The 144,179-nt window shown below is 40.2% G+C and overlaps 9 protein-coding genes across 12 annotated transcripts; 6 read left to right on the top strand and 3 right to left on the bottom strand.

The window, feature by feature from the left end:
* The first annotated feature begins 14,751 nt into the window (after positions 1–14,751).
* LOC135717383 (aminopeptidase N-like) lies at positions 14,752–17,795 on the top strand. Its single transcript, XM_065239441.1, has 4 exons — positions 14,752–15,775; positions 15,841–16,181; positions 16,239–17,478; positions 17,541–17,795. Exons 1-4 carry the CDS (start codon positions 14,793–14,795, stop codon positions 17,773–17,775), a joined length of 2,799 nt encoding a protein of 932 aa, XP_065095513.1. The 5' UTR covers positions 14,752–14,792; the 3' UTR covers positions 17,776–17,795.
* A 5,081-nt stretch (positions 17,796–22,876) lies between these two features.
* LOC135717441 (aminopeptidase N-like) lies at positions 22,877–31,150 on the bottom strand. Its single transcript, XM_065239531.1, has 3 exons — positions 29,224–31,150; positions 28,508–29,168; positions 22,877–22,935 (listed from the first exon to the last, which is right to left on the bottom strand). The coding sequence occupies exons 1-3, from the start codon at positions 31,147–31,149 to the stop codon at positions 22,877–22,879; spliced, it is 2,646 nt and encodes an 881-aa protein (XP_065095603.1). The 5' UTR covers position 31,150.
* Positions 31,151–41,095: 9,945 nt separating this feature from the next.
* On the bottom strand, positions 41,096–93,479 carry tko (technical knockout). Its single transcript, XM_065239522.1, has 3 exons — positions 93,390–93,479; positions 93,272–93,328; positions 41,096–41,513 (listed from the first exon to the last, which is right to left on the bottom strand). Exons 2-3 carry the CDS (start codon positions 93,321–93,323, stop codon positions 41,152–41,154), a joined length of 414 nt encoding a protein of 137 aa, XP_065095594.1. The 5' UTR covers positions 93,324–93,328; positions 93,390–93,479; the 3' UTR covers positions 41,096–41,151.
* LOC135717384 (aminopeptidase N-like) lies at positions 42,268–45,252 on the top strand. Its single transcript, XM_065239442.1, has 3 exons — positions 42,268–43,291; positions 43,351–43,691; positions 43,754–45,252. The coding sequence occupies exons 1-3, from the start codon at positions 42,306–42,308 to the stop codon at positions 45,211–45,213; spliced, it is 2,787 nt and encodes a 928-aa protein (XP_065095514.1). The 5' UTR covers positions 42,268–42,305; the 3' UTR covers positions 45,214–45,252.
* Positions 48,735–51,190, top strand: LOC135717286 (aminopeptidase N-like). Its single transcript, XM_065239286.1, has 2 exons — positions 48,735–49,678; positions 49,737–51,190. Exons 1-2 carry the CDS (start codon positions 48,835–48,837, stop codon positions 51,188–51,190), a joined length of 2,298 nt encoding a protein of 765 aa, XP_065095358.1. The 5' UTR covers positions 48,735–48,834.
* On the top strand, positions 52,142–55,091 carry LOC135717335 (aminopeptidase N-like). Its single transcript, XM_065239337.1, has 3 exons — positions 52,142–53,122; positions 53,191–53,531; positions 53,590–55,091. The coding sequence occupies exons 1-3, from the start codon at positions 52,152–52,154 to the stop codon at positions 55,089–55,091; spliced, it is 2,814 nt and encodes a 937-aa protein (XP_065095409.1). The 5' UTR covers positions 52,142–52,151.
* Positions 55,274–58,357, top strand: LOC135717385 (aminopeptidase N-like). Its single transcript, XM_065239443.1, has 2 exons — positions 55,274–56,311; positions 56,458–58,357. The coding sequence occupies exons 1-2, from the start codon at positions 55,335–55,337 to the stop codon at positions 58,259–58,261; spliced, it is 2,781 nt and encodes a 926-aa protein (XP_065095515.1). The 5' UTR covers positions 55,274–55,334; the 3' UTR covers positions 58,262–58,357.
* Positions 58,270–90,174, bottom strand: elgi (E3 ubiquitin-protein ligase NRDP1 elgi). Of its 2 annotated transcripts, XM_065239498.1 has the most exons (5): positions 89,952–90,174; positions 80,160–80,564; positions 74,135–74,722; positions 73,888–74,053; positions 58,270–59,731 (listed from the first exon to the last, which is right to left on the bottom strand). In XM_065239498.1, the coding sequence occupies exons 2-5, from the start codon at positions 80,247–80,249 to the stop codon at positions 59,616–59,618; spliced, it is 960 nt and encodes a 319-aa protein (XP_065095570.1). In that variant the 5' UTR covers positions 80,250–80,564; positions 89,952–90,174; the 3' UTR covers positions 58,270–59,615. The 2 variants fall into 2 exon arrangements, with proteins under 2 accessions (XP_065095570.1, XP_065095571.1); XM_065239499.1 differs by lacking the exon at positions 89,952–90,174 and having other exon boundaries at positions 58,270–59,719; positions 80,160–80,546.
* A 5,776-nt stretch (positions 93,480–99,255) lies between the features above and the next one.
* Positions 99,256–106,991, top strand: elav (embryonic lethal abnormal vision). 3 transcript variants are annotated; one of them, XR_010520315.1, is made up of 3 exons: positions 99,256–100,943; positions 101,257–101,725; positions 105,673–106,991. XR_010520315.1 is itself a non-coding variant. In XM_065239491.1 (2 exons), exons 1-2 carry the CDS (start codon positions 99,874–99,876, stop codon positions 101,276–101,278), a joined length of 1,092 nt encoding a protein of 363 aa, XP_065095563.1. In that variant the 5' UTR covers positions 99,256–99,873; the 3' UTR covers positions 101,279–106,991. The 3 variants fall into 3 exon arrangements, 2 of the variants coding, with proteins under 2 accessions (XP_065095563.1, XP_065095565.1); XM_065239491.1 differs by having other exon boundaries at positions 101,257–106,991; XM_065239493.1 differs by lacking the exon at positions 101,257–101,725.
* Positions 106,992–144,179: the final 37,188 nt, after the last annotated feature.

Genomic DNA, 144,179 nt, shown 5'->3' on the forward strand with positions numbered 1-144,179 from the left:
ACCATAAGATAGTCATTGGTGTAGAAAAAGTATCTGGAGGGTGGCTAGGCGCGGGGGGGGGGGGACTGTTGCATTTTGTTTATTTTGCTAAACTATGGTTAAATAAAAACTCGCGAAGATACTATTCAATCAAATTGCGTCAAGGCAATTTGTTTTTGGGTACATTTTTTCAGTGACCATTATTATTATGACCAATAATATGACATTGAGGCTTACTATAATGTTAAAGGTGAAACAGTAACGATTGAGGGGGGCCCTAAAAGCTTACTTATTTGAACAAACAACAATCGTTTGTTCATGCTTTATGTAATGAAATCACATAGCGTCCGGATCACCTAAATTTAAGCATCTCAAACTTATATTAGGTGTATGTAGGAATTTCCATCGCTTCGTTAAAATTTATGCCCGGAATTCAGCTGGTGGAATGCTAATTCTTGACAATATAGCTAAATCACCAAGGCAAGGTTCTTCCCTAAAGAGAATGTTCACATGTCCATACAATCTAAATTCAGATTCAATTAGTTGGACAACTTTTGAATACTTCCTGAACAACCTACAGTCTTGAAAGAATACTTGAATTTTTAAACAGTTGGAGATCCTCAGAACTTGATCAACCTGGAGTCTTGGGGAAATATCTGGAGAACATTACTAATATTATTATTATTATTATTATTATTATTATTATTATTATTATTATTATTATTTAATTTTATTCATCGGACTATTGTCTACATGAAACAACCTTAAAGCTAAAACAATTCAAGTATTTCTAATCCGTGCCAAAAAGCGAGATGAAGATTCCCCAAATTCGAATAATTCTTCGACAGCCGTAAACGTACGCATCATAGTTGTTAGTGGTTCGTTGTAACCGAACGCCGTTCGATGGTACCGCGGTTGGAGAAGGGTACCACTTCGTAATGTTCTCGGTGGTACTCGGATATCCAACAGCGAGAGAAGCCTCGAGCAGTCGACCTCACCATTCAATAGCTTTGCAACAAAAACTGCTTGCTGATTTTTCCGTCGGCATTCCAGAGTATCCAAGCTCAGCAGATTGCAGCAATCAGAATACGGCGGGAGATTTTGCGGATCACGCCATGGTAGATTACGTAATGCTATCCTGATAAACTTGCGCTGAACACTTTCGACCCTCAAGCTCCAAGTCAACTGATGAGGAAACCAGACCAAGGAGGCATTTTCCAGGATTGGTCGCACAAGTGAGCAATAGAGAGCTTTCAGGCAGTGTGGGTCAATGAAGTCCTTCGATATTTTCGACACAAAACCTAGCTGGCGATTCGCCTTTGTGATCAGAGCAGAGCGGTGGAGGTTGAACGTCAACTTATGGTCCAGTAGAACACCAAGATCGCTGAACTGGTCGGTTCTTTGAAGAACCAAACCGTTGATGGCATAGTCAAAAACAATCGGCTGCCTTATGCGGTAATACGACATTACCATACATTTAGGAATGCTGAGGGTAAGCTTATTCCGACAACACCAATCAACGAACAGATCCAATACCGATTGAAGACGAATGCAATCCTCAGCAGTCCGCACCACGAAATACAGCTTTAGGTCATCGGCATACGCAAGCTTACATCCATCTCCAAGTAGAAGAAGTGCGTCGTTGATGTACAACACAAACAGCAACGGGTCAAGATTGCTACCCTGTGGTACACCTAACGAGTTCGTGAAATACGAGGAAGTACTGGAATCGAGTTTCACTCGCAGAGACCTGTCAGTCAAGTAGGAGCACAACCACGAAGTCAAACGGTCCGACGCACCGAGTTTGGATAGCTTTGCCAACATAATGTCATGGTTGATCGTATCAAACGCTGCTTTTAGATCAGTGTAGATGACGTCTATTTGTGCCCCATTTTCCAGTTGCTCAAAACATGTCGTGGTAAAATCTAGAAGATTTGTGGTAACCGATCGTCCATGTTGCCATGTTGGTCACTAGAGATATAGCATTTGGTGTGCTCAAGAATGAAACCACTCACAATTATCTCAAACAGTTTTGATGCTGCAGAGAGATTAGTAATTCCTCTGTAGTTTTTAACGTCACGTTTATCTCCTTTCTTGTGTACCGGAACCATAAATGACTCTTTCCAGATTGCAGGAAATTTCGACTCTACAAAAGATTTGTTGAAGATTCTGCAAAGCGGTTCAACAAGCGCTCCAATGGTACGACAATACACTGCAGAAGGAATGCCATCTGTTCCAGGCGAGAAGGTACATTTCATTTTCTTGGTGGCATTAGTTACCATAACGGGCGTTATTTCAAAAGTGTTTATGTCAACAAGGTTTGAAGGCACATCCGAAACAGCCGAGACAAGTTCAGTCGAGGTGATGGATTCTGCGGCAAAAACCGACGAAAAATGAGCAGCAAAAAGCTCACATTTCTCCCCGCCTATCGACGATTCAACGTCATTGAAAAAAACGTTTGCAGGCATCTTCGTCCATATGGAGATCTTTTTAATATTTCCTGCTGTCTAGGAAGGATGTATGTCTCAAAGAATATCTTGTAACTTATGAAACGTTTCCTGAACATCTACAATACTCCCTTAAGTTTTACAAAATTTCCTCAACTTCTACGAAGTTCCCTGAATTTATTCCATATTTTCCCATCTTTTTTAAATCTACGAAGATCTCTGAACACCTTTGCACTTGTAAAAAGACACCTACGACATCTACAAATATTCTTGAACATCTAGAAAGTTCCTTAAAATTTAACGAAGTTCCCAAAACCTCCAAGGAGTTTTTTTTTCAAAATGCTACGAAATTCGCAAAACTTCTCAAAGTTTGCTGTACTCCTACGTTTCTCGTTGATTTTCCACGAAGTCCAACGAATGAAATTTCTTGAATTTTACCCTATTTAATTTCCACAACTATTCCAAGTCCACGAGGCTTCAAAAAAGTGCCCAGAAATTATATAGAGGTTTCCAATAAATAATAAGCTTCCCTGAAATAAAATAATGTTCCCTTAACGAAGCTCCTCAAACTTAAATCAATTCTCTACTCTTACGCAGTTTTCAGAACTTTTCCAAGTTCCTTGTTGCTACGATTTTTTTCTGAAAATCTATTAAGTTCCCAGATTCCAAATTTCCTCAATTTCTACTGTGTTCCCTGAACTTCTTAGAAGTTTTTGAAGATTTACGAAGTTTCCAGAAGTTAATGAAAAATCCCTGGGCTCATGGCCAATTTGTAGAGCCTGAAGACGTCTTATTATCGATATAATATAATTTCTCAAAATTGTTTCTCGAACATAACTTTAATAAAATCTTTGTTTGTGGTCCAATTTTATTAATCACTGTTAAATAGTAAAATTGAACATGACAAGCTTGATAAAATGCCGGTGAGTCAAAAAACACAAAAAAATCTGGGGGGCCTAGATAATTCTGGAGCGGGCCTGGCGCCCTTGGCACCCCCATTAGCTACGCAAATGTTGATAGTAGGGGCAACAACAACTTCCCAACCAAGAAAAAAACTTGAGCATGGCTCTTATCATACAGCAAAGACGCTACAAAAGTTGAAAAATCTAGACTTCCATCTTTCAAATTTAAGTGAAAATTCAACAAATGAAACACAGCCTCAGAGCGCGGAATCGCGTGAAACGATTTCTTTACTAAAGCAGCATCATAGTATGCCGTTTTATGACGGTGAAAAAATTGAAAGCTCGATGCCAACACGGCCAACCAGAACGACTCAGCGACTTAATTCAATTGACTCAGAGCATTTTCTTTCCATACGAAATTTACTCATATTTGGGAAAACCTGCAGTTACTCATTAGCTATGAGTTCCTGCAGGTTTTCCCAAATATGAGTAGATTTCGTATGGAAAGAAAATGCTCTGAGTCAATTGAATTCAGTCGCTGAGTCGTTTTGGTTGGCCGTGAATGGATCAGGTTCAAGGATATGACACTGCAGAACGTACCAATATCCAGGACCAAGTACGGCTTGAAATCTTGAAGACAGCTTATAACACAGGGCGAGAGAGGCTGAGTGACTCTATGTCACTATTGAAGTGACAATAGTCACCTCTGTGATGTGACTCGCACAGCATAAGCCTAACAATACCAAGTTGAGGACTGAAGCATTCCCAAGCTCAGGCTGTCCTCAAAAACACCGTTATTCCATGGAATAACAAGCTTCTCAAACTAGTTAATGCATCAATTGGAATGTGCCTTCCTCGCGCACCATGTGACGGAACAGTTATTCTCCCAAAGCTTCACAAACGCAAAATGACAACCGAACGAACGGTAGTAATAAGTGCTAACCCTTTTCCCTACTCAGTCCCTCAATAGAACCCATCCTTTCACTGCCGGCCCTAATCCCAGATCACTGGGATCTGTCACCCCCTTTTGCTGGCTTTCAGTTTCATCTTCTTGACTCTCTCCTCTGTTTACAAATGTACAGTGGGAGCTGTATGCGGATGGCTGCTGTTTATTTATTCAAAGCGCATGTGCAGGCAATCGAACCGAAAAAATAAGGTTGCTCTTTATTAGTTTTGAGCCTGTCACAATGAAGCGTCAAGGGCGTTGCAAATCAACGCCTAATGTGGTGATGAAAAAAATGGGAATAATAGGACCAGTGCTTTTTGATTGATCCCGACGTGATTGAGGAAGCCAAAGGTGCTTCGTAAAGTTTCAATAGAAAAAAAAAGTACAGTTAGAACATATTTTTTTTTTTGTCGAAACGTTCGTCGTTTTCCCTCTCATTGAAATCTCGTTGCAGTAACAACCCAAGAACGATTTATTGCGGTGACTTCAACGCGTAAGTGACGAACCCCTCGAATTGCATAACGGAGGTTAATTGTTTTTGGTTAACAATTGTGTACCCCCATAATGAAAATCATTACATCACTAGTCAACTCGTTCGAAAGTTGCAACCGTATGGCCGGTAACCGGTATTGACGGTATTGCATCAAATGGTGACATTACCCATTCTTCTATCGAGAACTTGTTTTCGTGTTGAAGGTATCGCAAGAAGCTTAGGTACCATGTTGCAAACGTTAGACCCAAACAAACAGCTGGGAACAGACGGAAGTCGAGGTGCCACAAATATTTACCGTCTTGTGTTCGGGTGTGCATTCGGTTTTCTACAAAGCGGTGCCGTCAACTGCCAATCACCTGTGTCACTTCTGGCGGTTCAATGTTCAAGATAACTGTTGAATAGTATGTTCGGGGTCAGGCCACCTACTACGTGTATGGATTTCGGTTCCGATGGGAACATCGACTTCATGCCTCATTACACAATTTCCGGAAGAACGTAGTTATGATTGATGAGCGTCTTTCGTTGCGGTCAAAATAATGGCAAATTCATTTCAATTGACGACGATTCCGGTGTGGGCTACCGGTTTTCCTCAATGACGATAAAGATGTTTCTCACGGAAGCATCCATCAGGGGATGTTAGTTGGGATATGGATGAAGGCCGAGTAAATTTGCCGAAAAGTATTATGCTAATGCAAAAAGGACATCTCCGTCATCCTTGGTTTGCTCATAATCTGATTATACGACCAACGCAACTTGGATGGCATTGCAGAAAAAGGCCTGCAAATTTGCATTTATCGGATTTAGATTTGCTAAGCAAAGATAACCACCACCGGGCAGGTAGAGGGAGGTTGATCCCTTGCGTTTCAAACTTCATGCGGTAATCCAATTCATTCATATATGATGGTAGAGTAGCGAGAGGATGTCTATAATGCCAATTTCATTAGCATACCTGCCAGGAGGATGCACGAAATCTTAGTTGGGAGCTTATGCAAATTCAGTGAGTAGTTGTCACACATTCGGAAATTTGTTCGACCTGCCGGGCCACACAGTCTTGCTCGAAAGTTGTTTGTGCATATTCACACGGTAAAAAAAGAGTTCCCATATTCGTGAACCACAGCCGTGAACCATAGTTCACGGTGTATATTTGAGAAAATTTTGTTCTGGATAGCTGGCCGTGATTTTTAGTTCACGGTCCGTTCCCGTTTTCGGGAACGGATTTTTTTGCGAGGCAGCATTTTAATATTCATTCTGGCTGAATAAAAATAGCTTACCATGCTTTCATCTGATTGGTGGGCTTGATCTCTTAGCCCTTTATCTTCAGTATTCTTTTCATAATTTCTGAAAATGGAAACTTCACAAACCTCTGTTGTTAATTTTCAAGTACTTTAACTATTTTTGTTTGTATTACTTCTGCGTAAAGTTAATGATTTTACATAGTTGAAGATGCCAAGTTTCAAATAACAGCCTTAAAGTGGTCAATTTATACGATAGATGAGGAGATGAAAGTATAGAGTTGATAGTTCCGTTGGAGTACGGCAGTGTAAAAATAGTAAAGAGATAGTAGAAAGCGAGCAAGGACTCAAAGTTGAAGTTGAAGGTACGAATCGGGTTGTATCACAATTTTTTGTCGTCGAGTTTAAACATCGTTGTACTTTCCACTAAACAAGGTGTTTCGTACTGCTTCTTACAACGCTCACAACCAGAGGGCGAGCGGCCTTCGATCGTATAGGCTGATGAAACATCGACTTGATAAATGTATGGTGAAATTCACTTTTAATAAAAAATAACTATAATGGAGCAATTTGTTAGATAAACTATTTCTACATAATGTCGCTAAATTACTAAAAAGAACAAAATGTATAAATTATTACAGTATTACTTTAATTGAAGTTGTATTCAACTCTGTAAAAATATTTAATGGTACCGGTCAAGAAAACGTGTGCTTATTCAAACCAAAAAATGCTTGCATTACCTATCAACCTTTCACAGACTTTAAATGCTTATTTAAACGCCTTAGGTTTGAGCAGAATTTGAGACTAGTTGTTGATAGATAGTTAATAAAAAATCAACAGCATATTTGATTACCTTCGTCAGCTTAATTCCTCTAAATGCTTCAATGCCATACAAACATTTTACATACCATCACATTGCACTTTCCACCACAAGCCAAAATCTCCGATTAAACTCATAAGCGTGACGTTCATCCTACAAATTCAAACAAAACTGACAAAAATAACACTCTCAATCAATGCAAAGGATCGTTCCGGGAGCCGAAATTCATAACAGTGAATGGCATATGGAAGCTGTAAAGATGTTCTCATTTTTTTTCACACGAGAACATCTCTGAGCCCACTTTTTCACACCTTTCAATTTTGGCTTCAATTGCTGAACGTCTAACGGGTTCCGTTCGACAGTAACGAACGGCTTAAACCGCATCCTTCCACAACTTGGATGATGGGAAAAAGGATTTAGGCAAAGTCTCATCTTCCATCGATGATAAAAAGTGATGAATAGCTTTTGGGTACAAGAAGGGAAAAAATACGAGAAGCTGATTACTTCCAGGATTTTTTTTTTTTTGAGAAGGTGTTAATGTGACATTCTACTTATTTTGAACTCAAAATCCTTGACTGCAAAAGACTACATATAGGTACAACATCCAGTTCAAGGAAGTGGAAAAAAATGGATGCGAAACTGGATTTGTTTGTTTTCTTGCGCATAATCTATCGAGCAGACGTACAATTATGGGTTTAGAGGGAAATATGAAACGAAGGGAAAAAGTAGTAGGCGTTGCCGTGGGTGTAATTTTGCGAGAAATGGTATCCATAGTGACGGGTGAAGAAGTTTCCTTGAATCGATCAATGTGACTCTGCAAGCGGTTTTGGACCTAGGTCAATATTGGGATTAGTTGTGTTCTTGAGGATGTACAAATTTGTTTGACAAGGAATTATTAGGAAAAACGATGTAAATCCTTGTTCAACATTACATTCGCATGTTCTTGAAAATTTCCTGCAAGAAAAATCATTAATAACATTCTCATAATAGAGACTTATTCCGTGAAATTCGAGTCCCATCGCATCGCAACAGAATTCGCATAAAATTTCGTCTTTTTCATTCTTATGCAAATCAACATAACCGAATGTGGCAATGATTTGGCAACTTTCTTTCAACAACTTCCACCTTTCAAGCTATTGTTTGATATTTCGCCATACTGACCATTAGGGTGTGTCTGGCCAAAGCCAACTAAGACCCGGCAAATCGTTTGGTTTTTTTTCTTCTTCTGAGACCTTTGACAAACATAAAGCCGAAAAGTTGTTGAGTCATTTTCGGCAAACCCTTTTCTTACGCTTTGCGGAGTGAAAAATTCGAGTTATGGAAATTCTTGGAAAAACTTACGTCTGGGCTCGACCTGTACATCTTCTTTTTCGGTGCTGCATCCGTATCACTTTTTTTTTTTGCTTGATCACGTGCGCCCGATCGGACATAACCTCGCTTATTTTTTCGAATGACCGAATTGGGATTTTCTCGATCAGATCATGGCAAAGGGTCCTCCAGGTCAGCGGTTATTGCCTCGGGGGACATTTCCTAGATCCGAGAAGCCCGGTGCGATGCTGTTGGTTGAGCGTGGCCATATCGTACCGCACTGCAGGAACGATGAGAATGCTAAAATATAGAAGTAAGAAACAAAGAAAAGGCACGTGTTAGGAAGTGTGCATTTTGATGCAGCTGTACCCTACAATAAGATTTGGATTTGATGATATTAAAAACATTTGAAAACTGAATAGGGCTGATTATGTGGGCTGTTCATTATGCCGCTATCATAATTAGTATAAGGATCCACATGCAATGAGAGCGGAACTTCTTCTTCTTAATTGCTTTATTTATCGTCGGTCTCTGTTCCGCAATCTAGTGCCAATCAGCGACGGACATCGATTGCCATATATTGACGATAATCGCGTAGGGTATCGCACCCGTCAACACAAATGGACCTGGACCAATGGATTTACTTCCCTTCCGAAGGAAGACGCGACTAGAGATTTTTATACCTCAGAAAAATCCCACCGGCCTCGGCTGGGATTGAACCCAGACCACCCAGCAGTTCAATCCCAGTCGACGCCACCGGGATGTTCTGAGGCATAACATCTTTGATCACACCTTCCTTCGGAAGGGAAGTAAAGCCGTTGGTCCCCGGTTCATGAGTTTATGGGTCGATAGGTAGGGTCCAGCTGCCTTCCTGGCGTCAGTAACATTGGTGCTCAGCACAGAAAACAAGATCGACGGAAAACAAATCAAAGGAGGAACTGGATCGGCAACTTTTTACAACTACTAATTTTTGACACGGGCCATTTACACTAATTACACGGTAACCGCAAAATACCCAATAATGACTAAATAGACTGCCCCGTAACGTGGGTAGATCACCTTTTCGTGGTACGTTACGGGATGTAAGATCTACCACCGATTCCTAGTCCTGACTACTTCAAACTAGGGGAACAGGATTTCTCAGTAATCCAAGGAACACATCTTAGTCCTTGTTACTTTTTATGCCTTGTTGATAGTGACAATTGGCTTTGTCTACCGAGGATGATGTTGAAACAAGCGAAAAATGAGTTAGTTAGTCTTCATCTATGTGATTCCTAATCTTCTATTGGTTGTTCCCTAGTTTGAAGTGGTTAAGACTAGGGTTCTGATTCATGGTCATTATCGGTGTAATTCCTTAATTTTATTGCTAAGGAATCCAATTTTGACTGACAAAGGGGCGCGCCTTTGGAGGGTGTTTCAACACTCCGAAGGGTAAAAATAGCGGGACTTTTCAATTAGAGTCGGATCCTTGCGATAAATGCGAGAATGACAACTGTAAAAAAAATCAAATACTTCATCATTTCTCAATAGTGATGTAGTAATACGACATGCACTAAACTAAGGACACGGGATATACTACAATAGATCAAATTACTGGTCGCAGTGGTGTTAGGTCTCGAACAGAGGGAAAAAAAGACTCAATATTGACTACAAAGTAAGCATTTGCTATGGAAACTCGGACCACCCATTAAATGAGAAAAAAATTACCCATTTATGAGTATTTGTTAATCATAAATCAATACGTACTACTCATTTTTGTAGTTGTAAAATTTTACTCATTTACCGTATGCGTGATGATGTTTGCACCATTGATCAATCGAAATTAAAAAAAAATCTCTAAAATTTCGTTTTCGAGTTTTTTTATTTATTCAAAGGGGGGATGTTTCTCAGAGTCTTAAACTATGTTAATCATCGATCGAGTTTCCACTTGCTGCAATAACGGCCTCCACACGCTTCCGGAATGCACGGCAGGTTCTAATAATGTAGTCTGGATCCATTTCTCTCCGGGTACGGGTCAATGTTTGTCTGACGCTTGCTGTACTCGGGTGGCGTTTAGAACAGGCCTTGGCCTTCATGACGCGCCATATTGAGTAATTCAGCGGATTAAGATCGGGGTTGGATGGCGGCCACATATCCTTCGCCCAGAATAGAAGATGTTCCTGCAACCACTTCTGAGTACTGGCTGATCTTGTTGAAATACAACATTTGGCTTCGTACCGTACTGTTCTTTGATCCACGGAAGAACATACTTACTTAAAATCCCGATGTAGACCTCCGTGTTGACCTTGTCGCCTTCTGGAATGAACACCGGGTCCATTTTTTTGCCATCGGAAGCCACCAATCCAAATACCATAACGCCAGCAGGATGCTTCGTCAGATACACGGTAAACATGCTCTCGTCGGTGAACAGGATTACCGAATTTTTTCGCTTAAGGAAGTTCAAGATTTTCTTACATCGTTCGACTCGTAGCTCCCGGATGCGGTTGGTAATCATGTGAGTTTTTTTTCCGTGCCCTCGACTTCGCCCTGCAATCTTCCTTTACGATCTTCCGTGCCGTAAAGTTACTGATCCCGTGTTCCTTTGCCATTTTCCTTATTGAACGCACTGGATTCACCCGAATATTCCTTTTGATAGCAGCGATAACCCTCGGAGCCCGAGCTGACCTCGGACGACCTGTGGCCACCTTTGCGGATAGTTGTCCTTTCTTTTCTTGGTCTAAAACCCTTTTGACGGTCCACCGGGACACTCCCACGGCGATTGAAATGTCTTTTTGCGACATTTGCGCGTGGGACAAATCACGAATACGCTGCCACTTCGTCATGGTGCAACTGTCAAACTAAGTAAATCATTGTCTTTTATACACAGCCTACTACGGTATGAGCTATAGGTTACGTGCATGCAAAGAAAACCAAGACATTGTATGCCTAGGTGAAACGGGAACCTTATTTGTACGATGGTGCAAATATTATCACGCATACGGTACTTCGTAGATTGACACACACGTCTCTTTTGAAATTCTCGTTCCGATTGCTTTCAGGAATAATGCTGCGGAGTAAACATGGATTCCAATCTAAACAAGAGTACCAAAAGCATGACTGTCGCTATTCCCGGCCACGCCCATCTTTACCTAGGAAATGTTGATGTAGTACTTACTTACCGAGAGGCAACCAACTTGGCGTCATCCTCATATTTAAGTGCTACAGAGTTGGAGAATTGGGTAGCGTCCCAAGTAACCAAAAGTTCCGCATTCAACGATTAAAATCACTTTCAAGTTCCGTAAAGTTCAAATAAAGTTCCGACCGAACCTTCAAGTTCCATAAAGTTCCGACAGAACTTTCAAGTTCAATAAAGTTCAAATAAAGTTCCGATAGAACTTTCAAGTTCAATAAAGTTCAAATAAAGTTCCGACAGAACTTTCAAGTTCCATAAAGTTCAAATAAAGTTCCGACAGAACTTTCAAGTTCCATAAAGTTCAAATAAAGTTCCGACAGAACTTTCAATCCTTTTAATTTGTCGAACCTCTTAACGAAATCCCTTTATGAAGAGCTTTGAGTGGGTTGGTTTATTTCCTTTAAAATCCGTTATAATTGCTTATCTTTTGACAGATACGCGTATTTCGTCTACTACTTGCAGACTTCATCAGTGCCAAGTACTCAACCAGTACAGTGGTGTTGAGTACTTGGCACTGATGAAGTCTGCAAGTAGTAGACGAAATACGCGTATCTGTCAAAAGATAAGCAATTATAACGGAATTTAAAGGCAATAAACCAACCCACTCAAAGAACTTTCAAGTTCCATAAAGTTCAAATAAAATTCCGACAGAACTTTCAAGTTCCATAAAGTTCAAATAAAGTTCCGACAGAACTTTCAAGTTCCATAAAGTTCCAACCGAACCTTCAAGTTCCATAAAGTTCAAATAAAGTTCCGACAGAACTTTCAAGCCACATGAAGCAATCCGCACAAGTCTTTATTAGTAACAAAATTTAATGTACGTAAATATAACATAACATAAAAAAAAAATTAAAAAGTAATTTCCTGGATTCGAACCCGTGTATTCGGCATGCGATCTACTAACGCTAACCACTGCGCCACAAATGTGTTGGAATACCATGCGGGCAAATACCAATTTAAAATTCATCAAGATGTTGTGTTTCGTATGCAAGTCAGTCAGCTGGCACTGAAAACTCCAACAGTAGGCGGGACAACAGCTCACTTTAATATATTTCAGATGACGCAGCGGTTCGTGCTGGGACTCTCACGCAGAAGGACTGGGTTTAATTCTTCAAACAGCTCAAATTCTACTACTAATGCTGATCAATACACATTAATACCTGCCTTTAGAAATAACTTTCATAAAATTGCGAACTAAACATAGAATTGGTGTAGAGGACAAAAACCTTTTTTAATTTATTTTCTAAAAGTTCCGTTCAAGTTCCGCCAGAAGCTGCTTAGAATCCTCTTCAATTATGATACCGGAACTTTCAAGTCCTTATAACGACTTAAAAATGAGGCTGCTTAGAATTTTAAAGACCATCACCAACTAAGCTGCTTAAGCCACAAATGGCCTTTTATCAGAACTTTTTGTTACTTGGGGTATTAGGTCAGGATTTGCCCCAAGCTGGAGATACGACCAAAATCATATGTTGTTTATGTGTTTCTCAGCCGACTATCAAAAGAGTATACTTATTTCATTTAGTGTTTGTGCATTTTGAGGTTTCAAGAGGTAAGGAATAGTTCCAATGCGATAATGATTTAAACATTTCAACTTTTGGTTACCACGGCCCTTATGCTTTGGAAACCCGGCGATGGCAATTTATTATGTTGTTTCTGCTCAGTAAGCAAAAACGATGCCTCAAGGTCATCAAGCAACTTAAATCCACAACGCTTCATGCAAAATACTATTAGTTTTCGCTTGGCATATACTGAACGACAGATATACGTGGTTGAAGGTTAATTTTAAATATACGAATGGTACTGCGAACGATGACGAAAACAGTGAATTAATACGTTAAGTGAACATTTCTTGCAAAACCCCAAAGTATTTAACAGAAGATTCACAAAAACGTGTTTAGTTGTGTATTGATGTAATGTGATAAAAAGCCATTATCAGTGCAAGAATCTCCGTGACGCGCGGTACCTACTAATAGATCAATCTGTTCACCCCGCTGGAGATACGATAGGATATCAAATAAATGTCCCTATTTTGGCCATTTATTTGATATTCTGTCGTATCTTCAGCAAAGTGAACCGGACACCGTGGGTGCACCGAGGACACCAAGTCGATTAGACGGAAATTCGCATTTTTATCACGCTTTTTAAATTGTTAAAAACGGATTATTTGTCCAGTTTGATGTGAAATACGTAACATGTGAAATATATAGCATAGTAGGTATAATGAAACGATCTTACCATATGCCATCAACTTAGCAATTTTGTTCTGTATATAAAAATAATATTCTCCATCTAAACTTTTGTCGGATGCAAGATACTGTTACAAAATACAGCATAGCATTGCTATGTAGCTGATAAACCATGGTTTCTATTTTCTTCGAAAACACTCTCACTTGAACAAAAGCCAACTGACACATAACACATATCAACAACACCACACATAGTTTCTCGACCTCTCATAACAAACTCTTCGGCACAAATCTTCATGTTTTATGAATGATTTACGGAAAACTTTTGGAGACGTGGTGAAGCATTAAGTGCTTCGTGGAGTACTATCTGTAATGCCTTCTAAAACTTGAACTTTCCTTTAGCATGCCCTGATTATAGCACTTTTTTCTCGTTTTCACGCTGTTATTATAAGCTGATACAGATCCTCCACATTTCTGGTCTGCCATATTCTCTCTCGAGCTCCTATCAGTGATCGATATTGTCCAAAAACACCGCAGGCAAAACACGAAACAAGCACTAGTCATAAACTTTATCAATTTATAAACACCACCGCGAAACATCTTCATTTTCAAAGAATCACACAACCGAAAAAGGATTTTCATACGGATAACACGCAGAAAATCAAAAGAAATTCGTGACAGCACAAGAAACTCAACTGTTTGCGGGCAGAACCTACTTCGATCGGTTTGGAATGTTTTGTGAACCTTCAGAACGGAAAACAGCAAACTCCTTTAGTTGGTGATGAGAATTTGTGAACTTAATCAAATCGGGTGTAGGATTTCCCGTCGATTTCAGTTGGAACTGCTGCACCCAAAGGAACCCCGGCTGACTAGTTGTGTGCCTACTGCTAGCCAGAATAGGATGTTAATCAAATTCAACGAAAACCTCCTCTTGGATTATGAAAATTACGTGAAGTTCTTGGAGAAATTTTCGGCGGTCATAGAGAGAAAGATGATGATAAATGGGGAAAAAATGAGCACCGCTGCCCAATGCAAACACATATTTACGTATCCGCTTTCCAGCATACTTAATAAAGTAATATGCGACGTCCAGAAAACGTTATCAGTAAAGCGGTCAATGTATTTCGCGATACAGCAAAGATGCACTCGAACCCACCTACCCAATGTTTATGGACACATTTTACGACTCCCGAACTAATCAACGTTATCTATATAGTATCTTGCTGAGTGCCTTAAAATCTCCCATGTCGATAGAGCCACGGATCAGTTTATTTTTCAACCGGCCATCGAACGGTGCACCCAAAATGAAGACGTTGATTCTCGGTTATTTGCTTGGATCATTCCTAGCCTTCTGCGGCAGTACGGATAGTCCAATTCGTGAAATAGCTGCTGTATCAGACGAGGAACCGGTTCATGATTCCGGCATTCGCGCCATCGATACCTCGTACTTCCTGCCGCGAAACAACACCATTCCGTACAATTACTTCATCCATCTGACAACGCACGTGCACAACAATGATCCCATCTTCCAGGGAACTGCAGAGATCTACATCCAGGTCATCGAACCTACCCAGGAAATCACAATGCATCTGCAGGAGCTTGTCATTCAATCTACGGAGTTGTCTCGAATCCCTGAAAGCATGGGAGTTCCAGTAAAGGTTGACACCCCCTTATACAGCATCGATACCAGAACGGAACTTGTGACCTTCACCAGTCAAGCCCCTTTACCGGTGGGCAAGTACATCCTGAAAGTAGTCTACACCGGAACGATGAGACGCTACCAAAGTGGATACTTCATCTCTTCGTACAGAGATGACTCCGGCAAGGTTCACTACGTGGGATCATCTCACTTCCAAGCGACTCTTGCTCGGCGCGTGTTCCCATGCTTCGATGAACCGGATCTGAAGGCTACATTCACCCTCTGGATTACTCATCACGAATCGTATAATGCAGTTTCCAATACGAACGTCAACTCTATCTATGCGGACATCGAAAATCCCAATTATCGGGTAACTCAGTTCCAGACGACACCGAAGATGTCCACGTATCTGTTGGCATTCGCAGTGACGGATTTCGTTACGAAGGTTGACGGTAGGCAGCAGGTTATGGTGCGCCCTGACGGACTGGGGCAAGTCGACGAAACCTTGACAGCTGGAACGAAAATTATTGCCGCGTTGGATGCCCATACGGGTGTGGCGTATCATGACTATATGGCAAAATTAACGCATATCGCCGTACCGGATCGGGGTACCGGAGCCATGGAAAACTGGGGATTAGTCACCTACGGGTAAGTATGGCATGTGCGCATGATTAGACAAGTAACTAAAGTCATAATTCGTTTTTATCATCTAGCGAGCCGGCAGTGTTGTTTGATCCCGCAGTGAACAGCTATCGCACCCATAAACGAGTGATTACGGTCGTTGCACATGAGTTGGCTCATCAGTGGTTCGGTAATCTGGTCAGTCCAAAGTGGTGGGAATACATCTGGCTAAATGAGGGATTCGCAACGCTGTACGAGTACTATGCTACGTCGTTGGTCTATCCAGAGCTGGAATACTGGGAGCTATTCAACGTGGAGGTCATTCAACGGGCGTTCGGACCAGATGCCAGCGAGAATACCCGAGCGATGAATACTCCGGCGGCTTCGCAGGACGAGGTTCATGCCTTGTTCGACATCATCGCCTATCAGAAGGGTAAGAATCGTTTTCAGTTAACTGGAATTTGGTAATTGAAAACTTTGTTCGTTTCAGCTGGAAGTGTTCTCAACATGTTCCGAACCGTACTGGGTGACGAAAACTGGAAGGCAGCCTTGAATATATACGTTGAAGGACACAAACTAAATAGTACAACCCCAGATGATCTGTATGAAGCTCTTCAAGTAGCCATTGAAGGTAAGAATGCCATTCCGGACTCGTATAGCATTAAACAGCTTATGGAGTCGTGGACGAATGCAGCTGGATATCCAGTTCTGAACGTTCGTCGCATCTACAAAACCGGAGGAGTTGTGATTTCTCAGGAACAGTTCCTAGCAGACAAACGACTCCCGAACAGCCACGTTTGGCACATTCCCTTCAACTACGTTGACCGGAGTCCTCGCAAGGCTGTTGAGGAGCAGAACGGTTTCTATTGGCTAACCAGCAAAGCATCGATGCTTACTACCGGAACTCCAGAAAACCAATTTATCATCTTCAATCGGGATCAGTTCGGATACTACCGAGTTAACTATGACCAACGGAATTGGGAACTGATCATCGATACGTTGCTCACTAATCCGCTAGCTATTCCCAAAGCCAACCGAGCCCAACTGATTGACGACGCCTTCAATTTGGCTCGAGCGGAGTACCTGGATATGGCCGTAGCTTTGAAGCTTCTCTCGTATCTACGCTTGGAAATGGAGTACGCTCCGTGGGCCGCAGCAAACAACGTTCTAAACTACTTCCACGATAAACTCCAAGGAACCGCTCACTACGCTGGATTTGTACGCTTCGTCGACGAAATCGTCTCGGAAGTCTACAAAACTCTTCAGGTGGACACCGTTACTACCGAGGAATCTGCCATTCACAAATACCTGAAGCAGACGATCACCAGTTGGGCTTGTCGAGCTGGAAATCAGGACTGCCTGGACAAAACCTATGCCGCTTTGAAACGGGAAGTCGAAGAAAAAATCATCGTTCATCCGGATGTAGCGTCTGCGGTGTACTGCCACGGTCTCCGGGATGGATCTTACCTAGAGTTGTCGTACTTGGTCCCAAAGATGGTTGCATCGAAGAATCAAGCCCAACGAACGGAACTGATTACGGCACTGGGATGTACGAAGGATACTCAAAGCATTGTAGCGCTGCTAACTGCCATTCAGATACCGACGGTGACCTATCTGTCAACGGAGAGGACACAGCTGGTTGACGCCATTGTGGCGGGAACGGGATCGGAAGGGATAGCAATGCTTGTGCAGTACTTGATGAACGCCAACAATGCGAAGAATTTGTTGAGGTAGGTCTGATGTAGTAATTCTGAAGAGACTGTAGATAGATGATGTGTTTACCTATTTCTAGTGCGATTGGTGAAGGTTCCTTCCGCACGATGATCTTGAATATCGCTTCGCGGTCAAATAACGCAACCGAGCAACAGATGGTGAGTCAGTTGATCGCTTCCTTGAAAGACATCATCCCGATGGAAACCGGCCAAGCAGCGCAAGCCAGAATGAAGGCTAATGTTGATTGGTTTACCAGTTTGCAGGGACTGGTGGCGGTTGAATTCTACGAAAGATACGGCGATAATGAAGTTTAAGCTTCAAGTGGCAATAAATCACTTAACGGAACCGACAAAATAATTTCATCGATGGTTTAGATAACGATAACGAACGTGTTTATACTTTGCGAACGAGGCATGCCATGTCATTTGATTATCGGATTGCTTCTTAATCTGGCCTGTCTTGACCAACTGATTTATAGACGGAAAAGAGCTGAAGAGAATCACTCTTATTAGAAGAAATCGAAAGCTCCTTCAAATTTTCTTTAGGATACTGGTGAATATTCTTATACAAAAAGCTGTCACTTCCATGCATATAAGAAACTCAAGAAAAAACTTCTCCAATTCCCATGAACACATCCAAGGACAGTAACATCGAATCCATTTGAATAATGTAACGCACAAGTCGTTGCACGTGTGCGTCCTAAAACCACAAACCCATTCAAATTTCCATTATCCATCAACTCACTTCGGTTATTCGTAAAAATAACATGGGTCAATCGTTTCCGACTGGATTTTCCCATCGATTGGGGGAAAAAAATCCTTCATTCAAAATCATTGACAATGGGATTTGACCCAACCCGACGTGTTTGGTGAGAACAAAAGCTCTTCGACTTCGGCCAGTGTCCGCTCGGTCCAATTGGGAATGTGCGAAAAGCTTACTTTGGTCACTTCACGCATTTCGGGCTTTGTGTTGCGGATGGTTCTATTCAAAAAAAATAATTAGTTTTTTTGGTCAGCTATACAAACTGAATGCGAGTGCGCAGGTGTTCAAATTAAGGTTGAGTCCTCCTGATGATTCATGCGAAGCGGACTCGTTCTCCCTTTGTTGCAAAACACGATGTCCAGTACCTATAGCCCCGCAATTACGATCATTCCGAAATCCTTTTCCATCAATAAATCGAAACGTCATCCCTTATAACCTCGGGCAAGCTGACATCGGAAATTTATTAAATCTACACCCACACGCATCTCGCATATATAATAACCGGCAGTGGTCACTCAATGCGGAAACACAATCTGCTCCTCAACGGTTTGTCTGCTTCAGAGATTAGAAGAATGCATCGCAGCAACCCTTCTTGCGATGATGCCGATAAATGGCAAAAAGGGATTAATATTTCATGGCCTCCTTTTTTCGTAGGTAGGTACCCGTACCCGTTATTGTGTCGTCGTCGACAAACGCACAGTATTGTCAAATGTTGCTGAGAGATGCGTCCGACGACCAGAAGGCATATCAAATATTGAACGATATGAAACAGGAAGAAAGAAGTAATACCGAAAATACCGTAAAGGATTTTCGCCATCAGGCAAATCGCGCCAATATCCAAATCGCAGAGAACAGGAGGCAGGTGAGCTATCTGCCTACCTCTTCTATGCGTGGAATGACACCAGTTGGTACGAATTCCATTTATTTTTTGCTTTGCAAAGATCTGCATCTACTTGACCATACGGTGTCATTTCAGGATGAAAAAAAACTTGACATTTTTTCAGAATTTGATAACGCCGATCAATCTCACTGGGCGTGTATAATTACAGCTTTCATTTAGGTACATCAAGATAAAAAAAAATATTATGCTGCAAGCCTACTCTGTTCAGAGCGGATTGGTCATCTGTCATTTCGCCGTGTGTGGACAGGAGTACACTATGGTTCAGAAGAATGCAAAATCGTTCAATCATTCCGATTCCCACAGCCAGCACCTTTTTCTAATAAAGATCGTAACGCCACAAAATGACTTGGTTGCATTGTTCCGAAACAGTCCGGACCAAATTGACCCATTCCTTTCTTTTCTTGAGAAACTGTGTCAGGAGAAGAATCGCAAAAAGGTCAATCGCAAGAAAATTGATCCGTTTGTTTGACGTTGATTGTTGTTTTGTTTGGGTTGCTTTGTTGTCCTTTTTTTTGTCAGGCTTTACTATGTTTTTTTTTATGTGTCAACTCGATCCGAGGTGGCTAGTTTTTGAAGAGAATGTGATTGTGTCACAACGATTGTAATCCATAGAGATTACATTTTATTTTTTTCAATTCGTAAAGGTCGTCGTCGTCGTAGGGTGTAGAGCACAACTTTATCATATGGAGTTTATCTCCATAAGAAAACAAAAGTTAATTTTTTTAAATAACTAAAGTATGGCCATATTCAAAATCCAAAATTAAAATTGAAAATTAAATTTTATAGCTTCAAAAACAAATTTTAAACTCACATAATGATGTTTTCAAACCCGTTTACACAAAGCATAATGATATTCTAGCATTTCCACGCTTCTGATGCAAGAATTGCTCAACGCATTGATTAAATTTTGAAAGCTGTCTGGTCTACTTAAATCCGGGCACATAAAACCAGGTGTTTTTTCCAAGATCGAGCCATCTGTGCAGCGTCCTGAGTGGTCTTTCCAGATTCCTTTAACTTCCACTTGATAATTATCCAATACTTTTTGATTGGGCGGAACTGCGGACATATCCTTGTCGACGAAATCCACCTTATTGTCGCGGTACCACTGTAGCCCCTCCCGGATGTAGTGGCAGCTTGTCAAATCTGACTAGAACTTCACTGGACCCTTGTGAGCCTCTTGCTTATACAGCTTCGAGTCCATCGTTTTGTTGGTGATGAAAAGCTTGGTTTTGAGTCCGCAGCTGCCAATTCCTTGCCAGATCATCAGTTTCCAGGCGAATTTATCGGCGAAAACAAACTTGAATTTGCTGGGGACATCACCCCGTGCTGTGGTCAGATAAAACTCCCATTGTGGAAACGGAAATATTCAACTTTTTCGCGATATTTCGAATTGGGTGTTCAGGGTCAATTTGCTTTTCTCGTCTTCCATCTAGTACAAACTTTTTAATACTGCACAACGAAACATTCACAACTGAAACACGTGTACTTTCCAAACAAATCGCTGTCAAAACATTTCAAATCCGATCACTAGAGGCGCTGCTATAGAATAAATAAAGTGTCCGAATTGTAAGTGGACCAGACTTTAATAGAATTTTAATGGGTTGCTTTTGACTACGCACTGCGCTCTCATTTTAGTATAGTCACTCTTCTTCACACCGGTCTTTGTTTTCGCGGGTACCATACAAGTTGTGCCATTCCGTATCGATAGTGAACATTTTGACAACGAAACCATCTTCAGTTTCCGATTTGAACAAAACAAAATGGACAACTATTCCTCGAACTATTCCAATTTCGAAGACGATTCCACAACTGGTAAGCTTGGTCTAACCACTCTCCAGAAATGCGCAGCACCAATTCGTTAGTTGGCCTACGGAACCCCCTCAGACGCAATTGATGAATAAGGCCTTTAACCAAACATCATCTTAACTTTAACTGAACTTTAAAATATAAACTTAACTTTGCTTTAACTTCAACTTAACGTTAGCATTACTTTAACTGTTACAAGACATTTATTGACATTCTCAGAAGTTTCAAGAAGTTCCAAAAAATTATAAAAAGTTCCAAGAACATTCAATACATTCCAAAAGCTTTCAACAACTTCCAAGAAGTTCCATGAATTGAAGTTTCCCTGGAAATAAATTTAACATAACTTAAACTAAACTTTATCTTCAGTTTTACATTACTTTATCTTAACATCTTTCAAACAAATCAAACAAATATTTAACATATCTTTAACTTAACTTTAATTAAACCTTCACTAAACTTTAGCTTAACTAGGACTTATTTTTTTACTTAACTTGAGTTTATCAATAAAAATATCATTAACTTAACTTTAACTAACTTTCATTTAACTTTAACTAAACGTTGACTCAATTTTAGCTTAATTTGATTTTATTTTTAACTTATTAGCTTATCTGTAACTTTAACTAAACGTTAACTAACATTTAACTTAATTTTAACTTAACAAGAACTTCCAAGAAGTGTCAAGTTTCAAGGAGTTCCAAAAACATCCAAAAACTTTTAAAAAATCCCAAGGGGTAATCAACTCTGCACACTGTGCCAAAGAACAACGAGGCACACTGTTGGGCACGTTTAGGGCACATGTTGACGCATATGACTCAATCAATATAAAATAAAATGGCAACACTTTTGAACGCTGACTTTTTTTTTCAATCGTTCTTTATTCTTTGCCGTCATTACTACTTTGTTTACTCCAAAGTGAAGTTAGTGCTTGTGAAAAAAATCCCATGCGAAGTGGCCTCCTAATAGGACCTGGCTTACCGATGATCCCCCTTTGGAATGTGTTTATTAAGTCATAAAAAATCCTTTTATTTTTTTAGATTCTCAGATCAACTGAACCTTCAGAATACCGGTGACAACAATCTGGAAATTCGTCATTCGACCGGTTCGCAACTTGAAGCTAGTTGCCCCGATTGTTACTGAAGATATTTCAATCAATTCATGATCCTGAATAAGATCATAAGTGGTGGCAATCTACCACTAAATGGCAAAGAAGCTAGCAACAGCTCTCCGGCCGGATCATCTGTAGAGAACTGGGTGTCACCCCTATATGAAACGAGCTCGCGTACTCTTATAGAATGATGCCAAATGCAGCACCAAGCTGAATCTTATGGCAGATGGAGTAATTTTTGTCTGCGGCTGCAACATACTAAATACCGACTGCATCACCAGGTTAAGGTTTAATACCAAATAAAGTGAATGAATAAAAATAATTTTCCTCAGCCAAGTTTTGTCTTTCTGGCAAACATATCATCAGAATTAACATCGGAATTAATTTTATAGATTAAAGCAAATCTGAGAAAAAGCAAACATGCTTTAGAAACGGCGTTACCATTATTAGCGAGAGTGGAGGCGAACCAGCGTCTGGCTGAAATCCTCCCTACTAAAGAAAACTTGACTTAACTTAGCAGCGAGAGAGGACTTCAGGTGGTGCTAGTGAGGGTTACTGAGAACTGAAGATATATCATCACCACTACTGATATTGATGACGGGAGAGATACTATTGATTCCAGAACCAATGCAATAACTAATCGTTACCCCCGTCGTCGTGCTCATAAGCATCATTGTTATCGGCCACAGTGTGATGGCCTCGTCGAATTTGGGCTACTGGTCATTGAGGGTTCCAGAGTACTCTCCTGCTTCTCTTTTGTTGTTAATGAAATTTGTGTCAGATTTGGTAGCGTTCCAACAGTTCCGACATTTGCCGCTGATCTCCAATTCCGTCTTTAGCTTCAGCTGGTTATAATCCTCTTCACTAATATTTTCGGTAGTTCAACGTTCAGTTGATTTGCTGCAAGTAAGATGAAATTAGAATTAGGTTATAGATTAGATTCTGACTGAAGACCACTTCCAGAAATGAACAACTGGGTTGTCCATATAATGGATGTCATAATGGTAATAGTGTTGGCAGGAGATTTGGTGGTGCTGTTGCTGTAAAAATGATCATGCCAGCTATTGGTGATTGTGTTTCTGGGATTTTTTTCTGCTGGTTAAATCAGTAGATCAATAGACACGTTCAGTTGGTTCACTGCGAAAAGGATGGAAAGAGAATTAGCTAGTGTCTCACTTCCTACAACATCTATGAAAGACCAACCTTTTCCAGGGTAAACTGCAAACCATCAGCAAACTTGTCCACACAAACAATCACGAAAGTCATTATAAATTCAGGGTTGCCAAACTTGTGCGATGTTGACACGTTAATTTGCACACTTCGATATGATCGGCACAGTGCTTGGCACAACTTTCGGCTCAGCTAAAACGCTCGACACAGACTAAGGTGTGCAGAGTTATACCCCTCCTTGAAAAATCCAATGTATGAACCTCCAAGAGGTTTCCCTGAAGTTCTCTGGAAATAACTTTAACATAAATTTTACTATACTTTAACTTAAGGTTCAATTTACTTTTATGCTTTTTGGAAAATTTCAAAAGCAGTTTTTTTCCGACGCATTATTTCAGATTGCAAAAAGCTCGCACTATTCGATTCCTTTTGATATTTTACACAAAATGACGCGAGCTTTTTGCAATCTAAATTAATGCGTCGAAAAAAACTGCTTTTGAATTTTTAAAAAATGCATCAAAGTAAATTGAACCTTAACTTTTACTAATCTTTATCTTATTAACTTAACATAACTTTAAGTATAACTTATCTTTAAAACAATTCTAATTTAACTTTATCATAACTTTTACTTAACTCTAACATACAGACAGAGAGAGAAGGATTAGTAATTTCCATTTAATTCCACTACCTTATTTGCTTATCCTTGACAGATACGCGTATTTCGTCTACAATGTGCAGACTTCTTCAGTGTCTTGTACTAATACTCGACTTAGTACAAGGCACTAAAGTCGACTTAGTACAAGGTCTGAAGTCTAAATCTGCAAATTGTAGACGAAATCCGTGTATTTGTCAAGGATAAGCAATTAAGGTAGTGGAATTAAATGGAAATATCTAATCCTTCTCTCTCTTTATACAGGTATTATACTAAGACGCCCACATTCATCAGGATTCTAACATACAATTAACTTTAACTAAACTTTAACAAAACTTTTAACTTAACTTGATTTTATGTTTAATAAAAATTAATTTTTACTAAACTTTTACTATTTAACTTATTTAATTTAATTTAAACTAAACAATAGTTTAGCTTTAACTTAACGTTATCTTAAACTTAACATAACTTTTACTGAACTTTACCACAATTTTAATTTAACTTTATCATAACTTTTACTTAACTTTAACATATCATTAACTTTAACTAATCCTTCACTAAACTTTGACTTAGATTTAAACGAGCTTGATTTCATATTTTATAAAATTTTAGCTTTTTTTACTAAACTTTTCAACTAATTTAACTTAACTTTAAACTTAAACATTAACTTAAATGTAACTTTATTTTTAGGGATCCTATCAGGATACATCTTCGGATTCTCTGTAGTGATTAACACATCTTTAACTTAAATGTAACTAAACTTTATCTTATCCCCTTTTTTACTAGTTCGTTTATTTACAAGGCTCAGTCGTGTGTGACACTTTGCGGAGCCAAGAATCAATAATGTTTGAATTAACATTTTAAACAGCACTAGTTTTAGGTTAGTATTGATTGGGTACCAGTTACTCGTCGCGGGCGCGAGGTTAATGGGTAACAATTTCGATTGGAAGGACCAAGGTAGGAAACTGGTTTTTGAAGCCTACTTCAGATACTAGTCTCGGACGGTTGACCAAATCAATTGTCTTAACCTTCACTAAACTTTATCAAAATTTTTACTTCACTTCGACATTATTTAAACTCTATCTATCTTTAACCAAACTTTAACTAATTCAATTAACTTTTCTTCAACTTTAACTAAACTTTGTTTCTGACGTCATTTCGATTAGATGAGCCATTTTCGTGCTATGCACGGCCAATGAGAACGACCCAAATTTGAGTTCCGTTCACTCATAAATCGCAAATTTGCCTCATGGAAACATCGCTCAGTTCCTGAACTTTTGTAACGGGTCGGGAGTGTTTTAACGAAAGAGGAAAATCACGGCCTTCACTTAAGCGCCAGGTAACACTAGGTTACCGTGAAGGGGCAAGTTCTCAGAAACCGAATCCCGTTCCGGCTAGAGACCTCAGGGCAGGTTTATCAAAAATCCTACAAATGGCGGCAAGAATTGCACTGAACCCAACAAACGAATAAATTACCTACAGGGAGAAGACAAAATCATCGGTAAGCGGGGTTTCCTATGATGGTTTTCCCCACATTACCTACAGGGATCTACTAACGGAAAAAAAACTATTTGTTCCAAATGTGTCTCAAATCCAGCCTCGCACTACACAGATTCCGCGGTTTACTAAGGACATGCAGTTTAAATTAACGAATTCGTTTCAACATTTATTTATTGCTTCCTAGCTAGGGTTAGTGGGCTTCACTTACTGGATATGGCACTGTTCAATGTTGCTGGGTGATGTTCGTTGCGCGCGTTGTTGCATGTTGGTTGGTGTCTGCGATGATGGTGACAGGTAGGTGTAGCAAATACCTTTTCAACTTGCTTTTATTTGTGGGATAGCACAAGATGGCGAGACTGATGTTAGTCGATGGATGGCTCGCAGCGGGGAGCTTTTTTTCTAAATATGCCGACTTGGCGCGGTGACAACGAGGTGGCAGGGTTTTAGGCTCGTGCACGACGGGATTCGACCAGCTATGCCGACAGAGCGCTGTCGAGCGGGGTTGCACGTCGGAAGTCGACACGTGCAACACACAACTTTCCACCGAGGGTAGACGGTAGGGTTTTACGGCCTAAGGGTAGGACCTTCGTTTGAAGGATTTTCCTTCAAGCGAATTTTAGCGTGTTAGTGTTACATATTATGTGTTTTTTACTGACTGTTATTACCTGGAGTATGGTGGTACAATAAACAACGAAGGTGCTAGTATTCCTGAAGTTATATGTATATATATCGCTCTGTAATTAATATCACTGTTACTGTCCTTGTCTAACTTCACATTAAATGTTACAAACCTCCGTGTATGCTTTTTACGTCACTTTAACTGCCTGGTATGTCTCACTGTCTGACCGTTAATTTTATTCGTTAACTTATACCTTCCCTACTTGCCACCTTACTATTGATCTACTATGTCCTATGTTCACCTTGTTCACTGTCTCGTGGTTGGAAAGCTTTTCAAGAACACATCTGGAACAATCATGGCTCTACCCTCTAGGGAGCTACAATACCCGGGCATTCGTTGGTTCGGCTCGGACTCGGACGTATTTTTCCGGTGGGCTAAACAAACTACCATTTTTAATCTGTTTGACAGATCTGCCGTGAGTTACCAACCGCAACTGAACTCAGTGACCAAGAACGGTTTTTTTTAAATAAGTGATGCCAGATTATATAAAGGATAGGTGGGATACTTTTGTAACCTCGTTACACTTTTTGCGATTATGAGTAAACTTGTCAACCGATCGACGACCGCATTTACGGAAGAACAATTGACACACCTCAGCAAGGGGCTAGGATACGCGGTTACAACCAAGCCAGACGTGGAACAGATCATCATTGACGTAGAGACTGCGATTACCAAGACACTTCCAACATCATCACAGAATACGGTCACGACTATCACATCGAACATAATCAAGGACGGACAGGAACAAAGTCGCGCCAACGAAAAAAAAAATTCGGATTGTAAAGGAGCTGAAAAGTAAATCAGTATACTATGTGAAAGCAGACAAGGGCAACGCGGTCGTTATCATGAACAAGGACGACTACGACCATCAGATGACAATGAAGATTAACAACAGACCGTATAGACCTCGGTATAGACAGCTTCGAGTAGACCCCTTTCAGAACATAGTGAAACGCGTGGAGAAAGCACTGAAGGAGTGCAAATCAATATTAGGAGATGGAGCAGGCTGTTTACGGGAATCCAATCCCATTCTACCCAGGATCAAAGGTCTCCCTAAAGTCCACAAACCGGGGAATGAAATGCGAGAAATCGTGTCTGCAGTTGGTTCCCCCATCCACAAATAGAGTTCCACAGTATGCCGAATCAGTTCCAGACTAAAGCAGTTAGTAACACCCAGGAGTTCACCCAGCAACTACAATCTTCAGGAGACATCAACGAGGACTATATTATGGTATCTTTCGACGTCACAGCTCTTTTTCCCAGCATACCGGTCAAGGAAGTGATCAACCATTTGGAGTACTGGCTATTAACACAATGAGAGGATGCAGCATGGAGAAACAAGGTTCGGACGTACCTTAAGCTGACCCGCCTTTGTATGGAAGAGAACTACTTATCTTTCCGAGGTAACTTCCTAACATACATATGATTTCAAATCAAAGGTTGCAGAACACATCTTTACAGAGAACCACCAACTATCGACGGAGGACAGCACGATTTTACGAACCTTGTCTACACCATGGAAATTGGACGTTGCAGAGAGCCTCGAGATCTACAAACAACGGAATTCAACTTTACTCAACAGGGATCAAAGAAACGGACACACATGGCTTTTCAAGTTACTATCTAGGACACATAAACGAGTAAGCAGCGGAGTACCTGCTCCGACAGGAAATTAAATTTAAGTTTCCCTAGCTTCTAAGTGAAAATGTACCTGGGTTACTATAATTCGGTAAAATGCGATGTTTTTCTTCAGTCGAGTATTAGTATAAGACACTGAAGAAGTCTGCACATTCTCTCTCTCTCTTTATACAAGATGATTGCTGTTTTCTTTATGAACATCATTCCCATTTGATTTACACGGCAATCAATTCACCGTGAAGTTACACTCATAATAAGGGCCGACAATTATGATTTTTAAAACATTTATTGATATTAATCTACCTGCGAATTGAATTTACAAATCGATATAACTGATATCGATAGAACTGATTGAAACATAGGTTTGTTTTTATTTTGAATAGATGAAAACCTATTGATAACATTTTTCGATTTTGAATCTTGATATCAACCAATAGATTTCAAAACATTCAGATTACTAAATTTGATATCATGATATCAAAATAATAACTAATTTAGCTTTTACTTTTTGTTTGCCTACCATAGCTATAATAACATATTGATTACTTATTTTGTTTATTATTAACGAAATTACTGATATCAAAACGCATACATTGATTTGTTATCAAGAAAACATGATTTGTTATACTTTTAATATCAAATATCAAAATTAGTTTTCATTTTGTTTTCATTCTATATTATAAATTCTATGGTTGATAACAAAAGTATACTCTATCAATCAATTTTACAAAACAATAAAACGTATATCCATTGTATGAGATGCATTTATACATTTCAGATCAACATTTACAACGAAAATTCCTCCACATATTCTTCAATAAAAGAACGAAACTCACGCATATAGTAAAGACTATACCCTCGGAATCCAACCATTGTGCCAGGACTCAATCGACGAGCCAAGTTTTTCAGCACTTCCCTCTGCTCTACGCTGCCTGCCAAGAAATCCATTCCTATTAGTAGAGTATTGACCTGCAACGTACCTAAGCGTTTCGACAACTGTGGATCATTTTCCAGCAGCGAAACTAATCTTTCCAATTGACCTTCGACTTGCGGTTTTCGCAACAATGAAGCAAATTTTTCAAACGCAAACTGCAACTGTCCAGCGTCGTGGGCATTTTTATCGTACAAGCTAACCAGAACCTGCCTAAGATGGCCAGTGTTGCCAGCGCAGGTAAACGCATTGATGAGCAGATCTTCCTCCCGTTCATTACTGGTCCGGAGATATTTACTGATCAACCAGTTGAGTTCTTCGTCACCGGAATTGTGGAGTCCGAAACAGTAGACGACCGTCAACCAGTCCGGCTGAATGGAGGAGTTGGAATTAATCAAGTGGTGCAGTTTCTCTTTGGCATGTTGATGGCAGAGTTCGTTCCCTGTCCAACAGACAAGTTTTGCAACTTCCGATTGCACGTAATGTTCCAGCTGAGCCGTATGGGCGGGACCATCGTCGGAAGAGACTGTTTGGTAAAATAGTTCGGAAAGGTGCTTTGCGAATGCCTGGAATTAGATGGATTGATTATGTTTTCTTTTAGATTAACGCATCGAAACGTACCTTGAACAGAGTTTCGGAGCCAGTCATAGTGTGTAGGAAATTGAGAATGGAGATCGTCTTGTACCATGGAAGGCAGTCGGTTTCATTCCGCATGTAGGTTAGTAGTTCGAGAAATATTCTTGGGTTTAGCTTTCTAACTTTATAGAGATTGTAGGCATCGTCCAGAAGCTGAACACGATTCAGTGGATTAATGCTGGAAATGTTGGTCCGAAGTGCTTTGATGATCAGCCGCCAGTTGCGTTCGTCGTAGTTGACTCGATAAAACCCAAACTGCCGTTTGTTGAAGATCATCCACTGGTCGTCCGAAACGTTGGTTGCTAAGATCTCTTGAGACGAAATAAGCCATTGTATCGGTTCGATGCGATCAAAATGTGCCGGGTCATGCGCATAGTTGTATGGAATAATCCGTACTGAGGGTTTGTAGTTATGAACGGTAGCCTGTGAAATCTTTATCTGACCCTGTGAGTAGTTTCGATGGACGTTCAGCACAACTTCTCCGGACGAGGAAAACCACGAATCGAAGATCTGTTTCAAAGTTGTGTCTCGAGGCATATTCAATTCGTTATTCGCAACCGCTTCAATTTCGCGATACAGGTCTTCAGGAACTGTAGATTCAAACTTATGGTTTTCCAAGTAGTTTCTCATTGCCATTTGCCATTTCTGATTACCTATGACCAATCGTATCATGTTCAAAACGCTGCCGCTGATCACATACATCGATTGTGGGTAATAGTACTGAAGATATGGAACATTCGATTCGTCCTTGAACAACGGTCCTGCTCTGCCACTGATTATCAATGCAGTTTGTAAGGACTCCACATTGTATAGATCCATGTACCGTTCCTCGGGGTACGCTAGGTGTAGTACATAATACTGATACAATGTTGCCATTCCTTCCTTCATCCAGACGTGATTCCACCAGGAAACGCTAACCAAATTGCCGAACCACTGATGGGCCAGTTCGTGAGCAACTATCTGAAAGCTAGCTGATCGTCGTTCAAATCCATCCATAGCGGAATTGTACGCAATGAACTTTTCCTGGTAGCTTATCAGCCCCCAGAACTCTGTCGCCTTTCCGAAATCTCTCTCAACCGGCAGGAATACGTGGGTGATGTTGGGAATGAAATTCGTGTACGGAATTCCGGTATATTCGTTCAATACACGTACTGCATCGTTTCCGAGTTGTAGAACGTAATCAGCGTCCTCGAAGAATTCCGTTCGTGCGGATATGGCCGTGTCACCTTCGCTGCGAACTGTGAAATCCGAAACGAGGAACACCAGTAGATAAGTGGACATCTTAGGGGTTTGTTTGAAGCGCGAAACTACGAACTTTTGGTTGTCCGGTGAGTACGTTACGGGGGCTCCAATCAAAGGCATATTGGACATCGCGTTGAGGTCTCGGTGGTGGATGATTGAAACGTTGAACGTAGCTTTGAGCGCAGGCTCGTCAAAACAAGGAAACACCGTTCTTGCATTGTGCGGTTCAAATTGAGTAGATAGGAAATGTTTTTGAATTCCATCTGGCTCTTTGTATGCTATTATGTACATTCCCTCGGATGTTTTTGACGTGATTCCATGGAATTCAATCATTAATAGATAGCTGCCAGTTTGCAATTGCCAGTGACTCGTCATAATCAGTAGTTTGTTCTCGGTGTCAGTATTAACGGATAAACTCTGCTGAAGTGCACTCTTGTCGAGATCAACTAAACTTGCAGAAGCGATAGTCAGTTCCGAACCATGAAGCACAATTTCACTGATTGGCTTCAGAACGTCGATCACAATGTCCACATTACCACGATAGCTTTCGTTTCCCGTATGAACATCCAAGCTCAGCTCGATGCTGTAATGCTTCGGAATCACGTTGGTTGGGAGTCGTTTGTGGTACTCGCCATTGGCTGCAACCACTAGAGATAGAACTATTACCATGAGCGAGATCATCGCTATTAGAATACTATAACTTAACTGATGCAATCTTTCTAGATTCGATTGCTTACCCACTCGAGAGGCTGTCATTTATGTTTATAAACGGTATTTCCCTGTATAGGAAAATAGAAGTAACTACTCTTATCGAAGCCGGTTTAGTCGACCTTAACGGAATCTCTCGCGCGAAGTGCAAGTGCAACCAGCAAATAAATATCATCAGATGGGCAGGGGATCCACCATGCACCGGGTTTCAGCAAGGTGTAAAATGCATTTTTTATGAGGAATTCTCTCGTAACATGGTAAAAGGGCATATCTTTGTTAATCGGTTCTCTTCATCGACTTTCGCTTACTCAAACTTGGCAATGTATGTACACAATGTTCTGGTTGTGCTTGAACTCAGCTCAACAGGCTGTTTTCAACATTCGTCTGAAACAACGAACTCAACAGAACATGCTTTTGCAGCAGAATTATTTAACATTTTTATTTGACAACGGGAGCAAAGGTCTACTTAAATGCCAGAAGGCGTCGTGAGCACATCATAGTTTAGAGGACTTAGAGTCTGGGCAGCTGTATGACCTAGATATTTAATAAAATAACACGATAGCTTAGTCAGTAATGGCACGGCATTACCAAGAAGATCTTTCGGGTTGGATATTTTTTCGACCTCATTATGCTTGCCACCTAACGTACAAATTCACTCATTGGTTGACATAGAACGCCTTCAATTAATATACTATGGTAGTGCTTCAATAACACTATGTTAAGAGCAGGCGAAAGCTCCTGTAAGAGCGTCAAAGCCTGGAAGAAGAAGCAGAACGTTCACAATATTCCACAGCATAAAATTAAATGTCTTGTGAAGATCTACGACTAGAACCACAGTATCTGGCAAGATTGTTTTTTGTGAATGATAGTCATACACAGCAAACAAATCTAAGAACGGAAATCTCCGCAATACAATCGATGGCTGGTATATTTATAGTCTTGTGAACAATGTTTCGCTGACAAAATCCCACCAAAATTATTGAATAATGGTACATTATTACATGTATTCAACGGAACCCGGTTTAAAAAATGACTCACGAAAATGCATTCGATTTAATTTCTGTTTTAAATTCAATGCAAATCACCCAAAATGACACAAAGGAAAATATAGCACAGGTAAAGAGACAATATTACTGGTTAATAACGATCTTGGTTTACTCTTAGCAGACTCGTAAATGGTGTCTTAGTGGTCTGCTGCTTCGAATGTGGCATTTTAGTTGTCATACTCAGATATATCACGATACGTGCTCAGTTTTGTAAAATTTAACAAAAACGAACTCGTTAAATCATTCCAGTGAGACCCAAGTTGAATGGGAGGATGGAAACAACTTGGTGATTTTCCTAACACAGACATCAATATCAAGTACCTTCAAGCTGTCTAATGATAAAAAACAGTTGCCACCCACCATACTTGTACATCGGCTTGATGTACAATTACACCGAATATGTTATACAGAGTGTCTACTCATATTGCTGAATAAAATTCCTTGTGATTTCCAAGTTTTTCCAGGACTTTGACTTCATAGTTTGAATAATCATAATTTTGATTTTTGTTTATGATTTTAAAAAGCTTTTTTTTTGACAAAAATGTTGCTATTTTCAGAGGTATCATTTTACAACAAAGAACCTACTGATGAATTATGTTTTTCCAAGTGTAATTAATTTGCTATGACAACATTTTATGTTAATAACAATACATGTGCATAGGGAACTGCAAAATCACGAATGAACTGGCAATATTTCAAACGAAGAGATTTCTAGTTCCAGGAGTCAAACATTTGTTTTGCTAGTGTCGATTTATCGCTTTACTGCTAAGCCTAAGATAACAAAAATTTGGAAAATTTATAAGTTTATAAAAAATATCTAGGTTCAAAATTAAAGAAAAATCCAGGTGCGGACACTTGATTTATTTAAAATTTGCAATTTTAAAAACATTTCAATGCATAGCATTTAGTATATTTATCTTATTTTTGAATCTTTGCTCCAGATTGAAGATTGAAAATTATTCTTAATCCATCAGAATCGAGTTTAGATATCAAATTAAAAAAAATCCAAGTCTCAGAATTTGGATTTTTTTAATATTACATCTTGATTTTTCATCTGTGATCTCGAAAAAAAAAATCTATGTTTATATCATCTTGATGCCATTGGATCTCTACACAGAATTTCGTTAGATCTTCTCCAGAATGCTCCACAGAATCTCCTCCGGAAGGCTTTTTGATTCACTCTGCGATTCTCTTAAAATGTTGAGCTTGGCCTGTGGCTGATCGGTGATGAGCGTGCCAGTCGGGAGAAATCTCGCGTCACTTTTCAAGTAGACCAATGTAACATGTTCCTTATTTTGAGAAAATCGAAGTTGAAGTTCGACAGATTATTATTTTAACTGTGCAATGCAATGCATTTTGCAATACTATTTTTAATATCAGTAAATAATAACGTTGAAAATTCAATAGAAACGGTTATATCACATAATTTTACAATAATACAATATAGAAAAACAAACACATAGGACGTTTTGACTAGTCAAGTTGTACATCGGACATGTTACATTGGGCGATTTTTCTCAATGACATAATCAATGAGTGTTACATTGGACGTTTTGTTCTAAATGATACTAGATTCCCTTTCACAGATTTCAAAGGAGAGTACCTAATTTTAGATTGGCCCCGCCTTTAGAAAATGAGCACAAATCATGTTAGGCAGTCCGAATGACCGAAGTAACAATCATGTACCCATAATTTCAAACAGACAATTTTTGGCCTATGACTATCTTAAATAAATGAAAGTAAATTTGGATGGATGTTTTTGTATCACATACAATGATAGAGAGCAATAGTTTGTATCGCTTAACTCGATTTGTTTACATTTGTTACTTAGGACCTTTTGAAAAGTGATGCGAGAAATTAAGTTATAGGTATGGATGAGAAGTTTATCATACATGATTGTGCGGCTGGAGTCGAACGAAAAAAATATCAATCCTTTAAATTTGTCAAACCTCTTAACGGAATCCGTTTATGAAGAGCTTTGAGTGGATTGGTTTGTTTCCTTTAAATTCCGTTATAATTGCTTATCTTTTGACAATTACGCGTATTCCGTCTACTACTTGCAGACTTCATCAGTGCCATGTACTCAGTGGTGTTGAGTACTTGGCACTGATGAAATCTGCGAGTAGTAGACGAAATACGCGTATCTGTCAAAAGATTTAAAGGAAATAAACCAACACACTCAAAGCTCTTCAGAAAAAAAAAATATGGTTTTCATGTCACTTTGTGAGGGTGGGGTTTCACAACAATCGGAGTGAGGTGAAGATTTGTCAGTGCTGTTTGGGGGGAGCCGATCTGATTGATCGGTGGTGTGCTGTGTACTGGAAAATGTGTGCGTGCCGAGAGTAAATGGAGCGATATGGAAGAAAGGTTTGTTCTGAGGTTGCCGTGCAGTTGTGGATTTCGTTGGAGGAAAATATGCGGAAATACGCTCCCGGACAGTAAAGGGTGATACGGTCAAAATTTGGTCAATATCAACTTGACGTATTTCTTTCAATTTTGCATTTAAAAAACCTGAACACCCCTCATTTTGAAGGTGTGTGTGTGTAGAATGTTGCTCCTATTTTGATCTTGGAATTCACTCTTCAGTTGTCAAAATGCCGTCCAAGCAAGAAGAGCAGCGTATCAAAATTTTGTCGCGCATCGCGAAAATCCGAGCTACTCGCACGCAAAGTTGGCAAAATCGCTAAAAGTTGCCAAATCAACCGTTACAAATGTAATTAAAGTGTTTGGGGAACGTTTGTCGACAGCCAGGAAGTCTGGATCGGGAGGAAATCGAAAACCGGAAGCCGCAAATAAGCTGGGTGTATCGTCTACAACCGTGCATCGAGCCAAAAAACGAGCCGGACTATCGACTTACAAGAAGGTAGTGACTCCAAATCGCGATGATAAACAAAATACGACGGCCAAAGCGCGATCCCGGAGGCTGTACACGACGATGCTGACGAAGTTTGACTGCGTGGTAATGGACGACGAAACCTACGTCAAAGCCGACTACAAGCAGCTTCCGGGACAGGAGTTTTATACGGCAAAAGAAAGGGGAAAGGTAGCAGATGTTTTCAAGCACATGAAACTGTCAAAGTTCGCAAAGAAATATCTGGTTTGGCAAGCCATCTGTACCTGTGGCTTGAAAAGCAGCATTTTCATAGCTTCCGGGACTGTCAACCAAGAAATTTACGTGAAAGAGTGTTTGAATAAACGTCTGCTGCCTTTCCTGAAGAAACACGGTTGTTCCGTACTGTTTTGGCCGGATTTGGCATCTTGCCATTACGGTAAAAAGGCCATGGAGTGGTACGCCGCCAACAACGTGCAGGTGGTTCCCAAGGACAAGAACCCTCCCAACACGCCAGAGCTCCGCCCAATTGAGAAATACTGGGCTATTGTCAAGCGGAACCTAAAGAAGACCAAAAAAAACTGCTAAGGGCGAGCAGCAGTTCAAGGCAAACTGGCTTTCTGCGGCGAAGAAGGTGGACAAGGTGGCTGTACAAAATCTGATGGCAGGGGTCAAGCGTAAGGCCCGGCAATTCGGATTTGGAAAAGCGGAAGCCTAACTGAATATTTTTCCTGAATTTTATACTAATTGAACTTGAAAAAGAAATTTAATTTGATTTTTTAAATAAACGATTTCACCGATTTACACGCGTTTTCCCTTGACCAAATTTTGACCGTATCACCCTTTATGGTGTCGGGATACATACATATATTGATTTGGTGAGTGTGTTCCAGTTGAGGTTTGTATTATGATTTTCGTTTGCTTCCCGGCGCGTTTGATCGGTTTGCAAGATCTGATATGTGTGATGTCGTGATCGCCGCCATCGAACATTAATCCCAAAAATGCATGATCACTAAACAAAATGAATATTTTCTTTTGATAGTCGGATATCAAGAGATTCAATGAGCAACACATAAACAATGTATCAAGAACAACATGTGAAAAGGGCACACAAGCTTTTTATAAACAAACCTTCTTATGCTCTTTTCTCGCCTCCCATATAATACCAACGCAAACCATCAACATCATCGGGTAGGGGAAACTTTCTCGTTCCCCATGATGTTGTTGGTTTGTGTGAGCGACCACCGGTTGGCGAGAAAACCGCCTTCAAAGGTTTGTTTACAAAAAGCTTGTATGTCCTTTCCACATGTGGCTCTTGATACAGTTTTGGTTGCATCGCCAACTTGAGGCGAATCATAACCTAATAACCTACCCAACCCTCCAACTCCGTAGCAGTTATGGGGGTGTCGCTAAGTCGGTAGCCTCTTGTTAAGTAAGTACTACATCAACATCTTCTTCCCTATCCCTAGTTATGGTAAAGATGGGCGTGGCCAGGAATAGCGACAGTCATGCTTTTTTTGCAATTGAAAGTTTCAAACCCTATTCTACCTAGGAATAAAGGTCTACCAAAGATTCACAAACCAGGAAACGAAATGAGAGAGATTATCTCGGCTGAAGGATCCCCCACTCATAAGCTTGCCAAATGGCTAGTAAAGGAATTTCAAAATATGCCTAAACCCTCTACCACTCGCTCAGTTAACAGCACACAGGAATTCGCAAATCAACATCAGGCATCAGGAGAGATTCGGGAAGATGAAGTCATAGTTTCATTTGATGTCACAGCACTTTTTCCGAGTGTACCAGTAAAGGAAGCCATCAGCCTTTTAGAGGACTGGCTTCTGAAGCAACGTGAGGATTCTACTTGGAAAAACAAAGTTCGGTCATATCTCAAGCTTACTCGTCTTTGTATGGAGGAAAATTATTTCATTTTCAGAGGAAATTTTTATAAACAAACTAAAGGCGCTCCTATGGGCAATCCCGCTTTCTCCATTGTTATGTGAATTGTTCATGGCTAACCTAGAAAATACTCTGGAGGATAGGAATTTGTTGCCCAAGTGCTAGTATAGGTACGTGGATGACGTGGGAAGATTTATCAAAAACTTTGGAGGCCATAAACAACGTTCACAAGGACATCAAATTTCAACGGCGCCGGTGGTGTAGTGGTAAGCGTGATTACCTCTCACCTTAGCAGGCCTGGGTTAAATCCCAGTCGGCGCCGCCAGGATGTTCTGAGGCATAACATCTCTGATCACGCCTTCCTTCGGATGGGAAGTAAAGCCGTTGGTCCCCGGTTCATGAGTTGATGGGTCGATAGGTAGGGTCCAGGTGTGGGAGCTGCCTTCCTGGCACGTCGGTAGCATTGGTGCTCAGCACGGAAAACAAGATCGACGGAAAAAACAAACTAAAGGACATCAAATTTACTCACGAAGAAGAGAGAGACGGCAAACTCCTTTTCTTAGATCTTCTCATCATCAGGGAAACGTCTTCGTTCAATTTCGAAATCTATAGGAAACCAACAAATACAAAGAGATTAATACCAAGCACTTCAAACCATTCCCATCGACACAAAATGGCCACTTTTCACCACATGGTTCACAGGATGCAAATTCTTCCTCTTAGCGATACAGGCAAACCATAGGAAATAGCTCACATTTTTTAAATCGCTAAACTTAATGGGTATCAAGAAAAAACAATTCAAGCAGTAATAGATAAAAGAACAAGGGATCATTTTAGGCGTACTTCGACAACTCTTACACCAGTAACTAAGGGTTTTAAACGGGTAGCAGTGAATGTCGACAAAAACATTACCAAACCATAGATTTCGAAGTTTAGAAGTTTTGGCCTACATTTAGTATTCAGCAGCAGGACAAATCAGCTGAAGTCACTGTTAGGATCAACAAAAGGTTCAATAAAAGTCTTATGGAAAGCCGGAGTCTACAAAATTTCTTGTCCAGATTGCAATAAAATCTACATTGGTTAGACGAAAAGGACTATGAATTTAAATCCAAGGTTGCAGAACATATCGTTACAAAGGGGCACAATTTGGCAAAGGATAACATTAATATCCTGCGAAGTGGGAACTAGACGTAGTTGAAAGTTTAGAAATATTTAAACATAATCCATCAACATTGCGAGATCAAGGAAACGGATACTCGAGACTCTTTAGCATGCTACCTAAAACCACACATCGTAGCATGCATCTATCTGTTGGAGACTGAAATAGACGAAATACGCGTATCTGTCAAAAGATAAGCAATTATAACGGAATTTAAAGGAAATAAACCAACACACTCAAAGCTCTTCCTAATGCAATAGTTGAAGATGCTAATTTCAAATAACAGACTAAAGTGGTAATTTTTATACGATTGATGAGGAGATGAGAGTACAGAGTTGATAGTTCCGTTAGAGTACGGCAGTGTGAAAATTGTATATAGAGAGTAGAAAGCGAGCAAGGACAACTTTTTAGGAAGGTACAAATCGGTTTGATCATCTCTCTTCCCTAATATAAAAATACCATACCCGAATAATATCACAAATAATAGAACTATTTCACAAATGGTATGGATGATACACTGAACACGTCGTTAAGCAAAATAACCATACACATTTTATTAGGGTTAACCAAACTCCCCAGTTGGAGAGGGATGGTGAGGGGTATTCCCCCCCGCCACCACTGGCAAAAAGAGATGATCGTCGACTCGCTCATGTACCGACGATGTGTTTGAAACAGTTCTATCGATTTTACCGCACTCAAGTTGTTATTTGAAATAAGACATCCAGTCGTAGGTTAGGAAATTGCAGCTAATTGTTACCTCTACCACGGTATGTGCTCCTGTCATCGTCGACTTGACGATCTCGAGGGAACACGGGTAGGGTAGGTGCTGGTACTGTGACTTTCGACCAATGACAGTAATTGATGGTAAGCTTCCATCCAGAGTTATGTACTTTGACTATATGTTTTGTATTACTTCTGCGTCAAGTCACCGATTTACATAGTTGAAGATGCGAATTTCAAATAACTAATGCAATGTTCAGCTTGAATAGTCTTCGTCAGTTATGAGCCTTTCCACGCATTTTCACACCAGATCAAATCCTCTGTATATATGGGATCGACTGGCATGAGCCATGAGATCGTAGGCAAAGTATATCGAGTCACTCGCAACCCAGAAATAGAGTACAAGACAGAGTACTCTTCCTTCGCCAACCAACCCCTCTCCCCCTCCTTTTCTCCATAGCAACAGCAGCAACTCAATGGCAGTTAGTTTGTTTATCGCCGAAGCAAACGGTCCATCATCTGTACGGCCAGACTCCATGCACCGCGCACGATCGCTCACCCCGTGGCACCGTTCGCCCACAGGCTGGAAAAGGGTGTAGTGAGTTTTATACAAATTGAATCATAGTCTATCCCGACGTTATCAATTCCATAGGTACTCTTCTTTGAGTTCTCTAAAAATGATAACAAAAATAGCCTTGAAACTCTCCTAAATTAACCTCAAAACTTCATTGGAAATTTCCTTAGAATTCCTTTGGAATTAACCTCAGAATTTTTATAGAATTTGATTCAGAATTCCCTTTGGATTCTCCTTATTCTCTTGGCATTCTACTCATAAGTACTATGAAGTTCTCAGAACTATCTTGGAATTCTCCTTACGTTTCACCTGGAATCTCGAGATCAACAGAACAACACTAACCTGAAAGGAATCGTCAGATTTCACTTCAAGTTTTCCTAACGATTCTTCCATTGTATTCTCCTCTGAGTTCCCTTGAAATTGTCTCTAGAAGTTTCTGGAAACTCACATCAAATTCATCCATAAGCTGTGAAAGTTTTGTAGGGCCCTTATTTTTTTTTAAATTTGGGTTCTTGGAAAATATTCAGTGTCCGACGTCTTGAATATTTATTTTCGTTCGAGATTCTTGAACATTTGCAATACTGCCGTTATACGCATAACTGTCCCATGTTCTACGCAATCCTCATGCACCGTGGTACTCTTATGCGTATAACGGCAGTATACTCTTACCTCAATTTTATTAAACAAATTCGCAATTGTACACTAATTTTGAGCACTATACAACAACTATACAAGTGTGACCATGGATGTGCACATAATTAAATGGTCATTAGAGTTGATTGAAAATTCTATCTAATATGAAGCTTTAGCGTGATAATTTATTAGCTAGAGAATGGTCTTAGAAGAAGGTAGGTAGATAGTTCCGTTAGAGTACAGCAGTATGAAAATTGAATAGAAGTTGAAAATGAGCGAAGGACCATTAATGCGACTGTACAAAGTCAAACGCAACCCGTACGATGTACGCGGAGATTTGACAGGCAGCTTTAGGTAGTAGGTTAACCGCAATAAACTGCATGTTCTGTATTCCGAATTTAATTGGACCGGATCTCTTGCTTCAGTTTCCAGAACATCGTGTAGGGGGCTCATAGCTTAGTCAGTAAAGACACAGTATTACCAAGCCGGAGGCGGCGGGTTCGAGGGAATCTATCGGGTTGGAAATTTTCTCGACTTCCCTGGGCATAGAGTATCATTGTGCTTGCCACACAATATACAAATTCATGCATTGATATTGGCATCGAAAACTCTCAATTATAATTGTGGAAGTGCATTTAGTAGAACACTAAGTTGAGAGCACCCAATAAGCTAATATACACTAAGCAATCAGCTTGAAATACGCCAATTTTCGTTTTTTTTTGGCAAATTCATGAACGGCAGTGAAACTTCCTTCCAAATCATTTAAGTAATCTGCATTCTGTTAATAATCTTCTTTAGATTTTAGGTAGTTTATCAACGACTGTGGAGATTTTTTAGCTAATAGTACAGCCAGTGATCTCAACTCCAGCAGTCATTCTGAACTTGGATCCAGTACCAAGTGGAGAAGTGTCATGCATCTGATTAAGACACCATTTCTGCGTGCAGAAGGCAGTTATTTACTATGTTTAAGCTAAATTACTAAATGCTTTCAAAAACTTACGTCATCTGAGGCTTTCTTTCCCTTCTATCCATCCGGCCTTCAATTGCATAGCTTCTTCACACTTCCTTTATTTTCAAAACACTGTCTGCATCTTCGTCGCCCGCCCTACTTATGCTTGATCACGTGCGCCAGATCGTACTTGCCGCGGACACATTTGATCTTGACACCGGGCAAATCCTGCATACGTCCCACCCGAACAAGGACGATGTTGTGTTCCTGTAGATTGTGGCCGATTCCGGGGATGTACGCCACCAGTTCCTTACCGGTGCTGAGCCGCACCAGTACACACTTTCGATTGGCCGAATTAGGCTTCTTCGGTTTCTTGATCAGTGTTTTGAGGATGACTCCTTTGGCAAACGGTTTTCCATCCAGCGGTTGCCTCGGGGGACGTTCCTTGATGTGAGGCCCAGTGCGATGCATTTGATTTAGTGTGGCCATCGTACCACGCTGCAGGAACGATGAGAATGCTGCAAGGAGAGAGAAAAAGGCTCGTGTTAGAAAATATGCCGGGCGGTTGCAATTGCCATAATGTTGATGATTGAACGCAGATTTGGTTCGGGACGAGTTCTAATGGAAGCTTACGAGCATTCTGCAATTACTTTCATAAACGAGTGAGTAAGAGTGGGTGTGATCGACAGTGTGGCTTGATCGAGGCCCATGTTGAAAAATTGGCAGCCAACCCCTCCTTAATGAACGGGGCATTTTTGCAGTGTTGGGTAGAAGGGATTGTTTTTCATCACAATACCTGTTTATTAAGGACAAGGTTGATAGAATCCAATAATGGCCGCTGTCATGTCTGATTTGCCGTGTAAAATCAGCGGCCATTTGTGGCTTCTATCAATCTTGTCCTCAACCATTTCCGGTTAGATCTTGGATTGATTCAGGTTGGGAATTCCCACGACTTTCGTGGAAATAGGGTATTATTGTGTTTGACAAGCTTGTGCTTATAATGTTCTCTGTAAATATCTGGAACCGCCGAAAATTGGAGGTAAGAGTAAACATAACACCGCTGTGAATAAACAAAACCACGAACTCCAATTGATGGATCCCCGAATAAACCATCTAGACGAGATAAAACCCATTCAAACAAACAAATGCACCTTGTCAGTCAGTCATCTGTCCATGCTCCCAGTCGAACGATAACGTATTATCTCATATGTGATACTGGCCCAACAATAGAACGTCAGCCGGTGCCTATTTTAAATAACCGAATATCACAGCTTAAAATTTAGTACCATTCGAATGGTAAAAAGTAGAGGATGGTCCTCTGGAAAATTTCATTGCTGTTGGTAGTGGGAGCAGTCATCGCCGTTACGGTTGCCGAACGGCGATTTCCAATTGGAAAAATAGCAGCTTCGGAACAATCCGTTCCGGATACTGTATCGCGTGTTGAAGAAGACAATGATTTTCGTCTTCCAAAGGAAACCGTACCATCTCATTACGCAATCCGGCTGAGCACTACAGTTCACGAAGGAGCTACCGACTTCCAGGGGAGTGTTGATATCCACTTCAACGTCGTAGAATCCACAGACAAGATCACCGTCAATAACCGCGACTTAAGAATCGTATCGGCAACTCTCTATCGCGTTGAGGATGAAGAATTGGTCGAAATTGATCAACCGTCCGATAGCTCTGATGAACGAACGGAACAGCTGACCTTCCAATGTTCGGCAGCTCTCGAAGTCGGAAGCTATGTCTTGACCGTAGACTATACTGGAAAGCTCCAAACATCTACTGCTGCTGGATTCTTCCGAAGGTATTATTTCGACGAGAACAACAATCGCCGATACCTTGCAACGACCCAGTTCGAACCGACTAGAGCCCGCATGGCTTTCCCGTGTTACGATGAACCGACCCTGAAGGCAACCTTCACCGTATCGATAACTCACCATTCGAGCTACAGCGCAGTTTCCAACATGCCTCAGGATGGCCCCATTATCGTAAACACGCAGGATCCTAGCTTTGTAACGACCAATTTCCTCAAAACGAACAAGATGTCCACCTATTTGCTAGCATTTGTGGTGTCCGACTTCGAAACTAGAATCTTGGGACGTCAGCTGATTCATGCCAGGCCAAACGCTATCGACGAAACCGAATTCGGTCTCGTGGCTGGAGTTAAGATCCTAGACAAGTTGAGTGAGTACACCGGTATTTCGTACTATGATTACAAACCGAAGTTGGCACAGATTGCCATTCCGGACAGGGGCAATGGAGCCATGGAAAATTGGGGGTTGGTTACCTATGGGTAAGTACGCAGGAGGGACTAGTCTTCGTTCGTAAGAAAACAATTTACATTCATTACAGTGAACCAGCACTCCTGTTCAACCCGAATGTCAATACCTACCGTACAAAGACCAACGTCGCAACGACAGTGTCCCACGAATACGCCCACCAGTGGTTTGGAAACCTGGTCACCACCGATTGGTGGAAATACATATGGCTAAATGAAGGCTTCGCTACCCTCTACGGCTACTACGGAGCTCATCTGGCCTATCCTAATGAAGAATACATGGATCTATACCAGTTGCAAACCGTACAAGCAGCTCTATCACAAGACTCCAGTGATACCACGCGACCAATGAACTGGAACGCAAACACCCCTACGGAGATTTCTGCACTGTTCGACAATATCGCTTATGCCAAATGTAAGTATCCGCTCCACTCAACCACAAAGATAACTGAACTAAGACATACCTCCTCCCATCAGCTGGCAGTGTGCTGAACATGTTCCGCATTGTCTTCGGAGACGAAGACTGGCGAAAGGGCTTGAATACTTATCTGCTGAACCGACAGCTGGCTGCCGCAACCGACGAAGATCTGTACGAAGCTCTCCAAAGTGCTGTTTCCGGTAAACGTACCATTCCGGACACGATGACAGTGAAGCAGATCCTAGAAACTTGGACCAACGCTGCCGGCTATCCCGTTGTCAACGTTCGACGAAACTACCAAACCAAGGAGGTGATCGTTTCTCAACAGCGATTCTTTTCAAACAAGAAGGTGCCCAGCGATCATGTTTGGTACATTCCCTACAACATCGCCGATCAAAAAGATCAACAGTTCGACGTGAACCACTTCAACTGGCTAACTAAGAAGGCAGATCGTTTCTTCGTCGACACCGAGCCCGAACAGTGGATGATCTTCAATCGGCAACAGTTTGGATACTACCGTGTCAACTATGACAGCCGAAACTGGGAAATGCTTTCGTGGGCCATGATCCGTTACCCGGAAAGCATCCACCACTTCAATCGAGCTCAGCTGATCGATGATGCCTTCAATCTGGCTCGGGCAGATCTACTAGACTTCAACGTTGTCCTACGTCTTCTGACTTCCTTGACCAATGATCAAGACTACCTTCCGTGGGCAGCCGCAGACAAAGTTCTTCGTTATCTCCATGGCTTACTCCGCGGAACCGAACAGCAAGCTCGCTTCGATTACTTTGTCCACACGTTAATCGGTAACATCTATCCAACGCTGTCGATTGATTCCGTTGATTCTACCGAAACGTTGAAGACGAAATATTTAAAACAACTGATCTCCACATGGGCCTGTCAAGTCGGTTACATTGATTGTTTGGAGCGAACCCATGAAGCGTTGCAAGCAGCGGTTCACGATAACATCGAAGTACATCCGGATGTATCCACTGTAGTCTACTGCTACGGTGTACAGCGCGCTTCGGACGATGAATTCCTGTGGTTGTACAACCGTATGTCCAACTCGAAGAACGAAGCCGATCGCTCGTTGCTGATCGATGCGATGGGTTGCTCCCAGAACAAGGATCACCTGAGCTCCTACCTATCCACCTCTATCGGTACGATGTCGGAGATCACCTACTTCGAAGCCGAACGAACTAAGGTCCTGCAGGCGGTCTATTCGAACGATCGTACCGGCGTAGATGCATTGATCGACTATTTGAGCAATTCCGCTTTGGTGGACGACTTTGTCCGAATCCTAGGGCAATCGGCGCTGAACAGTGCGATCACTAACATTGCATCGCGCACGAATACGGAGGAGGAATTCGATCGACTGAAGAGATTGCTGCACGCGCTGGGATCGCTGGTTCCGGAGAATGTGCACAGTGCTGCCATGGTAACCGTCAAGGCTAAATTCGATTGGCACGATAGCCTGGAGGGAATGATCGTAACTGATTTTCTTGAGCAGTATGCTTGAAAGTTGATATCAACCTTAAAGTGTACCAAGTAAATTAGTCAAAATGAGCTACAACTAACATACCATTTGAGTTTTTTTTTAAGTCGTGTTCCCTTTTAATGATTTACGAGAATTCCAATATATGCGAATCATCCTATTTCGATTCTACAAATAATAACATCATAATGTGATATTTAGAGTCTGTTAATCTTCCAAAACGTTTCAGGATGGCAATAAAGCTGATATTACAGATGAAGAGTAGCCCCTATAGGTTTGAAGATCAGAATAAAGATAATACTAACTAGATTTGATTTTCATTCCTTGATAGAACATCAAATTGTACCGTATGTGTGATAATGTTTGCACCATTGAGCAATGTCAAAATTAAGAAAAATTCTCAAAAATTTCGTTTTCGACTTTTTTTATTTATTCAAAGGGGGATGTTTCTCAGATTCTTAAACTATGTTAATCATCGATCGAGTTTCCACTTGCTGCAATTACGGCCTCCACACGCTTCCGGAATGCACGGCAGGTTCTTATAATGTAGTCTGGATCCATTTCTCTCCAGATACGGGTCAATGTTTGTCTGAGGCTTGCTGTAATCGGGTGGTGTTTAGAACAGGCCTTGGCCTTCATGACGCGCCATATTGAGTAATCCAGCGGATTAAGATCGGGGCTGGATGGCGGCCACATATCCTTCGCCCAGAACGGAGGTGTGGCACGGAGCCCCATCTTGTTGAAATACAACATTTGGCTTCGGACCGTATTGTTCTTTGATCCACGGAAAAACATACGTACTTAAAATCCCGATGTAGACCTCCGTGTTGACCTTGTCGCCTTCTGGAATGAACACCGGGTCTATTGTTTTGCCATCGGAAGCCACCAATCCAAACACTATAACGCTAGCAGGATGCTTGGTCAGATACACGTTCTTATGCTCGTCGGCCACGTCTTTTACCGGAAGAGAATTAATATACCGGTCGGTTCTGGAATTTGATACGGGATCGACGGTAAACATGCTCTCGTCGGTGAACAGGATTACCGGATTTTTTCGCTTAAGGAAGTTCAAGATTTTCTTGCATCGTTCGACTCGTAGCTCCCGGATGCGGTTGGTAATCATGTGAGTTTTTTTTCCGTGCCCTCGACTTCGCCCCGCAATCTTCCTTTACGATCTTCCGTGCCGTGAAGTCACTGATCCCTTGTTCCTTTGCCATTTTCCTTATTCAACGCACTAGATTCACCCGAATCTTCCTTTTGATAGCAGCGATAACCCTCGGAACACGAGCTGACCTCGGACGACCTGTGGCCACCTTTGCGGATAGTTGTCCTTTCTTTTCTCGGTCTAAAAACCTTTTGACATTCCAGCGGGACACTCCCACGGCGATTGAAATGTCTTTTTGCGACATTTGCGAGTGGGACAAATCACGAATACGCTGCCACTTCGTCATGGTGCAACTGTCAAACTAAGTAAATAATTTTCTTTTATACACAGCCTACTACGGTATGAGCTATAGGTTACGTGCATGCAAAGAAAACCAAGGCATTGTATGCACAGGTGAAACGGGAACCTTATTTGTACGATAGTGCAAACATTATCACGCATACGGTATACTCGTTTTGTTATCAACAAGAAACATGTACATCAAATAGCAGAATTAGTTTTGATGTGACAGGAAGATTTTTTTGCTCATAGCTTTGATATTTTAACCGTTAAAACAACCAGAACGACAGCATCTTCTCAGTAATCATTATTAGCCACATCACAACATCAAATTTAGTTTTCAATTTGTTCTCAGACTTTGCTCGGGCTCCCCCTGTCCGGTCATACATTCTCCTTTACTACACACTTAGTGTTATTTGCCGAATCTCGGTAATTTCGGCACAACCGAGTAGATCGCCAATAAGTTTTAAAGAGATCTCAGCCAAAAGTGACGTTTGCTTGCTGAGATTTAGCGAAACATTTTCCGAGATTCAACAACTAAACATCACTTTTGCTGATATCTTAGTGAAACTTCGGCAGTGCCAAAACTATCGAGATTCGACCAACTTTTTTTTGTTTTATTAGAGACTTTCATCCTTGGGCTGGTTCGCCGCTAATAGGCAAAAAACTAAGTGTGTAGGACCTCAAATCGCCCTTTAATGTAGGCACGACATCTAATACGTGTCTTCAACTCTATTGTTATTTTTTTCTTCTTGTTTTTTTACTATCGTCCCTGTTGCCGATTTGAGCTACTTTAGTTAATTTGAGTGTAGAACATGGTTATCAGCACTGAGAATCAGTCAATACTGGTTCGCAGTGCTGATAAAAATCTTCTACACTCAAATTAGCTAAGAATGAAGGCAACCTTACTTCTACTACTACCTGCATAAATTTGAATTTTGACATGACAAAATTGTCTTGATCAAGGCAACCGGTGAGTTTCGAATCAACATTGTTTTTATTCATTCGTTCATTTTCGCCTGTGTTGTTGTCAATAGGTATCTATATTCGTCTTCAGCTTGGTGGGGATGATTTGAGTACCAAATGCAAAATGATAATGTATTATCATTTCACACAATTATAGCGCTGTAAAACGTGTTGTGTTGTTTTTCACTATTACCTCATCCTGAATTGATGATAATATCGAGGTTTTTGGCTCTGGGATCTATAATATTCAAAATAATCATTTTTCACAAATCGAACTTGATTTTTTTGTTATTGATCGCTTCGAAGTTTGACAATGTTGGGTTGGACACTGAAACATTGATGACTATCAACAAATGCACATTCGGCGATGTATGTAACTCATTGGTTAATTTCGCTCGTACGTGAAGCGAAGATTTTCAAAACAAACGCAATTCATCTACAGTGGATTGAAGCGTTAGTCATTGCTTGTGATGGTAAATGATAAAAACAGCCGCTGTTGGTTCGCCTTAAGTGCCAAAGCCGTCATTTCCATTAGTTGAATATTGAACACGTTCAAAGATAATTGACGAACCCCTCACAACAAATCACGTCTAGGATTGTATTCGAATGAATCTGTCACTCATTTCCGTAAATCTCCCGGTAAGACTCTGATAAGCGCAGACTGCTTTGTTTCAAATGATAACGCGCTCCGTATAGCGGCTGACTATCGTGACTAAAATAGACCAGAAATATTAATACTCACTTAGTATCATTAAGCTAATGGGCAGTTGAGGATGGCTTTTTTGAAAGCTTTATTGCTCCTGGTCTTGGGAGCCTTAACACTAGGATCAGCCGATCAATTCCCTTTAAACAAGGATTGCTCTATACCGAAAACCACATCCACAGCGGCATACCAAGATCCAGACGAGAACTATCGTCTCCCAAACAACACCGTCCCAACACATTATGCAATCCATCTGAAGACTACAGTTCACAAAGCCGATACGGACTTCCAGGGGAGTGTAGATATCCACCTCGATGTCAAGGAACCTACGAACAAAATTACCGTGCACAACCGTGCCTTGAACATCGTTTCGGCAACTCTGTACCGCGTTGAAGACGAAGAAATTTTCGAACTAGTGAATAGCTTCGATGAACGAACCGAGAAACTTACCTGCCAAAGTTTGTCAACTCTCACGATCGGAAGTTATGTCTTGACTATCGCTTACAACGGATCGCTGCAAACATACGGCACTATGGGTTTCTTGCGAAAGTCCTACCGCAATGGAGACAACGATCGTCGATACCTCGCAGCAACTCACTTCGAGCCTACAGGAGCCCGTATGGTGTTTCCCTGTTACGACGAGCCGGCGTTTAGAACGACCTTCAGCGTATCGATAACTCATCACTCGAGCTATAATGCAGTGTCCAACATGCCGCAGAATGGATCCGTAGTCGTGGATTTGAAAGATCCTAGCTTTGTTACTACCAGTTTCATGACATCTCTCAATATGTCGACTTACCTGTTGGCCTTTGTCGTATCGGACTTCGAAACACGATATTCAGGTCAACAGCAAATTCATGCAAAACCAAACGCCATCGACGATACCGAATTTGCACTAGACTCCGGAGTTCTAATTTTACAGAAGTTGAGCGAGTACACCGGAATTTCGTATTATGACTACCAACCGAAGATGGCCCAGATTGCCGTTCCCGAATGGTTCAGTGGAGCGATGGAGAATTGGGGTTTGGTAACCTACAGAGAAGCGGGTCTTTTGTTCAACGCAGATGTGAATACGTATCGTGTAAAGATCGAAGTCACTACGACGATTGCGCACGAATACACTCACCAGTGGTTCGGTAATCTGGTCGCTACCGATTGGTCGTACCTTTGGCTAAAGGAAGGTTTTGCCACCCTGTTCGGTTACTACGGAGCTCAGTTGGCATACACCAACGAGCAGTACATGGACCTGTTCCAGATCCAAAGTCTCCATCCGGCGTTGGCACAAGATTCCAAATATACAACGAGATCCATGAACTGGTACGCAAACACACCCGCAGACATTTCCAGACTTTTCGATGTTGTGGCTTACGAAAAGGGTATGTAAAATACAGTAAAGTAGATCTCGCATATTGTTAAACATTCGTCTTTCAACAGCCGCTAGCGTTTTGAACATGTTCCGTGCAGTCTTCGGAGACGGTAACTGGCAACGAGGTTTGAACGCGTACCTGCAGAAGCACGCACTTGGCGTCGCAACACCGGAAGATCTGTACGATGCACTTCAAAGCGCAGCCATTCATACAAGCTCGATGACAGTAAAACAGATCATGGAAACCTGGACCAATGCGGCTGGCTACCCTGTGCTCAACGTACGGCGAAACTATCAAACCAAAACGGTGATCATTTCCCAGGCTTGGTTCCTGTCGGATAGGAAGCTACCGACGGATCATGTATGGTACATTCCCTACAATGTTGCCGAACAAAAGCATGAAGATTTTGAGTTGAATAGCTTCAACTGGTTAACTAAGAAAGCAGATACTGTTCTCGTTAATGCCGAACCCGATCAGTGGATTATCTTCAATCGACAACAGTTTGGACTGTACCGTGTTAACTACGATACTCGAAACTGGGAACTAATCACTCATGCTATGATCATCAATCCGGAAAGTATCCATCCCTTCAACCGAGCGCAGCTGATCGACGATGCCTTCAATTTGGCTCGCGCTGATCTACTAGACTTCAACGTTGTGCTACGCCTGCTAACGGCCCTGACCTATGACTCGGATTACCTACCATGGGCCGCTGCAGACAAAGTTTTATCCTATGTGCACGGTAAGATCCGTGGAGCCGATCAACAAAATCAATTCGAGCACTATGTAAACAGGCTGATTGGTAACATCTTCCCTACGCTACGTATTGATTCCGTTGAGTCCGTCGAGACGGTGAAGGAGAAACACTTCAGACAAATGATCTCTACGTGGGCCTGCAGAATTGGTCGTTCCGACTGTCTAGACAAAGTACAGGCAACGTTCAAAGTAGCAGTGCACGATGGCATCAGCGTCCATCCGGATACTGCATCGGTAGTGTATAGCTATGGTGTACAACACGCTACGGATGACGAATTCCTGTGGCTATACAGACGGATGTTCAACTCGTTCAACGAAGCTGAACGCTCACTGATCATCAACGCGCTTGGCTACTCGCAGAGCAAGACTCAACTGAAGGCTTTCCTGACTTCGTCGATCGGTGCTGGTGTTGGTGTGGAGGTCAACTACAACGACATGGAACGTACTCAGGTTCTACAGGCCGTTTATTCGGCCAGTCGTGTCGGAGTTGATGCGTTGATTGACTTCCTAGACAATTGGGATATAGCCGACGACTTGATCTACTGGCTGGAGAAACGGGCATTCACCGATGCCATTGCAAACATAGCGATGAGAACGAATACTGAACAGCAATTTGATCGATTGAAGCAGTTGCTGAAGACGGTTGGTTCATTGGCCCAAAACCAGGTAGTCAACGCTGCCATGGCAACCGTCAAGGCTAACCTGGATTGGTATGATAGCTTGGAAGCGGTGATCGTTGCTCAGTTTCTTGAGAATTATGCGTAACGAATAAATTACTCGACATCTATGAATTATATTTCATACCCGAGCAAAGTCGGTTAACAAAATGAAAAGAAATCGATATTTAATTTTGCAGTTCCTATCATAATGAAAATCCATTTTGAATTCAATTGTCGCGACACAAGTCTGATGTCATATTGTGCCTGTATTATGCAATCAAGAGTTTTTTTTTAAGAAAGCAACTTCAAATTCTGCTGATAAAGTCTTCTCCTGGGTGACATTTGAACTCAAGTATTTCAGCGTGTGAAGCATGAAGGCCCGTATTTAGTTAAAAATTATGCATGCAAAATCAGTAATCAAATTGATTTCATTGAATGCTGGATTTTTTTCCGTTTCATTCAACAATGTAAAATTAGCGACTCAGGTGGTGTAGTGGTAAGCGTGATTGTCTCTCACCCCAAAGGGCCTGGGTTTAATCCCAGTCGTCACCGCCGGGATTTTCTGAGGCATAAAATATCTCTGATCACGCTTTCATTCGGAAGTTGGAAGTAAAGCCGTTGGTGCCCGGTCCATGCGTTGATGGGTCTATAAGTAGGATCCAGGTGTGGGAGCTGCCTTCCTGGTGTCGGTAGCATTGGCACTCAGCACGGAGAACAAGATCGACGGAAATCAAATAAAAAACAGTGTTAAATTCATCAGCTGGAGTGGAGTATTCAAAATAAGTCACAGCATAACAGCAAATTTTGATCTAAATTTGATCTCCAACTTTGCTCGGGTAACCTGTACCTAATTTCTGAATCCGGTCCATATCGAAGCATACGGTGTTATCTATCATGACTATGATTCATTTTGAAAAAAATAAGTTTTTTTTTACGAGTCAATACCGAAATACTGATAGCTTAGTTTATCTTGAGATAACACTCGAAAAAGTCTCATAAATTTGGGTTTAAATAAGCACATAATATGGATCGCGATTTAGTATCGGCTAAAAGGTGTTTCGCGAACGATGGCTTTGTTAAAAGGCGCATTGCTTCTAGTATCAGTGGTCATTGCAGTTTCCTTGGCAGAACGTCACGGTAATGTGCTGTTAAACGATATCTTATCTACTGCGGATGTAGATTCTGACGAGGGTTTCCGGCTTCCGAGGGACACCGTTCCCATCCACTACACAATTCGCCTGCGGACAGCGGTTCACGAAGGCGACAGGGACTTTCTCGGGAGCGTAGATATTCACCTCGATGTGGTGCAACCTACCGACAATATAACCGTCCACAACCGAGACCTTGAAATCACTTCAGCAGTACTCTTCAGCGTCAACGGGGAAGATTGGACTGAGATAGATCGACCGTCAAGCACTTATGACGAGCACACGGAACATCTGACCTTCCAGTGTGCATCTGGTCTTCTTCAAGTCGGCAACAATTACGCTCTGCGAATTACATATAATGGAAGACTGCAAACCGAAATGTCCAGTGGATTCTTCCGGAAATACTATCGCGACGAGAACAACATCCGGCGGTACATCGCGGCGACGCAGTTCGAACCGACTCGGGCCCGAATGGCATTTCCATGCTACGATGAACCTTCGTTGAAAGCGACCTTTACCGTATCGTTGATTCATCACTCGAGCTACAATGCCGTGTCCAACATGCCCCGTGAAGATCCTCTGGTGGTGGACACTCTCGATCCGGACTTTTTGGTGAGTACCTTTGCCGAGTCTCCGCGGATGTCGACTTACTTGGTGGCCTTTGCCGTAACGGATTTCGAGACGAGAACTTGGATTCATCAGGAGATCCATGCACGACCGAACGCCATTAACGATACGGAGTTTGCGCTCAGTGCGAGTGATAAAATCCTGTATGAGTTCAACAAACATCTGGACATCTCGTACTGGAATTATATGCCAAAATTAGCTCAGATTGCCATCCCGGACAGAGGTAGCGCAGCGATGGAGAACTGGGGCCTGGTGACCTACGGGTAAGTACCTGCTACTGCGCATATGAACTCGGAAGTATTTGAAGACTTCATTTCCTTGCGTTCAACAGTGAATCTGTTCTTCTGTTCGATCCGGATGTCAACACTTATCGAACCAAAGCGGACATTACTACGACTATCGCCCACGAAAATGCTCACCAGTGGTTCGGCAACTTGGTCACCAATGATTGGTGGAAGTACCTGTGGCTAAATGAGGGTTTTGCCACCCTGTACGGTTACTACGGAGCTCACCTAGCATACGCAGAAGAGCAGTACATGGACCTGTTCCAGTTACAGGTAGAGCAACTGGCTCTAATCTATGACGCCAGTGAAACAACGCGTCCGATGAACTGGAACGCAGAAACGCCTGCCGGGATCTCCAGCCTGTTCGATACCGTTGCTTATCAGAAATGTAAGTATGCGTCGTAAACATCATTGACATGCCGAACTGACGAATCGTTTCTCAACAGCCGCTAGCGTCATCAACATGCTCCGCATAATTCACGGAGAAGAAAACTTTCGAGATGGCTTGAAGAAGTACCTACTGAATCGCGAGCTAAGCACTGCTACGCCTGATGATTTGTATGAGGCATTACAAGAAACCTACTCTACATGGCGTCCTCTTCCGATTGATATGACAGTAAAACAGTTTATGGAAACCTGGACAAACGCACCCGGATATCCCGTGGTCAACGTTCGTCGAGTGTATGGTGGTACCCAAGACGCATTTATTTCTCAGGAACGTTTTCTGGCTGACAAGAAACTACCAGAAAGCCACGTCTGGTACATTCCCTACAACGGTCAGTATATTTCGTTTTTAAATATAACCGTATTCAGTTGGCTAACCGAGAAAGCTACAAAGCGCTTCCTTATGATTGGCGATGATGAACCACTCATCCTGAACCGAAATCTGAATTTTGGATTCTACCGAATTAACTACGACACTCGCAACTGGGAGTTGATCACGGCTGCATGGATTCAGTCTCCGGACAACATTGATCCAAACAACCGAGCTCAACTGATCGATGATGCCTTCGCCCTGGCCCGCGCTGACCTGCTCGACTTCAGCATCGTTTTACGTCTGCTCACCGGACTGAAAAACGATTTCTACTACCTTCCGTGGGCCTCGGCCGATAAGGTACTGACCTACCTGCATGACAGATTCCGTGGAACCAGTGAGTGGCACTTGTTCGAATTCTACGCCATCACATTGATCGACAACAGCTACCGAAACATACAGCAGTTCGATGTCATTGATCCTAACGAAACGCTGAAGCAGAAACACTTCAGAGAACAGATCCTTTCATGGGCATGCCGACTTAAGGATTTCGGGTGTTCGGAGAAAACCGAGCAAATGTTTAAGACAGCGGTAAGCAGCAACAGCGGAGTTCATCCGGACATCTCTTCGGTAGTGTACTGCTACGGAGTCCGATATGCTATGGATGAAGAATTCATTTGGCTGTATGAGCGTATGTTTAACTCGCACAATGAAGCCGAACGTGCATTGCTCATCAAAGCGCTGGGTTGTTCACAGAACAAGGCGCACCTAGACGCCTACCTGACTACGTCGATTGGCTCCGGTGTTGGAACGGAAGTAAACTACTTTGACCGAGAGCGTCTGCAAGTCCTAACTGCGGTCTACTCAGCCAGTCGAGTCGGAGTGGATGCGTTGATCGATTTCCTCAACAACTGGGACATGGCCGATGACTTCATCTACTGGTTGGAGCAGCCGGCGTTTGACAACGCAATCGCCAACATTGCTGCCCGAACTAATACCGAGGTGGAGTTGGATCGACTGAAGGAACTATTCCAAACGGTCGGATCATTGGCCCCGGAAAGCGTAGTCAACACTGCCATGGCAACTGTTAAGGCTAACCTCGATTGGCACGACAGTTTGGAAAGTTTTATCATTATCGATTTTTTCGAAAGATACATAAATGAGGCTTCTCCATCAAATAACCATGAAATGTAACTTATGAATGAACATAAACGAACCAGTAGCCAACACACAACAGATAAACTCTATACTGTGCATCCGAAAAGCCCTGCCACGAGTGCGTACCTGCCATACCATACAGATATTGGGTATATCTTATCAGGTGTTTGTTTTTAAGAGATTGTAAAATTGGCCAATAAATAGTCGCGAATGAGCGATGATGGATTTAGTTTAGTCGTTACTTTCTAGTTGTGCTAATCCCCCTCCGACTGAAGTGGGATGATTTTGAAGTGGGTTTTATTGTGTGCTTTGGTTCTGTCGGTTTCGGCCGATCGACCACAATGGCGCAAACTGGAAGGAGATTTGGAACCGGAGCCCGAAGTTGAGCTGTTTCAGGAAGTTAACGAAGCCTATCGACTTCCTAAGATATCCGTTCCCTCCCACTACAATCTCCATCTGTGGACGGCGATCCATGAGAACAACCGCCAGTTTCAAGGAACGGTTGAGATTTTCGTAAATGTGCTGGAATTGACAGATACCATTACCATTCTCAACCGTCAGCTGTCGATATGGAAGGTTACTCTGTACTCGGTTACCGAAGATGATCAGAGCCCGATCGAACTCGGAGCGCCCGAATACGCAACAGATTCTACAACGGAACACCTGTCAATCAAACACAGTTCAGCACTGCAGCCCGGAAGCTACATGGTCAAGGTCGAATACTATGGTGCTCTGCAGAACAACAATAACCAGGGCTTCTTTGCGTCGTCCTATCTGGATGACGATGGAAATCGTCATTACTTGGCGTCGAGCAAGTTCGAGCCAACTCACGCCAGATCCGCATTCCCGTGCTTCGATGAACCGAAACTCAAAGCCACTTTTACGCTCTCGATAACTCATCACAAGGAATACAACGCAGTCGCAAATATGCCTCAGGACGGAGCTCCAGTTCCAGACGTCGATGACCCCAATTACATTACAACCAAGTTCCAGAAATCGACCAAAATGTCCACCTATCTACTGGCTTTCGCCGTATCCAACTTCCGTATCCGGACCAGCGGTATCCATACTGTCTACGCTCGTCCGAACGTCTACGAAGAAACCGAATACCCGCTGCAGGCGGGCGTAGACATTCTAAACGCCCTGAGCGATTACACCGGTGTTGACTACATCAAGTACATGCCCAAGATGACGCAGATTGCCATCCCGGATCGCGGATCTGGTGCGATGGAAAATTGGGGTCTAGTCACGTACGGGTAAGTGAAATTTTCTCGATGAAGTAGCACATTTAGCTTATCTTCAGACGCCGGGGTGGTATTTCAAGTCCAATTGTCTTACCGATAAGAATGGCTTGAGCAAACAGCAGCCTATCTAACTGATGCGATCTTTTCTTATATTTCAGCGAGCCTGTCCTGTTATTCAATCCATCGATTAACACTTATCGCACGAAGAAGAGTGTCGCAACAATCATAGCACACGAGTTCTCTCACCAATGGTTTGGTAATTTGGTCAGCCCGGACTGGTGGGACTACATCTGGCTGAACGAAGGATTCGCCACGGTGTACGAATACTATGCTGCTCAGTTGGCCTATCCGGAAACTCACTACTGGGATCTGTGGAATGTTGAAGTGATTCATAATGCCTTCGCGGCGGATGCCCGCGAAACGGTCCGACCGATGACCTGGAATGCTGCCTCCCCGAGTGAGATTGCCGGACTGTTCGATACGGTAGCGTATGATAAATCGGGCAGTGTTCTGAACATGTTCCGCGTCGTCTTCCAAGATGACAACTGGAGGGAAGGCTTGGTGTCCTACTTCAACAACAGAGAGCTGGACGGAGCAATCGCCGACCATCTATACGAAGGACTGCAGCTTGCGGTAAATGGAAAGGACGTCCTGCCAAGATCGTTCAACGTCAAGGATGTGATGGATTCGTGGACAACCGTTGCGGGATTCCCAGTTTTAACAGTTAAGCGAGATTACAAAACTGGCGAGATCTATGTGTCCCAAGAACGATTCTACAGTGATCGGCAACTACCCAACGATCACGTTTATCACGTCCCGTACAACTACGCTACCAAGTCCGCGGCCAACTTTGACACTCTAACCTTCGAGTGGTTATCTACGAAGGCAGCTAAGCTAATGACTACGGCAGCTGCCGGTGACTGGATTATCTTCAACAAGCAACAAACCGGTTACTACCGAGTTAACTATGATGCGCAAAATTGGCAGTTGATCATCAACGCTCTCCAGGACAATCCTTCCACAATTCACGTGCAAAACCGTGCCCAGTTGATCAACGATGCCTACAATCTGGCTCGATCGGAACGTCTGGACCTGGCTGTACCTCTAGAGCTTATGACCTACCTTAGACAGGAAACTGCTTACCCACCATGGGCGGCTGCTAGCTCCGTCCTGACCTACTTCAATAACAAGATTCGTGGAACTCCAAAATACCACAACTTCATGAACTACACCACACACCTCGTGGAGACCATCTATTCTACCCTGTCGGTAGACTCCGTCTCCGAAAGCGAAACCGTGATGGACAAGTACCTCAAGCAAACCATCACTACGTGGGCCTGTCGTATCGGAAATCAGGACTGTCTAACCCGCACAGGAAATGCACTGAGACAAGCCGTCGAAAGCAACACTCCAATCCATCCGGACATTGCCAGTGTAGTCTATTGTTACGGTCTGCATACCACCACGAACAAAGAATTCGTGTGGATGTTCGAACGCCTGCTTGCTTCCAAGAACCAAGCCGAACGGGCACTTCTGATCGACTCGCTGGGCTGCTCTCAGAATAAGGAATTCCTCTATTCTTTCCTCATGACCTCGATTGGCAATGGAGCTACATTTAACTTTTTGGCAACCGAACGAACCCGCATCGTTTCATCTGTCTACTCTGCGTCGCGAGTTGGAGTCGATGCAACGATCGAGTTCTTAGCCGACGAAACCATGATCGACGAATTCATCAGTCGTCTGGGTCAAAGCACACTGAACAATGCCGTGTCGAACATTGCTTCCCGGACCAACAACGTCGTCGAGGAGGATCAACTTAATACCCTTTTGGCCGCACTGGGCGACAAAATCTCTGTCAACACGGCCAACTCCGCTAGAACCACGGTGGCGAACAACTTTGCCTGGTTCCACTCGTTGGAGGGACTCGTGGCGGACGAATTTTTCGGACACTACCTAAATTAAGACTCCTGTTCGACAGTGTAGGCTTTATTTTTCCTTCAGAATACACTAAACATTAGTACTAAAAACTTATCGAACTATAAAAAAAAATCAATGCAACTTGTATCTGCTTCTTTCCAAGAGCAACTGAGAAATTCCATCTCTCCCTCCTATCTAATATCTCTCTATTCAGCTAGTACAAAAGTCAGAACTAGAACCTAAAACCTAACCTAGATTCAAAAAAAAAAAAAAAAAAATCATAGCATTTTTTGCGATCTTCATCACTAGCAAAAAAAAAGTAAATTAGTTTTGGCAATTCCTAATCGGTTCGATTCGCTTGCTACTTTAACCCATCAGTTTTTGTTTCGTAACACGAACGAAAAAGAAGTTAAACAAGCGTAAATATTCTCTCTCACACTCTTTCACTCACACAACAACACGCGTAACAAGTTGAACGAGTGTCTTATTCTTCTTCTTTTTTTGTTTTGCTCCAAGTTAAGGGGGGATTCCAAATCCAGAGATCATATTCATTACTTTCATTCAATTCGACTTCTTGTTCTATACTGATATGATTCGAGTGAGGTTATGTTTTTTTTGTTGTTGTTAATATTGTAGTAGTTGAGGAAAAATCAAACTGAAAGTAGTGCATTGCATTGACGAATCAACTGGGTCTGTGTTAGGTTTTCTCTGCTGTGTATCCTCCCGGGGGCTGTCCATAAATGACGTAGGCGGTTTTTGACTCCAGCACCACCACAAAGCGATCGACATAGTTTATGAACAGCCCCCCATGTGTATGTATATTGACAATATATCGGCAAGAGGTTTTGACACTTCGGAATTGTTTCAGTGTAGGTCCACACAAACCGGCGATTGTGCTTTTCGTTAGGTAGATCATAAAATTGTGCTCTACTTTCAGAATGGCACCGAAGCAGTCAAAACTTATTACAAATATCCGTACGTAATATTGATTAGTAAAGAGTGTAATTCTAGAGTGAGCCATTAGTTGGTTTTCTGTCTTGTAAAAGACGTAGCACGATTACGTTTTATTTCAGTCACTGCCACTGACATATTTTGCCATGACACCGTTTGAAACAAATGTAAGAATTTCGCGCAGTTTTTGAAGATGAAGAAAATCGACGAATGGATCATGAGGTGATTTGAAAACCGCCTCTCTAGAATTATATTTCTGTCAGGTAAAAAACGGTGGCAAGTGGTCTCTATGTCTATTTCAAGTTTTTCCAGTACATGTCTTAAATCATCGGAAGTAGGGTATTGTTACTGTTGTTACTGTAGCATTAGTATCAGTAGCTGGTACAGGATAGTCTCTCTCTCCGCCGAACAGATGCACGTGCTATGCCGCCGCCGTCCATCCAGTGTCCTACTCTATTCCATGAGCAAATATCATGACCAGACCCGGTTCCACCATCACGTCCTCGGACATGTGCGTGTTGTCGCAGTGTAGCACGAGGACGGCTTGCTTTCCTAAAATTTTAACTATTTTATAATTTGACCTGCTGTATTTCATGTTGACTCCAGAATCGGTAAGAGCAGCTAAATCAAACCCTCAGTACAATCGCAGTTAAGCACGTTTAGGTTAATTCTATTGGAATGTATTTCAAACATAGCACAGTTCCAGACTTGAATCGACCTTCTCCGAATTGTATGAAACAATGCGTAATTGTTTGCTACGGGCAATGATTCACATTTTTTGTTAAAATTCGGCCATTTAGGATGTTGTAAAATTTTCAAAATGAAGGGTTTGAAAATTGTTTAAAGTTGTAGCACGGAAATAGCGAATATAGCGAACACCGACTCCTAGCTAGTGTAAGTATCTAGCTATCTGCCTAATATTTCGACACAAATCGGGTGCCGCACATGGCATAAATGTGTTAATACACACCACACGTGTTGAGAGCAATTCAAATGTGCGCATACTTTACGTTATGCGAGCTTAGAAACAAAATGGAAAACATACGAACATTGTGAAAAATTATCAGATCGTTTACTGGAGTATCCGCCGCTGCTGTTTTGTGTTTACAGTGCCATTGATTTTTGAAATTATAATCTTCTAGATATTTTGTGCTATTTGCTAAAACGCGTGCTTTAAATTGTGCGCTTGTAGATTTTGATGCAACGATGAACGGGATTTAAGAAATGTTCTTATTTTTGTAATTCGAAAAAAATGTCTATTCACGGTCAATTGGTAGGCTTTTGAACTTTTCCGGAATCATCCCCATAGTGTCCTCTGAACATTTCCCAAAATTAGTTTTAACAGGGATGCCATATTTGAAGACATTTTTTTTCGTAGACATTTTGAAGACATTTAATTTAAAGAAACTTTCAGCCTTGGGCTGAGACACTTCATGTTCTATGAAGATTTTTAAAGACATGTTGGAATTGAAGAAGACTTGCGAAAACTTTTATTGATTATGAATAATTTAAATAATCTTTTGGGAAAATATCTCGAGATTTTGCTGTGCCTGGGATCTTTTAAATATTTAAAATCTAGTGATTTTGTTTTTTTAGAACCAACATCTTGATTTAAAAGTTTGCTGTCCGACCTCAGATAAATTTCAAATGACCCTCATTCTTGGTTTTTGTTTTAAACCTGAGTCTTAAACAAAACTAAAATAAAAATAAATACATTAAATTTGGTGAGTACGAAACCTTGCAAATTCTGAATATTAAAAATATTTATAAGTCCGGAATTCGTCGAAACTCCAATGATCCAGAATCTTGTTTTTTAAGCCATGGATTTTAATAAAACGCTAAGTTCGCAATCTTCAAAATTTTCCTAAGCACGGAACCTTGAAATTGAATTACGTCCCAGAACCTTGAAAAAATGGTCCATGTATTGGATCTATAATAAAAAATGTTTCTAGTCCAAGAACTTTTCCCTGGATTTAAATAGTTGAAGTCTATGCCTTATAAAAAAATATCATTACAGTAACCCAGTATCTACCACTATTTCTCGGCTGTCCTTTAACCAATTGAGCTGATTTTCGGTAGATAACTAGTTTATAGTTGATACTAATCACATACACAAAAAACAGTGTAATTGGTTGAAGGACAGCCGAGAAACAGCGATGGGTGGACGGTTCCACCCACCGCATAAATGGAGGGATTGCTGTATTTAACTTTCCTACATGATTGGTGATATCATTATAGATTGTAATGCAGTTATGAATAAGGATAGAGAAATATTTCCCTGAAATTATGGAAAATTCCCTGAGTTTCCAGGTTTTCCCAGGTAATCGACACCCTGCTAAGGTACGTAAGTCTTATTTTGCTTAATTTTCTCTCTTTTCTGACACACACACACTCACATAACAGTGAATTGATTATCATTGATGCTTTAATGATGTGCACTACCGCAACTACCGTAAACATAGTTGTTAAGGTTCGTTATTATTAGGTCGAATGTGTATCAGCTATAACAGATCGTTGCTTTAAGCTAATATATTTCGATACCGCAATTGGAGGATTTCAACATTAATACTGTTGAAAACTGAAAAGCTACAAGCTGCCTACCTCAATCTGAAAAGATGGAGACATCCGTTGGTACCGAGGAGCTCATGAAGAATCAACTTTTGAGTGATTCTGTCTCAGAGGTGCACTCCTGTTCCTCTTCTATCCTCGATACTCCAAAACGCGACGACTTGAAAGACGGACGGATGTTAAGCGAGAGTGACGAAGATGTTGATGGAATAAACGTCACCATAAAGTCGGTTACAAAATGACAGCTAAATCTATTGTCTAACTGTCAAATTAACGTCAACGCAACGCAAATGGATCTAATATGGGTGGCCCTTTAGTGGGAGTGGAAGTAACCCTTCCACTGAAAGTGCGTCGAAAATCAAGTGGCGCAAAAATCGTTCGAAAACAAAAAGAAACAAAATTAAGAAATGCATTGAATCAGGGATGAGCATGGAGAAAGCTCGGAAACAAGTTTTTGCTAACGCTGTTTCTGGGACTCCAAACACTGCTAAGCGATCGACAGATGGCGATCAAGGTAGCAGTGGAGAAAAGCCGGACGTTAAGAGGACAAAGTCGAATCTTTGTCCAAAAGTGCGTGCTGGATTATCCAATACTGGCAATCAGGCAAAATCAATGAAGGAGGCTGACCAGAGTGAAGGAAAAGCTGATGGAAATGGAGGAGCTTCAGGATATCTCAAAAGTTCATCACTTGATTCTAACTCAGGTGGTCGCTCCTTCAAAGATGTTGCAAGTCTAGTTCAGATTGGAATAATCGTAAAAGGATACTCGGAACAACAAATGAACACAGCACAACTCGAGGCTGTACAGGATGCTCTGCTCTTGAAAATCGAGGAGCAAAGGCATGAGAATATAAAACCAAAGTTCACAAAATGCAGCTACAAGCAAGGTCATTTGTCCCTGGTTTGCAAGGATCAAACAACAGCGACGTGGCTAAAAGATGTGACAAAGGTACTCACCCCTTGGGAACATGCCGAGCTTATTGCCCTGGACGAGAAAGAGGTCCCTCATCCGGAAATATTCCACGCATTCTTCCCACTAAGTGCAGACCACTCATTGAGAGTCAAAATGATGGTTTAAGCACGAATATGGCTGGAAAATATTGAATCGCTCCAACGCAAACAACTCGGCATGTTAAATGTTGATGCAGATTCGCTAAAGACACTGTCGTACTGAACTTCCGATTTAGTGAAACGCCGCTAAGGAAAATCAAAACTCGAGTATAAAACGATGGGTCTATCGCTCGCCCCAAAGGCAAAGATGAGCGATCTAAGAAACAAAATGAAACCCTGCTGAACTTAATCCTGCAAGTGAACCTCCACCATGCAAAAGGTGCTTCTGCTGTATTGAGTCGGAGGTTCAAAAAGGAGGAGCCGGACATGGCGCTTATTCAAGAGCCATGGTCCAACAGAGAAAAATACAAGGAATTGAAATAAATGCATGTAAGTTATACTATGAAGAAAAGCAGACTTCACCTAGAAGTGCTATTCTGGTTAATAAAACATTGAAATCGTCGTAGTCATGGTTGAGGTACCAACCACCAAGGGAAAAAGGAGATTGTAGTTGCTTCGGCTTATTTTCCTGGTGATGCTCCTGAGGTACCTCCTCCGCCTCTAACTAAGATTTATAAGGCGAGTTTAAGATTAAACTACATTCCATCAAAATGGAGATTGGTAAGAGTTATATTCATACCGAAAAACGGGAGGCGTGATAAAACGCAGCCAAAAGCATTTAGGCCCATTAGTCTCTCATCAATTTTACTGAAGACTATGGAAAAGGTGTTGAATGACTTCATCAATTCAACTTACATGTTAACGCATCCAATATCTAATTTTCAGTTTGCGTATCAATATGGAAAATCAACAGTTACTGCTCTCCATACTTTGGTAGCTAAAATCGAAAAATCACTTTCAGTTAAAGAAATCACACTTTGTTGTTTTTTGGATATTGACAACGCATCCTATTCTTCTATGGTTGACGCCATGAAGAAAAGGACCTTCGACACGCACATCGTCAACTGGATTCATACTATGCTTGCAAAAAGAAAAGCCACTTCTGGGGTTGGGAAGCTCATCTATAACAGTAAAGGCAACGAAAGGCTGTCCTCAAGGAGGAGTCCTCTCACCACTAATGTGGTATTTAGTTGTAGATGATCTTCTAAGAAGCCTAGAGCCGAAAGGCTTCGAAGTTGTGGGCTTTGCGGATGATATAGTCATCGTAGTTAGAGGAAAGTTTGACGCTATCATTTCAGAAAGAATGCAACAGGCTCTAAAGTTTACCCAATCTTGGTGTATTAAGGATGGCCTAAACATTAATCCGTCAAAAGTAGTAATCGTTCCTTTTACTATAAAGAGGAAGTTCAAGCTTAGAGGAGAACATATCCATCTTAGTGAACAGGTCAAATACCTAGGAGTTATATTGGAATACTCAGATTGATTCTGTGATCAACAAAGCAACCAGTGCCCTGGGTTATGCTCCAAAACTGTTGGTAGAAAATGGGGTTTGAAAACAACAATGACAATGTGGATTTACACATCAGTACTCCGTCCAAAAGTAACTTATGCTTCGTTAGTGTGGTGGCCAAAAACGAAAGAGGCTACCGCTCAGAGGAAGCTAGCAAAACTACAACGTCTAGCATGTATTGCTATAACTGGTGCGATGCGCAGCACCCCATCAAAAGCGTTACATGCAATTCCTAATCTACTGCTCTTGCATGAATACGTGCAACTAGAAGCGGAAAGAAGTGCTCTAAGGCTCAAAAGGTCTAACAAAAGTCATGCCTGGTGACCTGGGGTCGCATTGTGCATCTCGAAACGTCTTTCGTTTCGAGATGCGCAATGCGGCCCCTGGTTGATCACCTAAGCATTTTACAATACTTCCAAAGAGGACCAGTGATGAGTATGAATGGAGACTAGATAAAACCAGAGGACTTCAACGTATGTGAAATGTTGCGTTCAGATTGGGAAGTCGGTGGTTCTAGCGTTCGTCAAGGATCAATCATATTTTCCACAGCTGGCTCAAAAATTGGAACACAGACAGGTGCAGGAATCTTTGGCCCTGGGACAAATATTTCAGTAGCGATGGGACATTGTCCAACAGTGTTTCAAGCGGAAATCGTGGTCATACTTGAATGTGTAAGTGTTTGCCTAAGGGGAAAATATATGTGCAAATATCTATATTTTTTTCTCACAGTCAAGCAGCACTAAAAGCGCTTCGTGCTTACAAATGTACATCAAAGATTGTCTGGGAATGTATTCTCTTGTTGCGACAGCTGTGCAAACAGAACTCAGTAAACTGGGTTCCTGGACACTGTGGCATTGAAGGAAATGAAAGGGAAGACGATCTCGCAAAATTAGGTTCCAATTCACCGTTTATTGGCCCAGAACTATACTGTGGAATATCAAACTGTACGGTAAAAATGGAACTTAAACGCTGGGAAGAACAAAGGGCCAACTGGATGGCCGTCACGAAGTGCAACCAGTCGAAAAGATTTATAACTCAAAATGTAACACATACCAAAAAGCTCTTGGAGCTCAATAAACAGGCTCTTAGTATATACACTAGACTGATGCAAAATTTGACTTTTTCGCTCCACAGTGCTTAAATGGTTTCAAATTGGGTCAGTTACAACTCATTTGGTAAGAAACAGACATCGCACAAGCCATTTGAAGTTTGCATGTAAATTACTATGGGAAATCTCAACTTTTTGCTCATTGCCTTCTAGTCTTTTTCCATATTGAGCTGCGAAACAGTTCGATAGCCTACAGCTACAACATCGATAGCCTACAGCTACAAGATCGTTTCTATGTAAAACGAGACAGGAAAAAGTTATTAATTATTTAAGAGATTGGTAAACTTATGACATGATCAAGCAGCTGCTCTGTAGGCAACACTGTATTTGGTAGTATGACATAGTAGCCATGATTTTTGTGTCCTATTCAACGCCCCAGAAACACCAATGTTGCCTGCTGAGCAGTTGATTGAGCATGATGATAAGACATCAGCGCATTGAACCATTGATAACTTTCGATCCTTACATTTAATCAAAAAGTGGTCTTGAGCAAAGTTGTAGCTGGGAAAGTTTCCTACAAGTACAGTTGAAAGCTTTTGAAGCAGACCGATATGGTGAATTATTAGATAGACATGAACAAAAATCTTGGTTTTACCATAGTAATTCCCATACAAACTTCAAATGGTTTGTGCCATCTCAGTTTCTCACCAAATGGGTTCAAATTTTGAAAGGTTAGTCAGGATCTGATTTGGAATCGTTTAAATATTGTGGAGCGAAAATTTCAAATTTTGCATCACTCTAATATACACTGGCCTAGTAACTGGGCACTGTCCGAGTAGATATCATTCGAAGAACAATTGGTCGGGTTCAGAGCGATATCTGCCGTTTCTGTAGCATAGAACGTGAAACCCCGGAACATCTGCTCTGCAGTTGCGGTGCATTACACAGGCGTAGATCTAAATTTCTTCGTAGTGTTATCTTACAACCTAGTGGAATTTAGTCTGCTAATCCTGGAAAGGTAGTTGATTTCATAAACCATATCATATCTGACTGGGAAAGGACGTGTCCACTCATTAAATGGTGGTCTGCTTGCATGATACGAACAGTAAACAGGGGTACAGGGATTTATAAAAATCCTCCTAAATTCTTCTGAAAGGATGTCAAATTTCAACAAGGTTTATTAACGAAATGTTTAGCCATAATCCTCCTTTAATCGAGAGGACTTTCAAGCTCTCCATTCAAAATTCGCCCAAAAAGTTTTCTTTAAAAGACGTTATTATTTTACCGGAAGTCCACCGAGCTCCTTCTGAGGGATCTTTAAAAATCTAGATACCTTTAATCGTTCACAGGAAACCGAAACCCCACTACATTCACTCAAACCTCCTTCCCTTCGCGTTTATTCATAATTAGAAAACATTTTCATAATCTTATATTTTTATGTTTGAAATCTAAAAAATGTTCCAAGAATTAGTGAAAAAGTTCCGGAAATCCCACAATCTTGAGAATTTTAACGTAGGACTACGTCTGTGATTTCTATATGGGTGTACGCTTTGTGAAATCCAAAAATGGAACATGTAACGAAATTATGAAAGATTTTGAACGTTAATAGCTCAGCTGCCCGTGAACCAATTTCAATAATTGTATCACCAATCAATCAGGTATTTTGACGCATCAATAGCAATGCTTGAGACTGTTGATTTTTTACAAAAAAAAAACTATTGAAAAAGTGGTAAATGTCAAGCATTGTCCAAAAGCGTCGAAATAACTAACAAGTCCACCAATAACGTACATGCATATGCTGCTTTCCCAACACTGTCATCAGAGAGTCGTTCGTAGACGAAACATGTCGATGTAGCATTGCTGCTTCCTCAACACTGTCATCAGAGAGTCGTTCGTAGACGAAACAAGTCGAAGTGGCATTCGCCTCCTATCTTCGGGCGTGTGCGAATAGGCAGCATGCAATTGCACCCAGACAACCGGAATGCACGTATATTCAAAGTTGTTTTCGAGATATACAAACGTATATACAGACAAACAATTCGTATAGAATGCAAGGAAATGGCTTATACGTACAAAAGTGGAGGCCATATACGTGCATATTTTAATTAAATTTTAAACGAGTTGATCTAACATCATGTACGATTAAATCTGTAATAACATATTCATTTTGAAAAGTCTTACGATTTAATCCGATTTAATTTGGGATACAGTACGACGGAAAAATGATTCGTCGCATATAAGTCGGAAATTTGCATTCTATACGATTTAACTTAAACATAATGCGAGGTATGCCATTCTTATATGCGATTTTGACTTAAACTGTAGCAATTAATGATACTGTCTGTACATTGTTATACGACTTCTGGTTGTCTGGGCATTTTGCACACTCATCGCCATATTCAGAACCACACGACCCCAACGACCACACAAACTGCTCTCTAAAGTTGTAATCTTGTAACCAAACTTGAAAGCAGGGGTGCAAGTGATTTTGATCGATTCTCTTCATCGACTTTCTGTTTCGTTAATAACTCGACGGCAAACACATTCATTGATACGTTTGTTGTTCTGGATGATAGAAGAGCATAGCAGAAATAGTGTGAAATATGTTAGTGAAGCCATGGTCATCAAAAGAGGAAATCGATGAATTTTCTGCTGTTCGGCATTTGCGAAGGACCACAAAAAAAACATGAAATTACACTATTTTCTAGGGATGCCTAAAAGTACAATTATTCGATTAACTATTAATTGTAAAAATTTTCCAGCTATTCGATTAAGTATTTATCGAATTATCAATTATTCGAGCGCGTAAGCGACAAATACAAGTTTTAATTTATCTGAACAGGCATAGAGAAGAATCATGACGTGAAACAGGATAATAAATTCGCCGAAAAAATGTTAACCGTCCTTCTGCTAAAGACTAAGATTTAGCAACTTTTTGTGAGAAGAAGTTTAACAAGAAAAACTAAAAAGGGGAGGAGCTTTAACTGGGTGGATACTGATATTCTGCGGCCTTCCAACCTATCGCAGACACCAGTTCAACCCCTGTCCAGCAGCAGACGTTCCGAGACTCTTGCGAATGCCCAATCATTAAACCGAAGAATATGGGATTGTCCGGTCCGATTTGCTGATCCTGCTGCCTACACATCATCATCATCTTCCAAAGGCTTTAAACCTGTACTACCATCGGCCCTTTCCAGGGCCACCAAGATTTTCCAAAAGAGTCAAATTCCTGAATATTTCCTAACTAAAATTCATATCAAAAGTTTTTCAGGGCAATCACAGTCATACTTAAGAGTATAAACAGAGAGAACACCGCTCAAATTCCTATTTCTACACTAAACACAAGCTCCTGCTGCAGTTAACAAATAACATTTATTTTATAAGACCACGTAGTCCTACACGGAGATGAAAAACTACCCAAAATTAAGTACTTTTCCCTCAATTCCGGGGTTCAGCCCAATAACCCAAATTTGAGTAAATCGCGTATAGTAGTTTCCATTTAACACCAGCAAAAATATTACCTACTCTTAAGTATATTCTACCCCAAATTAAGTTTAATTCACGTAAATTTGAGAATATGCAATTTACTCAAAAGTAACTTATTGGGCTGAACTATACCGTTGGGTCGAATCTCTCGTTCCTTTTTTGACAACAATAAATAGTGCGAGTGAGAGACTAAACCCAATATTAAGTAAAAAGAACTCAAATTTTGGGTACTATTTTTTCTCCGTGTACGTCACCATTGCGTGCAACTCCATAGGGTTGTCCCTTGTAGTTTTTTTTAACTGGATGAGTACTTAAGGAGGTTAGATTTTGATAAGTCCTTCGTGGGAATGGCACTGATGAAGACTGCACATTGTAGTCGAAATACGTATATGACATGAAAACCAAATTTATTAAGTGGCATTAAATGGAAGATGTTTTCCTCCCAGATAAGTTCTGGAGTTCAGATCTATTTCAAATTAAAATTCAACTAGACTGGATCAGTGTCTTTTGTGACTAAAAATGTCCAAACAGGTTCATGACACCTATGTGTTGATGCACGATCGAATTTCATAGATAGAAAATGTTCTAGATTTAGATCATTCAACATATCATCAAGCTCAGATCACATACGCAAAACATACACGGTTATTTGGTAAGTGGAGGCGAACCAGCCCAAGGCTGAAAGCCTCCTTAATAAAGCTAAATAATAATTATTTGGTAAGCTCAGTATCTCTAAGAGCTGTACGTAACCAAGGGAGAATCTATAACTATAATTGAGTTCCTGATTTCTTTTATCAATGTGCTTGCCACACAAGATACAAGTCAATTGACGATTCTGAAGCATCAAATAAATGGATGAAACGTGGAAATCTTGTACCGAACGTGAAAAGGACCTATCAGCATTAGAAAACAAAACTTGTCATGGACTTTTCACGCCAATCGAAGCTTGCCTATGCAAACCAACAACACCATCGGGTAGAGGAAACTTTCCGCTTCCCGATACTGTTGTTGGTTTGCATAGGCGAGCTTCGGTTCGTGTGAAAAGGGCATTTGATATGGATAAGCTTTGTTTACTGGGTCTTTTCAGTTGTAACGCGAGAAATATTTAAAGAGCCAGAAGCCTTTCAGAATTCTATCTTTTTAAATCGTGCATGTACAACTACAGGCCGGACTCGATTATCCGGAGGCTCGATTAACCGGAGGCTCGATTATCCGGGGCTCGATTATCCGGAGAAAATGGCTCGATTATCCGGAGTCATATATTTTTTCCCTATCTTGCAAATTATTTTTCATAAACCGCTTGGAAAACCGACTTTCGATCCGAGGACGAGTAACATACATCATTCGACTCAGTCTGACAAGATCGGGAAATGACTATATTTAAGTGTTTGTGTGCCTTCGTTACAAAATCCGGCGTTAAAGGGTTTTCGAATAACTTTGACCTGAAAGGAATCAAACATATCATGTGCCACAACAACATACAAAAACTGAATCCCATGATGGTCCGTTCACTAATTACGTCACGTTTCAGGGGGGCGGGGAATGGCAACCAAAATTTTTGAAGATCCGTAAAAAAAATGTACCAAAGGGTCTTTAACCCTCCGTTACTCGTGCTGTTGTACTTTGTACAACACACATGAGTTTTCCATTGCCATTTTGTTGCTGAGTTACCAATCGATCTGAAACCAACGAGTATTCCTCAAAAAACTTGTTTTGATCTTAACAAGCTAAACTTTGATTACAGTAAACACCTAAAAAAATGCGGATAATAGGGAAAATGTAAATGGAAACCGCGAAAACTGTGACCACTGCCCATACTACGTGGGATTTGACTTAATTGATTACAACATGGAATATATCAAGATTCTGACAAGATAGAAAGTTACTGTCTCTGACAAAGTTGTTCAGGAGATCATAGCCTTGTCGCTGGCGGACAGTAGTTCAGAATTTTCTCACTACGTAGCGCTAGTATACATGTGAAATTCTCGCATGTGATATATCTCGAGATCCTGACCAGATAAAAAACTACTGTCTTTCACAAAGTTTTTCTGGAGATCAAAGCCTATTCAGAATTTGCTCACTACGCGACGCTAGTATACACGTGAAATTCTCATATAAAATATCTCGGGTTCCAAACCATATAGAAAGGTACTGTCTTCGGCATAGTTGTTCAGGATGTCAAGGCTTTTTCGCAGGTGGACAGTAGTTCAGAGTTTTCTCACTTTGCGGCGCTACTATAGATGTGAAACTCTTGCATATAAAATATCTCTAGATCCTGACCAGATAGAAAGTAAATGTATTCGGCAAAGTTTTTCAGGAAGTCAAGATCTTTTTGTTGGGTGACAATAGTTTAGAATTTTCTCACTATGCGGTGCTAGTATATACGTGCCTTTCTCCCATATTCAATAGCTTGAGATCTTGATCAGCTAGAAAGTTGCTGTCTTCGGCAAAGTTGTTTAGGGGGTCAAGAATTGTTGTCTGGTAAACAGTAGTTAATAATTTTCTCACCACGCGGCGTTAGTATACATGTACACTTCTCGCATATGCTATATCTCGAGATCCTGATCAGATAGAAAGTTGTTCAGGTGGTCAAGGTCTTTTGGCTGGTGGACAGTAGTACAGAATTTTCTCACTTCATGTTGCTAGTATACATGTGAAATTCTCGCATATAAAATATCTCACGTTCTTGACCAGATAGAAAGTTACTGTCTTGAACAAAGTTGTTCAGGAGTTCAAAGCCTAGAGCCTTGAAAAATCTAAACTATTTTTCACCAGCCAAAAGACTTTGACCTCCTGAATAACTTTGTTGCAGACAGTAACTTTCTATCTGATTAGGATCTCGAGATATAGCATATGCAAGAAGTGTACATCTATGCCACGTGGTGAGAAAATTCTTAACTACTGTTTACCAGCCAAAAATGCTTTGACCTCCTGAACAACTTTGTCGAAGACAGTAATTTTCTCGTGTTATAAAAGTTGGCGGCGTTGGCGCGAGTAACGGAGGGTTAAGATCAGCATTGACTATGTCAGCATCAGACATAACATCGAATTCCGCATTCTCGTCTTCATTTTCGCCTGCAGCCGTTTTATCAGCAACCATCAGTTGAGTTGTTACAATATCATCCCTAGAGCACCGGAACTAATATTTGCAATGTTAACATTTCAAAAATATTAATGGAAAATGGTCCAAATTGATCGAGTGCGTCAAGTTAGGAACCGCGTCAAATATGGTGCCTTCACGCCGTGATGTTTAGCCAAGCTCAACTTTGTCTCTACACACTCGTGAGAGTTGCGAGATTACGATTTTTCTCAAGTTGAGGGGTCCTATGGCGTGGTTGGCTACACGTTCGCTTCTCAAGCGGATGGTCCATGGGGTTCAATTCCATTGATCTTCTTATCGAATTTTGATGTATTTTAATGTGCCTCATGATAGGTTATTATCCAAGTCCGATTCTGGTCACTTCCAGGGGCACCTGGAACTTGTCCGGAAGTGGCCAATATGGTCCAAGGTACTTATTTTTTTCCACAATTGATCTGGTTATCGAATTTTGATATAATCTGATGTGTCGCATGATAGGTTATTATTCAAGTCTGGTTCTGGCACCTTTTCCGGAGGCACCCGGAACTTGCCCGGAAGTTGTCAATATGGTCCAAGGTACTTAATATTTGCCACCATTGATCTTGATATCAAATTTTGATTTAATTTGATGTGTCGCTTAATGGGTTTTGTTCCTTTCAAGTCAAATTTAGCCTCATGGCCCATAAACGCCGGAACTTGTTCCAGCCATATCTACGAAACCAGTGGTCCGATTCCATAATCCTTCAATAGGGTTCAATGGGACCACTAAAAACATTAAATGAGACCACATGTGACCAAAAAAAAATTTTTTTTAATGGCTCGATTATCCGGAGTGAAATTTTTTTCAAGACTCCGGATAATCGAGTCCGCCCTGTATTTTTATAAAATTCAAGGGCAGTTGTTAACCACAATCGCAAATCAGTCCCATCTTTGCTTGATTTCCTATCCATATGTGACAGTTATGCTATTATGGACAGTGTACACCGCACGAGCAGTTGCTTGATACACTGTACATAAACTAGTTAGATTGAGATTGATATGTACCTTTATTAGATAATAATAGTGCCCTAGTGATTTTCTTAAGGTGACCCAACTACAGTGGGGTAGTTTGGCCACCTTAAGAAAATCATCACTAATTCAACAAAATTCAGTGGGAAATTCGAATGAAGCTTAACCAAATGGATAAGGTCAAGCCCTATGAATGTGAAAAGTAAACTTTTGAATCTTATGCAAGAAAATCTTTAAAATGTTTGTTTTGTAACCGAAATTAAACCGATGGGGTAGAATGAGCACCCTGTCGGGGTGGTATGAGCGACCTTGTAAACAACGGGTAAGAATATTCTGCTCTCTTGAGGCTTTATGAAAGGTCAACAATGAACAGTTTTAGCATAAAAAGATTTAAAAGAAGCAATATTTTCAGCAGAATAAATTAAATTTAAGAAGGCTACATTTTTTCAGTCTTGTGAATGACTGATGTTTCACCAAAGCAGCTGTTTCAAAACATAATTTCATATGATACAGTCATATTTATGAAAGGAATAATGCAAAATTGAAGAATTTAAGTTGAAATATCAGTGGTGGTCATATTGCCCCGAATGGACTTAAGTAATATTTAGTTAAGAAAATCTTTAATGTTTATTAAAAGCTAGAAAAACATCATGTCATATGACCATTTTTAAAGCTGCTGAAGGAATATCAACGATAAGTTATAAGAAACTACTGATAGAACTGAATCAGAAATCTTAAAACAGTTTTGGCATTTTGAACTATATTCACAAATATTCTAGTAAACGATCTACCTAACCATATTTGTATGCGTAAAGCAACAATATTTTAAAATCTGCCCCTAACCACGCGCACATTTTGACTGTACACACCACTGCCCTTAAAAGCATAACTGTTCCATATCTGCTTGATTGCCTATTCATATGGAACAGTTATGCTTTCATGGACAGCAGCACGTTTAGTTAATTCTACATCGGATAGTGTCTGCAATGTTCCCCCAAGAGCCCCTCATCAATTCTGGAGTCAACGGAGTTCTACAGTCGTGATCGCTTTTCACCACCAGCCGAAACTTACCAGGAATCCGTCGACAGACATAGTTCTCGTATATCCGTCGATTGTTCTGGCGGGTTTCCAACGAGCTCAGCCCTCGGGGCCACCGCCGCTCGTGACAGTTCTCCATCAGGTCATCGAGTATGTGCGGTGGGCAGCCCGATTCCGAGAGAGCTCGTTTGATCATCAGCTAAAATAGTAAACAAGAGCAACAGTAGTGAAATGGTGAACGACAGAAAGGCTTAGACTAAATCGAAGAAGATGATTCAACCTGCAGTGCCTCATCCGGAGTGGAAATCATCCCACCCCATCGGGTGACTCGCGCTCGCGCCAGTCCATTGCACCACCTCGTCACTTCGTCCCGCTCCATCTGATCGGCGATGGCCCGCATCGCGGGATTCGACACGCGCATCGCCCTCATAAAATCCTTCACCAGATTAAGTTCCCGTTTGAGCTCGTTTATCACCAGATTCTGATCGTTGATTTCGTTCTTCAGCTCGCTCATCTTCTGCTGTTGATTGTGCACCAGGGAACGCAGCTCGCGGAAGCAGTTGTGATCCTTGTACTCGTCCTTGGGAATGACAAATCCACAGCCTTTCTCACACGGAAGCGGGCGCTTCGGATTGTGCTCGCACTCCTCGATGTGGGTGGCCAGTGTGTCCAGTTTCAGTACCAGCGTACACCCGTAGATGGCATTCTCGCAGCTGATGTTCAATCGAGAGAGCAAGTTCCGTAGTATTCTTGGCACGGCGCGGAGATTACTGTTGGTGATGGGATTCCGATCAACCGGACAGGTCGGCTGGCGCGAAAGCCACTCCGTGATGCACGCCCGACAAAATGCGTGCTCGCATGCCACTGCCTGAAGAGGAATAAATGTATGGATCAATTTGGATAGTTAAACTAATAGAATTGAGAATTTCGTCACAGTCGGAGCATCTTCGGTTCGATGAAGCTAAATGGATTGAAAATTCAAAAATTCCCACGCGAGCTTTCCACCGGTTTCGTTTTGGACGATACATATTGGTGTATATTCAAAACGAGGCCAATTTGGCCCCGCCAAGCACGAGATTCAATTTCCCCGGGCGGATTCGTTTCACGATGCGATATAGGAAATCGATCTTCCATCAAGATCGCGTGAACGTGGCCACCACGCAGTTCCAACCAAGTATAGAAGAAATTGAATTGAAGGAAAAGAGCAAAACAATCAAGTTTGTAAAAGAAATCAAACTCATTTCACTTTCCACCATATGGTCGTCGGACAGTGATGGACGTGCGAATGGACGCACTCCCTTTTTTCCGTGCCTGTTGGCAAAGAGTGAGTTAAGGCAATTGCTTCCCACAGTCCAATAAGTTACTAATAATGAACACCTGTCTTTCATCAACTTAAACAAACATTGAAAAAACTCTTCGCTCTAAATTTTCAGTACGGTTTTCGCAACTTGTTTGGTTTTGATTTTCATGATCACGGGATCCAACTAGTTTGCACCATAGGTAGCTTTTGACCTACCGTCGGTCACTGGAGGTAACCAGTTTCAGCCGTGTCGACAAGACCTTCTCGACCACACCATGGTGTGGATGAACTAGATTGAAGTCAATCCCGAATAGAAGCTGTTCTGGGTGAAATCACGAGCCGCTGGGATTTTTGCTGTGAATCGGATGAGACGGACTGAACTTTTGCTAGATTTAAAGAGATTCACGGTTCAGAGAATACTCACAGATTTTTTTCGGAGCGGTCCTTGAAACCGGTTTGTCGTTCTTAAATTCTTGATTGAATTTTTGTCATATATAAAACTGGTAAAACAACGATTCAATAAAGAATTTAAGACTCTACTCTCACTAGCTTCACTTTTGAGTAAACAAAGTATTCAACAAAGATGCCATTTTATATTATATCGTTGGTGTCCTACTAGTCAAAGTGTGCCCTATCGTGCCGAACAGTGTGCCGTGCTGTGTTTTGGCACAGTGTGCAGAGTTGATTACCCCTTGGGTCTAATATTTTGCAATAAGGAACAAAGTTACCCATTTTTATGAAATTCTGAGAACCACTATATCGTTTTGCTATGGAATGGCTGAATAAGCAAATACGCGAACCTCTCTTCCAAGGATGGATTCTATGGAACAAATTTGTTTGTAGAATTTACCCCATTTAGCAGTAGATAACGCGATTGTGATTTGCCTTCTTGATATGTTGTCTTCGATAAGAGATACAAAAAGTAAATGAGTAATTTTTAAGCTCACTAGACCGACTGCTACCGCCGTCACTTAATGGATCATTAGACACAATTATAAACAGTGAGAGATTGAAATAAGAATTTGTTTTCAAAGTCTTTAACTTGGTTTCAAATGAGTTCTAGGGAAACTACTTGAAGACCACGATGTAAGAACAAATGTTAGCACTCCGCATGTTTGGATTTCAGCTAAATTTCTAACAATATTGAATTAATTAAGTTAAAGTAAACATGCATCTACGTCCTCAACTGCATTTATAACAATAATGTGGACGAGAATGTACAAAAATACCCACCCCTTTGGACCCCCTATGAATTGTATATGAAACAGTAGAGTATAAGTTACTGAACGAATTTACATTGAGTTTAGCTGCTAAGGCTTGTACTCGAAAAAAATGCACCATTTTTATCCGTGTGTAACTTTTTTATCCGTGGGTAAAATTGATGAAAATCTGGGTATAACTAGTTTGGAGTGAATTGTTTACATGTGCAAAATTTCATTACAATCGGTTCAGTGGTTATTGAGATGTCATCGAAACACGAAGAAAATCGCCGGAGAATTTTGCGCGTCGTCATGGAAAATCCGACTGCGACCATGAGATGGATCGGAAGACAACTGGGAATCACCCATACAACTGTGTCTCGGGTGGTAAAATCGTTTAAGGAGTCCCAGACGACCGAGCGGCGGGCTGGAAGTGGAAGAAAATCGAAGACAGCTGACCCTGTGAAGGCCTGGAAGGTGTTGGATTATTTCAAGCGTAATCCGAACCTTTCTATTCGCGACGCGACTCTGAAGGCAAAGTGTTCCGCCTGGTTCGTTCGGCAAACCATGAAACGAGCAGGGCTTCGTGTATTCAAGGTCCGGAAGGCGTGATCAACAAAACACGGCGGCCAAATCCCGCGCAAGGAAGCTGTATCGAGAGATACGCAAAGCAGATACCGGGGCTGGAGTTCTACGTTGCCAAATCACGGTTTGATGTTCCGGAAGACATAAGGAAGAAGAAAGTGAACAAATTCGCCAAAAAATACTTGCTCTGGCAGGCCATATGCCAATGCGGTAAACTGAGTAAGCCGTACATCACAATGGGTACCATCAACAGTAAACAGAAATTTACCGCACCGAGAGCCTCCAGAAGCGGCTGTTGCCCTTCCTGTGGTCCCACGGAGGCGAGACATTATTTTGGCCGGACCTGGCATCATGCCATTACGCGCGATCGACGTTGGATTGGTACAGAGACAATAACGTTGTTTTTGTACCAAAAACCGCCAACCCTCCAAATTCACCAGAGATTCGTCCGGTGGAAAGATTTTGGGCCATAATGAAAGCCAACGTTCGAAAATCGTCCAAGGTGTTTAAGAACGAGCTGGAGTTGAAGAAAGAATGGATGAAAGTGACTAAAAAGGTCGGCTCCACCGTTGCACAAAATGTAATGAAGGGTCTTAAGGGAAAGGTGCAGGCTTTCAGCGATGGAAAGGAAATTGAATAAAGTAACTATGCCGAAACATAATCCATATGTATTAGTTCATTCCCTGAAAGTTTCAAGAAAATCCGACTTAAAATAAATTTTTGGCGAACACTTTTGTCTGGTGCATTTTTTTCGAGTACAGGCCTTAATACCTGCTAACCTGCAAGATAAACCCTTTTAGGGATAGTGTTAAAAAATTATAAATGCGGATGTAAATCCTTTAAACAAAGAGATAGCGATTTGCTTATTCCAGCAAAAATGTAGAACAAAATTGGAAAATTCAAACAAACAAAATATGGTAAAAAACGGGTTTTAAGAGGATACTACCGTTTGTACTCCATATTCACCCTATAACTTCGTCCAGTTGAGAGATAGAAAATTAACGTGTTGGACAAAGTTTCTTAAAATGACTTCATCTACAATGTTTCCATAGATTTTCATCGATTTTAAAGTTATTTTTTTTAAATCTTGGTGTATACCCCCCTTAATCAAAAATGTTCACCACTCAAGTAAAGAACTCACAGATTTAAGAAACATTCTAAAAGACATCAAAATGATACAAAATGATAGTTTCGTCGCAGCTCGTCGAGTTTCAAAATTCTTCAAACATCCCTCGGAAGTGTTTTCTTAAATTTTCTCCGGAAGATTTTTTCAACTTATCCTGATAGTTTATTTTCTACATTCCCCTAAAATAACCTTAAGGCCACGCCTGGAAATTGAGTCTACTTTTCTTGGAATGTTGACCTAAACTTTCTTCTATCTTTCCGCGTAAGCTTGTTCCAGTTTTGCAGGACGTTGTAGGAGTCCTACAACTTCTCCTGGAAGTTAATGCCGGTTTTCCTAGAAGTTTTTTTTTTCTGGCGGTCATTGATCAATCCTAACTATTAATCTTGAAAGCTCCTTCCAAGGTCCCCTGGAGGTCCCACTGACATGCCCCGGAAATGTCTTCCGTCTTGGATGTCGGGAGTCTTTCTACTAACTATCTCCGGAAGTTTGTTTTCTGACTGCTCTGGAAGCTCTTTCCAACCTCTCGGAAAAGATTCCATCAGCATCCATTTGAAATTTGTTTTAATTTATTGATAGTTCTTCACAGAGCTAATTTTTAGGGAATCTTATATTTAGAATTTTCCCGGAAAGAATGCATATTTAGCATGCTTTTTAAACTGTTTCCTCTCTAAATCGAAATAGCTTCCATAGAAGAATTGATGACATTTGTGGAAATTGATTATCCTGTCACTGGTACTTAATTTTTTTTAATTTAAATTACCGTAAAACGGGGTAGCTTTGATTGTTTTTTGAAGTATATTCTAAATATTTTTACAACAACGAACGTTTTTCAATTTTTTTTAACGAGTGCTGGAGTCAATTCATTAGTTATGTTCAACGGAAATTAATGCATTTGAACTATTTTTTTTGTCTTGTGACCGAACATCAGTTATCAGTTATCAGGGGTTACTTTGATAATACTCAATGAATGTAGAAAACCATGCGTGAATTACAAACAATTTTAATCAAGAAAAAAAAAAAAACTTTGAAGGAGTTTATAATAAGAAACATCTTAAGCAATAAGAAAACAATATTGAATTTGTGAAGACTTTATCGGAAATACTTTTAATAAGTGATTGTTCTAATGTCTTTTCAATCAGGCGAAAAACAAGAAAATTAAAAAAAAAACTGCCTAGATCCTTCTGGGCTACAACCCTGGATTTTCAAGATTTTTTAAAATTGCAATTTTCCTAAGAGACTGCTCCACAACCGAATCAGCTATTCGTGATCTTAGAACGTCAATTTGAAGGTTTTTTTTTAATGAAGATTCACATAGCTGTACCCACATTTTGTTGTTGTTATAGTAACAACAGTAAACAGATTGATTACCGATCCACAACTGAAATTTTATATACCTGCTAATCTATCTGATTTCATCGTACTTCTAAAGCACAACGTTTTGGCTGTATCCCATAAGAACGTATTTTTCACTTTTAAGACCACACTTAAACTATGCACAGAAGTAAATAAATGAGTTAGTTAAGATTTAATATAATGCGAATCCTGCCCAGAACATGAAAAAAATAACATAAAATTGAACTGGCGTCGTGAAGGAATTCAAGAAAAAATAAAAATATTAAATAGCATTGATTTTCCACCAGAAAAGCTCAAAACTACCACTTACTCATCTGGTCATATCTCAAAAACTATTTCAGGCGTAACATTTGATAACGGCACAAATTAGCATTTGTAAACAAACTTTTTAAGACCGAAGTACGCCCACGAAATTTGGAAGCAACTATGATTCATAGCAAAGAAAAACGGAATGCGCCTTCACGCATGTCTACCACTGTCTTGGCCACATGCTATAAGCAAGCCCATCGATGAATGGGAAAGAAGAGAAATAATAAATGACAAGCAATTTTTGATAATGCTCCATGGAATGGAGCGAAAAAGTGAAAAATTAAGCCACAACCAGGCTGGTCTAGCTGGCAGGCGCCGGAAATATCGCTATAATTGTTTTTCCCTCTATTTTTACTACAACAACGCGGTTAGGGTAATTGAACCATCGAAGATTTTCCAACTGTGACGCGGAGTAAAATTGTGAGACACTTACCTGCAGTGGTTCCTCGAGCACCCCGGAACAGATCGGACAGATCAGTTCTTCGTCCACATCGCCCTGGAAGCGCGTCAGATCGTAACCCATCGCAGCGCTTCCACTAAACCTAAGGTCCCAGTGGTGGTGTAATCCTGATCTGCAGCTTCCTCCCCACGCAGGAGGCAGGACAGTGTCGGACCACTGCCTACGGCTGCGACTAACTGCTATTTGTTGTTACACTTTGTCGTTTTTTTTTCTTCTTAGACGAACACTCCTCTTCGCACTTGGTGTTTTAACATGGAAGTCCAACTGTCAATAGGACCGTTATTTTTCGTCGTTTTTTTTTTTAATTGCACTTTGATTTGTGATGATTTTGTTTTAGTGCTGCTGGTGATTTATAGCGGAAGATGAAGGTTTGGCGCACTAGATGGGATTATGACAGAACTTATTTTACAGCTTTTTTTTCACAGTAAACAAAAAGTCCACCAAAGAAGAAGGAGAGTTTGTAAAAACCAATTAATTTTCCGTTACCGATCTTTCTGGAATATACAGCAATCACTCTGAATGGTCGGAAATCCATAAATGGTTTAACTCATTTGAATTCACCACGAGCTGGCACTATTGGTATGAAGTTTGTACGGGATTTGCGATTCCAAAAACTTTAAAAGCTTTACCCTTTAAATCACAGTACACTCCCTATCCAATGATTTGCCTTGTTCACATTAGGACCCTTGTAACATGTTATAAGTATAATAATTCTAGATCAACATTTGAAATAGGCGGAACAACCAAACGTAAACAAATTACTTTAAACGCAAATTTCTCGAGAATCAAAACACACCCAGAAGCGTCGTAAGGGGATCGGTGCCCATACAAAGGCCACCAACTGGTCAGTGGTCGTTTACCATGTTTGATTCCGTAACGCTTGACCACTTCGTTGATCAGCCAACCGATAATTCAATTCCATGATTCGTTCCTCATCCTAACTGACATCGATGAATTCGCCTTCGATGATCACTCGGACCATGTTCGGAGGTAGAATCTTCACCGGTGATTGCTTTACAACCATCGACAGCGACCCAGCGTTTACAGGTGTTCTCTGGCCGGTACTACTTTTCACCAGAGACATCATACTTCTCTCCATTTGTCCGATCGTTGGACTGTCTGACCGTGTGAACATATTGAACACCACCTCCACCAGCGAAGTCTGATTCTGGTTGTAACTCCCACTAGAAAGCTGGCGACGCATCTTTGACTGAGCGTTCATCAGTATCTGAAGAGCATCTAGGACCAGTTTCCTCTGATGATGCACGCTCGCTTCGTCTATTTACCACTGTCACCTGTGGTTCATCCGAGTCCTCATCATACTCCAATCCAGTAGAAGTTGTTGTCCTGTCAGAAATTGGAAGAAGAACGTTCTCGCTCGAAGCTTCGATTCGGTGGCCGAGGCCGTTGCTTATGTAGTTCTTTTCCGAGAGAATTTGGGAACAGCGAACCGAGAGTCACGGCAGTTAGGATCTGTTTTTTTCAAACAAAACACGTGAACTGTCAAATCAACCGGGTTGCCATTATAAAAACAAAAAAATCAGTCCGATGACACTTTCGGCACTGCCGGCAAAACTGCGGCACACTGAGAAAAAAAGTTGGCGCAAAATAAGTGTGTAGAGTGACCACCCCTTGTTCATTACAGAGATTTTTAGCCTTTGGCTGGTTCATCTCTTCTTATGTAAGTAATTCCACCGAACACCGCACCAGAATAAATGCTAATTCTGATAGGATGTTTAGGAACAGTTGAAAGTTGCATATTTTATCACTTCCACAAAATTGTACATACATATATGGCGGTAAGCTCCATCGATGATAATACATGATTTAATCCAGATTTTCAAAAATCTAGATTAAATTTTACTACCCCATCCGGTAAGCGCCAAGAGAGGATAAGCTATTCTGCTAATTACTGCTTTAGGATCTGCCGTCAACGTTGGAAGCCGTCTTCAAACACCTACTTCTATCTTGTTCAACGAAACCAGTTCAATTTGAAGAAAAACATACCCAATGCATTCCAGGAAACATAAAACTCTGGAGTGATTAGTGACAGTCTGACAGCCGTGATTATGCGACAAGAAATTTGAGGCAACTGGATATTGTAACATCGTGTAAGAAGATTATTTTGAAAATGCTGTACTGCGGATTGATCAAGGATCACGTTTTTCATGGTTAGCATAATCCTACGAATCGCACAGAACCTAATTAAAGATCCCTGGAGCCCCGACGAAGCTTAATAGTTTGCGCAAAAGCTACGTGCCGCAAGCCGTTATGTGCAAGGACTTGGACGGTAACCTTCTCACGAACGAGTGTGAGGTGTATGTACGCGATGAACGCTTCCAATAGGAAAATGAACGACGTCATCGAATGGCGCATCCTGATTGGCTGACGCAGCCAATGAAAGAGTATAAAAGTAAACAACATTGCAATTCATGTTTCATTCTGTATCCTGCATTGAAGAGGAAGCAGCGAATAAATAAAGGCAGAATTGAGAACAGTGTCTCATTCTTTTCGTCCGAGAACGGAGATTTCCCGAGCATTCGTGCTTCGTCCAGTTCCTGTTCGTTCATCCACTGGTTGCATGTGGTGATCGATTCATCTTCCATAAGTTCCACCTAGTGGACACTTTTAAAGGAGTTGAACTTTCCTGTTTCCTTGCTCATCGGAGCCTTGTGTTCGGTAGTTTTGCCGTGGTCCTTCGAGAGAGAGAGAGATTTACTTCGCTGGTGGCTGTAGTGGTTACAGCTGTTGGCAGCTCAACGACTGGTGGCTGAAGAGTTATCAGCGACCCATCGTTCCTACGCTGTCCGCTGTGGTGTGCGCAGCCAACGGTGCATCGTCCCTTCGCTGGTGGCTGTGGCTTGATCACGAGTTGTGTCGTGATCCTTTGTTCGAGAGAGGCATCCCGTCGCTGGTGGCTGTAGCGTGTACAGCCATTGGTGACTCTTCGATCCATAGCTGTCGGTGGCTCGATCACAAGATAGGTTTTCATCTGTGCTGTTGTGGTAAGGGCAATGATCTACCCCAAGAGAGATTGAGTAAATAACAGTGTACTTCTACGACGAGCACCTCAACGGTGATACAGCAGAAAACGAAGGTGATACGGCAACAGACCTTGGAGCACGCGCAGAAGACTACAGGCTACCGGCCAACAAGTTGTGAAGGAGATCGGTCGGCTGAAGAGCATGCTTGGCATTGCTCACACATAATTCATTCATTCATGTGTCACATCAGGAACAATACGAAGAGGCTCGCAGCGGGCAAGGTTGGTCGACCAAGTAGAAGGCGACCTGCGGACCCTTCGCAGACTACGAGGCTGGCAAAGTCTGGCCATGGATCGAGTAGAGTGGAGACGACTTCTTCGGACAGCAGAGGACAACAAGGCCTTAACTTGATTGATAAGGTAGGTATGGAACTCCGACAGAGTATTTCTGTCGAGAAGGAGGTCTTCCGACGAGATGTTCATTGAACTTCCAACGAAAAGTTCACAGAACTTCGACGAAAAGTTTCCTGAAGTTCCAACCAGAAGTTCAATGAACTTCCGTCGAGAAGTTTAGAGAACTTCCAACAAGAACTTCACAGAATTTCCTTGAAGTTCCGACGAAAATTTCAGAGAACTTCTTACGAGAGGTTCAGAGAACTTCTGACGATAAGTTCAGAGAACTTCCGATGATAAGTTCAGAGATCTTCTAAAGATAAGTTCCGACAACAGAGAAGTTAAGAGAATTTCCGACGAGAAGTCCAGAGATCTTGTCGGGTAGAATATTTACTATTGATTTCTAAAGTTTATATGAATTAGTATTACATAAGAGGTAAAATATCAAGAAGTAATATCAAAATATAGCATGCTGAATACAATTTTAATCAGAAATGCTGATATTTGCAAACCAAACAAATACCTAAACTTCAGTACTTTGTTATTAATTTTAAACAGTAATTGCTTAATTTGCTATAGGAATGGAACGATATTCCAGGTACAAATCACCGATATTATTTCTTGTTATTTTACCGCTAATGAATATCATTTTTTATATCAATATCATAATTTAGTATGACTGAGATATTTCCATCTACCCGAGTTCCGAGGAGAAGTTCAGAGAACTGTCAAGGAGAGATTCATAGAACTTCAGAGAACTTTGGGCGAGAAGTAGATCTTAAAAGAAATTCACAGTACTTCCGACGAGATGATCATCCAGAAGAGCAGCATAATCCGAATATGCAACAAGTTTTTTGGCAAACATGGAACATATAACAATAGAATGATGCGGAATAAGTCCGTTGTAAGATTTTATAGTTTTGCCGACACTTGCACTTGCTGCTTCTTCCTGAATAAGATGCGTATAACTGTTCCGAATTTATTTGCTGCAGCCGACCCGATTGTACAGAAAGATGATGAAAAATAATGCATCTGCGAAAGAACGTTCCGATTGCTTTCTGGTTGCTGCGGTCGGAACAGCTGCAGCGAATCGGATTCCGCAAACATAAACACAAAGATGACATTTCAAGCATAACTTTTCAAAAAGACGTAAGTCACAAAAATAAACAAATCGATATTTTGCATCTAACCAAATATAAAATACATGAAGTAATGAAATTGGGTTGTTAGCGGAATGCTTAAAAAAAAAAGGCAAAAAAGGTTATCTTCCATTTAATTCCACTTAATAAATTTTGGTATCCATGACAGATACGTATTTCGACTACAATGTCGAGGGGGGCGACACATCTAAATCTCAATTTTAGATGCTCAAAAAATCTCACACTAGCGAATCAATCTTCGAAAGATCTTCTTGCATTTCTCGCATCTACATGCATCGTGCATCATCTTTTTGCAGGAAATCTTCAGAATCGTCATCAATCTTCTTTCTATCTACTCAGCGTGCTAGCCACAGCACAACACAATCTTTACTGCAGTGTAGATAGAGTCGTCCCCCTCGTACAATGTGCAGTCTTCGTCAGTGTCATTCCCACTAAAGAACTTATCAAATGTTTATAGGAAAGTTTGAACATACTGAGAGGTAAGCACATATCATCGGTAAGAGACGTGTGTGTGAGAAAATTTGCGAAAAAATCTAAGGGCACCGGTGGGATTCGAACCCACAATTCCCATTCAGTACACGGGTGCATTGCCAATTATACAACGGTGGACCTATGGTCTACGGATGTATTTGGCTAATGACATTTGAGTTTCGAATCCGTTCCCCACCCTAGTCTTTTTGCGCAAGCGTTCTCTGATACACAACAATCGTCTATTATCGACGATATGTGCTTGTACCGCAACCACTCAGTATCAGTCGATGTGAACAAATATAGGTCCACCGTTGTATAATTGGCAATGCACCCGTGTACTGAATGGGAATTGCAAATGCAAATTTTCTCACACACACGTCTCTTACCGATGATATGTGCTTACCTCTCAGTATGTTCAAACTTTCCTATAAACAATTAAATTGATTGCAAAGTCGCTAAACCGTAAATCAAAAAGAACTTATCAAAATCTAACCCCCTTAAGTACTCATCTCCTAGGTAACAAAAAAAGTCAAGATCACAGGTATAAAAATGAAACTACAGTGTGTTTAATCGGAACCTACCTAACTAATAAAAACCAAAGATTTAAGTAAACTATACAACTCTCTAATAAGGAAAATCCCAAAGGCTTGGTAGCCATCATAATGAAGTAATGAAATTGGGTTGTTAGCGGAATATTGAATATATTGGATACCAAAATTTATTAAGTGGAATCAAATGGAAGATAACCTTTTTTGCTGTTTTATATGTTGATACACCCTGTTTCATGTGTTGATACACCCTTTTATTGTCAACATGACTTAACTGTTAAAATTTGATGATAACACAAAAAATGCAGATACGCTCACAGTGAAGCGTCGTATGTGAAAAAACAAAGCAACCACTATCAATCAGCAAATGCGTATAACATCTGACAGCAGATAATACGGTGACCCTCTCATCTCCGCTTTTAACATCGATTATTTCACAACTCTGAGTAGTTATGTAAATAAACCAACCAACCGACAATTCCTCAATGCTTTTTGAGCTGCCGACGTATCTTCACTGCAAAACAAAAACCAGTGTATCTGATTTGACGTATGTGAAAATCCTTCTGTCAAATAGACGAATCATGCAGGGTGTATGTAACAATCAAGGTGTGATACCGACGAATCAATCAGGGTGTATGTGAGTAGTACACAAGTAAAAGGTGTATGATTTTGTTTTATCAAAAGTCTTGTCCGTGTTTGAAAAACTCGAAATTTTTCACAATTCTCTTAAACGCAATCCCTTTATCCAACTAATAGCACAAACAGATTAAAAAAATAGCATTAACTTTTAAATAGCATTTAATAATCTCATATATACATTGCTATCCAATGTTTCTAATTTCCTATCCAATGTTACATACGTCCTTTTGAAAAGTTATGCTTGATTTTATGCTCGTGCATATGTGTGTGTGTGTGTGTGTCTGTGTGAGTCTCGATGAGATGTGTGAGAGCGGTATTACTACTACATGACATTTCAAGTTTATTGCTTATAGCATATTAGAAGTTTGGTTGCTCTCAACTTATAGTACGTTCAGACTACAGAGTTATAACATGTTATAGCCCTATCTTGATGATGGTTTCTGTGTTGCAATTATTTGACAACCGTTATAACATGTTACAACTCTCCAGTCTGTACAGCGTTTTAGTGTTTTTGAAGCGCTTGCACTTTTTAATTGAGAGCCTTCTATCACCGACGAACCGACGTGACAGCTCATAGAAGCTACTTTCAAAATCTTGCCCAAGATGCCATATTTAAAATACATTAAACACTATCGCCATCTACTCATCCGATTGCGACACATCATGAGCCAGGACACGAACACACGTAAAATTTATATTGACTTGGTTTGCACCTCATCTTATTTGACAGATCATTTGACAAATCGAATTGTGGACAAACGGAATGCTCTAGTGGCATGTAGGGTCGTCGGTGCTTCTATGCCTATACAATCCAAGGTAGTCGGGAAATTTCCCATCCCGTAAAAATAATAGACCGGACGGGAATCGAATCCAGCTCCCAGATTTCCCAGGAAATTAAGAGGAGCATTTCAAAGTATTTACAGCAGAACTAAAAATAAATTCCTTTGGTAATTCCATGGTAATTTCAGGAGAATACTAAGTGCATGCTGACTTCAAGTGATTTTTTGAGAAGCATTCTTCAGGGAATTGCTAGAATTATTAATAATATGAGGAACATTGCAGTGTGAATTCCAAGTGTTCTGCAGAAGATTTCAAGTGTATTATGGAGGAAATTACAAAGTTTTCAAGTTACTAAACTTGCAAAACTATTTGAAACGCCGAACTTTGAAATTATCCTCAAATCTTTTTCCAGCGTTTGTTTCAGAATACTTCTATCCAAAAGAAAACTTTAAATTCATCCTTAAATTTTCCTAAAATTTTAAAGTTTTTTCTATGAATTCGCTTTTATTCACTTCAGAATTGTATTGAAATTTTCTCCAGAATTATCTTGGACGTATTTTCTAAATTCTTCAGCAATTTTGCTTAGAAGTTCCATTAAAATTCTCTAGAAATTCGTTTCGCGATGCTCTTGAAATTATCCTCGGAATTTTCTTTAAATTATAATCAGAATTTATTTGGTATTGTACGCTCAAAATTCGATTTTTTTGGAATTTTTCACGGATCCTTGGATCCTCTTCACAACTGATTTGGAATTTCCCACAGAGCTATTTAAAAAATTTACTCTGAACTCACACAAGTGACATGGAGTCTACAAGTCTACAATCATTAAAAGTTCTTTCCAAAACTCTCTTCGTTTTTCTCTAAAAAAAAAATCTGGTCTAGTCCAAGAATCTTGAGAATTTTTAAAGGCCCAAAATCTTTTTTTTTTTGCAAAAAAAATAGAGAAACTGGCCCACATTTCCCGATCAAGTATTCTGGGGTAAGTAGGAAGGAGCTGCCCGGAGAATTCATACGAATATTCCGATGTTCTGTTCGGAGCAAGTCTGGAGCACTTCTGGAGAAAGTCGGAATATATAGAGATGCAACTTTAGGAATCTTTCGAACGAATTAATAGTTACACTGGAATTAGCTTCCGTGCAAAGATGTAAGAAAATTCTGGAACAAATCAGAAAAGAATCAGGAGTACAGCTTTCCCCCGAAGAACGCGTTACTCACTGAGTTGCACCCACCGCTTTTTCTCGGCGGGGTTTCAACCAGTCAGTCTGATTTTGTGCATGTGAGTAGGGTCAATGGTAGTCACTCGCAGAAAATCAGAGCGCTTGGTTGAAAACCCCTTGAGACAAAGCGGTTGGTGCAACTCAGTGGGTAACGCGTTCTTCGGGGGAAAGCTGTAGTTGGAAAACATATTCAGGGGAAGACAGAAAAACTTCCAGGAGAAGTCGGAAGAAACTTCTGGGGAATGTCTGAAGAATTGTTCTAAAGAAATCTGAAGAAACTTCCGGAGGTAGTAAAAAGCAGCAATACCTATTCATTTTCCCTGGAATACCAATATTTTCTTGAGTGGGAGAAAAAAGCAAATTTACCTAAAATTTCTGTAATCCCAAGCACTTGCAAAATGGCACGAAATTGCAACAATCAAACGGCAGATTTGCGTCAATAAAATTCTACGCAATGAAACCGTTGCTTATGGCAATTCAGAAATCGGTTGAAAACATTGATAAAGCTTGTAAAGCACCACGGACCGGCAAATTAGCTGCGGCTATCAAGAGGCAAAGAAAAAGCAGCAACTGCAACCACGGTACAGGCCCACCTTATCAGTATACAACGAGCTGCGTTGATGCCTCCGGGCAATTACTGTCTACCCCAATTTCAGGTGCAATTCACCGAGCCGCCTAGCCAGGCAGCAGGTATGACCGGTATCGGTATGGGGTACAGGTAGGATGGAGAGTAGTTCTCCTGATGCAGCTGTATTTTACTCCTTTCCATTCTTCCCTGGTGCGATCAAGTTGGCACACAGGTACACGCACACTCGAGCACAGGTTCAGTTCAGTAGCACTTCCACTTTATAAAATATGTACTTAATATTGCTCGTTCTTCAAAATTGATCGCAGACACTCGCGACACTACACAAAGTTGTAAAACAGGTTACACAATTTAGTCTCTTTTCTCCCTAAAGTTGTCCTTTTTTTTTTGCTACTGACTGACTGCTCCGGTGCGGTGGTTTTGCTCTTCCTTCTTCTTTGGTGGACTTTTTGCTTTCGTGCCCCCCTTCATCATTCCTCGTCGTCGTCAACCATCTGCAACAGAAGCAGCAGCGGCCTGGTTTTGACTTGCTTTACTTCAATTTCGTTCGATGTCCGTTTTTTTCTTTTTCTTTCTTTTCGATGCAGTTCCTTTCTCTCGAGATGGCCTTCTAGAAACTTGCTTCCTCAAAGATCCGTGCGGCATTCAATCACCCACGGGAACATCTGTTAGTGGTCCACATCCGTGGGATCTAGTTTTCCAACTTCTTCTTTTTCTTCTGCATATGCGTTTGCTTCATCCACCTCCTGCTAACTGCAGTTCCCATTATTATTCCATGATGACCCTTCTTCTTTCTGCACTGCTGCTGGGACGGGGAGCCACAACTCGTTTTTCTTTTTCTCGCCTTTTCGCAACTTCCAGGCGAGCAAGAAAAACCAAGTTAATAGTCACTTTCACAACGAGTTCTATCCGGAGAAGGGCACCATCTTCCCGATCATCTAGCAGGGTAAACACCACTTACAAATATTAGCCAACACCCCGAAATTACCGAAAACCGCTCGTAAAAACCACCACTTCGTCTGTTTTCACGCCACTGTTCCGTTGCAACTTGACTTTAGGATATTTTTTTTCACAAACGCGACCGCGACGTCGAAAGGAAACTGCACACAGCAGCAACAGCAGCAGCCATCAGCCTCTATTTCGACACACGCACGAGTAGCATAAAAATTTTATCGGACTGTTGTAGCTGCTCCGTTTGCTTGCCTGTTTGGTGCTCTTGCGAAAGGAAAATAAAACCAACAAGCAACAAAAACTTTGCACTGACGGACTGTACAGACACGAACGACTGCCTGCGACCTGACGTCCGATTTCACGAACACCATCATCACAGAACGGTGAACGATCCCTGATGTGCTGTGAAGCGAGTGTCAGCTACTGTGAAGCTCAACAGCGAATGCACAAACTCTTCAACAATCGCTGCACGGCCGATGAGATTCCCTCAAAATTGAGTGGTTTTACTACTTACACTTCCTAGAAACAACAGGAACCATCTGCGTGGGAGTTTTCAGGGGGTGCGAAGGACAGTATGTTGCCTCCGTATTCATTATAGAATCAACATGACGTCCAATGTTTTCGTTTTGATTATTTCGATCATCATAAAACACCAGTAAAACAATTCAAGCTGAATATTACATTAGGTAGATTCTCTTCGTCAACTTTCTCTTTCGATAATAACTTGAGCACATAACCGTTACTTGCTGTGCTTGTCATATTAGATGCTACATAGAAGCTTCTTTAATCGATCTATGTGCCGAAGATACCTGGGAATATCTTTACATGGCCGTGGGGATACAAAGAGAAAGTCTACGAAGAGAATCTGTCAATGTTACTTACGACATAAAACAATGTTCAGCTTGAATTGACTATGTTACCATCCTTCTGTGTTAATTTTCAAATGTCTCTGCTGATCTTAACGGTGAAATCTATCGCAAATTACGCATACACTTAGTTCCGTTAATTGTTAATATATGGCAGCGCAGTCAAAAACTGAATGTTACCCTATATATGCAGTTAGATTAACTGAAATTCAATTTAACAATCAATTTGAGAATGATCCATCATCTAGGCCAAATTCCACTAAACATTCCAGGCTTAATTCCAAGAAGGAAAAGGTCCCCCTATGTTGGTTACCACTTTCGATTTCCATGCTCTTCGCAAGGAACTTTTGAACTTCGTTATTCAAGTTTTCACTTCAAATTGGCCGTCGGGATGAATGCCATGTATTGGATGAAACCTTGGACGGATTCAAGCGTCTTTTCCAGTATCTTGATCCAGATGATTTTTATTTAGTTCACTTCAAGTCTAGTGAACTAAACCTCCTTAAGGCCTTAGAAAAACTAATCATGTACGAGTGAAGTGAGAAAACTTTAGGAAGACCCTGTCCTGTGAAGGAAGGTCCTTAAATCTAGTTTGATCCTACAATTTCGTTCTAAACTCCACGTTTCCGACCAGGTCCTTTCTAATAAAAAAAACCATATCCGAACGATAACTCAAATGATAGAACTATAACACAAATGGTTTGGATGATACTCTGAACACGTCGTTAAGCAAAACAACCATACCAAATTTATTAGGGCTAATTTCTCTGCTGTTAACATCGGTCAACGTGGAACAAATTCTACATCGTACGCGTACGTACAAATAGCTCACAAGCTTCAAATTCTTCATCAATACGGCTACTGAAAATAACACAGAGAGAGAGAGGGTCACTTCTACTCAGAGGTATGGAGAAATTTCTAAACAACAGCAGGAACTCAGCGCTGAGTACATGCAGATTTTTTGAATTTTTTCCATACCTCGAGTAGAAGTGACTCTTTCTCTCTGAGTTATTCTCAGTGGCCGTGTAAACCTGCTGCTGGATTTTTTTTACAGAAATCATTATTCGACATGATTAGTGATATGCTGAAAGCTATCTCCATGTTTGATGCTTTTCAAACTGGAGTTAAATTTGGTAATAACATAGTCATGACTTTGAAATTCAGTAGGTAATGGATTTTATATCACCAAATATTTTGAATTGGAATGATCGATCTCTTAAAGATAATGAAGACGAGCTATTTAACTTTTTGGGAGTTCATAACGTGCATATTGCCGTTATAACTGAAACGTTCCTTAAACCTAACCATAAGGTTAAAAGGGACACAAATTATTTAATTTAATTAATAATGCTCAAAGCAATTCCAATGGTAATATTCTTTTTGATGATTGTTCTGCAGGTTATTACACTATTCAATATCCAAACAGCTTAACTGATTCATGTCAACTTTGTAGTCAATTGGTTACCCATGATCACATTCCAGTAACTATTCAAAAGTCTATTCCAGCGCTTAAAGAAAGTGATAACATTTTGATTACAAATTCAGAAAAGCTATGTTCCAAGCAATTCGAGAGTTCCCATAATTTCAGTTTGGGTCTTACTAGTCCTATTGAGAATCAGGTTGCTCGGGATTATCTGAATATTTTCTCTCGGGAAAATATTTTTGATGACTGGAGGACTGATTTGAACGAAATAAGAACTATAACTAAAAAGTTTCAAAATATGAAAGCTCCAGGTGATGAAGGAATTTTCTATATCCTCACCAACTCCAAGAGAGTACCGTGTCTTTCTTGGAAAAATTGTTTAACAGATGTTTCCATTTGGTATACTTTTTTGATGAATGGAAAATGCATAAGTTGTTCCAATTTTGAAACCGGATAAAAATCTCGCTGAATATTTCGGCGATGTTACAACAGGTACAGAGTCTTTACCCAACAAGGGGTCCAGCAGAATGTAGAACGCTACACAACTGAAGCGGAAACAGCAGACTCACTTTTCTCAAAACAAAAACTTCATCTAGAGGAAGTGGAGTAAAATGAGACAAAGGCACCATTCTTAAGAAACCATTGTGGGGATGCACGCAGGAGCATATTGACGGATGAGTGTGAGATGACACAGAGATAACTAAGTCTTGGTCGGTACACTGAATGCCAGAGACGAACCATCCACCTAAACCTAAAAGCTGAAACACACCATAAATCTAGATCACGAGAATTGATCAATGCAGATAGCACCTATGGAAATGTTCACCTAGATAATTATCATGTAACGCTTGGTAAGACCAGTGGTTCTCTGCGGACATGGATCTTTAAGTATCTTCGAAGGTGGGAACCATCTTCGGTGGTGTGCAAGCGAACAATAAATCAAAAACTACCATTATAAACTAGATTATACTAAAAAAACACTCGTATATCATCGGGACAACTAGCACTCACGTATTCCGAACAACCAGCTGTTGTTACACAATCACCGAACATGCACTTGACACTTACCTTCATTGGCAAACGATTTGGTGATGTTGAGTGTTTGCCGTAGGAAGTTCATGATTTCTACAATAAATTAAAGCCAGGATTACAAAACAATCGCACAACAAATGCACCGCCCATTTACCTGATCTAATTAGATGGTCCTGCTTCCGCCGCCAAATGCTTTCACCGGTCAAATTTCACAAAGAAAAATCACACGCGACACCAATCAGCACTTCTGTTTACGAACGGTGAGCATAAACTGGAAAGGAAAACAAAAAGAAACAGCATAAATAGAACGGCAACTGTCAAACCGGTGACGATGCTGGCAGTTTGTTGCACGTGCTTTCTGCGGAGGGGTTTGCCTCTGATGGTCGAATGCTGGCTACATGTCACTCGTGCGACTGTTATGTCGCTTGTTGATGGGTATTGTAAAATACAAATAATAATCATGTTTGAAATGGATCATTTTGTCAAGCAGCTTTGGAGTGATTTTCTACTTGCGATTATTAGAGAGGGTCTAGTATACTAGACTCTCTGTAGCGATTATCACAAAACAATTTTTTATGAAACTCACACATTTTGGCCACGTTCTAGTGGTAGAAAACGTAATTTTAAACTGATCGAATTAAGTGGTTAATGGATCAATTCGAGCATTTTAAAAAAAAACTTTATTTTTGCTTTTGTTGAGCAATGAGCGATGATGTATCAAACATTGGCAATTTTCTGTTACACATTTTACCGGAGACATCGTGTTCGGACTGTAAAATTGACGTTACCATTTGAACTTTACCACAGACAAACAAACATAACACTTATAATCAAATTATTCGAGTTTTCTAACTTATCAGTGATGCCAGTTCTTTTCAGGTCAATCTAGTGATCAGCTCTTGAAAATGATTGGGGGCAAGACAGCTTTCGATCACGAGTAAAATCGGAGTTAATTTTGAGTAACTCTGAGCAACTCACGTTGATCAATATATTGTACACATAGCAACCTGAATGTTATATTGAAAACAATGTTGAAACTGATGCTATCAAGCAAAGTAAGTTGACGTGTTTTCCAGCTTTGATCGATGAGCCTCGAAGTAAGTATTAATATAAAAAGGAAACTTATAATTTATTCAAATTATATTCCAAAAGTGCAGAAGATTAATTTGTCGTTCCTCTTACACAGAAATACTTTTGGGAAAAAATCCAACGAGACGTTGGAAATGTTCTCCCCCACTTTAAAAACATTCTGAAGCTGGAGGGCTAGCAGCAAACGGTGCGCTAGCAATGCTCACCCGGGAAGACATTTCGGTGAAGGAATGGACCATTTTGTCCAGCAGTTTTACCGTCACTTTCTACCAGCGATTTCACAAAATTGGACCAACAAATTTCTATTTTACTATGAAACGCACTACTTTTGGCTACTTTTCTCGTGGTTCTAGAAGAAAACCCTTCAAAATATTGTGTTATTTCGAAGTTTGAGTGGTAGGAAACATCATTTTCAACTGCTTGTATTAAATGGTTAATTGCAAATGCGCTTTCGTATACCACGTGTACGAAATGAAATTCGAGCTGCCCCTTCAAAGTCGACGGAAGATTTTTATGGCGATTATGCCAAACAGTAAGATAAGCTCAACATCGACGATCGCCACCATCGATAACACGTAGCACTACATTCGCAGCATATAACAAGAACGACGAAGAACCACCATCGTGGACCTCGGACCTGGACGACTCAGCAGAGCAGCAGTGGGTTATATTGGAATTTCTGTGTAGGAACTTATAGTGCGGTTCGATAGGTTTGAATTAAGCTAAAATAATTCAATAAATTCATTCTGTGTGTAACGTTAGAGCAATGTTAGTAGCAATTTATATTTTTTATACATCCAGAAACTCGGTGAAAACGTAATTTATACAAATATATAAATATAATAGAATACATTCCTGTATGTTTTTCAACAACATCAGAAAACAGTGCCTTCCCATTTTTGGAAACATATGATTTTTGTTTATTATGCAATCTATAAATTCATAGAATGCTCTATTCGATTTATGATGTTACTCGACCATGCTTTAGGAATTAGACGCTGGATATTTAATGAAATATTATATAGAAAACATGGGCGAAACATTTAGGCAATAAACAGATGGTGACGGCACTGTATTTAGTTGTTGGCCATGGCATGATTTTTAATGTTCAAAAACTCCACGAAGCTGGCCAGAGCTGACCTAAACTGACCTGAAATGAGCAGCTGCATAATATACCACAATCAACAGCGTCTAATTTGTGTGAAATATGGAATCTTGTGGATCATTACAACAAAACCTAACGATTATATAATTCCTGTTGATCGTTTTAAACTCGTGTTGAAAAACAAATTTGCTGTCAGACGATATTTTCTTTGATTAGAAAATCGAGACTACTTTCAAAGATATTTCATTAACAAGATATCCCACAAATCAATTCCTCGAACAAGGCAATGGATACACCACCCTTATGTGATCGCAGTGCCATCTCGTGAGTGCACATTGAAACTGTTGGGAGTCCCCCGCCAACTTTACCACCAGGGCTCAATAAATGACAGATGTCAGTATGACATACCCAACAAACAATTTGAGTTGATCAACAGCTGAATAAGCAATTTTTTAGCTGAAGAAGCTTATTTTTGTCTGAATAAGCTCTTATTCAACATTCAATGTTTGTTGGGTATGCCAGTGTGGACGTTGATGATCAGTCGAGGGAAGAGGATGATCGATGTCATCATAATTATATTGCGATAGCAAGATTCTCACTTCGTTATGATTGCATCCATTTTCAAACATTACCACGTTATACGCATCAGAAAAGCTTGAGAAAACAATACTAAATGCAGAAACGTCCCTTCGAAAAAGTAATCGAGAATTGATGATTTATGAAGCTGTTGCTCAACATAATAGAAGTTGCATAGAAGTATACATGGAAAAAACCGCAACGTATCGAAATCATTGCTAAGCAAACGTAATAAAATATGCCGTCTTCCTTGGCCAACGCTGCACGCTATTGGCTATTCAAAAATTACGATGGAATAATGATTACTTTTCTATTTTATAAAGAAGGTATTTTTCAATGACGGCGAATTAAATCGTAAACTAAAGCTGCCGAAGCTGAGTGATGACACCGCTTCGTGTTTTAAATTGAGCTGTACCCTCCGCTCAGTGGTGTGGGTTCGTACATGTATAAATGATGTTGTGCGTGTTTTCTTCCAACGCTGCAGTTCAACGATGTATCGTCAAAGACCTATTGGCGCTGTTATCAGAGATGCCAGGCTAATTTTGAAAAAATCTGGCAAAACCCGAAAAAAAAGTCTGGCAAAAATCTGGCACAGCAAATTAACATAGGAAGCTGCCAGATTTCTCAAAAAATCTGTCAAGCAGAGCTTAAATTTCTCTGGCAGTGCCAGATAAATCTGGCAACCTGGCAACGCTGGCTGTTATCTGTCTCTATAAATTCCAAAGAGTGAAGGGGGTTTGCTACTTTGTTAATTTTTGAGTAAATGTGAGTAACTCAAATTTACTCGCTGCAAATATATTTACTCTGAGTACAGCTGTCTTGCCCCCAGCCCCATGCTTATAATCAGATGATTTTAAGAAGATCGTCATTCAATTCGTATTTTGACAGAATCAAATGTATGAATATAATTTAAAATCAGGCGTTATAATCATACATCAATCAAATCAAAATAGAACTAGATGTAAATGAGTTGCATACATAAACTTTTCAACTCATCAGTCTTGAAATGGAAGAAAATCAGATCGTATTTAAATGATGTCCATTTCTATGTAGTTGGCTCAATAGAGGTCTTTGCTTTTGAGAAATATTATTGAAATTAATAATTACACAACCATTTCAATCAGTTATAAGCATTACTAAGTAAAAATATTGGTTATTAGATAGTAAGTACGAAAAGAATTGGCCACTAATCAATAGAATCGAAAAAATGCTACTTTTCTACTGTTGAGATTACATGAGTCATCTCTAATGAAATGGTTGTATAATTAAATGTTTCTATAATATTTAAATACTCGCGCAGTCACAATGCTATTTGTTTGCCATTATTTGCTAACTGATATGAGGAATAACCGAAAGATGATGATAAACCTGAAATGGAATGATTTTCATAAAGGGGCTATGAAGAAATATATTCATTTTGGTTCATGATGAAAAACATTCGCTTAATGTGCCTGTTAATATGTGACTGATTATCGGATGACATAGAAAAAAAAACATTATTTTGAAATGTAAACAAAAATAACTTATTGTTCATCATAAAATCATTCGACTTAATTGTCATTCAATCTCAGGAATCATTAGTTTAGCTTGACGCTGAATGAGATTTCATTTAACGATCGGCGGGTGTTTTGGTTCAGTGTACCAATGGAAGGTGGCTCCAGTTGGCTTTTTAGAGATGAACTAGCCTAAGGCTAAAAATCTCTTTAATAAAGCCTTTAAAAAAAATCCAGTTGGCTTTTACATTCCATTCAATGCGACAGTGGCCAGGAACCTAATATAGGTTCACTCTCGGGTTCACTTGGGCTGTTTTCTATTTGGTGAATTATCACTTAAATTTGACATTTCTAAAATAAATTATAATGATTTCTTTGTTGTTGATCTTCCGATTTTTGAAAAGGTGTTTGTCAAAATTGATTACTTGTCTGTCAGAAATAAGTCTGGTACAATAGTAGGTTTATTTTAAAATTTTCCATCCATCAAATTTAAGTGAAAATTCACCAAATGGAATACAGCCTTGGTTTCGACAGGCCAATTTTTGAAGTGACAAGTTTGGAATTTCATGTTGCTGATTTTGAAGCATTTAATGCTGCTTGACTATCAGACATAATGCAGATAATCGAACGTCTATAATTCCTACGCAAGCATATTATACAGAGCATTCAATAATTGTTTGAATTGATTCTTGGAACCAGGGAGGGAACGGGATGGAAAGAATAGATCAGAATGAAATCGGGGAACAACTTGACAACTCTAAACCGGTGCCAAATATACATATATGTCTGTATTTATACAAATTTTTGAAGTCTCTTACAGACCCAATACAGACTACAAACATTATACATATATTTGAAACCAATTTACCAATTGGTTCCTGAAATTTAACATAATATAAACAAAATTATTATATTTTTTTTCTAGCCTTACCCACATGCCCATGTTCGAACAATTTTCATTTGTTACTTTTTTACGTTTTCACTTTATTCCGTTGGTTCTCAAAACAGTAAAAATGCTTTTCAAGTTTTGTCTTCGTATTTTTTTTTGTAAACAAACACGTAAATTGCCAATTTATCTTGAATAAAAGCTCAATCTCATAAACAACACATACCAAATGATAGAGGAATCATTCTTCTACTTCATAGTGTTTGTTTACAAATGCAATTACGCTCAAATCTCAGATCACGCCGGAACTATTTTTCTAGCTTCAGTTTCTTCTGTTTTCTTCTGCTTTTGCAGCTTTTTTCAGCTACTTTACAGCACAACGCCGGGAAATTGGTTTATAAAGCTGAAAATGTTAGTTGGGAAGTTCTTATTTCTTTCTGAAGTAGTATGTACTGGCAAAATACCAGGTGATTCGAAAGGTGCAAAAGAATCAATGGTCCATTCGACTCATTTTTATGTAAAAATACTATTGGCCAGATTACGAGCTTCTTTCCTAGCAATCTCTAACACTCTCTGGGTATTTTTAGAGGCAGTTTGCGCTGCACGTGTATTCTGGTTTCCATTTATGTTGGTAATTGAACATGGAAGGTGTATTACCATCATACAATAGAGTTAATAATCAAGGTGACAATGTCGCTCGCAAACTGTCGGTTCAAATTTTTGTCTCGTGCAAGTCGCGCATCATCAACCAGAACGATATCGCTGACACCTGACGATGCAACATGATGCTACCACCCGCACCAACACAAACACATCCCACGAAGCTATAAAACCCGGCGCCGTCACCATTACGAAATCATAGTATCGTCATCAGCGTAGTGCCACGGTTGTGCTCTCGTGAAAACGGATCCCAGCAAAAGTCAAAAGCATCAGCTCTTGTTCTATTGTAGTGTATAGTTCCAGATATAGCAAGCAGCAAATATACAAATACACACATACGCAAACATCCATTATAGCAGCACTCATATTCACCAACCCCTGCCGTACGGTATATAGTGCAAAAAGGAAGAAGAAAGTTTTTTGTTCCGTTCGTTTCGGTGAAAGAGCAAAAGAGAAAGACGAAACCAAAATTGATTTTTTCTGCCTGGAAATTTCTTCGGCTGCTGCTACGAGAGTTGTACGTTCAACGTAGATCCATCAAAAGTTAATTGGTATCCAAGTTTCGCACAAGGTTTTAGTGACCGTCGTCGTTTCGAGAGGTAGTGTGCATTTGTTTGTTTTTGGTGACACTTTTGGAGTCGATATAAAATAAGAAACGAGATCGCGAAGTTCTAGTGACGCTTTTTGTCGCCGTGACCGATCAGTAACATCGCCAAATTTGGAAGTGAAAAATAGAGAGTGTGCGATAGTGAGTCTGCACGCCCTCGAAGAAAATATTTTGTGTGTGAAAACAAGTTAAAAGAACAGCCTCAAAATTACGACTTCAATCATGACCAACAAAGTGCTAGCAGCCGTACAAGATCTACAAAAACAAAATGGCGAACCGCAGAATACCGCTGCAGCGGCGTCCGGGTCGGAGAGCGCTCGGACGAACCTAATTGTCAACTATCTACCCCAGACTATGACCGAGGAGGAGATCCGGTCACTGTTCTCGAGCGTGGGTGAGGTTGAAAGCGTGAAGCTAGTGCGCGACAAGAATGTAATCTACCCGGGTCAACCGAAGGGGCAAAGCTTAGGATATGGCTTTGTGAACTTCCACCGGTCACAGGATGCCGAACAGGCCGTGAGTGTGTTGAATGGGCTACGCTTGCAGAATAAAGTGTTGAAAGTGTCATTTGCCAGACCCAGCTCGGAAGGAATCAAGGGAGCTAATCTTTACATTTCCGGACTGCCCAAAACCATCACCCAAGAGGAACTGGAAGTGATCTTCAGACCGTTTGGCGAAATTATCACCAGCCGTGTGTTGGTTCAGGAGGGAAATGACAAACCGAAAGGTGTTGGATTTATTCGTTACGATCAACGCAAGGAGGCCGAGCGGGCTATTGCCGCTTTGAATGGAACGACCCCGAAAGGATTAACCGATCCCATTACGGTGAAATTCTCGAATACTCCTGGACAGAATACGGCTGCCAAGATTGTGCAACCTGCTTTGCCAACTTTCCTGAACCCACAGTTGACCCGCCGGTTGGGAGCTATTCACCATCCAATCAACAAGGGATTGGCCCGCTTTTCGCCGATGGGAGGAGAAGTTTTGGATATGATGCTGCCGACTGCACCGACTACTGGAATCGGCGCAATCGCTCCGTCCGGTGGTTGGAGCATTTTCATCTACAACCTGGCACCAGAAACTGAGGAGAACACCCTGTGGCAACTGTTTGGCCCGTTCGGTGCCGTGCAGAATGTCAAAGTCATCAAGGATTCCGCTACCAATCAATGCAAAGGATACGGCTTCGTCACGATGACCAACTACGAGGAGGCCATGCTGGCGATCCGATCTCTCAACGGATACACCCTGGGCCAGCGGGTGTTACAAGTCAGCTTTAAAACCAACAAAGCAAAGTAATTTCACTCATTTATAATCGAACAGATTTCTTTCTCCTTTCCATAAAACACTAACACTCACACACACACACATCATCATCAAACCACACGGGATCGACGCGTGTTGAAGCGCCCGAAACGATTCTCAATCCGCTAAAAATACCCGTCTTTTTTCTCGCTACTGTCTCCGATCGTGGAATTCCTTGCGAAAAGTCAATTTTTCCCCCATTCCTCTAACTCCAAAACTCTGTCACATATATTATCCACAAAATCCATGCTTGCTCAATAAGTTCAATATTTCCATTCTGATATGGTGATATTCTGATTTCAGCGCCGATATGGCCGATCATTAAAAAGAAAGAAAACAATTGCAATTGAGAAAAGGGAGAACGTATCAAACACTTCGAACCGACACCCTCCCTCCGAAAGTTAATCAAACTCCCCCGCAAGACGAGTACTGATGGTGCAATATATTCCACATACAACTATACTACACACAACTACAACCGCACGCAGCGATCTAAAAACACACAGAGAGTGGAAAAAGTACACGGCTTCGCGCGAGGGGTGCGATTTTCGAGCATGTTGCCGAGTGCAGGGTGGCGTCGCGAGTGAGTTTGATATTTTCCAGCCTTTTTCTCATTTCGAAACGTGTGCGCATGCGGAAGATCAAAGCCAGCCGTGAAAATCACAACCCCCTTCAACCTGAATGAATGATGAGAGGCAAAAAACTTCACACAGAAAATCCGCATTCGAAGCGGAACAGAGCGAGACAGCCCAGAAATAGGCGAAAAAATCAAGTATGTGTGCATTTCCCATTTTTTTTAATTCTATTTTAACTATGATAGTCACTTTTTTAAGTAATCACACACATCTCAACTCGCTCTTATTATATAGTTAGGCTAGGCACTAATCATAAATCGGCTCGAAGAAGAAGAGGAAGAGAGTCACTTTCGACTCGAGAAACTATTATTTTCAAACTTAGCAAGCATGGCGCATACATTTTAATTTTTGTCAGCAGCATGGGTTGCTGCGCGCCGTTTTGTGTATTTGTGCACACGCTTCCATCCATCAGAGTCTGAGATTAATTAGCGACTTCTCGTGTACTCTTGTTTTCTCTATATTTCCAAAGTCTATTTACACGAAATGCGCAGCTGGAAAAGTGATGATGATGATAATGTGCGATGAGATCAGTCCCAGAGGCTGAGGATCCTAATATTCGTTCGGAATAATGTGTAGCGAGAAAAAAGCAAACGTGTAAATTGGAACACACTTGTGTGTGCTGCAACTTGGACGTCTTCAACACGCCGTTTCCCGAGATCGATGTGAAACGAACAACTTTTGAGACTTTGTGTTCGACACTTTTGAGAGGCTTCCCTGTGGAAGGAGGAGGCTATAGACAGTTAACGTAACTTTTTTTTTTTTGCTGTGTGTGGAGAGGAAGCGAAAAGTGAGCTTTACTACAACAAGAACAAATGGCTTATTAGCTCTAACGTTGATGACGAAAACGACGATCAATAAGTAACTACTAACCGGCTGACAGGAAACCACTGTCGGCCAAAGCTAAAAACTGAAAGAAACACGAAAATCTAGTCAAAAGAAAAAGAAACTTTTACAACAAAACATAGTAGGCAGAATAGGTTCTTTTACGCGTTAGTCTTAAATGTCCCCCTTCAAATAAAAATATGTAACCAGAAGGAACTACAGTGGAAAACATATATATGTAAATGGAGAATTGTGTATTTTCGTGAGATGTGAAATGAAAGTGGTACTACTGCAATATTTGTCAAAACGGAAACGGAAAGGAAAATCTATCTGACACCACATGTTTTATTTCATCACACATACACACACGATCCGAAAAAAAAGCTACGACGGCAACGCATGATACAAGATAGTAAGATTAAATTAATATTTTAGGAAAATTTTATTTATTTTTACAACTTATTTATTGACAAAGGCTTCGAGGCAAGCTGAAATAAAAAAAAAAATAAACTTTGCTATCAACAGACGGAAAGCAAATAATGAAGAAATCAACCTGTAAATGGAAGATAAACCTAACACACGAAAGGATCTCATTTTAGTGTAAAACAAACAAGTGCAAAACTTGGGTAAATTATTGAGAAAAGCAAAAGGAAAGAAATGTTAGAGGCAAACCCCCTTAAAAAAAGCCATTAATTTAGTTGAATTGAGCGAGTGAGCCTATTTATACAATGCAGTTACAAACAAACAAAAACCATAACATAGAAAGAACGCGCAAATTGAAAGAGACACAAAACGAACGATGAAAGAAACGTACTTAGTAAAGAGAAAAAAAAAAAAATTAAAACAGTGCTGTTTTTTTTTCTTCTACTGTGAAGCAAGTGAAGATAAAGTAGAATCACTGTTTTTAGTCCATGGGGAAATTACACGACATGATTCACACTTGATTTGTCACTAACAGTTGTGCCGGTTAACGGTTAAAGCGTTGTCCCTATTTATTATTCTCTGGTGACAGCCACACCACCGACGCACTTTTTCTTTCGCATAAACGTCGGTGTCAAAAATTACGACAGTGGCAGTGACACAGATAAAACAAGAATTTCTTCTCCTCAGCAGTAGCAACTTAGATTTTTATACACGAGACACAGATTCATCAGTTCACGAGCCAGAACCCACCATTGAGCGCGATTTTTTGTGTGTGTCTTTGTTCGAGACCTTGAAAGAACAAAATTGGTACTAAACTTGTTGAGCAACTTTGAACGAATGTTTGCCAAGTCTATATTGGAAGAGCCGAGGGTAGAATTGTTTTTTTTTTTGTAATAGCCACAGATACATTAGTCGAAAAGTATTAAGCCTGATAAGAAAGGTACATTAATCGTAATGATAAAAGAAAACAAAAAATATTAAATGGATAACTATTGGAATGAGCAACAAAACAAGCATAATAATGTCGCACAGTAATTTTTAAGATGATCGTAAGACAAGTTATTGATATACACAAATTCAGCTCCTTTATTGATACCGGACATCCTACGACAAGAAAAAACAAAACCAAGAAAAACAATGTTGCATAGAAACAGAAATACTCCCCCATCCCATTTCTCACAGGAATATATTGATATTATATATAGTGCAAAAAGTGAGAGACCGAGAATAGTGACATAGACAGAGATTTGACATGTCAAACTTTCTTTTGTTGTTTAAATTTTATGGTTTTTCTACTTTATTTTCGCCCTGGATTCGATTTTCGTTCTGAAGAGTTCCCTGAGCGGAAAGAAAAAATTACAACCAATTCCACTTTGCTCTTTTCTTCAGTGTAGTGGTTCCATGTGTTTTCACGCATTTACAACAAATCTCATTTGTGATTTCTAGTCCAAGCTAATAGCCGCAGCCGAGGCTGCCACTTAGCGCCAATCGTAACAACTTTCCATGGAACTGCTTCTGCTGGTAGGAAAGGAGGAAAAACGAAGAAAATACAACACCCGAATCTATTCCATACAACTGTGATACAAGCAAAACAAGAAAAACCTACTTTTAAGAAAGACAACAAAAACGCAAAATTGCAAGCAAGAATGTGTTGACACCCAAGTGCGCATACATCTTTTATTCCCGCAGAGTTCAGAAAGAAGCGACGCGTCGTATTCGCACTTGGCTGTGCCGTGTTCAGTATTTTTAGTTCTCGTTGAAATTTCTGTTTCTCTGATCTTCTTACTGACTGCATATAAACAATTCGACGGTCGCTCGGGATGGAGCACAAACAAGCAAAGGCCACCATCCTGAGATCCCGCAGCATTCGACATTCGACCGCGGCGGCTCTTTTGTCAGCGCGAAACGCATTCTTACTGCTCTGATATGTTTTCAGTTCAGTTCTTAGGTTCTTTTTCTTCTTTTATTCTCTCTCGATTTATACGTTTTATTTCCGTTTGTTTTGGTTTCTTTCGTTTGCAGTTTTCTTAATTTTGATTAGTCGAGTTTCAACCGAACAGGTTCCGGTTTATTCCAATTGGATTACAAAAAAAAAATGAAATCATTATTTGCTTTGAATTCAGTATTCCGAAAAAAAAAAACAAAATAAGAAAATCACATTGACAAGTCTGTTTACTTTCCAAATATCTGATTTATGGTTTGCTTTGTTCTTATACTTTTGAGTTTTAGCGAAAAACACACACACGCACACATACACACGTACATAGAAGCGAAAAACACGTGCGAATTTCTTGTGCAACTGACAGGTGTAGTTTTCTTTTTCTTTTCATTATAATTTCGTTTCGATGGCACAGACTCACGCAAATAACGCAGCACGTCGGCGTGCGTACAAGATCGGAGTAAGCCATGCCCCGTAGGCAGGCAGTGTGCAAAATTCAGACAAAAATAAACGCCCAAATGTCAAATCGAATAGTGCCGCGCGTCGTTTTCTGTGGAATTTTGGGTACTGCTTATGGTTTTTTTTTCTCTCTTGTGTTATTATTTTTCAGTTTTAGTTAATTGTTGTTTTCGTCTTCTTCAGTTTTTAGCCCGTATTATTAGTTTTAGTAGATTTTATTTTGCCTGCTCCGTCGCGGGACGGGGGGTGATGTGTTTTGCATTGCATTTTACTACGGGCGAGAGTTGCATTACTTATAAGTTGTGTACCTGTGGGTTCACGTTTTATTTTATCGCATGATTTATTATCCTTTTTTAGCGTAATAATTTTATGTTTTATGTTTATTATTTCTTTTAATTTCTCTTTTCTTTCTTGTGTTTTTTTTCTTTTCTTTATTTTTAGGATTTATGTTAGAAAGAATTGAGAGTGATGTGTGCAATAGGATGTGACTATGTTTTATTTCTTCCCTTCTTCTCACCTTATCTTATCCACTATTATTCTTGCTTTTGCTTAGATTTTAATATAAAGAAGAAAGCTAAACCCTAGATTATCTATATAGCGAGTACGGACAGAGAAATACACTATTTATTTAAACAGATTTTCATACTTATTTAAAACGTTTAGTATTTTAAGCATAGTTTCATCATAATTTAAAGTATTCACCAATGATTGTAAAAAACCGAAAAGAAATCTGACTTCTTCGAAGCTTTTTAGTTGCAAGAGTTTGGCAGTTTCACAAGCAAGCGCAGCATACTCTGTTTGTTTGAGTATTTATTTAACAGTGAAGCGTGAACACCCTTTCGTTTAGTTCCTTACTAATTAAAAAAACAAAAACAAAAGAAATGGGGTCGAATATTGGAAGGCAGCAGTCGAGAATCCAACAAACTGAAACGGAAACGAAAGCAAAACATTTGGAACCAAAAAGTACAAAGGAAAAAAAAAACCGTTGAGTGAAAAAAGTGAGGCTAGGCATTCCCGAAACCATATGAATTTTATCTATAAACATTTTGTTGGATTGTCACTGCTCTGTAAAACTGAACAAAAGTGATTTTTACAAACGTGTAACATGTAAGCAAAAATTCACAAAAGCTAAAAAAACAAACCTGTATCACCAAAACCACCACCACTACGTTCTATCTAGCAAAGTAGAGTGATTTTAGTTGAATTCAGAATTCAGTTTCTCTCACCACGATGTTTGTTTGTTCTATTTTTATTTTCCTTTTCACTATGGAAGCAATGTTTCAAACATTTGTGCAACACTGTTCTTACTGTAAAGAAGAAAAACCACCTTAAAGAGGAAATTGAAACGACTCTCAAAACAAAACATTTTGAATGATATGTAACAAAATGCAAAACTGGAAGCCTGACGGCAGGAAAACAAAAAAAAAACAAGGAATCACATTACGTAGCTTGTGTTGGTATTTCCTCTTATCTCATTTGTGTTAGTTTCATTGAAAAATTAAATGAAGTCAAATATGAAAAAAAAACTGAAACATTTCAGCCGGCTACCAGGCAGGGCAGAAACAGCAATGGCATAATATTGATAGAAACATCAACTGAAATTACAGCTTTGAGTTATCATTATTTATATATTCGAATTAATCAATGTATAATTTCGTTTTCCCGAATATGTTCTTGTGTACATACGAAAAATTATAAAGAAAATCAATTATTAAAATAGTAAAAGAAAATATGGAATACAATAAAAACTTATAATTTAAGTCCGTTTTTCTTCATTTTATTTTTTCCGTTATTCCATTATTGGTTTCCACCAAAAAAAAACGACAACAACCAATAGCAATCAAGCAACAATTCAATTTGGCGTGTGTGCTTTGTTTACGTTTCTCTTCTGTTCGTATGTTGCGTCCTTTACAAATTTTCGATGAGTATCTCTCCGTTTTATATATTGTGCGTCTATCTCTTGGGTTCGTAACAAATTGGAACACAAAACAATCGGGAGCTCTTATAGATCCATCACACACACACACACATACATATACATGCCGACATTTCAACAAACGTACACGCACACACCCATCCACTCAGAAACTTCATCCCCATTGTCACCATCGCCGTGCGCGCTCAAGAACTCACACGCTTTCTATATAAACACACCCACACAAATTCGAATCGTCAGAAAGGTCCGTTCGTCTTTTCTCAAGCCTTCTTCCAAGAGCGCGCGTGTGTGTGCGTGTGTTGTTGTTAGAAATTTTTGTTTTGTTTTGAGTTTTGATGACAAACATCCAGCGGTGATTCAAAATACAAAAAAAAAAATCTCTCATTTTGTTCCACTTATAAACAATAGTATCGGTTCGTTATCGGCTTCCTTCCTGTACCAACATTCTTAAGTGCATCGGTTTTCTCTCACCTCAGTACCTTTGTATGTTTGAGTTCCGTCTCAGTTTTGCGTTCCCGGAATTTGTGTGTGGCGTGTGTATGTGTGCGCGTGTACATCGCCCAACAATTTTCAGTTCGGAAGTCACGTTGCAACAACAACAAAGAACAGCAAAAAATGAAACCAGTTCAATATGGTTATTTTGTGAGCGTATGTTTTTTTTTTAATTCTAGGATCCATCATTTCAGTTGATTTTTACTTATTATTCTCTTTATTGTGGGTAAGTAATGATTTCTCTTTTCCTTTTTTACTCCTGTTTATGTTTTTCGTTGTCTATTTACTGTACTTTTGAGACTGAACTTTTTTTTTTTTAATCAAATATGTTAACCTATTTTTGCTGGATATTTTCTAGTAAGCCGATGGATTACAGTGCCGATGACGCCAGTTCCAACCGAGATCCATCGACTTACCGAAAATTTTCGATTGTTTGCAAGTAGCATTTTTTTTTCACCGATAATTTTCACTTGCACTGGTGAAAATAATACACGTCTCTCTGTTTGATTTTTGTTCAATTTATAATCAAAAACCACCTCAAATCATGGTTCAGTTCGATTAATCAACGTGTCATTCATTCATAGTGTGTTTTTTGTGAACAGTTATTTCCGATTTATGTTGAGCATGCAATTCAAACCGTAGCCTTTGTCATTTCACCTTATTTCTTCCTTCGATTCATTTACGTGTCAACGTTTATTGTTGTCTTCCGATTCTTCTATGATTACCGACCTACATACTAGTTATACTTGTGGCTTTACCGATTTTGTTTACTACATTTTCACCAGCAACAAAATCTCTAATCACTTATGACTTATTATTAATCATGCAAAAAGTTGTCTCTCTTGAGTTTATTTTCAGCGGTAGAGAGCGCGAAAGAGCAAGTGCAAAAAAAAACAAAACATATGTTTTCACATCAATTTTTCAGGTACCTACATATTTCACATGTTGTTTCCTTATTGGTTTGTTGTTCTGTTTCGTTTTACCAGAAGGCAGCGAACAGAACTGACATAAGTTTTATTGTCTTGATTTTTTCGTCATGTGTTTAGAGTTGTTGTTAATATTGTCGATTGAAAAGCAAAAAAAAAAAACAGGAGGGAACATATAGTAGTTAATAAAGAAATAAAAAAAAAAAAAACTATGACAAACACGTAAAAAGATTCCATCAAGGCATTGAAATGACGAAAAAGTTAGAGCAAATCTCTTCTCCGTCCGATATAGGGGTTAAACGAAACCGAAAAGCAAAGGCTGTGAGTTTATTATGACTAATAAACGATTGAAAAAAAAAGACTGAACCTAGAGTACAATAATAGTGATTGAAAATTTAATAAAAATTTCTATGAACATAAACTGAATTGTTCTTGTTTGAATCGCCTCCGTTGGTAAATGGTAAGAAAGTTGAGTGTCTCCGAAACAAATAAAAAATATATATATATATTGGGTGCGGTGTTGGTGGGAAATCACATCGAATCTAGGAATATGGTGCACATTTTTTGTTCTTCTTTGGATACGTATTTTCACTATCGCCGGTACTGCGAAAACACGACACATGCGCATCAAGGATCACCGGCCCATCCCTGTTGTTGGTAAGGTATTTTTTTTATTCTTTCAGTTTGACTGTGAGGGTGTGGTGGATAAAATCAATATTAAGATTCGAGTTTGGAGAAAAGCGAATAATGATTTAACATCATTAAGTAAACATAGTCATCATTAGGTGTTTAATTTCTTGCAGTATTTCCGAAAAATGAAATTCTTCCTTTAATTTTATGAATCAGAACTAAATCCATGTCAAAAGGTCAAAACGGTAGCAACAAAAAAGGTTTCAATTCTACAAAATAATAAAATATAAACTGTACCTACTTGGAAACTTGTTTTGGCTAAAAATCTCATATGAAAAAAAAAATGTAATTTGATTTGATTTTGATTTTGATTTTGCGAGACAGAAGGGGGTCTTTATGAAGGCCAGATCTCAAGTCTCAAGGCCAAATTCCAGAACTTGAGTGGAACATGGTTCTCACGTCAGACTATAATGCCTAAAATGAACCACATGCCCCAACCAACCCCTAGAACGGCTCCCATACACTCTCCATGCTGAATCGTGAGTCCCCCCTTTTCCCATATCATGCAAAATAATAACCCGATGCAGGTCAATTGAATATGCCTAATTGAATTAGTTGCAATGATAGTGTTAACAGTAATGACAGTATAATATAGTAATTTAATAAAATGAATATTTACCTGTTAATAATGATCGAGGTTGGTGAAAAGTATGGGAAGTTGTTAGTAGATTTTACCATCACATAGTTAGTCGAATCCTTGGAAACCATCATCCTCGTCTTCAGAGAAGCCTCTGAAATCCAGGATGTTCAGTTGCTCATCGCTACTTGAATCGCTGAGAGTAACTTCCGAGTCTTCGTATTCTGATTCCACCATTTCAGTGAACAATCTTGTCGTGGCTGATTTGAAATCACTTCTGTTATTAGCCACCTCTTGCCAATAATCCACCGATCGACCGCTTCTTTCTACATCGTGCCTTGCGCTGGTTTTCCAAGTGAAGCAGGGTCTTCCAACTTTTTTCTTCTCCGGGATCCTATACTCTAGGGCTTTCCTGATAATCCCCTGAGGTGCGCTTCTAACGACGTGTCCATAAAAGTTTAGACGAGAAACCCTGATTTTATTGTTTATGGTTCTTCCTTCCAACTCCCGTACAGCTATATACTGTGAATCAGACTGTTCATTGTTCGGTGAAGTCTCTACATTGACTAATTGTTGTTCTTGTGGTTGTTGCTGCTGTGACTGTTCCATGTTTTCAGATTCTTCTCCTTCACGAGACCCTGCATTACTCCTGCTCAATCTTTTTAGTGTAGACAACATCGTGCTCTCCATTCTACGGAGGGAGTTCCTATTACTTTTGAGTTCCGTTGCCACTTCCATTGAATACGTCACTACCGGCGTTATCAAAGCGTGATACAGTTTCTTTACCACAGGCCATCTTACTGGGTGTTGTCGCAAAAAACCGCATAGTGTATGGAAGGCTTTGTATGCTTTCTTTATTCGATCTGATGTTGTCTGTTTCCGGGTTAGACTGCTAGTAATCGTTGCTCCCAGGTATGTCAGTTTCGTTACTAGGGTTAGTTTGTATTTTCCAAAATCATATGTCTGGTCTGGGTTAACGTTCCTTATATTGTACGGGTCCCTAAACAGTACTTTGGTTTTGGAGGTATTTATTTCCAAACCAATCGATGCTAATAATGGTTCCAATACAGATAGAAGATGTTCGACTTCGTCAATATTTTTACACAAAAACAGGAGGTCATCAGCATATGCTAGAATGAGCGGTAGTACGATACTCTCTATATGCTCCATATTTAGTTCTGGGATAAATTCCTTCATCGTGACAAGTACGTGATGCAACATGATAACAAACAAGATTGGGCTGATGGGGCAACCTTGTTTGATTCCTCTTTTCTTTCGTGTTATTTGTGTGCGTTGGCCATACCACTGCAAGGATGTCTCTTCACTCAAACACGCCTTAAGAATCCTGTTAACCAATGATTCGGACACGCCCATTTCCCGCAATATTGGGGAAAGCTTTGACACATCGATTTTATCAAATGCTTGCCGAAGGTCCACAGATACTATAATGACGGGTTTGCCTTTACGCCATTTTTCATCCAGTATCCGTCGAAGAACAAAAATTTGGACCGTAGCGCTTCTTTTTCTGGTAATCGGGAATCTGCGGAAGTTGCTGTTGTAGTCTGTTCAGCAATATTTTTGCATACAGTTTATATGCTACTGAGCATAATGTAATTCGCCTGTAGTCATTTGTCGATTGCGGGCTGGGTATTTTTGGGATTGGTATCTGTATTGTTGTTGCCCATGACACCGGGACTTCGTTGCTCCGAAAAACGTCGACTAGTAGTTCCACTAATTGATCCCGTAGGTTTTCAGATCCGTGTTTCAGCAATTCAGCTGCTATTCCATCCAGGCCAGGTGCGGAATTGTTACGCATTTCTATTATTATTCTTATCACCTCGTCCTTTGTAGGGTCTGGTCCCGGAGAGCGCTCGTCAGTTTCATCAGTTAGCTGAATATCTGTCCCGCTCCTTGTTCTCGTAGCCTCATCTCCCAGTCTCTAATATGGATAAATTTCCCACGCTTGCTTCCATTATTCCTTCTGTGTGCTTTGATAAACCTGAATGTTTTCACCATTTTATCTAATCCATTATCATGTTCTGTTTCTTCAAGAAACCTGTTGATTTTGTCTTCGAAATGTTGTTTAAAAGCATTTGCTTTATCGCGTCTGGCTTCCGCGCAGCTTTTCTGCAAAACTGGGTTCGACCGATCCAAAATAAGTTTGTGATGAATTTGATCGTACCGTTTATAAGCTTTCTCACGCCTTGGAGTCATAGGAGATGTGGGACAACTCAAGTGAGATTGTGCTGCTGTAGTCATAGCCGTAGCTATCTTTTCCCATTTTTCACTTATGCTGGCATTACCAGGGATGCGAGCTAGGTTTCTATCTAATGTTACCTGGTATCTTTCCTTTATGGTTTCGTCATTATATAGTAGTGCTAGATCTAGTTTAGCCCGCTTCGTTGGATGAATGGCTGGACCTTCTTGTGAAATTGTTACACTTTCTGTATTTCTTTTGCGTTTAATTATTCCTATCACCATTTTATGATCGCTGATTGATGCTGGATGCAGGAACGCTTTGATATCAGGATTGCATAAAAAGGACATTACGCTTAGTAGTATATGGTCGATTTGAGATTCACTCTTCCGGTTGCTCCATGTAACTCTGACGGATTTTGACTTGGCGAATGTGAGGTAATCCTTGAGTTTGAGGCAGTGAATTAGATTCTTCAATTCCAGTCCGTTTACATTTGACTGCCGATGTAGTAGGTTGTGTCCTATGTAGCGTCTATCGCTATCCGTTAGGTCTTCTACTCCTAGGTGGGCATTGAAATCGCCGAGCATTGCGATTCTGTTTTGTAGGTGGTTTGAAATACCTAAAACATATCTAATCAACACAGAAAATTCTACATTATCCTCCTTGGTCACCGGTCTAGCATAAGTGGATATAAATATAATATTTTCTCCAGCGAAGTCACTAAGATACGAGCACGAGTTCGAACTTATCTTTTTGAATTTATTCGGCTTATGTATAGATTTATGAACGACAATAGCAGTCCCTCCTCCTTCTCGTTGGCGAATTCTATCGTCATCGTTAACATTGTACCACACATAATGTCGTGTCTCGAACGTGCATCCAGGCATACGCGACTCTTGTATAGCGGCTAATGTGATCTGTTGTTCGTTAAGAGCAATGTCTAATTCGTCTCGTTTCCTGTCATTTGAGCATCCTCTGACGTTCCATGTTGCTATTCTGTATTTTTGGTTTGGGTTTCCTGTCATTGTCGTATTAATTGTCGTATGTTCGTATGACCTGTTACTTATTTGTGATGCATCAATCCTTGGGTTCCGCTACCATATTTCGATTTCGCTGTTCGGGGCCTGATAACCTCGTTCATTGGGTGTCTGTTCTGTTACCTCTTGGGATCTATTATTTCGTAATTGTAGATTTTGGATAATACTATCGTAGTGATTCCTGCTGCAACTTTCTCTAGTATGAGCAGTAATCCGGTATGCAAGGCGTATAACTCCATTGACTGTTCCATTCTCGTTAAATTTTATAATTGATTGGCATTTTCGTTGTACACGTCGACTCTCCTTCCATAGATTATGGATACCGCTGAAATCGTTTCCTCACCGCCCCATTCTGCTGAGGTTTCGAGCCTTTGCAAGAACAGTTGGGTTTTCTCTTCCAATGTATTACCAGGAGTGCGTATTTCAGGATCCATAAGATAGGATATCAGGTTGTCTGAATATGTATGAATGTGACTCCGGATGTGAGTCACAACTTCCCGTCTGAGCTGCCAAACCATCTCATAATGTTGCTCCGAATGCACCTCTGTATGATGAAGTTGGTTCACTATCGATGAAAATAAACAGTGTCCATCTCTTGCTATCAATCTCACTAGTACAGCTCCTCAATTATACCGCATCACTTCCATTTTGAATCTGATCGTGGATCCTTCGTGTTTTTATCTAACTATCTCCATTATATTCGTAGGCGTCGGATCAATTCTGCAAGATTATGTGATACTTACATTTAAGTATTATTTTATCTTCACCTTGTTCAGTGTATCTCATCATGCACCGATATAAAGAGAGAAAGACAATAGAACAAAAAAATTAATTAAGTATTATTAGTAACATTTATTATATTTGCTATCAGGGTGCCTTCCATTCAACTATGGACATAACTGTGGAATAACAAGATGCGCCAAACACAAACCCCACACTTCCCTCCGCCACTTACGCACAACATACATCATCATAATATCCCACCACTCCACCATCTCACAAAAAATTCCCTCAGCCAAAATGAATGGAAGGCACCCTGTCTACTGTTTACAATTAGGCTTATAGACATGCGTAAACTTTGAAACCTCTACCCAATCTGGCAAATCTAATCATCAAAAACTTAAAAGGCACCAAAGGTGGTACAAATAAAAGCAAAAACTCCACTGAATGCTAATAAATGAAACCGATGAATGACTGACTATTTTACGAGAAATCGAGGAAGTAATATTGAATAGTAGTAGTAAAGAGTGATTTGCGGTAGAACAGTCGTTTTGTTTGCGCTCTCGTCGTCTTCAAATTCGCTCATAAGGAAATCATCTCCGCTGTCTTCATCCAAGAAGGAATATAGTTGATATCGTTGTTTTCTTCAAAACTGCATCGTATTTATCTAAATAAAAGAAAAGAGAAAACAAAATCGCCACTCGATCAAGCCAAATTCAAAGGTAGTAGGGTATACGTCCCTAACCTCGGTCTAATATGCAGCCATAGATTACGTTTTTAATCATAACTCATCAATTAATTTACCTGCAAACGATATTCTACTGCTAAATGGTATGCTTAGATATGCTTATCATGTCGTTTGCTATCAGGAACCGCAAAAAGTTGAAAAACTTACTTTTTTTAAGACAAAAACTCACCAGGGAAATGTATGTAATATCGGTCTATTGTCCCCAAATTGGGTCTATTTATGGATGCAACTTCGTCCTATCCTGTTTGATTCTCAAAAAAAACGCTCTTGGTAACGTTTTCTTATGTATTTTTTTTTATCACTATCACTGTTAACTTAATACTCTTCATTCCTCAAAACATTTCTTAGAGAAAATTTTACGAAAACTACATTAAATCACTCAAGTTAAAAATTAAAAATTAAAAATTTCGCTTATCGTCTTTCGACCGCAGAATATCTAAATCAAAACATTGTGATGTTCATTATACAGATTTGGCAGAAAAAATCTCCCTTCCTGTTCGTTCCTTATCATCCAAATGCAAACCACATTGTTGACGTTACTCTTATTGCTATATGCTGTCAAATGAATTTCATGGGCCAAAGTTAGGAACATAGAAAAGAAATGTGTCCCTAAAGTTGGGTCCATGATTTACTTGTGAAAACGTTGTTAAACAATTAAAATAAACATAAAATATTCAAACAGTAACTGTGAGTTTTACGTCTAGTGTGTATTATCAGGTAATTCCATTCAATAAATGCCATAATCAGGCCATTTGATGATCGTCAGTGCAACCTTCCCATCTTAACCTTAGAAGTCATGGCGGCTAAAAACTCCGAACAGAGTGATATTCTCAACCAGTTTTATTACTTACGAGAGCTGAAAATGTATTGAAATGTTGTGATATAAATTGATTTGTGTGTGGTACACATTTATCAATCATCAGTGATCAATATTTTCCTTATTTTTTGTGTAATATTCCTTAATTAATTATTTATTTGCGTGATAGGCCGAATGAAAGGACTAGACCCACATTACATACCGTAACCCTATCTGTGTGATGTAGCATTCCAAAAGTTTTGAGCCAAATAATGAAAATTAATTTTTTACATTTTTGTAACTATTAGACTCAATTATTTAAAAGAAACAATTCATATTTTATACTATATATTCTAAACTACATAATTATTTAATTTTGGCTAGTAGTTAAATCAAAACAAACTTTGGTCCGCTACATCACAACTGGCATCACTAGTGTGCATCTTTCAAAATGTAAAGATACAGACAAGCCCTGGGACCTGGTTGCAGTTAAGCAATCCTCAAGGTTATGCCAATGCCCAGGGCATATGAAAAAAAAAATGTAATTTGGGTAGTTTATAGACCAATATTTGAATTTTCAAAGGTAGGCAGCTTTCATAATTGAAAAGAATCTCTAATTATGAAAGCTAATCTAATCTAACATCAACACAGCCAGTTCTAGAAAGCATCCTGGAAAATGATATATACCTACATCATTTTTCTTGTCTATTTGCCCTTACGAAAATTTGGTTGTACTCCTACAACCAAATTTTCGTAAATCAAGCCCGGTGTTTGTAGAGGTATATTTAAATGTGAGAAGTGTCTTTAAGTTCAGTGTAATTAATTGTTCGTTAATTCCTTTTGATTAGGTGTAGTTACTACACCAAATGTAGCCGGCATAAAGTTGGCTAGCCTAAATCGGTCTACTAGAGTGTTCCGTGGATTGGTTTTTAAAACAAATGGCTTAAGCGCCACCTCCATAGAGGACCACTTGTCGTTTCGGATGCCCGGCAAACTCAAAACCCCAGGGCGAGTTCAGTCTAATGCAAATTATTGGAACGCGCTAGTAGACGTTAAGTACTTGGGATTCAAAGAAAACACTAAATCCAACCGAATGAAAACTAACCAGAAACCGTCTTTCTACCGGAGCGAATGCACTGGACGACCTGTTCTCATCACAGGTCAAGCTCTTCCCCAAACACAAAATCTACACGCTTCAGGACAGAAATGGTGGACTGAGATTCCCAAGCAGTCCGACTTGGAGTAAAACCAAACAACGAAAACTACAACAACGAACGAAACGTGAGAAACTTCTTTAGACCAGTGCACTCAATGAACGGGAAATTCTAACCTAACAATCAACACAATTATTTAGTAAAATAGAAAAACATTTATTTAGAAAAAAAACTAATAGAACGAAAATTTTATTGCCTAAACATTTTTATCCGGGAACCCTCATTCTAGAGTCGGTGTATAATGAGTCACGCCTAGAGTGAAGCCAAGTCTACCTATTGAACTGCCAAACCAGCTACCTATCGCGCAAAGTACACAAACATTACGATGCTATGAAAGATCCACGAAAGGTATTGCAATAAAATATAAAATATAATCGAAGAAATGATCAAAACCATGCGGTGAGCTTTAAATAGTCATGGGATACGTTTGGTAATGATCAGTAATGACTATTTTTTGATAAGATAATTTGACAAAATCCTTGATATAATGATTTACTACAGCCGCTATTTTTTTTTTCTCGCTAGAAGTCATTTGAAGTTGATGTAGAAGTCCTCTGTTGCCAAGTGAAAAGAAAGGGAATCTTTCGAAAACCGTGATGCGAGTTCAACTGTTTTTCTCTTGGCGTGACTCATTATACACCGACTCTACCTCATTCTTCTCTTACTCTCTCTCTAATTCCCAACCTAACTGTGCGGATTTCTAAATGGCTATTTATAGCTGGCGCTTCATCCAGATTTAATGCATGCATGCGGACATTGTACGGTTCTACTCACGCTTCTGCTTTACCGACTGCTCCTCACCATCGTCTGTCGCCCCTGCGACGCTCGCTGCACGGAATACAAAAGATTCACCAAATTGGGTGCGAGTCTTGATTCGTTAATTCACCAACTGCTTTTCGTGCTTCCATTTATTAACGTCCTTTTAAACAAACCACCTTGAGGAGGTGGAGATAGTTCATTCAGGACGGCCAAGTCGTAACCAGACCCAGCCGGTTAGCATCCCCAGGTAGCGATAATCACAGGCTACTTAGGGTTGGCTATAACCTTTTTGCTCTGTCATCGTCATCACGGGCACTACCGATGTATTGACAGTAGTGCTTTGGTGACAACGATGATCCCCCGTTCTTGTTCGCATTACTGACGGCAAATATCACCGCCAGCAACCCCACCGGGCACCGCGTGGAGGTAAGAATCGGAGTTCAGGTGCACAGAGGTCTCAAATCGCCGGTCAGGGCAGAACCCAACAACCATTGATAGGCGTTCTTATGCACCTGCTTTACCCGGACTGCTTTTCGTGGTGATATCCAGGTGGGTGGGAAAATTGCACACCTGGAGCGCGATATTGACGGCGCAGCTCCCTTCTAACTCCGGCCGAAGTTAGGTCCTTTAATACCGACGCGTGGGGTCAGGGTAGTGGTAATAACGGGGGGCGCGGTATGCCGAGCAGGAGGTGGTGGGACGAAACTAGAGACAAAAAGCCGTCAAACGGCTTTTTGTTGAAACTTAAATCGCGCACAGTACCGCACTAGCCTACTAAACTTATTCAGTAGTAACTACACCTCTACAAACACACCGCGAAACTATACCAAAAAACTTCACAGTCCTGCCTCTTCCACGGGTTGGATTAAAGTGGACGAGAAAGATCTTGGGATTCCTCAGAAAGACCGCTAAAACAATTCTTGGTCTTCGTTCCGGAAACCGAAAAAAACGATCTTATTAAAAGGCGATCTCCAATTACCTTCCGATTCGATCAGAGATACTATCTCTTTTCCTACCAAGTATCCCACTTCTGTCTAGCTCATTCCAATCTTTAACTTAAAGTGTTTTTCTTATTATTAAATTTCCGACGACAAGTAATCCTACTGGGAGATTATACTCAATCCCACGGATCAAATTTCATGCCACCTCAAATGAGAAAACTTACGCGAATAGTGAGCGGATGAACAAATAATGAGTGAAATTTCATGCAGGGATAATTTACTCTTGATATGAGTTCACCAGTTGCATACAAGTGAACTGGGATAGTGCGTGTCGTTTCGAATAGTAACAGTGAACATTTGTAGCATTTGAACTTCATGCTACATTAATTTAATATCTAATTCGAATACCGCTACAATATATTTCACATCGAAGATGCGTCACACACATCAAAACGGCCAGGCCTACTGTGCAGCATTTAAGGGGCAAGATGATTCAGAAAACATCGGGCCTGTTCAAAACGAAGATTTAGACACGATGCTTCAGAATCCAATAAATGGATGAAACGTGGCCATCTCGTACCGTACGTTCCTATTTTGGTAATTATATGATTGGTTGGTCGTTGGAAGCATCAAAGCTAGAAAGGTTAAGTGAAGCTTTATTGTCTTCAGACGGTTGGGGTATGGCGCACAGCACAATGCATAAGTTTCCGGGTTTTTTGACAGATAATGCATGGGTTAACTGTCAAAAAACCAGAAAAACTTATCTATTGTGCGCCGGCCTTAACTCTTGTCCTAGCCTTTTAGGACTTATGACTATAGCGCCATTACTCGCTTTCTGAAAAGAGAAGAAGGAAAGGAAAAGGAAAAGGGAAAAGGATTATGTGAAATCTATGAACATAAACAATATTTTTGATTTGAAATATACAACAGAACGGCGCTGTGGTCACTACCCGAGTCTTGTCACTATTTTCAAGTCATAAAAATAACAAGGACTAAAATGTGATCCTTTGATTACTGGAAATTCCTGATTCCCTAGTTTGAAGTTGTCACGACTAGGGTTCGGTGGTAGATCTTATACCAGTAACGCACCACAAAAAGGTGATCTTACTGGTTTGAAAAGATTAAAAGTTACAAAATGGAACGAACTCACCAAGTTTAGCCAATTGAACCCCTGAAGGCTGCCTGACTTGTGTTGATGTAGAAGTCCAAATTGTAGATGAAGCTGGAAGAAGATCAACATGAACTAGTCTGGTTTATGGTAGTTGCGCGGAATGTCTTCCTTCGATTTGAGATAAACAAATGTTCGGATGTATGTAGTTGATTTTTGATGTGCATTGGCAAGTCTTTTCGTGGCCAATAGTCAGTTTCAACACTGCGACTCAACGAATGATGGGACGAATGATGGAACTAATTATGGGACGCCTCGTGGAGGTTCTACTTGGTTTCGAAACAGCTTCTCAGCGGCAAATAATAAGGACCTAGAATGAGGAACTAGAAATTGTCTCCTGGGCCTGGTTATGGTCAGATCAGCAACCGATTATAGCTAAAAAAAACTCCACGGGAAAAACAAACGTCAGGTTCGAACACACGCACAGCCTACTCTCGCACGAATCACAGCTTTCATAATTAAAAAGAAATATTAAAACGCTTAAATTCTTCGAATAAATTACTTACGAATAGTTACTTCTTTTTAGGGAAATAAAAGCCATTACTCCGAGAGTGGCGTCACATCTAAATATCGATATTAGATGCTCGAAAGATCTCACGCTAGTGAATCAATCTACAAAAAAAAAATCATTTTTCGCATCAACTTGCCCCGCACTTCATCTTTTCGTAGAAAATCGTCATAATCTTCATTGTTCTTTTTTTCTATCTAAATCATTTTCTTGGATTTCTCTCAAAGACATCGCCGCGAAAAACTTTTAAACTGAGTTGGTTGGAAATGCTAACATGAAGCTTTAAGTGTGATAATTTATTAGCTAGAGAATGATCTTTAGAAGAGGGTAGGTGGATAGTTCCGTTAGAGTACGGCAATATGAAAATTGAATAGAAATTGAAAATGAGCAAAGGGCAATTATTAATGCGACAGTTTTTGAAGTTAGACGCACATCTTTTGCCTAACCCGTACGATGTACGCGGAGACTTGAAGTATGTCTCTAAGTCTACAGGCAAAAGATGTGCGTCCTCATTCTGTTCATAACTGACTGCGGCTGTGGAATAGTTCTAGGGACGTTTCATCACTACCTAAAGCCCCACGTTTGCGAGAGCATTTCCAGTCGATGGTGTGTTATAATGCAATTCTTCTTTACCCAACTATTGTGTTGCTCCTCTCGTCATGACCAACTTCTAAAGATCATTCTCTAGCTAATAAATTATCACACTTAAAGCTTCATGTTAGCATTTCCAACCAACTCTGAAAACGCTAACTTCGCGTATGAAGTAACATAAAAACACTTTGAATGCTTTTAAACTGGTTGGTCAAAAGGGTCTGTTAGGGTTAGACTCCTCTCCCTTTGGGTGGACAATCATCTATTTCCTTTATAATAATTGAATGATTAAAGGGTGATACGGTCAAAATTTGGTCAATATCAACTTGACGTATTTCTTTCAATTTTGCATTTAAAAAACCTGAACACCCCTCATTTTGAAGGTGTGTGTGTGTAGAATGTTGCTCCTATTTTGATTTTGGAATTCACTCTTCAGTTGTCAAAATGCCGTCCAAGCAAGAAGAGCAGCGTATCAAAATTTTGCTCGCGCATCGCGAAAATCCGAGCTACTCGCTTGCAAAGTTGGCAAAATCGCTAAAAGTTGCCAAATCAACCGTTACAAATGTAATTAAAGTGTTTGGGGAACGTTTGTCGACAGCCAGGAAGTCTGGATCGGGGGGAAATCGAAAACCGGAAGCCGCTGAGACGACAAAGAGAGTTGCCGGTAGTTTCAAGCGAAACCCTAACCTCTCTCTCCGAGATGCCGCAAATAAGCTGGGTGTATCGTCTACAACCGTGCATCGAGCCAAAAAACGAGCCAGACTATCGACTTACAAGAAGGTAGTGACTCCAAATCGCGATAATAAACAAAATACGACGGCCAAAGCGCGATCCCGGAGGCTGTACACGACGATGCTGACGAAGTTTGACTGCGTGGTAATGGACGACGAAACCTACGTCAAAGCCGACTACAAGCAGCTTCCGGGACAGGAGTTTTATACGGCAAAAGGAAGGGGAAAGGTAGCAGATGTTTTCAAGCACATGAAACTGTCAAAGTTCGCAAAGAAATATCTGGTTTGGCAAGCCATCTGTACCTGTGGCTTGAAAAGCAGCATTTTCATAGCTTCCGGGACTGTCAACCAAGAAATTTACGTAAAAGAGTGTTTGAATAAACGTCTGCTGCCTTTCCTGAAGAAACACGGTTGTTCCGTACTGTTTTGGCCGGATTTGGCATCTTGCCATTACGGTAAAAAGGCCATGGAGTGGTACGCCGCCAACAACGTGCAGGTGGTTCCCAAGGACAAGAACCCTCCCAACACTCCAGAGCTCCGCCCAATTGAGAAATACTGGGCTATTGTCAAGCGGAACCTAAAGAAGACCAAAAAACTGCTAAGGGCGAGCAGCAGTTCAAGGCAAACTGGCTTTCTGCGGCGAAGAAGGTGGACAAGGTGGCTGTACAAAATCTGATGGCAGGGGTCAAGCGTAAGGCCCGGCAATTCGGATTTGGAAAAGCGGAAGCCTAACTGAATATTTTTCCTGAATTTTATACCAATTGAACTTGAAAAAGAAATTTAATTTGATTTTTTAAATAAACGATTCACCGATTTACACGCGTTTTCCCTTGACCAAATTTTGACCGTATCACCCTTTAGCAAAATAAATTATTTCTTATTTTAGACCTTTTGTTTTTTCGACCTTATGTCCGACACCTCTCCAACCTTCATCTTGGAATGTACCAAAGGACTGGCATCTTGTTAAGATTCAATTTACTTTGATGCTTTTTGGAAAATTTCAAAAGCAGTTTTTTCCGACGCATTATTTCCTATTGCAAAAAGCTCGCACTATTCGATTGCTTTTGATATTTTACACAAAATGACGCGAGCTTTTTGCAATCTAATATAATGCGTTGAAAAAAAACTGCTTTTGAATTTTTAAAAAATGCATCAAAGTAAATTAAACCTTAAAGTATAGACGGCTGTCACCCATTGCTGTTAGTTTTCATATCATTCGATTGAAGACGAACCAACTCAACCATTCAATCAATTCTGTTAAAACGAATTCTCACATGACCATAATTTGAAGAGCCCCTTTCTCATTCGAAGCTCATCGTCACTGTCAATTGAGGCACTCACTTACATTTGATATACGACAGTGGAGTATGGAAGAAACCCACATAGCTCAAAGTCGGTAAAGAATACATAGATATCGGTAAAAATTACCGCTAATCGAAGAAAGTGCACATACCTAAACTACCGGTAATCATGGATTACCAAAAATTAACGTTAAAAATGTCCTAATTTATAGTAAAAAATAACCTATTTTAAGTATATATATATTTTTTATAATTCGTTTATTTTTCCAGGCTCATTATTCATTGTTTAGATAACAAAATTACTTAAAACTAACGTTAGTAAAGTGGGGGTCGATTACTCGCGGCTATCTCGAGGTTAGGGATAACAAATTGTAACAAATTGATGGCAGGGTAGGGATTGAGAACACAAGAATTGGAGAACAATGTGCTCTTGATCTCGAACTAAGCGATATACTGATGAAAAAGACAAACATGGGGGTACACCAATGGGCAGCTAACAACTTGGGAGAACACAAGATGACACTAACTACTAAATCCTCAGATCTATCTGGTTTAATAAATTAAATTCAAATAGTCGAAATCTCGGCTAGCCAAGACATCTCTAACAGGTATCGCGGGTTGTTTGCCTAGGGATGTGCATAACTCAGATCTGACAACACGGTGTAGGGTACATGACCAAACAACATGCTCGATATCATGATAACCACTGCCACACGCACATAAATTGCTGCCTGAGAGCCCAATTCGATAGAAGTGCGAGTCTAACGGACAGTTATTGGACATAAGCCTTGATATAACGCGTATAAAGTCACGGCTCATGTTCAACCCTTTGAACCATGGTTTGTTCGACACCTGTGAGAGAATAGAATGTAACCATCTTCCCAAAGCACCATCATTCCATTTTTGTTGCCAACTGATGAGGACTTGCTGACGAGCAATGGAAAAAAATTCGTTGAAGGCAATTTGTCGCTCAAAAATATCGCCTTCCATAACGCCCACCTTAGCCAACGAGTCAGCTTTCTCATTACCCGGAATTGAGCAATGAGATGGGACCCAAGCTAAGGTATAGGAGCAGTTGGATGAAGCACTCAGTTTAGATCGTATTTCAGCCAGGAAATACCAGGAGCTAAGACTATCCGTAAAAACGAAATAATGGTCAGAAGGTAGTGAGGTAATTCGCACTACTGCGTAAAATATAGCTGCGAGTTCCGCAACGTACACGGAGCATGGTTTCTGCAGTTTATAGGAGGCGCTATAAAATTGATTAAATACACCAAATCCAGTGGAAGCATTTATGGTTGACCCATCTGTGAAAAAACGTTTATCGTTACTTACATGGTGGTACTTGATTGCAAAAATTGAGGGAACAACCATCGACCGAACCGATGGTGATCTGGTATTCCATGGATTTCTTGCATCATGGTAGAAGGCTTGAAAGCAATCACCATTGGAGATTAATGAAGAAGGACCAACCTCCAGCGTCATGTACTCATAGAACAAACTCATGAATCTTGTGTGAGGATTTCGGTCGAGCAGCTTCTCAAAGTGTTCTATTACCAAAGGATTCATTACTTCACAACGGATGAGAAACCGGAAAGAATGATCCTTGCCTTCGTCAAATGACTAAGAAACTGTTATCACCTATTCGAAGGAGGTCCCCTTTGATGGCGAATAGCTGCTTTTCTCATTTTCATCAAAAATGTTCAATTGATTTTGAGAATTTACAGCACTGCTGTCACCACAAAACTGAAAAAAGCTGTTCCAATCGAGCAAACCGGTGCATTTTGACGGTTCGATTGGAACAACTTTGGACAGACGTCCATACTTTTACTGTAGGGCTTTAGTTTCAACCACATTAGGCCAGGCCTTTGGTGTGGCGGTGATGTGGCATCTGCTAGCACGTCATACAAGTGGGTGCCTGACCTTATGTTCCTACGACGACCGAAACGACTTTTCCATACAAGCAGCTCATATGAAATTCACTTCGTTCAACTTCCATAATAAAGCCCCAGATTTTTAACATCCTCTCATAAATTGGGCTCATTTGGTTGCAATCAAACTGAGAGCAGGTCCTTCTAAAGTATGGATGAGAATTACCTACTATGGGTTAATTATGATTGTGTAGTATAGAAGGGGGTCAGGTTTCCGATACTTTTATGCACCGCACATGCTATACCAGTAGACAGGGGGGTCGGCATCACAGCATCTTTACCAGCAGGTTAAATAAATTCTGTGTAATCCACGAATGTGAAACAAGGCGAGCCATAGTGACACTACCGGTAGGGTAACGTATAGGTAAGACCCCAGCTCAAGAGAGACTTGGGAGGGGGGGTTTGTGTCAATTCATAGATAACTGTAACTTAAGGTGGTCAATTCGAGTATAAGTAAAATATAGGTAAAATTAGTAAGACATTACCTGATTGTTTATGATGGCTGACATTACTGTGATGTTGGTGTTGGCAATCTTGATGACGTCGCCCTCTATATGTCTGACGATGAGTCCGATGAAATCCCATCATGGCGTTTATTCCCTCATCAGGGACTCCCTCGAATTTCGTTGGGTAAAGGTCATCGCTGCTATTATCGTCTGACACTGTTCCATCGCTCGCTTCTTACTCAGATTTAACCATTGTATCATACAGTTTATAGGTGGCGTTTTGAAATTGTATTCTGTTATTTGCCCGCTCTTTCCAGAAATTCAAGGAACGGCCCAATCTCTTGATATCCTGTTTCACACTAGTTTTCCAGGTGTAATACGGCGACTTTTTTCTTCCCTGTCGTTCGTTGGTCGTTGTCTTCTTCAAAACTTCATCGTCTTGATCTAAAGTAAAGAAAATCGCCACTCGATCAAGCTAAATTCAAAGGTAGTACCTGTGTGATGTCCAAGCTTTTTACCAAGAAAAATCTCTCGTCGAAAGTCAGCTGAGATCGTTGGGTCAACCGAGGCCTACATGCTAAGGGCGTCGCACAGTGATCCAGAACTGTAAAAAGACGGTCAAAAGTCATTATCTCGTGAATCTTACATTTTAGTTAAGTAGTGTATTTGGGAAAGTTCCTAGATATAAAAAGCTCCTACATTTGACATTAACAGATCTATTAATTCAAGCGTCACTATTCAAATCGACGAATCTGCTTTTGTAAACAATCACTTCAATCGACGATTTCCCCTACTAGCTGGCGTTGTTAGTTTCTGTGAGTGAGCTAGCAGTTGCCACAAATTGTCGATTGAAGTGATTGGTTACAAAAGCAGATAAGTCGATTTGAATAGTAACGCTTGAGTGAGATCCAAAATTTATTTTTTCCTAAAATTTCATATTCAGGATCGGTGTTTTCGGCAAAGTTTTAGAAAATATCAAAACAAGAAACTTTGTCCAAAACACTAGGTGTCTATTTCGTCATCTCACTGAAATACGAGAGCGACGACTCTATCTACGATGCAGGAAATATTGTGTTTAGCTGTGGCTAGCTGCGCGAACGCTGAGTAGATAGAAAAAGGATTTATCACGATTTTGAAGATTTCCTTGAGCATCTAAAATTGAGATTTATTGAGCATCTACAATTGAGATTTAGAGGTGTCGCCCCCCTCGCTGAAATATGGATCGTTTTTCACGGAAAACCCATAAAAAAAGTGTTTACTTTATAATTATTTTCTATAAACTTCTACTTTTTTGAAATGTTCTACAAAGTTGTTCAAAACATCAGTATACATACACTGTATCTCGAAACTGAGCGTACAGATGTCCTTAAATTTTAGAAAAAAAAAGAACAGCTTTAAAAGTACAATTTGAAGAGATACGTTTCTAAATTTCTGGCTGCTGAATCATCATAAATGTATCAATTATTGGTACAGTGTCGAACTTATTTGGTTGCGTTTATTAAATGTAATAGCTATTTGATAAGAACACCTTTTTCTTGAAAAACCTTAATATCTTGAAATATAATGAACTAATTTTTTGAAATTTTGCTCATTTTTAGTCATAATAAAGATCATTCATATTCCACTTTTTAGGAAAAAAAATTCAAAAATTCGTCCACTAGGTAAAAAGTGGAAAATCGTGCCTTTTACTAAAATAAATCTAACTTCATACAGGTTATTCCAATAAAGTCCAAAACAAAAACGATGAATCAATAAACATCTGTTTAACCACCAGCTAAGATTTAAAAAAAAATATATCTATTCAGAATGTTTCAAAAAAATTTCCACTAGGGTGTGCGCTCAATTTTGCGATACACTGTATATTTGATGAATATTATAGCATACTTGATCGCAAAATAGGGAAGTTATTATTGATTTTGCTGAAAAAATATAATTGTTACCAGGCATGGAAAATCATTTGCATTCATTTCATACATTCATTTACATTCATTTGCCTCTAACTTTTTTCATCAACAGCATTCCGCAAAATGATGTAAAGAGTTTTTGTAGGTTTTGTTGTTAGCTACAACTTTTGCTTATAATTAAAATCTATATCTCTTATGCATCACGAACTAGAGCGGGCAGAACTTGTTACTGTTTTTCAGTGAATGTGTCACTGAAAAACAGTAGTGGTTTCTGTTCGCTCTGGTTCGTCGTGCATAAGAGATACGAATTTGACTTGTTAACAAAAGTTGTAGCTAATAATAAAACCTACAACAGCTCTATACATCGGAATGCTGTTCGAGAAAAAATAGAGGCAAATGAATGTAAATGAATGCAAATGATTTTCCATGCCTGATTGTTACCACTTGTTTACAATTTACTACCATTTTCCACTTCATCCCACGGCAAAACTAATAGGAGTTGGACCGGTTAAGAGTAATTGTAATCTTCAAAACATTCAACATTTCTGACAGAAACATGCAGAAATATGAATTAGATGTGGAATTCTGCATGATATGGGATAACTTTTAAAGAAAACCCCTTAAAAGTGATTGTTTACTACATATAATATTCGTTGCACCTCTACTGCTTCGAAGTAGTATCGAAAATTCTTCAAAACATCAGTATATACACATTTTCTGAACATTCCACCGCACTAGACTCTGAAATAGGCAAGTAATTCTTGATTTTGTTAGAAAATATACATTTTTGCCATTATTTATAATAATAAATTGTTTAAATAAATCTACATTTCTTGCAGAAACTTAAATTATCCAAACATTTCTTGATGTGAAAAAATTGTTGAAATTATAACAAATTATAGAACATTTGCTTAAAATTAAACAAGTTATCCTTTTTATTGCGCTAATTATCTTTGTCTCGATATGTACGTCTTTAAAACCATGACTGATTGAAGCGTTTGAAAAAGTATTACTGTGACGGAATTTGTTGATATCACCACCCTTCTTGTCGATCAGCTTTACAATATTCATATTTCTCACCGATGCCCATAAGTAAAACTTACTCGTGTACACGCGCAAGCATACTTAAGTTACCAGCAAATTCCATCGACTACGTGGACCATATGCACATTATGTACACATTTGTTGCCTTCTCCAATATACTTGATAATAAATAAATTCATTCATTCTGGTTTGTACTACTAACCGAGTCGGATGTAGTTAATTAAACTAGCAATCCGAAATCCACGAGTTATCACATGGCTATCGTTGAAATGGAGCCTGTGGAGTGCAAGTATGCGCAAAACTGATATTTCTCATAAGAAAACGAACAAGATAAGATTTTAAACCAAGTGTTAGGTTGTGTTGTAGGAAAAATTTCTTCTGGAAATGGAAAATAACAACAGCTAACAATGGTATTCAATTTATATCAAATGGCAAAAATATATTTTTTGCGAACAAAATCAAGAATTACTTGCCTATTTTAGTTTTGGATATTACTTCGAAGCAGTAAAGGTTCAAAGAATATTTTAGGTAGGAGCAAATCACTTTTAAAAATAATTTTTTGAATCTCACTTCTAGAGGGATCAATCGTTGATCTGTCTATGTCAACGTCTTTTCATAGTTCTGGACCACTGTGCGCCGCCACCGTCTCAATTCTATTTCTGATGAGTCTCTGGTTTGGTCTCTATTTTAGCTCAGAAACTTCGAAATCCGACATCCCACCACACAAAATACGCCTGAACGAGTGACGCCACTAACCCCACGACCTCATTTAATATCCGCTCCGTCATAAAATTGTAGCAGACTACTGTGTTACCTGACTCATAACGAATATACGATCTATCCACGGGAATGAAGCCTAATTCAACATAGAATAATGAACGTAACATTAGACGAGTTCGTGTTTTTCGGATAATACGTATAATTCGATGTATTAGATCCTTACAATTACCACAAGAGTTTTATCAAATTTTCACCTGGAATATTCCTTACAATGCCCTTCAGATCATCCTTGAAATTTCCCTCAGTATTTCCAGGAAATTCTCCTGAAAATAATCACAAAACTGTACCCAACATTTTCTCTGAATTCTCCATAGAACGTTGACCTCGACATTCTTTTGGAACTGTCCTCAGAATTGGAATGGAGTGCTCCCTGAGTTTCTTTAAACTACTCCTCATGATTCTTCTCAAAAGTAAAATTGAAAATATCCCAAGAATTTGATAACCTCAGTATTCGTTTGAGCCAACGCCAGCACCAACCTGGCCCGAACATTAGGGCAAAACGACTTTTTTAAATAAAGTTTATATAAGAATCCGCAAAATTATTGGTGGGTAAAAATGCTTCCCCACTCCCTCCCTTCTATGTTAACGCCTATGATGCTCACCATTTGATTCCCATAGAACCTTTCCTGAAATTCTTTGGAATTCTACTAACAATTATTTTGAAATTATCATATCTCAGTTCTTCTCCTACAGAGAATTTCCTTTTTTTCACCTGGACTTCCCATCAAAATTCTAAAATAACCTAAGAAACGAAGCAATACTCTCGACGTTAATCGATCGATTCCGGTCTGCATTTTACAGTACTTTTGTAAGGCAATTTTATGATATTCATTCCAATTTCTTGAGCCTAAAAAGCATAACGCAGTCGAATGAATCTCGTTAGGTTATTTTGTGAAGATTTTCTGATTCTCAATCGGGATTCTCCATATTCTAAACGGAGTCTCGGGAATCGAAAAACAAATCTTCCACAATATTCAATCGCGCAAGAATCATAAGGCAGCAAAACAAAAACTTTTCTGCTTCATTTAACAAAATATCACTTGTCTGAGGCTTAGAAATTGTTTGGGATTCTCACTGGTATCAATTTGCATAATTTTCATGATCTTGAAATTTACAAATTTTATAAATTCTGGGACATTGCTGATGTTTTGAGAATTTCGAGCTGGAAAAATATTCAGAACGCTAAATAAAATAGTTAAGCATTTGAATTTATAATTTTTATCCGTAGAATTTGATTATCACAGGTTAAACAAAATATTCCAATCAAATTCCCGGCTAAAGGGTAGGACGATCAAAAAGTAGTAATACAAAATTAAGTGTAGAAAAATAATGTTAATAAATTAATCATGTTTTACGTCATTCTAGCAGCTTAGCTTGTTGAGTTCACTCTATGCTTTGCCAAATACGAACTCACGGACTTCGCGGGTAACCTCTTCCATTGAGTTTTGCACAACCTTATTGTATTGTTAAATTAAGTAACTTGCAATGTACGGTAAGGTAATACACATATGTTAAAAGCACTCGCTCACGTAAATATTCTGGATGATGATGCCAGCTGTCACAAAGATAATTGCTCTTCAGCTCACCACTGCAAATCAGCTGCTGCTGTCCGACCAAATAGGTTTCTTAAAAATTTCACCGTTCACAAAGAAATATTTGAATTTAACGAATGCGCGTGCAGAATTTTAAAATGCTGGTTCTCTTTTTTGGTAGCCATCTTAAAAACTGAATGCATAGACACACACTTTCGAAAATCAACGTTTGTTATGCTTTAAGGTGCACAACAAACACAAATGCACTAAATTTAGTTGACTACTTTTTGAACGTTTCACGCTTTATTTACCGGTTGCTTACGATTTGCGGGTTTCCCGGTTCAGTGGCCCCTCAGTTTTCTTTACAATTTAAATAGAAATATTCCAAGAATGTTATTCCCTTACAAATCTCCTCAGTATTCGTTTGAATAAATCGTCAGCAGCGCCAGAACCAACCTGGCTCGAACATTGGGACAACACGAATTTTTAAATATAGTTTATATATGGAATGGGAATCCGAAAATTGCTTAACCATAAAATCCCCCCTCATTGGATCATTTCGAGTAGATTTTCTAATTCTCATATCCTCCTCGAATTCTCCATATCCTAAACGGATTCTTTGGAATGGAAAACCAAATCTTCATCAGTATTCAATATCTTTTCCGGTCCACTCATCTCGCAAGAATCTCCAACACTTTTCTGCATCATTGATAGAGTTGCCTCTCTCGATTTTGCGTGCGTATTTTCGTTAATCTTTTGAGCATTAATTTTTCGCATGACGATAAATCATGTTTCAGAGGGTCGTTTGGCCTACGACACGAAAATCTTGTTGGGGTTTTGAATATGCGTTATATTTTTCATAGTTCCGGTTAGTTCATAGTCCGGAATAAAAATTGTATGGTTATTTTGCTTTGTGGAAAAGTTCGACTATTTGGGTTATCGTTCGTTTATAGTATTTGATTATTAGAGATGTAACAGTTATACATTAGTGGGTATTATGCTTATTGTAAGACCATTGTTTCAGTCTTCCTTCTTCCCGCATAAACAGTAACCATAAGTAATTAATTAATTTATCTTTATTAGGGAGGCTTTCAGCCTGGGGCTGGTTCGCCTCCAAAACTAACCATAAGTAGCGCCTAACCACCAATTAAGGATATCATCCCAACAATATGCGGCATGGTCACACCATCTATGATATCGTTTGTGTATGGCGCCAGTTTATAAGGGTTACCATAGGCTATTGCTCGAACTTTTCTTCGTACACCACCATCTTTCGAACGAGCCCTGTTCCCACTTGTTTATCTTCAAAATTCAATTTCCGCATGAAATCCTTCAGGTCAATTGCAATTCCACCCTTTTTCTTCAGTATGTGATTCACGAATGACCAATATTCCTCAATTGCCCTTAGTTCCGGAATATTGGCTGTATTCATCTCCTTGGGAACCAATGTAATGCCATTTTCGTTGTACCACTGTTTGGTGGAATTTGAGTAGTGGCAGACAGTGCTGATAAAAATCCTTTCTTCTACACTCAATTTAGCTGAGAATGAAGAAAACCTTAACAGATAGACCAACTACCTGCATGAATTTGAATTTTGATATAAACAAATTCCCTTGATCTAGGCAACCTTTGAGTATCAAAAATAAGATTTGTTTTTCTTCATTCGTGGCTGGATTCTCATTATCGCCTCTGTTGTTGTAAATATTGATATTCGTCTTCATCTTGGTCGGGATGATATTGAGGATCAAATGCAAAATGATTATTTTCATTTTTAACTAATATAGCGCTGAAGAATGTGGTTTTTAGACATAAGTCGACGGCAAATTATTGCCTCAAGCTGAACTGATGATAATATCGATGATTTAGGCAGTGTGGTCGACAATATTCAAAATAATCATTTTGCCCGAAATGTCGTTGATTATTTTGCTTTTGAGGATCACTTCTGATTTTGAAAATTTTGGGTTTGATAATCGAGCACTGGTGAATATCAACAAACGCGTATTCGTTGATGTATAATAAACTCATTTGTTCATTTCGCTCGTTTCGTAACTACGAAGATGTTCAAAACAAACGCAATTCATCGACACTGGGTTGAAGCGATACTCCTTGCATGTGATGGTAAATGATAAAAACAGACACTGGTGGCAGATTGCCAAGTCCGGCCAGAATAGGCATGCTGCTCCAGAAAAGGCAATAAAGGGTGTATTCGATTAAAATGTCACACACACACATAATTACTCACCAAAATTAAACCGATTATCAGATTTTCTTGAAATTTTCAGAGAATGAAAAACTACTATTGAGTTATGATTTACAATATTTGTTTTATTCAATTTCGTCTCCCATCCCGAATATCCGCATCTTCCTTTTCACTCCACCCATCAAATTTTGTACAACCGATTTAGCCAATGTGTTTTTGTTGTTGTTTTTACTCAAATTTTCTTCAACTGCAGCTCTTGTTTTTATAGTTTTGGGATGTTGCAAAGTCCCACCAAAGCCCAGAATTTTTCAATTAGGCGAACTTCCGGTGAATTTGGTGGGTTCATATATTTTGGCACAAAATTGACTCCGTTGGCTCGGTACCACTCCATCACGTTTCGAGCGTAGTGGCAGGATGCTAGATCAGGCCAAAACAGAGTTGATCATTTGTGCTTCCTTATGAATGGCAAGAGACGCTTCTTAAGGCACTCTTCGCATCGTTGATTGATCCGGTAGTGATGAAGGGAGCGCTTATTTCACCACATCCAGATCAGGAACCTCTTTGCAAATTTCGATAATTTCTTCTTTCGAACATCTGCCGGAACATCGAACTTAGACTTGGCAACGAAAAATTCTTCCCCAGGAAGTTGACGGAAGTCGGTCTTGATGTAAGTAACGTCATTCATCACGATGCAGCATGATTTAGTGAGCAACTTCGTGTAAAGTTTCCGGGTGTGGGATTTCGCAGTGATGTTTTTCTTTTCATTCCGGCTGACACAAAACCGACTGACACCTTGGAATTTTTAGCGACATCTTGAATTGACATGTTTGGACGGTTCTTGAACTGTTGCACCACTTTCCTGGTCATTTTACGACCACTCCCTTCCTTCCGTCGCTCCTTAAAGGTTCTTATCACACGAGACACAGTTGTACTAGCAATTCCAAGCTTTTTAGCGATCCATCGGTGGGACGCCTCTGGATATTGATTGTAAGTGCACAACATTTTTTCACGGGCAATTTCTTGTTTCGACCAGCCATGTCGGCTGGAACTACTGTATGAATAACTAAGAAACTTAACAGATGTAAACAATACACTGTGAATAATATTTACTCAAATTGTAAGGGTTTTTACTCATACGGTTCAAAAGTTACAGAAGATTTTCGGTGTGCCATTTTTATCGAATTCCCTTTAGTCTCTTCCGTAGGCACTCCTCCTGCTGAATTTGCTGGTTCATGGTCCCAGAAGTAACGAAAGTTTTGCTTTTCAGCCCACAACAGCAGATTGCTTGCCAGATAAGGATCTTTTTGTGTAATTTCGACTTCTTTTTGATTTACATTCTTCCGGGCACTCTTTCGGTCAACCGAGTTATAACATTCCTGCCCAAGAATTTGATCAAAAACTGCCAGGAGCGGATAGGCCGGAATTTTCGTATCGAGCGTGCAGGATCGAAATCGCGACGCGCTTGCTTCAGTGAAGCCATGATGTACACAAATGAACTTATCCTGACAAGCAATGCCTACTGTGATTCTATACACTTGATTCAGTGAAAATTTGAAAAATATGTCCGGATTTTTTTCATGTTCAACCTTTATTGCCCAAGTCGCTATTACACTAATATGATTTTTTTTCTCAGGCTTCAAATGTTCTACAAATTTCATCTCGCCTTACTACCGGGGGTGACATACCTGGCTTGCTAGTGTATCTGTACTTGAAGAAAATTATCTAAGAACTCTTCAAAAAAAAAACTACAATCAAAAGATTATTTTTTGTACATGCTGATTTGTTTTTCAAAGACGTTAGGTAGGCAGGTACAATGGGCAGAGTTCTTCAGTGTCTTGTACAAAGACGCCCACATTCATCAGGATTTATAAGCCTTCAAACTCATTTTCTTCGAGATTTTCTTAATCTTTCAGCATTAAGCATTTCCTGGTTAAAGACTGTGTCTGAAAACTAACTTAATAATTTATGAAATTCACTGTATGCATTGGGTTTCATCTAAGCATTTTTTTAAATTGTTTAATTTACTGATGATTCTGCTTGAAAAATCAGCTTTTTTACGAATGCTATAATTTTAATCCACCTTAATATTTTACGCAATGTCTATCTCATAAAACATGAAAACACAACGAGTGATACTCAGTTTCTAACTGTTGTTTAATTTTCCCAAAACAACGGTTACGAAAGCTTAAAATTAAACAGTCTTGAGATACATGATGTTCGGCTGGTACATGTTCTGCTGTTTCCAAGTTGTTGATATGTGGGTGAAAAACGATATTTTAGAACTTATCAATAGTTAATGGTGAATTAAAGGAGAGATTAATGGGAAACTCTATTTTACACCGATTGGCTGCGTAAGCGATTGGTGAAGGAATATGGATAGTTGGTTAAAGCACTGCGAGTGAACGGAGATTAAACCAAAGTACTCAACGCACCAGCATCCGAATTTTCAGTTCCAACGTGACAGGTCTTCATCAACCAATTCCTGCGTTATATAATTCGCGCTTGGTGGCTTCAAAACTGGATATTCAGCGCTAAGCTCCATCGTCGATGCCATCAGAAGCTGCTATCAACAGAAAGTCAAGAACGTAAGTAGAGGTGAATCGGCCACGCACTACGAAAGGGCGGTAACTAAAACTGAAAGCAATACTGTGGGATTGAAAAGTATTTACAATACAACCGAGGTAGAGCTAGAGGCTCATATGGCAGCGAAGTCGACAGACATTTCAGCTGGGCCAATTCCAACAGGCATTGAAAGCTGAATTAAAGCTTATTCATTCTTCAGCTATTTTTATCTTGAATTGTTTGTTATTTGGAGGGCAAGACGAAAGCAAACAGTCGTCACCATGGATGGAAATTTTCATAGTTAACCCTATTGGGGGATCCTAGGATATTTGAGTGAGAGTGATTTAGTTCTAGGAATACTGTGAACACTTCTGTGGTCTTTTTAGTGTTGACTTAAAAAGGAGCCATGTTTACCATATTCTCGATACGTTGACCGGAAACGACAATTAAAACAAGCAGAAAAAATGTTAAATTGTATTAATTCTACCAAATGGGCATATTTCTAAAATTGACAGCATTTATGAATATCAAGCTCACGGTGGGTGTATCTCAAAGTGAATTAAAAAAATCCCATCAAAACATGATCCGAAAGTTCCTTTTTAGTGGAAGGGAAGTAAATGGACGCCGGTCCATGAGTTGATGGGTCGATAGGGTAGGGTCCAGGTGTGGGAGTTGCCTCCCTGGCGTCGGTAGCATTGGTGCTCAGCACGGAAAACAAGATCGACGGAAAAAAAGAAAGTTCCTTTTAACACGAACAAATGAATTATTTATGTACTTTTATCAAACAGCACCGCACTCCATTATCGCATAAAGCCAAGCACTCCTCGCTGGGAACAAAGCCCGTAGTTAATGAGAATAATATTCTGATAAAAATCACAACCAGTCTCAATCACACAGCAACCCACGCCACGACATGAAGCCGACACATTCCATTTTGGCAAAAGCCTCGATTGCTTTGCCTTTATCAGCACTACGCAAATAATGTAGTTATCATATAGCGAATTCGTTTATTATCGGGGTTGGAACCAGTTCCAACCCAGTGCGAAACCGAACTTTTTGTCAGTGCGAACCTCAACCTGAACTGGGTTTTAAAAACAAACGATCAAACTGACGTTTGTCAGAAAACAAGCAGACCCAATCTTGATACCCGATCCAGGTTGGAACTGAATAATAAACGAATTCGCTAATAGTTTAGCATGCCTTGCGTGACCGCACCAAAGCCTACTTAATTTTGTCCTTTCATCAAACTAAGAAGCCGGGCCCGGCCGAGGCGAACCGAACGGGTCAGGGGTGTATTCCAAAATGGAGTGCAGAAATAAGCTCAACTCGTGCCGAAAGGGGTTGAAATCCACGTCGGTTCTATGGTAATAACGTGCTCGCTATATCGATTTTCCCGCTTCCGCCGGTACATAATTTGGTTCGCATTTGCGATTTAAATTGCGCATGTGCCACATTTTCCCAGGAAGACCACTGTTGGTTGGTGGTGGTAGTTTCATATACATGTTTCGTGCAACTTATGGCAAGGATATACGACGAGCGACGAAGTTGCTACCCGGGCATGGTAGAAAATGAGATTTTTATAACGAAAATATGCCTTTAAAAAACCGGGGTCGACTGGCGGGCTAGCAGACCGACTGCCATCGCCAGCAGCCGGTCGTCGTTTCGTCAGATATTCACCCTGTTTCCATCCAACCCCTTCTATGACGAGTCCTAGAGTTTTCGCTTTTGTTTTACCAGGGGGATTTAAATTGTATAGCTACGTACAAATGCCACAAACAGGTATACCGAGTTGATAAGAGCAAAAGGACGAAATACATATCGCGTGATAGGCGCGTCACCCTTATGCTTATGACTCTTTTGGTGAATGAATTAAACTTACACCAATCCTGCTTCCCCACTACTCATTAATTTTTACCAACTTGGATGATTATTTCATTCCAAACTGTCAGCTGTTGCGAGCGTTGATCGACAAACATGAAAATTAAAATCTCGTGGTTTCATGCATGGCGTGTTTCAATTTACATACTTAGGCACTTTGAATACGGTCCATTTATTTTAGAATGCAAATGTTGTGAAGGACTTTCAAGTGTGTTATTCCACTTTTTATGCCCGGCACGTTCCTGATGTCTAACATAGATTTTACATCAAACCTAGATCACATTTTTTGCAATGCACGCCAAGAATTGCAATCCTTGGGCGTGTTTCATTACTCCAGCTCGCTTGCTTACTGAAGTGCCCTCTGGTATTGATCAAACAATAGAACCAGAATAATGTGCTCCACTACAACGGCTACCACTTCATCACTTGGCGTACAAGTACAACAATTCAACGGCGGTGCACCTACGCCACACGACATATGTGCAACGGAAAGTAATCAGCACAGGATGTTTTTGTACTGAAAATAACAAAAGTGGCAGGCACTTGTTTCCGTTGTTGTGTTGCTGTATATAGCCAACCAAATAGAAACAATCTAGAAGGCCACGTCCTGGTAGCTTCTGTCAGTGGGAAAATCTCCTACAAGCTGGCTTGCTGCGATGATGATGATAATAGGGTTGCGTGTTCAAGAGCCTTTTCCCGGAACTCGTCAGGATGCTTTCTTCGTTCTAAAGGGAACATGCACAATCTTTTGATAAGCTACTTATATGCTATCGGATGAGTGGAAAACTTACTAAACTTTCTTTTACAATTGCACGTTTCAGTTAGATAATGGTACGTTCCAATACTATCTTTATAGCTACAAAGCTATTTATAGAGAGGATAGCTGCACATGCACAGGTTTATGATCAGGGAAATATGTTACATCGTTTTGAAACTTGTTCTAACGAAATATACATAAGGGGTCATCCATATACCACGAGGACAGAAAAAGCATGATTTTTTATATTCCCCTCCCCTCCGGTGATGATCCTGATTTTTGGTTTGTTTCTTTATTTTCACGTGGACTTTGAGTTTTGTAAAGTTTATCCATAAAAAGATTCGTGTCGTACCGTAATCCGGAGGCAAATTAATCACTCATTATCGTAAATATAGAAATAAATTTCGACAAATAACGATATTGACAAACCTATTTTTAGGAAATTTTTGAAATCTCAAATTTTAAAATGCCGGTTAGCGGTGAAATTTATCAGCCTTTCGAGTGCATTTTTTTCCTTGATTTGTTTTCCGTTGATCTTGTTTTCTGTACTTAGTACCAACATAGAGGTAACTCTAAGACCAGAAGGTCGCGAAGAAACGTGCTCAACTTTTTGGCTCAGCTCTGGTACTATCTTCGGTCCCAAGCTAATCGATGCACCCCTCGAAACATAAGAAAATCCACGAACCTCTCATTTTATCTGTCAAACTTTCATAGCTAATCAAAACAAACATTATGTAGTACTAGAATTTTGACTAGAATTGGGTACGTTAATCGATTTGCCAATAGGCTAGTCAAGTAGTGAGCCAATTTAAAATCGTTAGTTTCGTATTGACTGTTGGTACCAATGCTACCAACGCCAGGGAGACAGATTCCACACTTGGACCCAACCAATCATCATTGATGATCTGAAAATCTATGTGATGGTACGCTGTATCGAGGACTGTTTTCACCTGCAAATGTTGATCAACATGTTCGTTCAGTGGTGCCGCTCGAACAAGTTTGTCATCAGCGTCGCGAAATGTCATGCGATGACCTTCTATCGGTTCAAAGACCCGTTAATTTATGAATACCACATCGATGATACTGTTCTTAGCAGAGTGGATCAAGTGACGGATCTTGGTGTCGTATTGGACTCGAAGCTTTCGTTTCATTCCCATTATGTATCGTTTATTTCCAAGGCTAATCGTCAACTTGGCTTCATCTCTAAGATTTCCAAGGATTTCACGGATTCACACTGTCTAAAAGCATTGTATTGTTCACTCGTAAGACCGATCCTAGAAAATGCTTCAGTTGTATGGGCTCCAAACGACGTATCATGGAATCTAAGAATAGAGCGTGTGCAAAAAAGATTCATACGACTTGCGCTCAGAAATCTACCATGGCGTGATCTTTTGAACCTTCCAGCATATCCCGATAGATGCCGTCTGCTTGACCTCGAAATGCTTGATCGAAGACGTAAGCTACAACAGGCTACGTTTATCGCTAAATTACTCAATGGTGACGTCGATTGCTCTCATCTTCTGTCACTGCTTGATTTCCGTGCTTCAGGTAGGATGTTTCGTCAGCAATCCCTGATCCTGATGCAACCGAGCTTTCATCCTCTCTATAGCTACAACCAGCCTATTTGTGCAATGGTTCGTATGTTTGTATCCGTCGAGTCCACGTTTGATTTTGGTGTTTCCACACCTCAATTTGTGAATAGAGTAAGAAGACTGAACCTTATTTAAGACGAATAGTTTATTCATTAAGACAACTTGACAGATGACTTATTCAATAAATAAATAAATAAATCAAATTTATGGACGTGATCAGAGATTTTATGCCTCAGAAAATACTGGCGGCACCGACTGTGATTGAGCCCGGGCCCTTTGGAGTGAGAGGCACTACACTACCGGTGCGAAGTAAATGTTTAACAGAAATGTCTAACAAGCTTTCTGAAAATGAACAGTTGCGCCTAAATGTAGGCAATTTGTTTAAAAATTACTGTACATTTCGAGAAAAATTGTTGTTTTATTGATATTTGAAACATTTGACGACATTCATTATATCAGCGTTTTTCAAACTATGGGTCGCGACCCACTGATGGGTCGCAGGGTTGTCCGTAGGTGCGTCGCAGAGCTTCAGATATCAAATTTCATTGACTGTTTATTTTAGTTTAAAATCATGACAATAGGGGAAATGGCTCTAAGATTGGGCCCATCGCTAAATATCTGCTATTTATCAATTTTATCTAGATGAACGCGTCATTGGAACGGTTCTTATGGATATTTTCGGTCACTATTGAAAATTTAGTCGATTGCTGAATTTATGTATGGGCCCAAATTAGGGGCATTTAGGCCGACGTTACATCCATTTCCACTATATCCGTTGATTAATTTTCGGTAGGTACATTAAAATAATCAAAAACTAAAGATAAAATATCTTCTCTCGTTGGAGTAGACTTTAAGGTGTCCATAATGCCCCTAGTTACCCTAATCAATTGGAATCATTTATGACGAGCATTGGGTTTTGCTTGAGTAATTTCGTTTTAATTTCTCTCCAGTGTTATTATTGTTAAGATTATTGGCCATTTGGGTGCTTTTAGGGTTGAACTGCCCATTATGTGGTGATTTTAGGTAAATTTGGCATTTCTAAGGCCGCTTTTAGTATTTTTTAATTTGAATGATTTCAGGATATTTTGGTATTTTCAAAGCGTTTTTGATATTTATTCGCCAACTTAGGTGATTAAGGGCCCTTCTGGCTATTTTCGCTTTTCTTAGGTCATTTATTGACTCGCATTTTGGTAATTCTAGGTATTTTTTTTTTTTTTTTTTTTTTATCTAGTTCGTTTATTTGGGAGGCTCAATCGCGTTAGCTTTACGGAGCCGATAATTCATTGTTCACTGTGTGTAACAAAATTCACTTAATTCTATGTCTAGTAGGAGTTGGGCCGATTACTCGCGGCTTACTCGAGGTTAGAAGGGTACATTTTCGAAGGATAGGATCAGGGGAGGAGCTTGGGGTAGGGTTTCGTTGTCTCATTAGAGCGTTGTCGCCAGTATGAACGGTAGTGCTGTTCTAGCTTCGTCCGGAGTTCGACCGGCTATGGTGGGTGATCAGTGGGCGACGATGAGACTCATCGAGACGGGGGGACAAGACAAACAAAAACTAATAAAGAGAGACAAAAGACAAAAGGAATTAAATTCTTATACTAGACATTTGAAGAAAAACATAAACGGACTGCATATAGCAGAGATCACGGGTTGCCAACACGTCTCTGATAGGAACATAGGGTTGTCTTCCTTGGGCCTCGAGGGTATTCAAAAGTCGCTCTCTGGCGGCGTCATTATCCGTACATTGCCAAACTGCGTGTTCGATGTCATCGTAACCGTTTCCACACCGACAGATGTTGCTGTCCACGAGGTTTATTCTATTGAGATGAGCATCTAGCGAGTAGTGGTTGGACATAAGTCTACTCATCACGCGAATAAAGTCACGACTTAAGCCCAAGCCTTTAAACCACGCTCTCGAAGAAACATTAGGAATAATTGAATGTAACCACCGTCCAAGATTTCCAGTGTCCCAATCGGTTTGCCAACTCGAAAAGGTACTCTGACGCACTAAATGGTAAAATTCATCGTGTGAAATTTGCCTGTCATACAATTCGCCTTCCTGCGCGCCCACCTTTGCGAGAGAGTCCGCCTTCTCATTGCCTGGGATTGAGCAATGTGAGGGGACCCATACAAAGGTAATCATATATGATCTTTCGACCAGCACACACATCTGCTCCCTTACCTTTGAAAGGAAATAAGATGAGTGCCTACTTGGTTTCATCGACCGAATAGCCTCAATGGAACTGAGACTATCCGAGAAGATGAAGTAATGGTCTGCGGGCATGTTGGAAATCATCCCCAATGCGAAGTTGATTGCTGCCAGCTCAGCAACAAAAACGGAACAAGGTTCCTGAAGTTTGCGGAAGGCGCTAGAGTTTTCATTGAAGACACCGAAGCCAGTGGATCCATTGAGACGGGACCCGTCTGTAAAATATCTTTTCATGCAATTGACTTGTTGGTACTTTTCAGTAAAAATACGCGGAATAATAATAGGTCGAAGTTGATCGGGAATCCCATGAGTTGCTTGTTTCATGGTCAGATCATATTCAATTGAGGAACTGCGATTGGTGAAGTGAACACGGTCTGGAGTATAACAAGGAAGACACATATCTGATGATATGTAGTGGTGGTAGATTCTCATAAATCGAGATTGTGTGTTCAGCCCAAGAATTTCTTCAAAATTAGCAATTATAAGTGTGTTTGTCACTCCGCATTTGATTAGTATTCTGAGAGAGAGCTCCCAGAAACGGTTCTGGAGGGGTGCTACTCCTGCCAGAACCTCGAGACTCATGTTATGCGTTGAGTGCATACAGCCTAGAGCAATACGCAGACAACGATATTGAATTCGTTCCAATTTTATTAGGTGACTTTTTCTTGCCGAGAGAAAGCAGAAAGAGCCGTACTCTAGAACAGAGAGAATAGTTGTTTTATAAAGCGTTATGAGGTCTCCCGGATGAGCACCCCACCATGTGCCGCAAATTGAACGGAGAAAGTTGATCCTCTGCTGACATTTTTGCTTCAAATACGTAATATGGGTATTCCAAGTGCACTTTGAATCAAACCAGACCCCAAGGTACTTGAAAGACAATGATTGGGTAATGTTTCTGCCCAAAAGATTAAGCTGCATTTGGGCTGGGTACCGCTTTCGAGTAAACACTACCAGTTCAGTTTTCTGCGGCGAGAATTCGATCCCTAGATTCATAGCCCAAGAAGACAAGTTATCTAAGGAATTTTGCAATGGTCCTTGCAAGTCCACGGCATGTGGACCTCTTATGGAAACCACACCGTCATCTGCAAGTTGTCTTAGCGTGCATTGTTCTGCCAAACAGTTGTCGATATCTTTGACGTAAAAGTTATAAAGAAGAGGGCTGAGACATGAGCCTTGGGGCAGGCCCATGTAGCTAATTCTGGAAGTTGTCAGTTGTCCAAGGGAAAAGTTCATTTGCTTTTCTGACAACAAATTGTACAAGAAATTATTTAAAATTCCAGAAAGTCCACATCTGTGCAGATTGTCTGACAGAATTTCAATGGAAACTGAATCAAAAGCCCCCTTAATGTCCAAGAATACTGAAGCCAATTGCTCCTTGTGCGCAAAGGCCAGTTGAATATCTGTGGAAAGCAGCGCTAGACAATCGTTTGTTCCTTTGCTCTTGCGGAACCCAAATTGTGTATTTGATAGCAAGTTATTTGATTCGACCCAGTGATCGAGTCTCCGAAGGATCATTTTCTCCAACAATTTCCTAATGCACGAAAGCATAGCAATCGGACGGTATGAGTTATGGTCAGACGCTGGTTTGCCAGGTTTTTTAATGGCTATTACTTTGACCTGTCTCCATTCAGGCGGTACAATGTTGTTTTCTAGCAAGGAATTGAATAAATCTAGCAAGCGTCTTTTAGCGATATCTGGGAGATTTTTCAGAAGATTGAATTTAATCATATCGCTTCCCGGTGAGGAGTTGTTCGATGAAAGAAGAGCCATAGAGAAATCCAGCATTGAGAATGGTCTATCCAGAGAGCCGCCGCTAGGAGACGCTTCTCGAAGAATATTTTGTGCTGGAACTGAGTCCGGACAGACCTTTTTAGCGAAATCGAATATCCATCGGTTGGAGTATTCTTCACTCTCATTGAAAGATGAGCGGTTACGCATGTTGCGAGCCACCCTCCACAAGGTGTTCATGGAGGTTTCTCGTGAGAGTCCCTCGACGAAATTGCGCCAATAACCGCGTTTTTTTGCTTTGATTAATTGTTTCAGCTTTGTCTCAAGCTTTGAATATTCCTCGAAGTAAGTGGAGGTTTTGTGTCTACGAAAAGCTTTGAAAGCATCAGATTTTTCTACATACAATTTTGTGCATTCTTCGTCCCAACCAGGTGTGGCTGGTCTCCTTTTAAAGGGTGCACTTGGAACTTTTCTTTTTTGTGCTTCCAGTGAGCTTTTGTAAATCAAATCGGCTAGGAATCGATATTCTTCCAATGGTGGAAGCGCATCTATTGATTCGACACCGATTGTCACCGCCGTTGCATATTTCTGCCAGTCGATGTTCCTTGTAAGATCAAATGGAACCCGAGATGGTTCTGCAGAGTGAGGGCCACACTTTATTGAAATGATGATTGGCAAATGATCGCTACCATGGGGATCATTGATAACCTTCCACTGACAATCCAATGATAGCGATCTTGAACACAAAGATAGGTCGAGTCGGCTTTCTCGAGCCGGAGGTTTTGCTATACGTGTCGCTTCACCAGTGTTCAAAATAGTCAAATTGAAATCGTCACATAAATCGTAAAAAATAGCCGCTCTATTGTCGTCATATAGATCGCCCCACCCAGTACCATGGGAGTTCATATCACCCAGAATTAATACTGGGGATGGAAGAATCGAAACTAGATTCCAGAGTTGACTACGGCTAATGGAGGTTCTTGGTGGAACGTATACTGAAGCTATGCAAAGATCTTTGTTCTTCACATTTATTTGGCAAGCAACGATTTCGAC

The sequence above is a fragment of the Ochlerotatus camptorhynchus genome, unplaced genomic scaffold (assembly GCF_037179485.1).
Source record: "Ochlerotatus camptorhynchus isolate MF236.1 unplaced genomic scaffold, CSIRO-AGI_Acam_v1.1 ptg000055l, whole genome shotgun sequence".
NCBI lineage: Eukaryota > Metazoa > Arthropoda > Insecta > Diptera > Culicidae > Ochlerotatus > Ochlerotatus camptorhynchus.

Excerpts from the sequence above, each read along its gene's own strand:
- LOC135717383 (XM_065239441.1), top strand. The coding sequence starts at position 14,793 with ATGAAGACGTTGATTCTCGGTTATTTGCTTGGATCATTCCTAGCCTTC. Across the intron at positions 16,182-16,238 it reads CATCATCGCCTATCAGAAGG|CTGGAAGTGTTCTCAACATG; the intron begins GTAAGAATCGTT and ends TGTTCGTTTCAG. Across the intron at positions 17,479-17,540 it reads AATGCGAAGAATTTGTTGAG|TGCGATTGGTGAAGGTTCCT; the intron begins GTAGGTCTGATG and ends ACCTATTTCTAG.
- LOC135717441 (XM_065239531.1), bottom strand. The coding sequence starts at position 31,149 with ATGGTAATAGTTCTATCTCTAGTGGTTGCAGCCAATGGCGAGTACCAC. Across the intron at positions 29,169-29,223 it reads GCTCCGAAACTCTGTTCAAG|GCATTCGCAAAGCACCTTTC; the intron begins GTACGTTTCGAT and ends ATCTAATTCCAG. Across the intron at positions 22,936-28,507 it reads GTATAGTCTTTACTATATGC|CAAATCAACTGAACGTTGAA; the intron begins GTGAGTTTCGTT and ends TCTTACTTGCAG.
- LOC135717384 (XM_065239442.1), top strand. The coding sequence starts at position 42,306 with ATGGTCCTCTGGAAAATTTCATTGCTGTTGGTAGTGGGAGCAGTCATC. Across the intron at positions 43,292-43,350 it reads TGGGGGTTGGTTACCTATGG|TGAACCAGCACTCCTGTTCA; the intron begins GTAAGTACGCAG and ends CATTCATTACAG. Across the intron at positions 43,692-43,753 it reads CAATATCGCTTATGCCAAAT|CTGGCAGTGTGCTGAACATG; the intron begins GTAAGTATCCGC and ends TCCTCCCATCAG.
- LOC135717286 (XM_065239286.1), top strand. The coding sequence starts at position 48,835 with ATGGGTTTCTTGCGAAAGTCCTACCGCAATGGAGACAACGATCGTCGA. Across the intron at positions 49,679-49,736 it reads TGTTGTGGCTTACGAAAAGG|CCGCTAGCGTTTTGAACATG; the intron begins GTATGTAAAATA and ends GTCTTTCAACAG.
- LOC135717335 (XM_065239337.1), top strand. The coding sequence starts at position 52,152 with ATGGCTTTGTTAAAAGGCGCATTGCTTCTAGTATCAGTGGTCATTGCA. Across the intron at positions 53,123-53,190 it reads TGGGGCCTGGTGACCTACGG|TGAATCTGTTCTTCTGTTCG; the intron begins GTAAGTACCTGC and ends TGCGTTCAACAG. Across the intron at positions 53,532-53,589 it reads TACCGTTGCTTATCAGAAAT|CCGCTAGCGTCATCAACATG; the intron begins GTAAGTATGCGT and ends GTTTCTCAACAG.
- LOC135717385 (XM_065239443.1), top strand. The coding sequence starts at position 55,335 with ATGATTTTGAAGTGGGTTTTATTGTGTGCTTTGGTTCTGTCGGTTTCG. Across the intron at positions 56,312-56,457 it reads TGGGGTCTAGTCACGTACGG|CGAGCCTGTCCTGTTATTCA; the intron begins GTAAGTGAAATT and ends CTTATATTTCAG.
- elgi (XM_065239498.1), bottom strand. The coding sequence starts at position 80,249 with ATGGGTTACGATCTGACGCGCTTCCAGGGCGATGTGGACGAAGAACTG. Across the intron at positions 74,723-80,159 it reads TGCTCGAGGAACCACTGCAG|GCAGTGGCATGCGAGCACGC; the intron begins GTAAGTGTCTCA and ends ATTCCTCTTCAG. Across the intron at positions 74,054-74,134 it reads CTCCGGATGAGGCACTGCAG|CTGATGATCAAACGAGCTCT; the intron begins GTTGAATCATCT and ends TTACTATTTTAG.
- tko (XM_065239522.1), bottom strand. The coding sequence starts at position 93,323 with ATGAACTTCCTACGGCAAACACTCAACATCACCAAATCGTTTGCCAAT. Across the intron at positions 41,514-93,271 it reads CAAATCGTTTGCCAATGAAG|CATTCTCATCGTTCCTGCAG; the intron begins GTAAGTGTCAAG and ends CTCTCCTTGCAG.
- elav (XM_065239491.1), top strand. The coding sequence starts at position 99,874 with ATGACCAACAAAGTGCTAGCAGCCGTACAAGATCTACAAAAACAAAAT. Across the intron at positions 100,944-101,256 it reads TTTAAAACCAACAAAGCAAA|CGCCGATATGGCCGATCATT; the intron begins GTAATTTCACTC and ends TTCTGATTTCAG.